Source organism: Lactuca serriola, chromosome 5, assembly GCF_051521515.1.
Source record: "Lactuca serriola cultivar US96UC23 chromosome 5, Lser_US96UC23_V15, whole genome shotgun sequence".
Lineage (NCBI taxonomy): Eukaryota > Viridiplantae > Streptophyta > Magnoliopsida > Asterales > Asteraceae > Lactuca > Lactuca serriola.
The window spans coordinates 314015627-314156102 of NC_136412.1; the positions used below are offsets into that span (position 1 = coordinate 314015627).

At 34.3% G+C, this 140476-nt stretch overlaps 21 protein-coding genes and 1 pseudogene across 21 annotated transcripts; all 22 read right to left on the reverse strand.

The window, feature by feature from the left end:
- Window positions 1-1733: 1733 nt before the first annotated feature.
- On the reverse strand, window positions 1734-3971 carry LOC145051842 (mannan endo-1,4-beta-mannosidase 4-like). The gene is made up of 5 exons (XM_078999666.1): window positions 3534-3971; window positions 3139-3336; window positions 2901-3023; window positions 2518-2720; window positions 1734-2306 (listed from the first exon to the last, which is right to left on the reverse strand). The coding sequence occupies exons 1-5, from the start codon at window positions 3846-3848 to the stop codon at window positions 1910-1912; spliced, it is 1236 nt and encodes a 411-aa protein (XP_078855792.1). The 5' UTR covers window positions 3849-3971; the 3' UTR covers window positions 1734-1909.
- Window positions 3972-17736: 13765 nt separating this feature from the next.
- On the reverse strand, window positions 17737-18975 carry LOC145050837 (mannan endo-1,4-beta-mannosidase 4-like). The gene is made up of 4 exons (XM_078999030.1): window positions 18661-18975; window positions 18266-18463; window positions 18028-18150; window positions 17737-17847 (listed from the first exon to the last, which is right to left on the reverse strand). Exons 1-4 carry the CDS (start codon window positions 18973-18975, stop codon window positions 17737-17739), a joined length of 747 nt encoding a protein of 248 aa, XP_078855156.1.
- Window positions 18976-22130: 3155 nt separating this feature from the next.
- Window positions 22131-24252, reverse strand: LOC145051843 (mannan endo-1,4-beta-mannosidase 4-like). Its single transcript, XM_078999667.1, has 5 exons — window positions 23810-24252; window positions 23415-23612; window positions 23177-23299; window positions 22794-22996; window positions 22131-22582 (listed from the first exon to the last, which is right to left on the reverse strand). Exons 1-5 carry the CDS (start codon window positions 24122-24124, stop codon window positions 22186-22188), a joined length of 1236 nt encoding a protein of 411 aa, XP_078855793.1. The 5' UTR covers window positions 24125-24252; the 3' UTR covers window positions 22131-22185.
- A 3080-nt stretch (window positions 24253-27332) lies between these two features.
- On the reverse strand, window positions 27333-29399 carry LOC145050838 (mannan endo-1,4-beta-mannosidase 4-like). Its single transcript, XM_078999031.1, has 5 exons — window positions 28957-29399; window positions 28562-28759; window positions 28324-28446; window positions 27941-28143; window positions 27333-27729 (listed from the first exon to the last, which is right to left on the reverse strand). Exons 1-5 carry the CDS (start codon window positions 29269-29271, stop codon window positions 27333-27335), a joined length of 1236 nt encoding a protein of 411 aa, XP_078855157.1. The 5' UTR covers window positions 29272-29399.
- A 3074-nt stretch (window positions 29400-32473) lies between these two features.
- On the reverse strand, window positions 32474-34540 carry LOC145050839 (mannan endo-1,4-beta-mannosidase 4-like). Its single transcript, XM_078999032.1, has 5 exons — window positions 34098-34540; window positions 33703-33900; window positions 33465-33587; window positions 33082-33284; window positions 32474-32870 (listed from the first exon to the last, which is right to left on the reverse strand). Exons 1-5 carry the CDS (start codon window positions 34410-34412, stop codon window positions 32474-32476), a joined length of 1236 nt encoding a protein of 411 aa, XP_078855158.1. The 5' UTR covers window positions 34413-34540.
- Window positions 34541-37621: 3081 nt separating this feature from the next.
- On the reverse strand, window positions 37622-39688 carry LOC145050840 (mannan endo-1,4-beta-mannosidase 4-like). The gene is made up of 5 exons (XM_078999033.1): window positions 39246-39688; window positions 38851-39048; window positions 38613-38735; window positions 38230-38432; window positions 37622-38018 (listed from the first exon to the last, which is right to left on the reverse strand). Exons 1-5 carry the CDS (start codon window positions 39558-39560, stop codon window positions 37622-37624), a joined length of 1236 nt encoding a protein of 411 aa, XP_078855159.1. The 5' UTR covers window positions 39561-39688.
- Window positions 39689-42773: 3085 nt separating this feature from the next.
- LOC145050841 (mannan endo-1,4-beta-mannosidase 4-like) lies at window positions 42774-44840 on the reverse strand. The gene is made up of 5 exons (XM_078999035.1): window positions 44398-44840; window positions 44003-44200; window positions 43765-43887; window positions 43382-43584; window positions 42774-43170 (listed from the first exon to the last, which is right to left on the reverse strand). Exons 1-5 carry the CDS (start codon window positions 44710-44712, stop codon window positions 42774-42776), a joined length of 1236 nt encoding a protein of 411 aa, XP_078855161.1. The 5' UTR covers window positions 44713-44840.
- Window positions 44841-47928: 3088 nt separating this feature from the next.
- Window positions 47929-49995, reverse strand: LOC145050842 (mannan endo-1,4-beta-mannosidase 4-like). The gene is made up of 5 exons (XM_078999036.1): window positions 49553-49995; window positions 49158-49355; window positions 48920-49042; window positions 48537-48739; window positions 47929-48325 (listed from the first exon to the last, which is right to left on the reverse strand). The coding sequence occupies exons 1-5, from the start codon at window positions 49865-49867 to the stop codon at window positions 47929-47931; spliced, it is 1236 nt and encodes a 411-aa protein (XP_078855162.1). The 5' UTR covers window positions 49868-49995.
- A 3089-nt stretch (window positions 49996-53084) lies between these two features.
- LOC145050843 (mannan endo-1,4-beta-mannosidase 4-like) lies at window positions 53085-55151 on the reverse strand. The gene is made up of 5 exons (XM_078999037.1): window positions 54709-55151; window positions 54314-54511; window positions 54076-54198; window positions 53693-53895; window positions 53085-53481 (listed from the first exon to the last, which is right to left on the reverse strand). Exons 1-5 carry the CDS (start codon window positions 55021-55023, stop codon window positions 53085-53087), a joined length of 1236 nt encoding a protein of 411 aa, XP_078855163.1. The 5' UTR covers window positions 55024-55151.
- A 3083-nt stretch (window positions 55152-58234) lies between these two features.
- Window positions 58235-60301, reverse strand: LOC145050844 (mannan endo-1,4-beta-mannosidase 4-like). The gene is made up of 5 exons (XM_078999038.1): window positions 59859-60301; window positions 59464-59661; window positions 59226-59348; window positions 58843-59045; window positions 58235-58631 (listed from the first exon to the last, which is right to left on the reverse strand). The coding sequence occupies exons 1-5, from the start codon at window positions 60171-60173 to the stop codon at window positions 58235-58237; spliced, it is 1236 nt and encodes a 411-aa protein (XP_078855164.1). The 5' UTR covers window positions 60174-60301.
- Window positions 60302-63386: 3085 nt separating this feature from the next.
- Window positions 63387-65453, reverse strand: LOC145050845 (mannan endo-1,4-beta-mannosidase 4-like). Its single transcript, XM_078999039.1, has 5 exons — window positions 65011-65453; window positions 64616-64813; window positions 64378-64500; window positions 63995-64197; window positions 63387-63783 (listed from the first exon to the last, which is right to left on the reverse strand). The coding sequence occupies exons 1-5, from the start codon at window positions 65323-65325 to the stop codon at window positions 63387-63389; spliced, it is 1236 nt and encodes a 411-aa protein (XP_078855165.1). The 5' UTR covers window positions 65326-65453.
- A 3074-nt stretch (window positions 65454-68527) lies between these two features.
- On the reverse strand, window positions 68528-70594 carry LOC145050846 (mannan endo-1,4-beta-mannosidase 4-like). Its single transcript, XM_078999040.1, has 5 exons — window positions 70152-70594; window positions 69757-69954; window positions 69519-69641; window positions 69136-69338; window positions 68528-68924 (listed from the first exon to the last, which is right to left on the reverse strand). The coding sequence occupies exons 1-5, from the start codon at window positions 70464-70466 to the stop codon at window positions 68528-68530; spliced, it is 1236 nt and encodes a 411-aa protein (XP_078855166.1). The 5' UTR covers window positions 70467-70594.
- A 3088-nt stretch (window positions 70595-73682) lies between these two features.
- LOC145050847 (mannan endo-1,4-beta-mannosidase 4-like) lies at window positions 73683-75749 on the reverse strand. Its single transcript, XM_078999041.1, has 5 exons — window positions 75307-75749; window positions 74912-75109; window positions 74674-74796; window positions 74291-74493; window positions 73683-74079 (listed from the first exon to the last, which is right to left on the reverse strand). Exons 1-5 carry the CDS (start codon window positions 75619-75621, stop codon window positions 73683-73685), a joined length of 1236 nt encoding a protein of 411 aa, XP_078855167.1. The 5' UTR covers window positions 75622-75749.
- A 3029-nt stretch (window positions 75750-78778) lies between these two features.
- On the reverse strand, window positions 78779-80901 carry LOC145051844 (mannan endo-1,4-beta-mannosidase 4-like). Its single transcript, XM_078999668.1, has 5 exons — window positions 80459-80901; window positions 80064-80261; window positions 79826-79948; window positions 79442-79644; window positions 78779-79230 (listed from the first exon to the last, which is right to left on the reverse strand). The coding sequence occupies exons 1-5, from the start codon at window positions 80771-80773 to the stop codon at window positions 78834-78836; spliced, it is 1236 nt and encodes a 411-aa protein (XP_078855794.1). The 5' UTR covers window positions 80774-80901; the 3' UTR covers window positions 78779-78833.
- Window positions 80902-83989: 3088 nt separating this feature from the next.
- LOC145050848 (mannan endo-1,4-beta-mannosidase 4-like) lies at window positions 83990-86047 on the reverse strand. Its single transcript, XM_078999042.1, has 5 exons — window positions 85614-86047; window positions 85219-85416; window positions 84981-85103; window positions 84598-84800; window positions 83990-84386 (listed from the first exon to the last, which is right to left on the reverse strand). Exons 1-5 carry the CDS (start codon window positions 85926-85928, stop codon window positions 83990-83992), a joined length of 1236 nt encoding a protein of 411 aa, XP_078855168.1. The 5' UTR covers window positions 85929-86047.
- A 3096-nt stretch (window positions 86048-89143) lies between these two features.
- LOC145050849 (putative mannan endo-1,4-beta-mannosidase 9) lies at window positions 89144-89939 on the reverse strand. Its single transcript, XM_078999043.1, has 2 exons — window positions 89752-89939; window positions 89144-89540 (listed from the first exon to the last, which is right to left on the reverse strand). Exons 1-2 carry the CDS (start codon window positions 89937-89939, stop codon window positions 89144-89146), a joined length of 585 nt encoding a protein of 194 aa, XP_078855169.1.
- A 127-nt stretch (window positions 89940-90066) lies between these two features.
- LOC145050850 (mannan endo-1,4-beta-mannosidase 4-like) lies at window positions 90067-90980 on the reverse strand. The gene is made up of 3 exons (XM_078999044.1): window positions 90768-90980; window positions 90486-90570; window positions 90067-90401 (listed from the first exon to the last, which is right to left on the reverse strand). Exons 1-3 carry the CDS (start codon window positions 90978-90980, stop codon window positions 90067-90069), a joined length of 633 nt encoding a protein of 210 aa, XP_078855170.1.
- Window positions 90981-98181: 7201 nt separating this feature from the next.
- Window positions 98182-100205, reverse strand: LOC145050851 (putative mannan endo-1,4-beta-mannosidase 9; annotated as a pseudogene).
- A 7358-nt stretch (window positions 100206-107563) lies between these two features.
- Window positions 107564-109488, reverse strand: LOC145050852 (mannan endo-1,4-beta-mannosidase 4-like). Its single transcript, XM_078999045.1, has 5 exons — window positions 109174-109488; window positions 108788-108985; window positions 108550-108672; window positions 108172-108374; window positions 107564-107960 (listed from the first exon to the last, which is right to left on the reverse strand). Exons 1-5 carry the CDS (start codon window positions 109486-109488, stop codon window positions 107564-107566), a joined length of 1236 nt encoding a protein of 411 aa, XP_078855171.1.
- Window positions 109489-112602: 3114 nt separating this feature from the next.
- Window positions 112603-114532, reverse strand: LOC145050853 (mannan endo-1,4-beta-mannosidase 4-like). Its single transcript, XM_078999046.1, has 5 exons — window positions 114218-114532; window positions 113832-114029; window positions 113594-113716; window positions 113256-113413; window positions 112603-112813 (listed from the first exon to the last, which is right to left on the reverse strand). The coding sequence occupies exons 1-5, from the start codon at window positions 114530-114532 to the stop codon at window positions 112603-112605; spliced, it is 1005 nt and encodes a 334-aa protein (XP_078855172.1).
- Window positions 114533-132222: 17690 nt separating this feature from the next.
- Window positions 132223-134261, reverse strand: LOC145050855 (mannan endo-1,4-beta-mannosidase 4-like). The gene is made up of 5 exons (XM_078999047.1): window positions 133838-134261; window positions 133452-133649; window positions 133214-133336; window positions 132831-133033; window positions 132223-132619 (listed from the first exon to the last, which is right to left on the reverse strand). Exons 1-5 carry the CDS (start codon window positions 134150-134152, stop codon window positions 132223-132225), a joined length of 1236 nt encoding a protein of 411 aa, XP_078855173.1. The 5' UTR covers window positions 134153-134261.
- Window positions 134262-137405: 3144 nt separating this feature from the next.
- Window positions 137406-139050, reverse strand: LOC145050856 (putative mannan endo-1,4-beta-mannosidase 9). The gene is made up of 4 exons (XM_078999048.1): window positions 139018-139050; window positions 138398-138520; window positions 138014-138216; window positions 137406-137802 (listed from the first exon to the last, which is right to left on the reverse strand). Exons 1-4 carry the CDS (start codon window positions 139048-139050, stop codon window positions 137406-137408), a joined length of 756 nt encoding a protein of 251 aa, XP_078855174.1.
- Between the last annotated feature and the right edge of the window lie 1426 nt (window positions 139051-140476).

A 140476-nucleotide genomic window follows, 5' to 3' on the forward strand; every position in this document is an offset into this window, starting at 1 on the left:
ACCCTCACCTTATATTAATTAATTTAATCGATATTAATGTTAATTATAAAGAAAATTATGAAAATTATAAATATAAAATTAAACAAACAATTGTTAGGTTTAAGACTGCATGCCTAAGATAAACATTGCACCAAAATGTCTACCCAATATTGATAAAGTATATTTCAAAGGTATGACTAAAAAGTTTACAGTCGCTTGAGGGCCTAAGGCTTACAATGCACCAAAATTTATTCCCAATATTGATAAAGGATATTTCAAAGGTACGACTAAACCTTAAGTTTATAGTTGCTGATATAACCTTGCGATCAAAAATAAAGCAAGAATTTTTTAACTCCAATTAATTTGAGTTCCCTATTATATAATCTTGTAGACAAATGAGAAATAATCAGTTTAGTTCTTCTACGAGTCCAGTTGTATTAATCAATGATTTTACTTATTATATTGAGATAACAACCTCATAATTGGAAAGGTTTCATGAAAAATCATCATCATAATTCTGAGTTTGCTGACATAAATATTCATATTATAGATTACAATAAAAGTAACATTTCTGCCAAGACCCTAATATATGTGTATTAATAATGATTTATGTATTTGTTTAAAAAAATTGGATTTTAGATTACCAAAAAATAACATTTGCGCCAAGACACCAATATATGTGTTAATTACTCCTTAAGACTATATTTTCTTCACCAACATACGTAACTTAATCATTTATCTTCTTTATTGGGAGTTTGATGTCAAAAATAACTTAAATAGTTTTGAATTGATCTTCTTTTGTTTGTTAAAACTTAGGTAATATTGTTTAAAACATGAACTATTATTCTACAAATTATATTGAAATAGGTTTAGTGGCATATTAACAAGATGTTTTTTTTTTGGTTTAAATCACTTGGAAAAAGTCATCCAATAGCTTTGTACATTCCCCCTGTGTGTGTCTCACACACAGACACACACATACACATACACACACACATTTCGGTCGGTGTTAAGTAATGGTTTGTTTAAATATCACAACTCCCACAAACATAATTTTAATTCAAAATCAAGATCTAAAGGCATAATAATCATTGGTATATCGTGACTTATATCCTTTGTCAAGCAATATTAATAGGATAAGTATGTATTTCATGCAGAAAAGTCTAATTATTTTGAGATTTTTTTTGATAAAGTCCTAAATCTTTTTTTTTTTAATAGAATAAACCTGATTGTTTAACATTTTGCCCAAATTAAGGAAAAAGTTTTTTTAATTGGGAAAGATAGATTATATGATTTTCCCAAAATAACGAGAATTTTTTGTTCAAAAAAAAAAGATTTATGAATTTATCAAAAAAAAATCCAAAATAATGAGACTTTTTAGTATAAAACTCGGGAAAATATTTGTTCATTTAAGTATCACCACCCCAAAGGCACAAGTGTAATACAAAATTTAGGTCAAAAATCTAGATATTTAATGATATATCATGATCTGTATCCCTTATCAACTAATACTAATATTCCTCTCGTCGATGATTTGCGATCAAAAAGTGGTTTGAATACATATAAAAGGATTCACATATGTTGACGTGACTTGTGTGTTTGATAGACAAAATATTTATAACATTAAGAAAAGATAGACAAAAGCTAAGAAAACACGTAAAAATACCTTACATATATTACCATATTTATTGATAAAAAGGAAATGCATCAATTTTCACACTTCGTCCAACAATACTGAGTTGAAGTTACCCGCGGTACAACATTACTAATAGGCTGCAACTATTTTGTTTCATGCAAAATGGTTGCTACCTCTATCTTTATTTTCATTTCACTATTTAAACTTCACATTTTCTAAAGGTAAGTAACGCAGCAGAGAGAAATATTATTTTATCTCGAAAGGGATAATTATTTGTTCAGGAACCCAACATAATTATTTTTCAACAGCAACGGGAGAGAACTCTAGGTTGGTTGAAGAGTTTAGTGATGAAATTCTTTGAGGCTGCTTGGCAATTATTGCAGCAGTGGAGGGGTTTTGGTCCAAGACAACTTGGTACCCATCACCCCAGTTATCCATTCCTTCCGCCATGACTTGCCAAAAAGTTGTACCTGAACACGACCCCTGGTTTCTTGCACTTTCATAGGCCGTGTTGAATATCCCACCAAAGTACTCATCCCTTGCTTCTACGGTGTAACCTGAAGACCAAGAGGACTTGCCAAATTCTGCAATCAGTAAAGGTTTTCTCAAGATGGAATCACAATCCTCAATATGTGCATTAATCCATTTTTCAACAAATTTAGCTCGAGCTTCATCGCTAGCTCCCGGAACCCTAAGTCAAAAATCGAAATACCCACATATGTTATTCAATAAAATTAAATAACATAAAAGATTGTTTTAGTTATAAATAAGAAACATGCATTTCATGAAACATTTTTAGGATGCTAACTACGTTCGGGTGTTGGCTAGCGTGACATGCAAAGTATATATACGAACAAAAGCATTGTGATGGAGTTTATATGTCGGTATAGACTCGATCATACCATTGGTCGGGATACAGATGGATTGTAGCAAAATCCACATTGTTGACGCCGTTGTTTGTAATGAAGTCGGTCCCTACTTCATAGCCCGGATTGTTTTGCTTCTTTTCAGGCATTGATTCCCCATAAAACCCTTCAAGTCCGATTTCGAGAAGATGGTTCTTATCAATGGACTTTATTTCAGCTGCCATTTCTACTATCCATTCCTGCACAAAGAAGAGATACCGATGGTTATAGGTTATGCACCATATAGTTTAATAAAAAACCAGTTTCCTCTATGTACTCCTATCATTTGAAAGTAAAAGATTTCCTTCTTTCTAGATAATTGATTCGGGCATTTTCTCATAGGAACAACTTAACTGTGAGAAAACAGAGAAAACAAGAACCTGTAGAAATTTCCCTGATAGATCAGACTGGCAGCGGGGTTCGTTCATTAGCTCCCATGCAAAGATGGTGGAATCATCCTTGTAGTCAACCCCGGTGATTGAGTTGCGTCTCGTAAGAATGGTCTGTAGCAAAACAGTATTTGCAACATGCTCAAATTTTTTGACAAAATGTACATACAGCTGTTGTAGAAAATTTTTGTGATATAATGGAAACATTGTTTCCCAAACATATATATACCTTCAAATGATTCTTATAATATCCTTTAACTACAACGTTAGTAAAGAAATCATCATCACTATTCAAGTATTGTCCTCCATGATCCCTTGCCCACTGAACATATTGTTTTTTACCTCCAAAATCATCCCAGTTATTAACCAAGCTGAGAATCAAGTGAATCCCATACTTTTTCGCTTCTGATATCACAAAATCCAATCCCTGGAATTAAAATGTGTGGATGGTTATCACAAGTAACATAAAACAGAGGTGTTAAAGTGTTTGTGATCTTGATTATTACTAACTTTTATTTCAATATGTCCGTGTCGATTTGTCGTATGGTTGATAAGATATTACTTTTTAATGTTTACAGATCATGTTGAATAAAAAATAGAGGCTAAAATAATAGATAAAGTTACCTTAAACATGTCCTCATTGTAAAAACCGGGAGAGGTTTGCAGGGGTTTGTTGCCACCATCACTAAAAGCCCAAGTCCTAACCAGGTTCATTCCTATCTTGGAAGATTCTTGAAATGCATCTGTGACCTTCACCCTTGTAGATGGATCAGAAGCCATACACATTAACCAGTAGGCGTTAAAGCCATTAAAATACAACGGCTTTCCATTAACCATGAAATGATGTCTCCTTGTCTCCACAAATCTATCATTAATGGTTGACGGGTGGCATTTACCCTTGCAATCTCCTTTTAGAACTGCATTTCCTTTTCCTGGCATGGTTAAAAAATCGCTAATCTTTAATAGTGGATATATGAAATAGGAAAGTTAGTAACCAATGTTTAGAGTAATGGATGGAAAGTAGTGTGTTTTCTCTTGTCCGCTTAGCTCGTCGAGAATTTATATCGCATGTCTTGTTACCAATCTAGTTGGAAGTGGGGACATCATCATATTTATTTTGTAACTTAACGATACATATGCATCATCATTCATAAGGAATGACAAGCGACTTTGCGATGCCCATGCACGGTGCCATACTTTTGGTTGTAAGGCACACAAACATTTGTTACTCCAAATGAAAAAGCAAAAGAAAAAATGATACTGCTTTTTCAAATACTGTTGCAGGTATGTTATGTTTGGATACTAGATCCTTGTGCATAATCTGCCATTAAAAGATTAGCTTTTAGTCTAGTTCCAAACATAAAAAATATGTTGACCAAACGAATTGTATTTAGAGATTCGAAGATGGTACTAGATTCTTTTCAAATACTATAATATTTTGTTACTCCATAAATTAGAGACCACATGTGCTTGAAAAATAAATATATAAAAATAAAAAACAAAAAGCCCAAAATAAACGCACAAGTCGTTGCTTGTGCATGAAAAACTAGGTACATTTTGGTTATTTATTTATTTATTTCTCCACTCCTCCAAACCATTTTGTTGTTTTTTCGGGTTCCTTTTTTCATACGTTGAAATCTAGGATGTGACTTTCTTACGTTTACGCATCACCATTCATGGGACATTTGGTTTTCTTATTTGACTTTTTAGCGTCATATAGCAAATATATATTAAATTTTATGTTTTCCTGTTGATAGTTTTTATCACGTGTATTCTCCAAATGGAATTTGTATCAAAGTAGATGTTATGTATGTTGCACACATCACTTTTGCATGTGAATTTATATTGATGATGTCATGTTTTGTTTTCATGTAGTTAATGTAATAACAAGTGGTTGAGTAGAATGACATATAGCAAGTGGATGTATTGTAATCTAAACATAACTCGCTTTGCTTGTGTACAAGGTGTTCTCTGTTATAATAAAACATCCGATAGATGTCTGGGGTTCCAAAACCTATCATAATAGGCACTGTACCGGCTTAGAAGGAAATTCGATAGATCTTGAACCAATACTTTTAGAAGATTAGTGAGGAAACACTCCCTTATCATTTTTTATGTGTTCGTGCATCGATACAAAGTAGTGTATGATTACTCGTTAATTAAAGTTTATTCAGACTACACTTGTACACATTACCTATATTATAAATCTTTGGTGATAAATGCTAGATGTTTATAAAAATGACCCTCACCTTATATTAATTAATTTAATCGATATTAATGTTAATTATAAAGAAAATTATGAAAATTATAAATATAAAATTAAACAAACAATTGTTAGGTTTAAGACTGCATGCCTAAGATAAACATTGCACCAAAATGTCTACCCAATATTGATAAAGTATATTTCAAAGGTATGACTAAAAAGTTTACAGTCGCTTGAGGGCCTAAGGCTTACAATGCACCAAAATTTATTCCCAATATTGATAAAGGATATTTCAAAGGTACGACTAAACCTTAAGTTTATAGTTGCTGATATAACCTTGCGATCAAAAATAAAGCAAGAATTTTTTAACTCCAATTAATTTGAGTTCCCTATTATATAATCTTGTAGACAAATGAGAAATAATCAGTTTAGTTCTTCTACGAGTCCAGTTGTATTAATCAATGATTTTACTTATTATATTGAGATAACAACCTCATAATTGGAAAGGTTTCATGAAAAATCATCATCATAATTCTGAGTTTGCTGACATAAATATTCATATTATAGATTACAATAAAAGTAACATTTCTGCCAAGACCCTAATATATGTGTATTAATAATGATTTATGTATTTGTTTAAAAAAATTGGATTTTAGATTACCAAAAAATAACATTTACGCCAAGACACCAATATATGTGTTAATTACTCCTTAAGACTATATTTTCTTCACCAACATACGTAACTTAATCATTTATCTTCTTTATTGGGAGTTTGATGTCAAAAATAACTTAAATAGTTTTGAATTGATCTTCTTTTGTTTGTTAAAACTTAGGTAATATTGTTTAAAACATGAACTATTATTCTACAAATTATATTGAAATAGGTTTAGTGGCATATTAACAAGATGTTTTTTTTTTTGGTTTAAATCACTTGGAAAAAGTCATCCAATAGCTTTGTACATTCCCCCTGTGTGTGTCTCACACACAGACACACACATACACATACACACACACATTTCGGTCGGTGTTAAGTAATGGTTTGTTTAAATATCACAACTCCCACAAACATAATTTTAATTCAAAATCAAGATCTAAAGGCATAATAATCATTGGTATATCGTGACTTATATCCTTTGTCAAGCAATATTAATAGGATAAGTATGTATTTCATGCAGAAAAGTCTAATTATTTTGAGATTTTTTTTGATAAAGTCCTAAATCTTTTTTTTTTAATAGAATAAACCTGATTGTTTAACATTTTGCCCAAATTAAGGAAAAAGTTTTTTTAATTGGGAAAGATAGATTATATGATTTTCCCAAAATAACGAGAATTTTTTGTTCAAAAAAAAAAGATTTATGAATTTATCAAAAAAAAATCCAAAATAATGAGACTTTTTAGTATAAAACTCGGGAAAATATTTGTTCATTTAAGTATCACCACCCCAAAGGCACAAGTGTAATACAAAATTTAGGTCAAAAATCTAGATATTTAATGATATATCATGATCTGTATCCCTTATCAACTAATACTAATATTCCTCTCGTCGATGATTTGCGATCAAAAAGTGGTTTGAATACATATAAAAGGATTCACATATGTTGACGTGACTTGTGTGTTTGATAGACAAAATATTTATAACATTAAGAAAAGATAGACAAAAGCTAAGAAAACACGTAAAAATACCTTACATATATTACCATATTTATTGATAAAAAGGAAATGCATCAATTTTCACAATTCGTCCAACAATACTGAGTTGAAGTTACCCGCGGTACAACATTACTAATAGGGTGGAACTATTTTGTTTCATGCAAAATGGTTGCTACCTCTATCTTTATTTTCATTTCACTATTTAAACTTCACATTTTCTAAAGGTAAGTAACGCAGCAGAGAGAAATATCATTTTATCTCGAAAGGGATAATTATTTGTTCAGGAACCCAACATAATTATTTTTCAACAGCAACGGGAGAGAACTCTAGGTTGGTTGAAGAGTTTAGTGATGAAATTCTTTGAGACTGCTTGGCAATTATTGCAGCAGTGGAGGGGTTTTGGTCCAAGACAACTTGGTACCCATCACCCCAGTTATCCATTCCTTCCGCCATGACTTGCCAAAAAGTTGTACCTGAACACGACCCCTGGTTTCTTGCACTTTCATAGGCCGTGTTGAATATCCCACCAAAGTACTCATCCCTTGCTTCTACGGTGTAACCTGAAGACCAAGAGGACTTGCCAAATTCTGCAATCAGTAAAGGTTTTCTCAAGATGGAATCACAATCCTCAATATGTGCATTAATCCATTTTTCAACAAATTTAGCTCGAGCTTCATCGCTAGCTCCCGGAACCCTAAGTCAAAAATCGAAATACCCACATATGTTATTCAATAAAATTAAATAACATAAAAGATTGTTTTAGTTATAAATAAGAAACATGCATTTCATGAAACATTTTTAGGATGCTAACTACGTTCGGGTGTTGGCTAGCGTGACATGCAAAGTATATATACGAACAAAAGCATTGTGATGGAGTTTATATGTCGGTATAGACTCGATCATACCATTGGTCGGGATACAGATGGATTGTAGCAAAATCCACATTGTTGACGCCGTTGTTTGTAATGAAGTCGGTCCCTACTTCATAGCCCGGATTGTTTTGCTTCTTTTCAGGCATTGATGAAGAGGCCTTTAGATCAATCGAAATATCAAACAATGACTACAAATAAGAACAAGAGAAATTCACGAAGAAAACTTTCACTAAGAATGATAATCTCACAAAGAGATTATCGTATGCACAAAGCGACGATTAGGGTTTGTGAAAAGCGTAACCATTCACAAACCTATACAAATCAATATATACTACTATTCTAGACGATCCCTACAATTCAGGGATACGTCGGCTAATAAATCAAGATAACTTAGGAAACAGGATAAATACAAGATTTGTTACAACGTGCTAAAAATACTAAACTATTACAAACTGAGCTGCTGACATGCTGGCGCTGATGCTGAGCTACGTGCTGACGCTGAGTCTGTTTTAAACATTATCATATTTAAAGGCTTGACCTTTCAATCTCCCCCAATATGATGATGTTCAAAACAAACTAAATTAAGACACCCCTTGAAAGGAATTCTTCATACTCAGCTTCAGCTTCAATTTTAACTGGCCAGTAAGGACTGTCCAGCAACTCCTGTCTTCTGTTCAGCAGCTCCATGGCGATAAGAATGTGAAACTCTCCAGATAAATCTTGATGACTCATGCACATTTACCTTAAGCCAACAAGGTGAGTGGTTGGAGCTTTTGGGATCTCAGTAGTGCGCTGAAAGCACATCCTCCTGTTTTTATCAAGGTAGAACATCCCATGTTCAGGAGCTGAGATGAATTGATGCTGAACCGGATCAACACCGAGGGGAAGAGAATTATTAATTGCACCAACACCGAATTCTAGAACCAACACATCTTCGCCATCAATATGAAACTTGGTCCTTCGAGATCGAGGAACTGAAGGCCTTTGGCCTGAATGCTGAGGTCGTTCCTTAGGAACAAGATCCAGACGCTGAACCTTTTTTATCAGCAGATGAAGAGCACAAGTCAGTTCGGAAGAATGAGCTGAGGTTTGTTTGGATGCTAGATCGAGTAGTTCCATCCATTCCGAATACCCATATCTGATCAGCTCATCCCTTTTTACCACTTCAGTATAAGAGTGCTGAGAACCTTGACGAGTGATCAGCAACGTAAGGATTTTCTCGCTTCGAGGTTTAGAAGCCTTGACTTTGATGATCTTGTCTTCACATATTCGACGATTAAGAACATCTTCAAATCTCTTTCGATCAATCCGGTCAAGAACACTATCAGCCTTAGGCTTACTAGAGCCAGAAGGAGGTTGAAAAGACTGTGCCTTAGACTGGAACTCCAGGAACTTTTGCAATTGAGCTTCAAACGATCCCTTGGCCTGAAGTTTGTGCTGAATGAGAGATTCATCAGCTTGAGCAATGTTCTTTAGAAGCTGAGCTTGATTGGCTTCATCAAGAATTTGCTTGACTTGGTTAGGGGACATGTTCCATTCAGAGGCCAGGTTTGAAATGCTGACAATGGATTTGGGTTTCTTCACAGTGGAAGTATTATCAGTTTGAGACTGATCCAAGTCAGTATCTACTGCCTTCCGCTTTCGAGACAGCGGATGAGTTTCTTCACTTGCAACATCTGAATCTTCTCCTTGGACCGGAATAATTGGATCAGCAACAGGATCGGCCAAAATAGGATGCGATTCTTCAAGATCATCTGAGCTTTCTTGCTGAACTGGAATTAGAGGATCAATAAAGTTCATGTCAAGAATTTGACATTCATCATCAGCTTCATCAGGCTCGTCACCATGCTCACTATCTTCCACATACTTTTTAGTAGCTGCTGGACTATTAGGCCCTGCAAAATCAGAGTCACGAATGACAGGTTCTATGTTTGGTTCACCATCAGCATGAGTGCTTGGTTCATCATCAACATGATCATTTGGTTCACCATTAGCATGATCATCAGCGTCATCATCATCATCAGCGTCTCCCCCTTTTTGAGCATCATCAGATTTGGGAGTAGAGGGAGGAGTAAGTAAGAGTACCTCCTTGATTTGTTGAACATCAGCTTCAATTCGAAGCAGACGCTGACTGATGTCCCGAGTCAGTGACATCAGTTCTGAAAATGCTGAAGCCGGAAGTTGTACCATGGAGGAACCTGGGGCAACTTGAGAGCTAGGAGGCATCCTTGGAGAGAAGTGATGAGCTGCTGGTGACGGATGCTCCCCCTGAGACTGATGCTCCCCTTGTGAGGGATGCTCCCCCTGAGAAGGATGCTCCCCCTGAGGTATGAAATCCTGTGGTGCTGGAGAGACTTTGCCAATGTCTGAGATGACATGGTGAGAAAGTTGAGGAGAGAAATGTTCACCGTCATGATGGTCCACCTCTTGATCAGCATGATCCATATGATGACCATCAACACCTCCTTCATCAGTGTCAACGGTGAGAGAGGGCACAGTGTATGGATTCGCAATCCATTCTCTCATCCTATCCGAGATGCCAATGTCAGAATCCAAAGGATCGTCCTGATACATACGAACTGACATTCGAGGGCATTGAATTGGATTTCCAGAATGAGAAAAGTATTCAGGAGCAAAGAATTTGTCAAACACCAAAGCAAGCCAGCGTGGAAAAGGAACATGATCAGCACGCACATTTGCACGTAGAAGCTGAACAAGCTGATCAAAGAAGAGTGCCCCATAATCCAGTCTCTTATTGAGAAGAAGAGAGCAGACAACTTGCTGCTCATAATTGCTCAATTGGTCACCACTGCGAGACTTGTGTCCCACACATTTGCATAGAGCACCAGTGAAAAACTTCCAGCCTGGGGTCATGCACTGACGAAGAATAAGAGCTGATAGAGTGCCAGCTTTTGAATGATCATAGCCCAGTTGATCAAACATCCGTTTACATCTTTCAATAGTAGGAGGTTCAGAGAATGGTTCGAAAATTGGTAACCTTAAGGCAGCACTGAGAAGTTCTGCGGTGATGAAGACGGAGTGTCGACCATGTCCAATGGTTCCGGTGATGGCATTGTTCTCTTCGTTAACTGTTGCAGTATAGTAGAATTCACAAACTTGTTCAGGGAAGAACTCGGACGGAACATCACTTATTGCATATCGAAGGCGGCAAGAGGCCAAGAAATTTACGAAATCATCGAGTCCAAGACCTCGATGCACTTCTGGGATGTCAGGGTTAAAGACGACATTGGTGGCCTTGATGTGAATGGGAAGAGGAGGAGAGTTTGGAGCAGGAATGACCCTTCGAGAGGTTGAGGAGTATGTGAACAAAGATGCCGCCATTTGAGAGTATTTTGGAGTTCTAGGGTTTTGAGAGAGGTTCAAGGATTTTGGGAGAAAAAGCTAAATCAAAGGAGAGAGAGGTATAAATATGGAATGAAGAGGGTTTTAAAAAGGAATGATTATCTTGATTAAAAAGATAATGATTATCTTCATTAATTATAACGGCGCATCGTAACAACCTGTCAGAGTGTAAAGTAGCCGTTGGATAAAAGAGTCGTTGTCTGAAGGTGAAGCGACAATCAATGTTTGCGGAAGGGCTGAGCTCAGTGTTTGCTGAAAAACTTTGTCCGTTAATTCAAAGTACAGCTTGCTTATTTAGGGCTAGCAAGGTGATTGGTGCGTGTGATAGATACTAGTTACATTATCTAACCATCGGCACAGAGTGTTGTGACTTCATCAGTGAGTGGTTTATCATACTGAATCATTAGACACTGAATAATAGGAGGGTAAAGAGTGGATTGTTGCGTGTGATAGATCTTGGTGTTTTGATCTAACCATCGGCAAAGATTTTTAGACTCTCATCAGCGTGTGTTCTTGCACACTGAATCACAGAATCAGTGTAAGATTGGTAAGAAGGGGTAGTTGCGTGTGATAGATCTTGGTGTTTTAATCTAACCATCGGCAAAGAGTTTCAAGTTGTTATCAGTGTATGGTTTAATACAGTGAATCATTCAACTTTTATTTAGAAGACTTAAAGAAGAGATAAGGATAAGAAATCAAACCAAAGTGCTCAGTAGCAAATATCATAAGTATGTTATCATCAGCACAATGTTCATCAGCTTATAAGACAAAATCAAACATTAGCACAATTAAACATCAAAATTAATTACAAGGAAATCATTCCCAGTTCTCCAATGATGTGAGCAGTTGATTGAGAATCCAGTGCCTTTGTGAAGATATCAGCAAGTTGCTCCGAAGTCTTGACATGTTCAAGAACGACCTTTCCCTTTTCAACATTATCTCTGATGAAGTGATGTCTGATCTCGATATGCTTCGTCTTTGAGTGCTGAACAGGATTTTGTGTGATATGAATGGCACTGGTGTTGTCACAATAGATGGGAGTCTTTGAGAACTTGAACCCATAATCGAGAAGCTGATTTTGAATCCATAAGAGCTGAGCACAACATCTCCCAGCGACAACATATTCAGCTTCTGCAGTTGAGATGGCAACTGATGTTTGCTTCTTGCTAGACCAGCTGATGAGACGGTTGCCAAGAAAGTGACATCCACCAGATGTACTCTTTTTGTCTAAATTGCATCCTGCATAATCTGAGTCAGTGTATCCATAAAGTTCAAATGCTGAGTCGCGAGGATACCACAGTGCAAGATTTTGAGTTCCTTTTAAGTATCGAAAAATACGTTTGACAGCCATGAGGTGAGATTCTTTGGGATTAGCTTGGAATCGAGCACAGAGAATGGTTCCAAACATTATATCGGGACGACTTGCTGTGAGATACAAGAGAGATCCAATCATTCCTCGATATAGAGAGTGATTGACATCAGTTCCAGTTGGATCAGCGTGTAGTTTATCAGTCTTAGATACCGGGGTAAATGCTGGTTTGCAGTCACTGAGAGAATACTTAACAAGCAGGTCAGAGATATATTTACTTTGACAAATGGAAATACCTGTCTTTTGTTGCTGAACCTCAAGACCTAAGAAAAAGGTCATCTTTCCCATCATGCTCATTTCGAACCTTTTAGACATGATCTCAGCAAACTCCTTGCTCAGTGTCTCATTTGGGGAGCCAAAAATAATGTCATCGACATAAATTTGAACAAGAACCATATCTGAGCCTTTGCTTTTAATGAAGAGAGTGTTGTCGATTGCTCCTCGTCTGTATCCATTTTCAAGTAGGTACGATGTCAGCGTCTCATACCAAGCCCTTGGGGCTTGCTTGAGTCCATAAACAGCTTTATCTAATCGGTACACGTAATCAGGATGATCTTTGTCCACAAAGCCTGGTGGCTGATTTAGGAAAACTTCTTCTTCTAACACACCATGAAGGAATGCTGTTTTCACATCCATCTGATAGACAATGAAGTTCATATAGGATGCGTATGCGAGAAACAATCTGATAGCTTCAATGCGAGCAACTGGGGCAAAAGTTTCCCCATAGTCGATGGATTCAATTTGAGTAAACCCTTGAGCCACAAGCCTTGCCTTGTTTCGAGTAATGATTCCATCTTTATCAACCTTGTTACGATAGACCCAGCGAGTTCCAGTGATAGTCTTTCCAGATGGTCTTGGGACAAGAGTCCAAACTTTGTGCCTTTCAAATTCATTCAGTTCTTCTTGCATGGCCTTGATCCAATCAGCATCTAGAAGAGCTGTGTGTACCTTATCAGGTAAGATCATTGAAACAAAGTTAACATACATGCAAAAGTTATTAAGTACACTAGATCTGGTTCGGACACCATCATTGATATTCCCTATAATTCGATCAACAGGATGATCCCGATGTACAATGACTGATGCTGATTCCGGAGTGATAGACACTGACACATTATCAGCTTTAGGAGAATCTTCAGCTTCAAGGGAGTCATCAGCATCTAATGGGTTATCTGCTGATGTGGCTGCAGTATCTTGACTCAAGGGACATGGAACTGGAATAATAGGATCAACAGAATCGGACTTCTCCTCAGCACAAGATGATTCATTGAATGGACAAGAGAGAAGCTCTTGAAAGATAGAAGGAGAATGAGTGACTTTTTCATCAGTGTATGATTCCTCATCAAACTTCACATGAATGGATTCTTCAACACATTGCCTGTTCACATGAAAAACACGAAAAGCCTTTGAAATAGATGAGTACCCAACAAAGATACCTTTATCAGCCTTTGGTTCAAACTTGGATCTTGGGTCACGCTGATTTAGAATATAGCAAATACATCCGAACACATGAAAAAAGGATACGTCTGGTTTTCGATCTTTCAACATTTCGTATGGAGTCTTCTTGTGAATCCTGTGAATCAGAGATCGATTCTGAGTAAAACAAGCTGTATTGACAGCTTCAGCCCAAAACGACATAGGAAGACCAGCATGGATCATCAAAGTCCTTCCTGCCTCAATCAGTGTTCTATTTCTTCGTTCAGCAACACCATTTTGCTGAGGAGTACGAGGAGCTGAGAAGTTTTGTCCAATACCTTTATGATCACAAAATTCTTCAAGAGTTGAGTTTCGGAACTCAGTACCATGATCACTTCTCAGTAGCTTGACTTTAAGACCTGTCAGTGTCTCATTTTTACGAATCAGTGAGATGATTTCCTGTGCAACATGACTTTTCTTCTTCAAGAAAACTACCCAAGTAAATCGAGTGAACTCATCAACGACCACTAGAGTGTACTTATTTCCACCTAGTGAACGAACAGGAATAGGTCCAAACAGATCCATGTGGAGTAGATGAAGAGGGACTGATATACTGGAACATGACTTGGGTTTGAAAGAGGACTTGGTTTGCTTTCCTTGTTCACACGCTGAACACATCTTGTCTTTCACAACGCTAAATTTTGGGAGCCCTTTGACTAGGTCTTGATTGGAAATCTTAGATAGATTCTTGAAGTTCAGATGAGAAAACCTTTTGTGCCAAATCCAGCTGAGATTCGTTTGAGACTTTGTAAAGAAGCATTGCATCAGTGCCTTGTCACTTGAGAACATGTCAAGAACATATATATCATCTTTTCTACTTGCTGAGAGTACGATGTTCTTGTCAGTGTTTACAACTTTTCCTTCCTTCTTTGTAAAGTGAACTTCATAGTCAGCATCACACAATTGACTGATAGAGATAAGGTTGTGTTTGAGACCCTTAACATATGAGACATTTTGAAAAATCACGTTATTGCATTTGATGTTTCCATATCCTTTAGTGAACCCCTTTCCATTGTCTCCATAAGTAACTGCAGGACCAGTTTTCTTAACATAATCTTCCAGGAGAGACTTTGATCCTGTCATATGCCTTGAGCAACCACTGTCTAAGTACCAAAGATGCTCCTGACCCTGCAGTGCTGAGAAACTAGTTAGAATACACTGACCCATTCGAAGATGGGTCATTCACAAAGTTATTTGAAAATAAATTATAGCACTCCTTAGGAAGACAGTTTAAAGAGTTTGGCTTAGGTGTCCATTTTTCATTTCTAACTTTAATATTTTCAGCTCTTGAGGATGATTTATCAAACGAACATTCACTGATCTTGTGATATGAATCCCCACATCTGTAACAAACTCTAGTTCCAAAGTTCTTCTTGGTGAGCAAATTTTTTGATTTAACACATTTTGATACGAAAGAATCACCAATAGAGCTTTGAGTCCTTTTGTTTATCACTGAGTCACGACTGAGATCAGTGTCAGAAGGAATTTGATTAGTGTTAGGAGATGAACTATCAGTATCTGATTCAAACTCATTCACAGATGGATTGCAATCAGGGAAGTGCTTGAGTTTTTCATGAACAGCATGAAACACTCCATTAGAGATAGGAAAAGCAATAATATTCTCAGTTAGAGGAGTTGGTCTAACAAGATGTGCAGGATAAGATGTAGGATCAATTCCGGTAATTTCAACATTACACTCAGTAATACCATCAGAATTAATAGTACAATATTTATCAATTAAACTTTGATTAATAAAAGAGTTACTGACAAACTTATTTTTGAAATTGTTTTTCATGTCATTCATGGAATAGACCTCACATTCCTTTTCTTGTGATTTAAACACTTTTTCAGCTTCGGCAAAATTACCCCCAAGAATTTTTTCACAAGAATGAGGAATTTGAGTTGAGATAATATAATTTGCATTCTTATGAGATTTTGCCCAAGTGTGAAGCACAGTTTGTTCTTTAATCAAAAGATTTTTAACATCGTCAATTTCAGCAGACAAGGATGAATTTGACAAACTGGTAATTCTAAGATTTTCCTGGGTGGACTCAATAATAGTATTTTTTATGGATATATCAGTTTCAAGAAGATCAATTTGATTTTGCAAGTTTCTTATGGTTTGGTTCTTCTTAGAGTTAATGACACCCAAATACTCAAACATTTTGATTTTTTCATTCATTGAATAGGAAACAAAGTTTTTAACCTGGTACATTGAAGGAGAGTCAATGTTGTGCTTTCTGGAATTCTCAGCATCAGACATATCAGTATCAAAAGTACTCTTGTCTTTATCGGGAATCTCTGGGTTCTCTATTTTGACCATGAGACACTTGACTTCATCATCTGATGACTCTTCATCAGTTTTCCATTTTTCTTCCTCAGCAACAAGCACTTTATGTTCCAGATTTTCAGCTTTCAGCTTCTGAATCAGCTTGTTGTACTTCTGCTTCCAGTATTCATCTGTGCCTTGTTTCTTTTGTTTACACTCCTTTGCAAAATGATCAGTACTCCCACAGTTAAAGCACTGAGCCTTCTCTTTCTTATCAGCATCATGCTTTTTATCAGCTCCTGACCCTTTTGAGAACTTTCCACCAATCTTCTTTTGAAACTTTGAGAAGTTTCGACCTGATTTTTCAAAGGTCTTCACAATCAAAGCTGCACTGGCTACAACCTTTTCAAGATCATCAGTGTCAGTCTTAGATGAATCAGTGTCTGAGTCACTTTCAGTGTCTGAGTCTGCCTCAGGCTTTTTGTTTGAAAACAAAGCAACAGAAGATTCACGCTGAGAATCCTTCATCAGTTCCTTTCTTTGAAGCTTGGATTCTTCATAGTATCGAAGATTTCCATAGAGACTTTGTAAGTCCATAGAGTTGATCTTCTCGCTGTTTTTCAACACATCAACATGATTCTCCCAGCCTGCACCTAGAGAATCCAAAAACTTTTGCACTAGAACAGTTCTATGCTTCAACTGATCTAGTCTCCGAAGATCGTTAACAAGAGTATTAAATATGTTAAAGGTTTGAGTCAAGGTTTCACCTTTCTTAGCAAAAAAATGTTCATACCTTCGATTAAGATCATTTATTTGAGTAGCCTTGACTTCTTCAGTTCCTTCAAAAGATACAGTCAGCGTATCCATCATCTCTTTTGCTGAGATACAGTTTTGAACCAGCCCAAAGATGTTGTATGGCAATGAGTAGCTAATAGCGGCACGAGCACGAACATCCAAACCATGTTTTCTCTTGTCGTCTGCCGTCCAGTTTTCTCTTGGAGTTTTCTTCATAGAGCCATCAGGAACATTGTTTTTAAGAGGCTGATACATCGGAACATAAGGACCTTTTTCAACGATGTCCAGCATGTCTTCATCAATGGATTCCAAGGCATATAGAGCCTTTATTTTCCACATAGCAAAGTTGGTTTCATCGAAAGGAGGGATTTTAGCAGAAGGATGATTTGATGAGTTTGATGAAGAAGAAGTTGAAGCCATTTGTTTGATAAAAGAGACCTGCTTTGATACCAATTGAAGAGGCCTTTAGATCAATCGAAATATCAAACAATGACTACAAATAAGAACAAGAGAAATTCACGAAGAAAACTTTCACTAAGAATGATAATCTCACAAAGAGATTATCGTATGCACAAAGCGACGATTAGGGTTTGTGAAAAGCGTAACCATTCACAAACCTATACAAATCAATATATACTACTATTCTAGACGATCCCTACAATTCAGGGATACGTCGGCTAATAAATCAAGATAACTTAGGAAACAGGATAAATACAAGATTTGTTACAACGTGCTAAAAATACTAAACTATTACAAACTGAGCTGCTGACATGCTGGCGCTGATGCTGAGCTACGTGCTGACGCTGAGTCTGTTTTAAACATTATCATATTTAAAGGCTTGACCTTTCAATTGATTCCCCATAAAACCCTTCAAGTCCGATTTCGAGAAGATGGTTCTTATCAATGGACTTTATTTCAGCTGCCATTTCTACTATCCATTCCTGCACAAAGAAGAGATACCGATGGTTATAGGTTATGCACCATATAGTTTAATAAAAAACCAGTTTCCTCTATGTACTCCTATCATTTGAAAGTAAAAGATTTCCTTCTTTCTAGATAATTGATTCGGGCATTTTCTCATAGGAACAACTTAACTGTGAGAAAACAGAGAAAACAAGAACCTGTAGAAATTTCCCTGATAGATCAGACTGGCAGCGGGGTTCGTTCATTAGCTCCCATGCAAAGATGGTGGAATCATCCTTGTAGTCAACCCCGGTGATTGAGTTGCGTCTCGTAAGAATGGTCTGTAGCAAAACAGTATTTGCAACATGCTCAAATTTTTTGACAAAATGTACATACAGCTGTTGTAGAAAATTTTTGTGATATAATGGAAACATTGTTTCCCAAACATATATATACCTTCAAATGATTCTTATAATATCCTTTAACTACAACGTTAGTAAAGAAATCATCATCACTATTCAAGTATTGTCCTCCATGATCCCTTGCCCACTGAACATATTGTTTTTTACCTCCAAAATCATCCCAGTTATTAACCAAGCTGAGAATCAAGTGAATCCCATACTTTTTCGCTTCTGATATCACAAAATCCAATCCCTGGAATTAAAATGTGTGGATGGTTATCACAAGTAACATAAAACAGAGGTGTTAAAGTGTTTGTGATCTTGATTATTACTAACTTTTATTTCAATATGTCCGTGTCGATTTGTCGTATGGTTGATAAGATATTACTTTTTAATGTTTACAGATCATGTTGAATAAAAAATAGAGGCTAAAATAATAGATAAAGTTACCTTAAACATGTCCTCATTGTAAAAACCGGGAGAGGTTTGCAGGGGTTTGTTGCCACCATCACTAAAAGCCCAAGTCCTAACCAGGTTCATTCCTATCTTGGAAGATTCTTGAAATGCATCTGTGACCTTCACCCTTGTAGATGGATCAGAAGCCATACACATTAACCAGTAGGCGTTAAAGCCATTAAAATACAACGGCTTTCCATTAACCATGAAATGATGTGTCCTTGTCTCCACAAATCTATCATTAATGGTTGACGGGTGGCATTTACCCTTGCAATCTCCTTTTAGAACTGCATTTCCTTTTCCTGGCATGGTTAAAAAATCGCTAATCTTTAATAGTGGATATATGAAATAGGAAAGTTAGTAACCAATGTTTAGAGTAATGGATGGAAAGTAGTGTGTTTTCTCTTGTCCGCTTAGCTCGTCGAGAATTTATATCGCATGTCTTGTTACCAATCTAGTTGGAAGTGGGGACATCATCATATTTATTTTGTAACTTAACGATACATATGCATCATCATTCATAAGGAATGACAAGCGACTTTGCGATGCCCATGCACGGTGCCATACTTTTGGTTGTAAGGCACACAAACATTTGTTACTCCAAATGAAAAAGCAAAAGAAAAAATGATACTGCTTTTTCAAATACTGTTGCAGGTATGTTATGTTTGGATACTAGATCCTTGTGCATAATCTGCCATTAAAAGATTAGCTTTTAGTCTAGTTCCAAACATAAAAAATATGTTGACCAAACGAATTGTATTTAGAGATTCGAAGATGGTACTAGATTCTTTTCAAATACTATAATATTTTGTTACTCCATAAATTAGAGACCACATGTGCTTGAAAAATAAATATATAAAAATAAAAAACAAAAAGCCCAAAATAAACGCACAAGTCGTTGCTTGTGCATGAAAAACTAGGTACATTTTGGTTATTTATTTATTTATTTCTCCACTCCTCCAAACCATTTTGTTGTTTTTTCGGGTTCCTTTTTTCATACGTTGAAATCTAGGATGTGACTTTCTTACGTTTACGCATCACCATTCATGGGACATTTGGTTTTCTTATTTGACTTTTTAGCGTCATATAGCAAATATATATTAAATTTTATGTTTTCCTGTTGATAGTTTTTATCACGTGTATTCTCCAAATGGAATTTGTATCAAAGTAGATGTTATGTATGTTGCACACATCACTTTTGCATGTGAATTTATATTGATGATGTCATGTTTTGTTTTCATGTAGTTAATGTAATAACAAGTGGTTGAGTAGAATGACATATAGCAAGTGGATGTATTGTAATCTAAACATAACTCGCTTTGCTTGTGTACAAGGTGTTCTCTGTTATAATAAAACATCCGATAGATGTCTGGGGTTCCAAAACCTATCATAATAGGCACTGTACCGGCTTAGAAGGAAATTCGATAGATCTTGAACCAATACTTTTAGAAGATTAGTGAGGAAACACTCCCTTATCATTTTTTATGTGTTCGTGCATCGATACAAAGTAGTGTATGATTACTCGTTAATTAAAGTTTATTCAGACTACACTTGTACACATTACCTATATTATAAATCTTTGGTGATAAATGCTAGATGTTTATAAAAATGACCCTCACCTTATATTAATTAATTTAATCGATATTAATGTTAATTATAAAGAAAATTATGAAAATTATAAATATAAAATTAAACAAACAATTGTTAGGTTTAAGACTGCATGCCTAAGATAAACATTGCACCAAAATGTCTACCCAATATTGATAAAGTATATTTCAAAGGTATGACTAAAAAGTTTACAGTCGCTTGAGGGCCTAAGGCTTACAATGCACCAAAATTTATTCCCAATATTGATAAAGGATATTTCAAAGGTACGACTAAACCTTAAGTTTATAGTTGCTGATATAACCTTGCGATCAAAAATAAAGCAAGAATTTTTTAACTCCAATTAATTTGAGTTCCCTATTATATAATCTTGTAGACAAATGAGAAATAATCAGTTTAGTTCTTCTACGAGTCCAGTTGTATTAATCAATGATTTTACTTATTATATTGAGATAACAACCTCATAATTGGAAAGGTTTCATGAAAAATCATCATCATAATTCTGAGTTTGCTGACATAAATATTCATATTATAGATTACAATAAAAGTAACATTTCTGCCAAGACCCTAATATATGTGTATTAATAATGATTTATGTATTTGTTTAAAAAAATTGGATTTTAGATTACCAAAAAATAACATTTGCGCCAAGACACCAATATATGTGTTAATTACTCCTTAAGACTATATTTTCTTCACCAACATACGTAACTTAATCATTTATCTTCTTTATTGGGAGTTTGATGTCAAAAATAACTTAAATAGTTTTGAATTGATCTTCTTTTGTTTGTTAAAACTTAGGTAATATTGTTTAAAACATGAACTATTATTCTACAAATTATATTGAAATAGGTTTAGTGGCATATTAACAAGATGTTTTTTTTTTGGTTTAAATCACTTGGAAAAAGTCATCCAATAGCTTTGTACATTCCCCCTGTGTGTGTCTCACACACAGACACACACATACACATACACACACACATTTCGGTCGGTGTTAAGTAATGGTTTGTTTAAATATCACAACTCCCACAAACATAATTTTAATTCAAAATCAAGATCTAAAGGCATAATAATCATTGGTATATCGTGACTTATATCCTTTGTCAAGCAATATTAATAGGATAAGTATGTATTTCATGCAGAAAAGTCTAATTATTTTGAGATTTTTTTTGATAAAGTCCTAAATCTTTTTTTTTTAATAGAATAAACCTGATTGTTTAACATTTTGCCCAAATTAAGGAAAAAGTTTTTTTAATTGGGAAAGATAGATTATATGATTTTCCCAAAATAACGAGAATTTTTTGTTCAAAAAAAAAAGATTTATGAATTTATCAAAAAAAAATCCAAAATAATGAGACTTTTTAGTATAAAACTCGGGAAAATATTTGTTCATTTAAGTATCACCACCCCAAAGGCACAAGTGTAATACAAAATTTAGGTCAAAAATCTAGATATTTAATGATATATCATGATCTGTATCCCTTATCAACTAATACTAATATTCCTCTCGTCGATGATTTGCGATCAAAAAGTGGTTTGAATACATATAAAAGGATTCACATATGTTGACGTGACTTGTGTGTTTGATAGACAAAATATTTATAACATTAAGAAAAGATAGACAAAAGCTAAGAAAACACGTAAAAATACCTTACATATATTACCATATTTATTGATAAAAAGGAAATGCATCAATTTTCACACTTCGTCCAACAATACTGAGTTGAAGTTACCCGCGGTACAACATTACTAATAGGCTGCAACTATTTTGTTTCATGCAAAATGGTTGCTACCTCTATCTTTATTTTCATTTCACTATTTAAACTTCACATTTTCTAAAGGTAAGTAACGCAGCAGAGAGAAATATCATTTTATCTCGAAAGGGATAATTATTTGTTCAGGAACCCAACATAATTATTTTTCAACAGCAACGGGAGAGAACTCTAGGTTGGTTGAAGAGTTTAGTGATGAAATTCTTTGAGACTGCTTGGCAATTATTGCAGCAGTGGAGGGGTTTTGGTCCAAGACAACTTGGTACCCATCACCCCAGTTATCCATTCCTTCCGCCATGACTTGCCAAAAAGTTGTACCTGAACACGACCCCTGGTTTCTTGCACTTTCATAGGCCGTGTTGAATATCCCACCAAAGTACTCATCCCTTGCTTCTACGGTGTAACCTGAAGACCAAGAGGACTTGCCAAATTCTGCAATCAGTAAAGGTTTTCTCAAGATGGAATCACAATCCTCAATATGTGCATTAATCCATTTTTCAACAAGTTTAGCTCGAGCTTCATCGCTAGCTCCCGGAACCCTAAGTCAAAAATCGAAATACCCACATATGTTATTCAATAAAATTAAATAACATAAAAGATTGTTTTAGTTATAAATAAGAAACATGCATTTCATGAAACATTTTTAGGATGCTAACTACGTTCGGGTGTTGGCTAGCGTGACATGCAAAGTATATATACGAACAAAAGCATTGTGATGGAGTTTATATGTCGGTATAGACTCGATCATACCATTGGTCGGGATACAGATGGATTGTAGCAAAATCCACATTGTTGACGCCGTTGTTTGTAATGAAGTCGGTCCCTACTTCATAGCCCGGATTGTTTTGCTTCTTTTCAGGCATTGATTCCCCATAAAACCCTTCAAGTCCGATTTCGAGAAGATGGTTCTTATCAATGGACTTTATTTCAGCTGCCATTTCTACTATCCATTCCTGCACAAAGAAGAGATACCGATGGTTATAGGTTATGCACCATATAGTTTAATAAAAAACCAGTTTCCTCTATGTACTCCTATCATTTGAAAGTAAAAGATTTCCTTCTTTCTAGATAATTGATTCGGGCATTTTCTCATAGGAACAACTTAACTGTGAGAAAACAGAGAAAACAAGAACCTGTAGAAATTTCCCTGATAGATCAGACTGGCAGCGGGGTTCGTTCATTAGCTCCCATGCAAAGATGGTGGAATCATCCTTGTAGTCAACCCCGGTGATTGAGTTGCGTCTCGTAAGAATGGTCTGTAGCAAAACAGTATTTGCAACATGCTCAAATTTTTTGACAAAATGTACATACAGCTGTTGTAGAAAATTTTTGTGATATAATGGAAACATTGTTTCCCAAACATATATATACCTTCAAATGATTCTTATAATATCCTTTAACTACAACGTTAGTAAAGAAATCATCATCACTATTCAAGTATTGTCCTCCATGATCCCTTGCCCACTGAACATATTGTTTTTTACCTCCAAAATCATCCCAGTTATTAACCAAGCTGAGAATCAAGTGAATCCCATACTTTTTCGCTTCTGATATCACAAAATCCAATCCCTGGAATTAAAATGTGTGGATGGTTATCACAAGTAACATAAAACAGAGGTGTTAAAGTGTTTGTGATCTTGATTATTACTAACTTTTATTTCAATATGTCCGTGTCGATTTGTCGTATGGTTGATAAGATATTACTTTTTAATGTTTACAGATCATGTTGAATAAAAAATAGAGGCTAAAATAATAGATAAAGTTACCTTAAACATGTCCTCATTGTAAAAACCGGGAGAGGTTTGCAGGGGTTTGTTGCCACCATCACTAAAAGCCCAAGTCCTAACCAGGTTCATTCCTATCTTGGAAGATTCTTGAAATGCATCTGTGACCTTCACCCTTGTAGATGGATCAGAAGCCATACACATTAACCAGTAGGCGTTAAAGCCATTAAAATACAACGGCTTTCCATTAACCATGAAATGATGTGTCCTTGTCTCCACAAATCTATCATTAATGGTTGACGGGTGGCATTTACCCTTGCAATCTCCTTTTAGAACTGCATTTCCTTTTCCTGGCATGGTTAAAAAATCGCTAATCTTTAATAGTGGATATATGAAATAGGAAAGTTAGTAACCAATGTTTAGAGTAATGGATGGAAAGTAGTGTGTTTTCTCTTGTCCGCTTAGCTCGTCGAGAATTTATATCGCATGTCTTGTTACCAATCTAGTTGGAAGTGGGGACATCATCATATTTATTTTGTAACTTAACGATACATATGCATCATCATTCATAAGGAATGACAAGCGACTTTGCGATGCCCATGCACGGTGCCATACTTTTGGTTGTAAGGCACACAAACATTTGTTACTCCAAATGAAAAAGCAAAAGAAAAAATGATACTGCTTTTTCAAATACTGTTGCAGGTATGTTATGTTTGGATACTAGATCCTTGTGCATAATCTGCCATTAAAAGATTAGCTTTTAGTCTAGTTCCAAACATAAAAAATATGTTGACCAAACGAATTGTATTTAGAGATTGGAAGATGGTACTAGATTCTTTTCAAATACTATAATATTTTGTTACTCCATAAATTAGAGACCACATGTGCTTGAAAAATAAATATATAAAAGTAAAAAACAAAAAGCCCAAAATAAACGCACAAGTCGTTGCTTGTGCATGAAAAACTAGGTACATTTTGGTTATTTATTTATTTATTTCTCCACTCCTCCAAACCATTTTGTTGTTTTTTCGGGTTCCTTTTTTCATACGTTGAAATCTAGGATGTGACTTTCTTACGTTTACGCATCACCATTCATGGGACATTTGGTTTTCTTATTTGACTTTTTAGCGTCATATAGCAAATATATATTAAATTTTATGTTTTCCTGTTGATAGTTTTTATCACGTGTATTCTCCAAATGGAATTTGTATCAAAGTAGATGTTATGTATGTTGCACACATCACTTTTGCATGTGAATTTATATTGATGATGTCATGTTTTGTTTTCATGTAGTTAATGTAATAACAAGTGGTTGAGTAGAATGACATATAGCAAGTGGATGTATTGTAATCTAAACATAACTCGCTTTGCTTGTGTACAAGGTGTTCTCTGTTATAATAAAACACCCGATAGATGTCTGGGGTTCCAAAACCTATCATAATAGGCACTGTAACGGCTTAGAAGGAAATTCGATAGATCTTAAACCAATACTTTTAGAAACTAGTGAGGAAACACTCCCTTATCATTTTTTATGTGTTCGTGCATCGATACAAAGTAGTGTATGATTACTCGTTAATTAAAGTTTATTCAGACTACACTTGTACACATTACCTATATTATAAATCTTTGGTGATAAATGCTAGATGTTTATAAAAATGACCCTCACCTTATATTAATTAATTTAATCGAAATTATTGTTAATTATAAAGAAAATTATGAAAATTATAAATATAAAATTAAACAAACAATTGTTAGGTTTAAGACTGCATGCCTAAGATAAACATTGCACCAAAATGTCTACCCAATATTGATAAAGTATATTTCAAAGGTATGACTAAAAAGTTTACAGTCGCTTGAGGGCCTAAGGCTTACAATGCACCAAAATTTATTCCCAATATTGATAAAGGATATTTCAAAGGTACGACTAAACCTTAAGTTTATAGTTGCTGATATAACCTTGCGATCAAAAATAAAGCAAGAATTTTTTAACTCCAATTAATTTGAGTTCCCTATTATATAATCTTGTAGACAAATGAGAAATAATCAGTTTAGTTCTTCTACGAGTCCAGTTGTATTAATCAATGATTTTACTTATTATATTGAGATAACAACCTCATAATTGGAAAGGTTTCATGAAAAATCATCATCATAATTCTGAGTTTGCTGACATAAATATTCATATTATAGATTACAATAAAAGTAACATTTCTGCCAAGACCCTAATATATGTGTATTAATAATGATTTATGTATTTGTTTAAAAAAATTGGATTTTAGATTACCAAAAAATAACATTTGCGCCAAGACACCAATATATGTGTTAATTACTCCTTAAGACTATATTTTCTTCACCAACATACGTAACTTAATCATTTATCTTCTTTATTGGGAGTTTGATGTCAAAAATAACTTAAATAGTTTTGAATTGATCTTCTTTTGTTTGTTAAAACTTAGGTAATATTGTTTAAAACATGAACTATTATTCTACAAATTATATTGAAATAGGTTTAGTGGCATATTAACAAGATGTTTTTTTTTTGGTTTAAATCACTTGGAAAAAGTCATCCAATAGCTTTGTACATTCCCCCTGTGTGTGTCTCACACACAGACACACACATACACATACACACACACATTTCGGTCGGTGTTAAGTAATGGTTTGTTTAAGTATCACAACTCCCACAAACATAATTTTAATTCAAAATCAAGATCTAAAGGCATAATAATCATTGGTATATCGTGACTTATATCCTTTGTCAAGCAATATTAATATGATAAGTATGTATTTCATGCAGAAAAGTCTAATTATTTTGAGATTTTTTTTGATAAAGTCCTAAATCTTTTTTTTTAATAGAATAAACCTGATTGTTTAACATTTTGCCCAAATTAAGGAAAAAGTTTTTTTTAATTGGGAAAGATAGATTATATGATTTTCCCAAAATAACGAGAATTTTTTGTTCAAAAAAAAAGATTTATGAATTTATCAAAAAAAAATCCAAAATAATGAGACTTTTTAGTATAAAACTCGGGAAAATATTTGTTCATTTAAGTATCACCACCCCAAAGGCACAAGTGTAATACAAAATTTAGGTCAAAAATCTAGATATTTAATGATATATCATGATCTGTATCCCTTATCAACTAATACTAATATTCCTCTCGTCGATGATTTGCGATCAAAAAGTGGTTTGAATACATATAAAAGGATTCACATATGTTGACGTGACTTGTGTGTTTGATAGACAAAATATTTATAACATTAAGAAAAGATAGACAAAAGCTAAGAAAACACGTAAAAATACCTTACATATATTACCATATTTATTGATAAAAAGGAAATGCATCAATTTTCACACTTCGTCCAACAATACTGAGTTGAAGTTACCCGCGGTACAACATTACTAATAGGCTGCAACTATTTTGTTTCATGCAAAATGGTTGCTACCTCTATCTTTATTTTCATTTCACTATTTAAACTTCACATTTTCTAAAGGTAAGTAACGCAGCAGAGAGAAATATCATTTTATCTCGAAAGGGATAATTATTTGTTCAGGAACCCAACATAATTATTTTTCAACAGCAACGGGAGAGAACTCTAGGTTGGTTGAAGAGTTTAGTGATGAAATTCTTTGAGACTGCTTGGCAATTATTGCAGCAGTGGAGGGGTTTTGGTCCAAGACAACTTGGTACCCATCACCCCAGTTATCCATTCCTTCCGCCATGACTTGCCAAAAAGTTGTACCTGAACACGACCCCTGGTTTCTTGCACTTTCATAGGCCGTGTTGAATATCCCACCAAAGTACTCATCCCTTGCTTCTACGGTGTAACCTGAAGACCAAGAGGACTTGCCAAATTCTGCAATCAGTAAAGGTTTTCTCAAGATGGAATCACAATCCTCAATATGTGCATTAATCCATTTTTCAACAAATTTAGCTCGAGCTTCATCGCTAGCTCCCGGAACCCTAAGTCAAAAATCGAAATACCCACATATGTTATTCAATAAAATTAAATAACATAAAAGATTGTTTTAGTTATAAATAAGAAACATGCATTTCATGAAACATTTTTAGGATGCTAACTACGTTCGGGTGTTGGCTAGCGTGACATGCAAAGTATATATACGAACAAAAGCATTGTGATGGAGTTTATATGTCGGTATAGACTCGATCATACCATTGGTCGGGATACAGATGGATTGTAGCAAAATCCACATTGTTGACGCCGTTGTTTGTAATGAAGTCGGTCCCTACTTCATAGCCCGGATTGTTTTGCTTCTTTTCAGGCATTGATTCCCCATAAAACCCTTCAAGTCCGATTTCGAGAAGATGGTTCTTATCAATGGACTTTATTTCAGCTGCCATTTCTACTATCCATTCCTGCACAAAGAAGAGATACCGATGGTTATAGGTTATGCACCATATAGTTTAATAAAAAACCAGTTTCCTCTATGTACTCCTATCATTTGAAAGTAAAAGATTTCCTTCTTTCTAGATAATTGATTCGGGCATTTTCTCATAGGAACAACTTAACTGTGAGAAAACAGAGAAAACAAGAACCTGTAGAAATTTCCCTGATAGATCAGACTGGCAGCGGGGTTCGTTCATTAGCTCCCATGCAAAGATGGTGGAATCATCCTTGTAGTCAACCCCGGTGATTGAGTTGCGTCTCGTAAGAATGGTCTGTAGCAAAACAGTATTTGCAACATGCTCAAATTTTTTGACAAAATGTACATACAGCTGTTGTAGAAAATTTTTGTGATATAATGGAAACATTGTTTCCCAAACATATATATACCTTCAAATGATTCTTATAATATCCTTTAACTACAACGTTAGTAAAGAAATCATCATCACTATTCAAGTATTGTCCTCCATGATCCCTTGCCCACTGAACATATTGTTTTTTACCTCCAAAATCATCCCAGTTATTAACCAAGCTGAGAATCAAGTGAATCCCATACTTTTTCGCTTCTGATATCACAAAATCCAATCCCTGGAATTAAAATGTGTGGATGGTTATCACAAGTAACATAAAACAGAGGTGTTAAAGTGTTTTTGATCTTGATTATTACTAACTTTTATTTCAATATGTCCGTGTCGATTTGTCGTATGGTTGATAAGATATTACTTTTTAATGTTTACAGATCATGTTGAATAAAAAATAGAGGCTAAAATAATAGATAAAGTTACCTTAAACATGTCCTCATTGTAAAAACCGGGAGAGGTTTGCAGGGGTTTGTTGCCACCATCACTAAAAGCCCAAGTCCTAACCAGGTTCATTCCTATCTTGGAAGATTCTTGAAATGCATCTGTGACCTTCACCCTTGTAGATGGATCAGAAGCCATACACATTAACCAGTAGGCGTTAAAGCCATTAAAATACAACGGCTTTCCATTAACCATGAAATGATGTGTCCTTGTCTCCACAAATCTATCATTAATGGTTGACGGGTGGCATTTACCCTTGCAATCTCCTTTTAGAACTGCATTTCCTTTTCCTGGCATGGTTAAAAAATCGCTAATCTTTAATAGTGGATATATGAAATAGGAAAGTTAGTAACCAATGTTTAGAGTAATGGATGGAAAGTAGTGTGTTTTCTCTTGTCCGCTTAGCTCGTCGAGAATTTATATCGCATGTCTTGTTACCAATCTAGTTGGAAGTGGGGACATCATCATATTTATTTTGTAACTTAACGATACATATGCATCATCATTCATAAGGAATGACAAGCGACTTTGCGATGCCCATGCACGGTGCCATACTTTTGGTTGTAAGGCACACAAACATTTGTTACTCCAAATGAAAAAGCAAAAGAAAAAATGATACTGCTTTTTCAAATACTGTTGCAAGTATGTTATGTTTGGATACTAGATCCTTGTGCATAATCTGCCATTAAAAGATTAGCTTTTAGTCTAGTTCCAAACATAAAAAATATGTTGACCAAACGAATTGTATTTAGAGATTGGAAGATGGTACTAGATTCTTTTCAAATACTATAATATTTTGTTACTCCATAAATTAGAGACCACATGTGCTTGAAAAATAAAAAACAAAAAGCCCAAAATAAACGCACAAGTCGTTGCTTGTGCATGAAAAACTAGGTACATTTTGGTTATTTATTTATTTATTTCTCCACTCCTCCAAACCATTTTGTTGTTTTTTCGGGTTCCTTTTTTCATACGTTGAAATCTAGGATGTGACTTTCTTACGTTTACGCATCACCATTCATGGGACATTTGGTTTTCTTATTTGACTTTTTAGCGTCATATAGCAAATATATATTAAATTTTATGTTTTCCTGTTGATAGTTTTTATCACGTGTATTCTCCAAATGGAATTTGTATCAAAGTAGATGTTATGTATGTTGCACACATCACTTTTGCATGTGAATTTATATTGATGATGTCATGTTTTGTTTTCATGTAGTTAATGTAATAACAAGTGGTTGAGTAGAATGACATATAGCAAGTGGATGTATTGTAATCTAAACATAACTCGCTTTGCTTGTGTACAAGGTGTTCTCTGTTATAATAAAACATCCGATAGATGTCTGGGGTTCCGAAACCTATCATAATAGGCACTGTACCGGCTTAGAAGGAAATTCGATAGATCTTAAACCAATACTTTTAGAAGACTAGTGAGGAAACACTCCCTTATCATTTTTTTATGTGTTCGTGCATCGATACAAAGTAGTGTATGATTACTCGTTAATTAAAGTTTATTCAGACTACACTTGTACACATTACCTATATTATAAATCTTTGGTGATAAATGCTAGATGTTTATAAAAATGACCCTCACCTTATATTAATTAATTTAATCGATATTAATGTTAATTATAAAGAAAATTATGAAAATTATAAATATAAAATTAAACAAACAATTGTTAGGTTTAAGACTGCATGCCTAAGATAAACATTGCACCAAAATGTCTACCCAATATTGATAAAGTATATTTCAAAGGTATGACTAAAAAGTTTACAGTCGCTTGAGGGCCTAAGGCTTACAATGCACCAAAATTTATTCCCAATATTGATAAAGGATATTTCAAAGGTACGACTAAACCTTAAGTTTATAGTTGCTGATATAACCTTGCGATAAAAAATAAAGCAAGAATTTTTTAACTCCAATTAATTTGAGTTCCCTGTTATATAATCTTGTAGACAAATGAGAAATAATCAGTTTAGTTCTTCTGCGAGTCCAGTTGTATTAATCAATGATTTTACTTATTATATTGAGATAACAACCTCATAATTGGAAAGGTTTCATCAAAAATCATCATCATAATTCTGAGTTTGCTGACATAAATATTCATATTATAGATTACAATAAAAGTAACATTTCTGCCAAGACCCTAATATATGTGTATTAATAATGATTTATGTATTTGTTTAAAAAAATTGGATTTTAGATTACCAAAAAATAACATTTGCGCCAAGACACCAATATATGTGTTAATTACTCCTTAAGACTATATTTTCTTCACCAACATACGTAACTTAATCATTTATCTTCTTTATTGGGAGTTTGATGTCAAAAATAACTTAAATAGTTTTGAATTGATCTTCTTTTGTTTGTTAAAACTTAGGTAATATTGTTTAAAACATGAACTATTATTCTACAAATTATATTGAAATAGGTTTAGTGGCATATTAACAAGATGTTTTTTTTTTGGTTTAAATCACTTGGAAAAAGTCATCCAATAGCTTTGTACATTCCCCCTGTGTGTGTCTCACACACAGACACACACATACACATACACACACACATTTCGGTCGGTGTTAAGTAATGGTTTGTTTAAGTATCACAACTCCCACAAACATAATTTTAATTCAAAATCAAGATCTAAAGGCATAATAATCATTGGTATATCGTGACTTATATCCTTTGTCAAGCAATATTAATAGGATAAGTATGTATTTCATGCAGAAAAGTCTAATTATTTTGAGATTTTTTTTGATAAAGTCCTAAATCTTTTTTTTTTTAATAGAATAAACCTGATTGTTTAACATTTTGCCCAAATTAAGGAAAAAGTTTTTTTTAATTGGGAAAGATAGATTATATGATTTTCCCAAAATAACGAGAATTTTTTGTTCAAAAAAAAAAAAGATTTATGAATTTATCAAAAAAAAAATCCAAAATAATGAGACTTTTTAGTATAAAACTCGGGAAAATATTTGTTCATTTAAGTATCACCACCCCAAAGGCACAAGTGTAATACAAAATTTAGGTCAAAAATCTAGATATTTAATGATATATCATGATCTGTATCCCTTATCAACTAATACTAATATTCCTCTCGTCGATGATTTGCGATCAAAAAGTGGTTTGAATACATATAAAAGGATTCACATATGTTGACGTGACTTGTGTGTTTGATAGACAAAATATTTATAACATTAAGAAAAGATAGACAAAAGCTAAGAAAACACGTAAAAATACCTTACATATATTACCATATTTATTGATAAAAAGGAAATGCATCAATTTTCACACTTCGTCCAACAATACTGAGTTGAAGTTACCCGCGGTACAACATTACTAATAGGCTGCAACTATTTTGTTTCATGCAAAATGGTTGCTACCTCTATCTTTATTTTCATTTCACTATTTAAACTTCACATTTTCTAAAGGTAAGTAACGCAGCAGAGAGAAATATCATTTTATCTCGAAAGGGATAATTATTTGTTCAGGAACCCAACATAATTATTTTTCAACAGCAACGGGAGAGAACTCTAGGTTGGTTGAAGAGTTTAGTGATGAAATTCTTTGAGACTGCTTGGCAATTATTGCAGCAGTGGAGGGGTTTTGGTCCAAGACAACTTGGTACCCATCACCCCAGTTATCCATTCCTTCCGCCATGACTTGCCAAAAAGTTGTACCTGAACACGACCCCTGGTTTCTTGCACTTTCATAGGCCGTGTTGAATATCCCACCAAAGTACTCATCCCTTGCTTCTACGGTGTAACCTGAAGACCAAGAGGACTTGCCAAATTCTGCAATCAGTAAAGGTTTTCTCAAGATGGAATCACAATCCTCAATATGTGCATTAATCCATTTTTCAACAAATTTAGCTCGAGCTTCATCGCTAGCTCCCGGAACCCTAAGTCAAAAATCGAAATACCCACATATGTTATTCAATAAAATTAAATAACATAAAAGATTGTTTTAGTTATAAATAAGAAACATGCATTTCATGAAACATTTTTAGGATGCTAACTACGTTCGGGTGTTGGCTAGCGTGACATGCAAAGTATATATACGAACAAAAGCATTGTGATGGAGTTTATATGTCGGTATAGACTCGATCATACCATTGGTCGGGATACAGATGGATTGTAGCAAAATCCACATTGTTGACGCCGTTGTTTGTAATGAAGTCGGTCCCTACTTCATAGCCCGGATTGTTTTGCTTCTTTTCAGGCATTGATTCCCCATAAAACCCTTCAAGTCCGATTTCGAGAAGATGGTTCTTATCAATGGACTTTATTTCAGCTGCCATTTCTACTATCCATTCCTGCACAAAGAAGAGATACCGATGGTTATAGGTTATGCACCATATAGTTTAATAAAAAACCAGTTTCCTCTATGTACTCCTATCATTTGAAAGTAAAAGATTTCCTTCTTTCTAGATAATTGATTCGGGCATTTTCTCATAGGAACAACTTAACTGTGAGAAAACAGAGAAAACAAGAACCTGTAGAAATTTCCCTGATAGATCAGACTGGCAGCGGGGTTCGTTCATTAGCTCCCATGCAAAGATGGTGGAATCATCCTTGTAGTCAACCCCGGTGATTGAGTTGCGTCTCGTAAGAATGGTCTGTAGCAAAACAGTATTTGCAACATGCTCAAATTTTTTGACAAAATGTACATACAGCTGTTGTAGAAAATTTTTGTGATATAATGGAAACATTGTTTCCCAAACATATATATACCTTCAAATGATTCTTATAATATCCTTTAACTACAACGTTAGTAAAGAAATCATCATCACTATTCAAGTATTGTCCTCCATGATCCCTTGCCCACTGAACATATTGTTTTTTACCTCCAAAATCATCCCAGTTATTAACCAAGCTGAGAATCAAGTGAATCCCATACTTTTTCGCTTCTGATATCACAAAATCCAATCCCTGGAATTAAAATGTGTGGATGGTTATCACAAGTAACATAAAACAGAGGTGTTAAAGTGTTTGTGATCTTGATTATTACTAACTTTTATTTCAATATGTCCGTGTCGATTTGTCGTATGGTTGATAAGATATTACTTTTTAATGTTTACAGATCATGTTGAATAAAAAATAGAGGCTAAAATAATAGATAAAGTTACCTTAAACATGTCCTCATTGTAAAAACCGGGAGAGGTTTGCAGGGGTTTGTTGCCACCATCACTAAAAGCCCAAGTCCTAACCAGGTTCATTCCTATCTTGGAAGATTCTTGAAATGCATCTGTGACCTTCACCCTTGTAGATGGATCAGAAGCCATACACATTAACCAGTAGGCGTTAAAGCCATTAAAATACAACGGCTTTCCATTAACCATGAAATGATGTGTCCTTGTCTCCACAAATCTATCATTAATGGTTGACGGGTGGCATTTACCCTTGCAATCTCCTTTTAGAACTGCATTTCCTTTTCCTGGCATGGTTAAAAAATCGCTAATCTTTAATAGTGGATATATGAAATAGGAAAGTTAGTAACCAATGTTTAGAGTAATGGATGGAAAGTAGTGTGTTTTCTCTTGTCCGCTTAGCTCGTCGAGAATTTATATCGCATGTCTTGTTACCAATCTAGTTGGAAGTGGGGACATCATCATATTTATTTTGTAACTTAACGATACATATGCATCATCATTCATAAGGAATGACAAGCGACTTTGCGATGCCCATGCACGGTGCCATACTTTTGGTTGTAAGGCACACAAACATTTGTTACTCCAAATGAAAAAGCAAAAGAAAAAATGATACTGCTTTTTCAAATACTGTTGCAGGTATGTTATGTTTGGATACTAGATCCTTGTGCATAATCTGCCATTAAAAGATTAGCTTTTAGTCTAGTTCCAAACATAAAAAATATGTTGACCAAACGAATTGTATTTAGAGATTCGAAGATGGTACTAGATTCTTTTCAAATACTATAATATTTTGTTACTCCATAAATTAGAGACCACATGTGCTTGAAAAATAAATATATAAAAATAAAAAACAAAAAGCCCAAAATAAACGCACAAGTCGTTGCTTGTGCATGAAAAACTAGGTACATTTTGGTTATTTATTTATTTATTTCTCCACTCCTCCAAACCATTTTGTTGTTTTTTCGGGTTCCTTTTTTCATACGTTGAAATCTAGGATGTGACTTTCTTACGTTTACGCATCACCATTCATGGGACATTTGGTTTTCTTATTTGACTTTTTAGCGTCATATAGCAAATATATATTAAATTTTATGTTTTCCTGTTGATAGTTTTTATCACGTGTATTCTCCAAATGGAATTTGTATCAAAGTAGATGTTATGTATGTTGCACACATCACTTTTGCATGTGAATTTATATTGATGATGTCATGTTTTGTTTTCATGTAGTTAATGTAATAACAAGTGGTTGAGTAGAATGACATATAGCAAGTGGATGTATTGTAATCTAAACATAACTCGCTTTGCTTGTGTACAAGGTGTTCTCTGTTATAATAAAACACCCGATAGATGTCTGGGGTTCCAAAACCTATCATAATAGGCACTGTAACGGCTTAGAAGGAAATTCGATAGATCTTAAACCAATACTTTTAGAAGACTAGTGAGGAAACACTCCCTTATCATTTTTTATGTGTTCGTGCATCGATACAAAGTAGTGTATGATTACTCGTTAATTAAAGTTTATTCAGACTACACTTGTACACATTACCTATATTATAAATCTTTGGTGATAAATGCTAGATGTTTATAAAAATGACCCTCACCTTATATTAATTAATTTAATCGATATTAATGTTAATTATAAAGAAAATTATGAAAATTATAAATATAAAATTAAACAAACAATTGTTAGGTTTAAGACTGCATGCCTAAGATAAACATTGCACCAAAATGTCTACCCAATATTGATAAAGTATATTTCAAAGGTATGACTAAAAAGTTTACAGTCGCTTGAGGGCCTAAGGCTTACAATGCACCAAAATTTATTCCCAATATTGATAAAGGATATTTCAAAGGTACGACTAAACCTTAAGTTTATAGTTGCTGATATAACCTTGCGATCAAAAATAAAGCAAGAATTTTTTAACTCCAATTAATTTGAGTTCCCTATTATATAATCTTGTAGACAAATGAGAAATAATCAGTTTAGTTCTTCTACGAGTCCAGTTGTATTAATCAATGATTTTACTTATTATATTGAGATAACAACCTCATAATTGGAAAGGTTTCATGAAAAATCATCATCATAATTCTGAGTTTGCTGACATAAATATTCATATTATAGATTACAATAAAAGTAACATTTCTGCCAAGACCCTAATATATGTGTATTAATAATGATTTATGTATTTGTTTAAAAAAATTGGATTTTAGATTACCAAAAAATAACATTTGCGCCAAGACACCAATATATGTGTTAATTACTCCTTAAGACTATATTTTCTTCACCAACATACGTAACTTAATCATTTATCTTCTTTATTGGGAGTTTGATGTCAAAAATAACTTAAATAGTTTTGAATTGATCTTCTTTTGTTTGTTAAAACTTAGGTAATATTGTTTAAAACATGAACTATTATTCTACAAATTATATTGAAATAGGTTTAGTGGCATATTAACAAGATGTTTTTTTTTTGGTTTAAATCACTTGGAAAAAGTCATCCAATAGCTTTGTACATTCCCCCTGTGTGTGTCTCACACACAGACACACACATACACATACACACACACATTTCGGTCGGTGTTAAGTAATGGTTTGTTTAAGTATCACAACTCCCACAAACATAATTTTAATTCAAAATCAAGATCTAAAGGCATAATAATCATTGGTATATCGTGACTTATATCCTTTGTCAAGCAATATTAATATGATAAGTATGTATTTCATGCAGAAAAGTCTAATTATTTTGAGATTTTTTTTGATAAAGTCCTAAATCTTTTTTTTTAATAGAATAAACCTGATTGTTTAACATTTTGCCCAAATTAAGGAAAAAGTTTTTTTTAATTGGGAAAGATAGATTATATGATTTTCCCAAAATAACGAGAATTTTTTGTTCAAAAAAAAAGATTTATGAATTTATCAAAAAAAAATCCAAAATAATGAGACTTTTTAGTATAAAACTCGGGAAAATATTTGTTCATTTAAGTATCACCACCCCAAAGGCACAAGTGTAATACAAAATTTAGGTCAAAAATCTAGATATTTAATGATATATCATGATCTGTATCCCTTATCAACTAATACTAATATTCCTCTCGTCGATGATTTGCGATCAAAAAGTGGTTTGAATACATATAAAAGGATTCACATATGTTGACGTGACTTGTGTGTTTGATAGACAAAATATTTATAACATTAAGAAAAGATAGACAAAAGCTAAGAAAACACGTAAAAATACCTTACATATATTACCATATTTATTGATAAAAAGGAAATGCATCAATTTTCACACTTCGTCCAACAATACTGAGTTGAAGTTACCCGCGGTACAACATTACTAATAGGCTGCAACTATTTTGTTTCATGCAAAATGGTTGCTACCTCTATCTTTATTTTCATTTCACTATTTAAACTTCACATTTTCTAAAGGTAAGTAACGCAGCAGAGAGAAATATCATTTTATCTCGAAAGGGATAATTATTTGTTCAGGAACCCAACATAATTATTTTTCAACAGCAACGGGAGAGAACTCTAGGTTGGTTGAAGAGTTTAGTGATGAAATTCTTTGAGACTGCTTGGCAATTATTGCAGCAGTGGAGGGGTTTTGGTCCAAGACAACTTGGTACCCATCACCCCAGTTATCCATTCCTTCCGCCATGACTTGCCAAAAAGTTGTACCTGAACACGACCCCTGGTTTCTTGCACTTTCATAGGCCGTGTTGAATATCCCACCAAAGTACTCATCCCTTGCTTCTACGGTGTAACCTGAAGACCAAGAGGACTTGCCAAATTCTGCAATCAGTAAAGGTTTTCTCAAGATGGAATCACAATCCTCAATATGTGCATTAATCCATTTTTCAACAAATTTAGCTCGAGCTTCATCGCTAGCTCCCGGAACCCTAAGTCAAAAATCGAAATACCCACATATGTTATTCAATAAAATTAAATAACATAAAAGATTGTTTTAGTTATAAATAAGAAACATGCATTTCATGAAACATTTTTAGGATGCTAACTACGTTCGGGTGTTGGCTAGCGTGACATGCAAAGTATATATACGAACAAAAGCATTGTGATGGAGTTTATATGTCGGTATAGACTCGATCATACCATTGGTCGGGATACAGATGGATTGTAGCAAAATCCACATTGTTGACGCCGTTGTTTGTAATGAAGTCGGTCCCTACTTCATAGCCCGGATTGTTTTGCTTCTTTTCAGGCATTGATTCCCCATAAAACCCTTCAAGTCCGATTTCGAGAAGATGGTTCTTATCAATGGACTTTATTTCAGCTGCCATTTCTACTATCCATTCCTGCACAAAGAAGAGATACCGATGGTTATAGGTTATGCACCATATAGTTTAATAAAAAACCAGTTTCCTCTATGTACTCCTATCATTTGAAAGTAAAAGATTTCCTTCTTTCTAGATAATTGATTCGGGCATTTTCTCATAGGAACAACTTAACTGTGAGAAAACAGAGAAAACAAGAACCTGTAGAAATTTCCCTGATAGATCAGACTGGCAGCGGGGTTCGTTCATTAGCTCCCATGCAAAGATGGTGGAATCATCCTTGTAGTCAACCCCGGTGATTGAGTTGCGTCTCGTAAGAATGGTCTGTAGCAAAACAGTATTTGCAACATGCTCAAATTTTTTGACAAAATGTACATACAGCTGTTGTAGAAAATTTTTGTGATATAATGGAAACATTGTTTCCCAAACATATATATACCTTCAAATGATTCTTATAATATCCTTTAACTACAACGTTAGTAAAGAAATCATCATCACTATTCAAGTATTGTCCTCCATGATCCCTTGCCCACTGAACATATTGTTTTTTACCTCCAAAATCATCCCAGTTATTAACCAAGCTGAGAATCAAGTGAATCCCATACTTTTTCGCTTCTGATATCACAAAATCCAATCCCTGGAATTAAAATGTGTGGATGGTTATCACAAGTAACATAAAACAGAGGTGTTAAAGTGTTTGTGATCTTGATTATTACTAACTTTTATTTCAATATGTCCGTGTCGATTTGTCGTATGGTTGATAAGATATTACTTTTTAATGTTTACAGATCATGTTGAATAAAAAATAGAGGCTAAAATAATAGATAAAGTTACCTTAAACATGTCCTCATTGTAAAAACCGGGAGAGGTTTGCAGGGGTTTGTTGCCACCATCACTAAAAGCCCAAGTCCTAACCAGGTTCATTCCTATCTTGGAAGATTCTTGAAATGCATCTGTGACCTTCACCCTTGTAGATGGATCAGAAGCCATACACATTAACCAGTAGGCGTTAAAGCCATTAAAATACAACGGCTTTCCATTAACCATGAAATGATGTGTCCTTGTCTCCACAAATCTATCATTAATGGTTGACGGGTGGCATTTACCCTTGCAATCTCCTTTTAGAACTGCATTTCCTTTTCCTGGCATGGTTAAAAAATCGCTAATCTTTAATAGTGGATATATGAAATAGGAAAGTTAGTAACCAATGTTTAGAGTAATGGATGGAAAGTAGTGTGTTTTCTCTTGTCCGCTTAGCTCGTCGAGAATTTATATCGCATGTCTTGTTACCAATCTAGTTGGAAGTGGGGACATCATCATATTTATTTTGTAACTTAACGATACATATGCATCATCATTCATAAGGAATGACAAGCGACTTTGCGATGCCCATGCACGGTGCCATACTTTTGGTTGTAAGGCACACAAACATTTGTTACTCCAAATGAAAAAGCAAAAGAAAAAATGATACTGCTTTTTCAAATACTGTTGCAGGTATGTTATGTTTGGATACTAGATCCTTGTGCATAATCTGCCATTAAAAGATTAGCTTTTAGTCTAGTTCCAAACATAAAAAATATGTTGACCAAACGAATTGTATTTAGAGATTCGAAGATGGTACTAGATTCTTTTCAAATACTATAATATTTTGTTACTCCATAAATTAGAGACCACATGTGCTTGAAAAATAAATATATAAAAATAAAAAACAAAAAGCCCAAAATAAACGCACAAGTCGTTGCTTGTGCATGAAAAACTAGGTACATTTTGGTTATTTATTTATTTATTTCTCCACTCCTCCAAACCATTTTGTTGTTTTTTCGGGTTCCTTTTTTCATACGTTGAAATCTAGGATGTGACTTTCTTACGTTTACGCATCACCATTCATGGGACATTTGGTTTTCTTATTTGACTTTTTAGCGTCATATAGCAAATATATATTAAATTTTATGTTTTCCTGTTGATAGTTTTTATCACGTGTATTCTCCAAATGGAATTTGTATCAAAGTAGATGTTATGTATGTTGCACACATCACTTTTGCATGTGAATTTATATTGATGATGTCATGTTTTGTTTTCATGTAGTTAATGTAATAACAAGTGGTTGAGTAGAATGACATATAGCAAGTGGATGTATTGTAATCTAAACATAACTCGCTTTGCTTGTGTACAAGGTGTTCTCTGTTATAATAAAACACCCGATAGATGTCTGGGGTTCCAAAACCTATCATAATAGGCACTGTAACGGCTTAGAAGGAAATTCGATAGATCTTAAACCAATACTTTTAGAAGACTAGTGAGGAAACACTCCCTTATCATTTTTTATGTGTTCGTGCATCGATACAAAGTAGTGTATGATTACTCGTTAATTAAAGTTTATTCAGACTACACTTGTACACATTACCTATATTATAAATCTTTGGTGATAAATGCTAGATGTTTATAAAAATGACCCTCACCTTATATTAATTAATTTAATCGATATTAATGTTAATTATAAAGAAAATTATGAAAATTATAAATATAAAATTAAACAAACAATTGTTAGGTTTAAGACTGCATGCCTAAGATAAACATTGCACCAAAATGTCTACCCAATATTGATAAAGTATATTTCAAAGGTATGACTAAAAAGTTTACAGTCGCTTGAGGGCCTAAGGCTTACAATGCACCAAAATTTATTCCCAATATTGATAAAGGATATTTCAAAGGTACGACTAAACCTTAAGTTTATAGTTGCTGATATAACCTTGCGATCAAAAATAAAGCAAGAATTTTTTAACTCCAATTAATTTGAGTTCCCTATTATATAATCTTGTAGACAAATGAGAAATAATCAGTTTAGTTCTTCTACGAGTCCAGTTGTATTAATCAATGATTTTACTTATTATATTGAGATAACAACCTCATAATTGGAAAGGTTTCATGAAAAATCATCATCATAATTCTGAGTTTGCTGACATAAATATTCATATTATAGATTACAATAAAAGTAACATTTCTGCCAAGACCCTAATATATGTGTATTAATAATGATTTATGTATTTGTTTAAAAAAATTGGATTTTAGATTACCAAAAAATAACATTTGCGCCAAGACACCAATATATGTGTTAATTAGTCCTTAAGACTATATTTTCTTCACCAACATACGTAACTTAATCATTTATCTTCTTTATTGGGAGTTTGATGTCAAAAATAACTTAAATAGTTTTGAATTGATCTTCTTTTGTTTGTTAAAACTTAGGTAATATTGTTTAAAACATGAACTATTATTCTACAAATTATATTGAAATAGGTTTAGTGGCATATTAACAAGATGTTTTTTTTTTTGGTTTAAATCACTTGGAAAAAGTCATCCAATAGCTTTGTACATTCCCCCTGTGTGTGTCTCACACACAGACACACACATACACATACACACACACATTTCGGTCGGTGTTAAGTAATGGTTTGTTTAAGTATCACAACTCCCACAAACATAATTTTAATTCAAAATCAAGATCTAAAGGCATAATAATCATTGGTATATCGTGACTTATATCCTTTGTCAAGCAATATTAATAGGATAAGTATGTATTTCATGCAGAAAAGTCTAATTATTTTGAGATTTTTTTTGATAAAGTCCTAAATTTTTTTTTTTAATAGAATAAACCTGATTGTTTAACATTTTGCCCAAATTAAGGAAAAAGTTTTTTTTAATTGGGAAAGATAGATTATATGATTTTCCCAAAATAACGAGAATTTTTTGTTCAAAAAAAAAAAGATTTATGAATTTATCAAAAAAAAAATCCAAAATAATGAGACTTTTTAGTATAAAACTCGGGAAAATATTTGTTCATTTAAGTATCACCACCCCAAAGGCACAAGTGTAATACAAAATTTAGGTCAAAAATCTAGATATTTAATGATATATCATGATCTGTATCCCTTATCAACTAATACTAATATTCCTCTCGTCGATGATTTGCGATCAAAAAGTGGTTTGAATACATATAAAAGGATTCACATATGTTGACGTGACTTGTGTGTTTGATAGACAAAATATTTATAACATTAAGAAAAGATAGACAAAAGCTAAGAAAACACGTAAAAATACCTTACATATATTACCATATTTATTGATAAAAAGGAAATGCATCAATTTTCACACTTCGTCCAACAATACTGAGTTGAAGTTACCCGCGGTACAACATTACTAATAGGCTGCAACTATTTTGTTTCATGCAAAATGGTTGCTACCTCTATCTTTATTTTCATTTCACTATTTAAACTTCACATTTTCTAAAGGTAAGTAACGCAGCAGAGAGAAATATCATTTTATCTCGAAAGGGATAATTATTTGTTCAGGAACCCAACATAATTATTTTTCAACAGCAACGGGAGAGAACTCTAGGTTGGTTGAAGAGTTTAGTGATGAAATTCTTTGAGACTGCTTGGCAATTATTGCAGCAGTGGAGGGGTTTTGGTCCAAGACAACTTGGTACCCATCACCCCAGTTATCCATTCCTTCCGCCATGACTTGCCAAAAAGTTGTACCTGAACACGACCCCTGGTTTCTTGCACTTTCATAGGCCGTGTTGAATATCCCACCAAAGTACTCATCCCTTGCTTCTACGGTGTAACCTGAAGACCAAGAGGACTTGCCAAATTCTGCAATCAGTAAAGGTTTTCTCAAGATGGAATCACAATCCTCAATATGTGCATTAATCCATTTTTCAACAAATTTAGCTCGAGCTTCATCGCTAGCTCCCGGAACCCTAAGTCAAAAATCGAAATACCCACATATGTTATTCAATAAAATTAAATAACATAAAAGATTGTTTTAGTTATAAATAAGAAACATGCATTTCATGAAACATTTTTAGGATGCTAACTACGTTCGGGTGTTGGCTAGCGTGACATGCAAAGTATATATACGAACAAAAGCATTGTGATGGAGTTTATATGTCGGTATAGACTCGATCATACCATTGGTCGGGATACAGATGGATTGTAGCAAAATCCACATTGTTGACGCCGTTGTTTGTAATGAAGTCGGTCCCTACTTCATAGCCCGGATTGTTTTGCTTCTTTTCAGGCATTGATTCCCCATAAAACCCTTCAAGTCCGATTTCGAGAAGATGGTTCTTATCAATGGACTTTATTTCAGCTGCCATTTCTACTATCCATTCCTGCACAAAGAAGAGATACCGATGGTTATAGGTTATGCACCATATAGTTTAATAAAAAACCAGTTTCCTCTATGTACTCCTATCATTTGAAAGTAAAAGATTTCCTTCTTTCTAGATAATTGATTCGGGCATTTTCTCATAGGAACAACTTAACTGTGAGAAAACAGAGAAAACAAGAACCTGTAGAAATTTCCCTGATAGATCAGACTGGCAGCGGGGTTCGTTCATTAGCTCCCATGCAAAGATGGTGGAATCATCCTTGTAGTCAACCCCGGTGATTGAGTTGCGTCTCGTAAGAATGGTCTGTAGCAAAACAGTATTTGCAACATGCTCAAATTTTTTGACAAAATGTACATACAGCTGTTGTAGAAAATTTTTGTGATATAATGGAAACATTGTTTCCCAAACATATATATACCTTCAAATGATTCTTATAATATCCTTTAACTACAACGTTAGTAAAGAAATCATCATCACTATTCAAGTATTGTCCTCCATGATCCCTTGCCCACTGAACATATTGTTTTTTACCTCCAAAATCATCCCAGTTATTAACCAAGCTGAGAATCAAGTGAATCCCATACTTTTTCGCTTCTGATATCACAAAATCCAATCCCTGGAATTAAAATGTGTGGATGGTTATCACAAGTAACATAAAACAGAGGTGTTAAAGTGTTTGTGATCTTGATTATTACTAACTTTTATTTCAATATGTCCGTGTCGATTTGTCGTATGGTTGATAAGATATTACTTTTTAATGTTTACAGATCATGTTGAATAAAAAATAGAGGCTAAAATAATAGATAAAGTTACCTTAAACATGTCCTCATTGTAAAAACCGGGAGAGGTTTGCAGGGGTTTGTTGCCACCATCACTAAAAGCCCAAGTCCTAACCAGGTTCATTCCTATCTTGGAAGATTCTTGAAATGCATCTGTGACCTTCACCCTTGTAGATGGATCAGAAGCCATACACATTAACCAGTAGGCGTTAAAGCCATTAAAATACAACGGCTTTCCATTAACCATGAAATGATGTGTCCTTGTCTCCACAAATCTATCATTAATGGTTGACGGGTGGCATTTACCCTTGCAATCTCCTTTTAGAACTGCATTTCCTTTTCCTGGCATGGTTAAAAAATCGCTAATCTTTAATAGTGGATATATGAAATAGGAAAGTTAGTAACCAATGTTTAGAGTAATGGATGGAAAGTAGTGTGTTTTCTCTTGTCCGCTTAGCTCGTCGAGAATTTATATCGCATGTCTTGTTACCAATCTAGTTGGAAGTGGGGACATCATCATATTTATTTTGTAACTTAACGATACATATGCATCATCATTCATAAGGAATGACAAGCGACTTTGCGATGCCCATGCACGGTGCCATACTTTTGGTTGTAAGGCACACAAACATTTGTTACTCCAAATGAAAAAGCAAAAGAAAAAATGATACTGCTTTTTCAAATACTGTTGCAGGTATGTTATGTTTGGATACTAGATCCTTGTGCATAATCTGCCATTAAAAGATTAGCTTTTAGTCTAGTTCCAAACATAAAAAATATGTTGACCAAACGAATTGTATTTAGAGATTGGAAGATGGTACTAGATTCTTTTCAAATACTATAATATTTTGTTACTCCATAAATTAGAGACCACATGTGCTTGAAAAATAAATATATAAAAATAAAAAACAAAAAGCCCAAAATAAACGCACAAGTCGTTGCTTGTGCATGAAAAACTAGGTACATTTTGGTTATTTATTTATTTATTTCTCCACTCCTCCAAACCATTTTGTTGTTTTTTCGGGTTCCTTTTTTCATACGTTGAAATCTAGGATGTGACTTTCTTACGTTTACGCATCACCATTCATGGGACATTTGGTTTTCTTATTTGACTTTTTAGCGTCATATAGCAAATATATATTAAATTTTATGTTTTCCTGTTGATAGTTTTTATCACGTGTATTCTCCAAATGGAATTTGTATCAAAGTAGATGTTATGTATGTTGCACACATCACTTTTGCATGTGAATTTATATTGATGATGTCATGTTTTGTTTTCATGTAGTTAATGTAATAACAAGTGGTTGAGTAGAATGACATATAGCAAGTGGATGTATTGTAATCTAAACATAACTCGCTTTGCTTGTGTACAAGGTGTTCTCTGTTATAATAAAACATCCGATAGATGTCTGGGGTTCCGAAACCTATCATAATAGGCACTGTACCGGCTTAGAAGGAAATTCGATAGATCTTAAACCAATACTTTTAGAAGACTAGTGAGGAAACACTCCCTTATCATTTTTTATGTGTTCGTGCATCGATACAAAGTAGTGTATGATTACTCGTTAATTAAAGTTTATTCAGACTACTCTTGTACACATTACCTATATTATAAATCTTTGGTGATAAATGCTAGATGTTTATAAAAATGACCCTCACCTTATATTAATTAATTTAATCGATATTAATGTTAATTATAAAGAAAATTATGAAAATTATAAATATAAAATTAAACAAACAATTGTTAGGTTTAAGACTGCATGCCTAAGATAAACATTGCACCAAAATGTCTACCCAATATTGATAAAGTATATTTCAAAGGTATGACTAAAAAGTTTACAGTCGCTTGAGGGCCTAAGGCTTACAATGCACCAAAATTTATTCCCAATATTGATAAAGGATATTTCAAAGGTACGACTAAACCTTAAGTTTATAGTTGCTGATATAACCTTGCGATAAAAAATAAAGCAAGAATTTTTTAACTCCAATTAATTTGAGTTCCCTATTATATAATCTTGTAGACAAATGAGAAATAATCAGTTTAGTTCTTCTACGAGTCCAGTTGTATTAATCAATGATTTTACTTATTATATTGAGATAACAACCTCATAATTGGAAAGGTTTCATGAAAAATCATCATCATAATTCTGAGTTTGCTGACATAAATATTCATATTATAGATTACAATAAAAGTAACATTTCTGCCAAGACCCTAATATATGTGTATTAATAATGATTTATGTATTTGTTTAAAAAAATTGGATTTTAGATTACCAAAAAATAACATTTGCGCCAAGACACCAATATATGTGTTAATTACTCCTTAAGACTATATTTTCTTCACCAACATACGTAACTTAATCATTTATCTTCTTTATTGGGAGTTTGATGTCAAAAATAACTTAAATAGTTTTGAATTGATCTTCTTTTGTTTGTTAAAACTTAGGTAATATTGTTTAAAACATGAACTATTATTCTACAAATTATATTGAAATAGGTTTAGTGGCATATTAACAAGATGTTTTTTTTTGGTTTAAATCACTTGGAAAAAGTCATCCAATAGCTTTGTACATTCCCCCTGTGTGTGTCTCACACACAGACACACACATACACATACACACACACATTTCGGTCGGTGTTAAGTAATGGTTTGTTTAAGTATCACAACTCCCACAAACATAATTTTAATTCAAAATCAAGATCTAAAGGCATAATAATCATTGGTATATCGTGACTTATATCCTTTGTCAAGCAATATTAATAGGATAAGTATGTATTTCATGCAGAAAAGTCTAATTATTTTGAGATTTTTTTTGATAAAGTCCTAAATCTTTTTTTTTTTAATAGAATAAACCTGATTGTTTAACATTTTGCCCAAATTAAGGAAAAAGTTTTTTTTAATTGGGAAAGATAGATTATATGATTTTCCCAAAATAACGAGAATTTTTTGTTCAAAAAAAAAAGATTTATGAATTTATCAAAAAAAAATCCAAAATAATGAGACTTTTTAGTATAAAACTCGGGAAAATATTTGTTCATTTAAGTATCACCACCCCAAAGGCACAAGTGTAATACAAAATTTAGGTCAAAAATCTAGATATTTAATGATATATCATGATCTGTATCCCTTATCAACTAATACTAATATTCCTCTCGTCGATGATTTGCGATCAAAAAGTGGTTTGAATACATATAAAAGGATTCACATATGTTGACGTGACTTGTGTGTTTGATAGACAAAATATTTATAACATTAAGAAAAGATAGACAAAAGCTAAGAAAACACGTAAAAATACCTTACATATATTACCATATTTATTGATAAAAAGGAAATGCATCAATTTTCACACTTCGTCCAACAATACTGAGTTGAAGTTACCCGCGGTACAACATTACTAATAGGCTGCAACTATTTTGTTTCATGCAAAATGGTTGCTACCTCTATCTTTATTTTCATTTCACTATTTAAACTTCACATTTTCTAAAGGTAAGTAACGCAGCAGAGAGAAATATCATTTTATCTCGAATCGAAAGGGATAATTATTTGTTCAGGAACCCAACATAATTATTTTTCAACAGCAACGGGAGAGAACTCTAGGTTGGTTGAAGAGTTTAGTGATGAAATTCTTTGAGACTGCTTGGCAATTATTGCAGCAGTGGAGGGGTTTTGGTCCAAGACAACTTGGTACCCATCACCCCAGTTATCCATTCCTTCCGCCATGACTTGCCAAAAAGTTGTACCTGAACACGACCCCTGGTTTCTTGCACTTTCATAGGCCGTGTTGAATATCCCACCAAAGTACTCATCCCTTGCTTCTACGGTGTAACCTGAAGACCAAGAGGACTTGCCAAATTCTGCAATCAGTAAAGGTTTTCTCAAGATGGAATCACAATCCTCAATATGTGCATTAATCCATTTTTCAACAAATTTAGCTCGAGCTTCATCGCTAGCTCCCGGAACCCTAAGTCAAAAATCGAAATACCCACATATGTTATTCAATAAAATTAAATAACATAAAAGATTGTTTTAGTTATAAATAAGAAACATGCATTTCCTGAAACATTTTTAGGATGCTAACTACGTTCGGGTGTTGGCTAGCGTGACATGCAAAGTATATATACGAACAAAAGCATTGTGATGGAGTTTATATGTCGGTATAGACTCGATCATACCATTGGTCGGGATACAGATGGATTGTAGCAAAATCCACATTGTTGACGCCGTTGTTTGTAATGAAGTCGGTCCCTACTTCATAGCCCGGATTGTTTTGCTTCTTTTCAGGCATTGATTCCCCATAAAACCCTTCAAGTCCGATTTCGAGAAGATGGTTCTTATCAATGGACTTTATTTCAGCTGCCATTTCTACTATCCATTCCTGCACAAAGAAGAGATACCGATGGTTATAGGTTATGCACCATATAGTTTAATAAAAAACCAGTTTCCTCTATGTACTCCTATCATTTGAAAGTAAAAGATTTCCTTCTTTCTAGATAATTGATTCGGGCATTTTCTCATAGGAACAACTTAACTGTGAGAAAACAGAGAAAACAAGAACCTGTAGAAATTTCCCTGATAGATCAGACTGGCAGCGGGGTTCGTTCATTAGCTCCCATGCAAAGATGGTGGAATCATCCTTGTAGTCAACCCCGGTGATTGAGTTGCGTCTCGTAAGAATGGTCTGTAGCAAAACAGTATTTGCAACATGCTCAAATTTTTTGACAAAATGTACATACAGCTGTTGTAGAAAATTTTTGTGATATAATGGAAACATTGTTTCCCAAACATATATATACCTTCAAATGATTCTTATAATATCCTTTAACTACAACGTTAGTAAAGAAATCATCATCACTATTCAAGTATTGTCCTCCATGATCCCTTGCCCACTGAACATATTGTTTTTTACCTCCAAAATCATCCCAGTTATTAACCAAGCTGAGAATCAAGTGAATCCCATACTTTTTCGCTTCTGATATCACAAAATCCAATCCCTGGAATTAAAATGTGTGGATGGTTATCACAAGTAACATAAAACAGAGGTGTTAAAGTGTTTGTGATCTTGATTATTACTAACTTTTATTTCAATATGTCCGTGTCGATTTGTCGTATGGTTGATAAGATATTACTTTTTAATGTTTACAGATCATGTTGAATAAAAAATAGAGGCTAAAATAATAGATAAAGTTACCTTAAACATGTCCTCATTGTAAAAACCGGGAGAGGTTTGCAGGGGTTTGTTGCCACCATCACTAAAAGCCCAAGTCCTAACCAGGTTCATTCCTATCTTGGAAGATTCTTGAAATGCATCTGTGACCTTCACCCTTGTAGATGGATCAGAAGCCATACACATTAACCAGTAGGCGTTAAAGCCATTAAAATACAACGGCTTTCCATTAACCATGAAATGATGTGTCCTTGTCTCCACAAATCTATCATTAATGGTTGACGGGTGGCATTTACCCTTGCAATCTCCTTTTAGAACTGCATTTCCTTTTCCTGGCATGGTTAAAAAATCGCTAATCTTTAATAGTGGATATATGAAATAGGAAAGTTAGTAACCAATGTTTAGAGTAATGGATGGAAAGTAGTGTGTTTTCTCTTGTCCGCTTAGCTCGTCGAGAATTTATATCGCATGTCTTGTTACCAATCTAGTTGGAAGTGGGGACATCATCATATTTATTTTGTAACTTAACGATACATATGCATCATCATTCATAAGGAATGACAAGCGACTTTGCGATGCCCATGCACGGTGCCATACTTTTGGTTGTAAGGCACACAAACATTTGTTACTCCAAATGAAAAAGCAAAAGAAAAAATGATACTGCTTTTTCAAATACTGTTGCAGGTATGTTATGTTTGGATACTAGATCCTTGTGCATAATCTGCCATTAAAAGATTAGCTTTTAGTCTAGTTCCAAACATAAAAAATATGTTGACCAAACGAATTGTATTTAGAGATTGGAAGATGGTACTAGATTCTTTTCAAATACTATAATATTTTGTTACTCCATAAATTAGAGACCACATGTGCTTGAAAAATAAATATATAAAAATAAAAAACAAAAAGCCCAAAATAAACGCACAAGTCGTTGCTTGTGCATGAAAAACTAGGTACATTTTGGTTATTTATTTATTTATTTCTCCACTCCTCCAAACCATTTTGTTGTTTTTTCGGGTTCCTTTTTTCATACGTTGAAATCTAGGATGTGACTTTCTTACGTTTACGCATCACCATTCATGGGACATTTGGTTTTCTTATTTGACTTTTTAGCGTCATATAGCAAATATATATTAAATTTTATGTTTTCCTGTTGATAGTTTTTATCACGTGTATTCTCCAAATGGAATTTGTATCAAAGTAGATGTTATGTATGTTGCACACATCACTTTTGCATGTGAATTTATATTGATGATGTCATGTTTTGTTTTCATGTAGTTAATGTAATAACAAGTGGTTGAGTAGAATGACATATAGCAAGTGGATGTATTGTAATCTAAACATAACTCGCTTTGCTTGTGTACAAGGTGTTCTCTGTTATAATAAAACATCCGATAGATGTCTGGGGTTCCGAAACCTATCATAATAGGCACTGTACCGGCTTAGAAGGAAATTCGATAGATCTTAAACCAATACTTTTAGAAGACTAGTGAGGAAACACTCCCTTATCATTTTTTATGTGTTCGTGCATCGATACAAAGTAGTGTATGATTACTCGTTAATTAAAGTTTATTCAGACTACACTTGTACACATTACCTATATTATAAATCTTTGGTGATAAATGCTAGATGTTTATAAAAATGACCCTCACCTTATATTAATTAATTTAATCGATATTAATGTTAATTATAAAGAAAATTATGAAAATTATAAATATAAAATTAAACAAACAATTGTTAGGTTTAAGACTGCATGCCTAAGATAAACATTGCACCAAAATGTCTACCCAATATTGATAAAGTATATTTCAAAGGTATGACTAAAAAGTTTACAGTCGCTTGAGGGCCTAAGGCTTACAATGCACCAAAATTTATTCCCAATATTGATAAAGGATATTTCAAAGGTACGACTAAACCTTAAGTTTATAGTTGCTGATATAACCTTGCGATAAAAAATAAAGCAAGAATTTTTTAACTCCAATTAATTTGAGTTCCCTATTATATAATCTTGTAGACAAATGAGAAATAATCAGTTTAGTTCTTCTACGAGTCCAGTTGTATTAATCAATGATTTTACTTATTATATTGAGATAACAACCTCATAATTGGAAAGGTTTCATGAAAAATCATCATCATAATTCTGAGTTTGCTGACATAAATATTCATATTATAGATTACAATAAAAGTAACATTTCTGCCAAGACCCTAATATATGTGTATTAATAATGATTTATGTATTTGTTTAAAAAAATTGGATTTTAGATTACCAAAAAATAACATTTGCGCCAAGACACCAATATATGTGTTAATTACTCCTTAAGACTATATTTTCTTCACCAACATACGTAACTTAATCATTTATCTTCTTTATTGGGAGTTTGATGTCAAAAATAACTTAAATAGTTTTGAATTGATCTTCTTTTGTTTGTTAAAACTTAGGTAATATTGTTTAAAACATGAACTATTATTCTACAAATTATATTGAAATAGGTTTAGTGGCATATTAACAAGATGTTTTTTTTTTTTTTGGTTTAAATCACTTGGAAAAAGTCATCCAATAGCTTTGTACATTCCCCCTGTGTGTGTCTCACACACAGACACACACATACACATACACACACACATTTCGGTCGGTGTTAAGTAATGGTTTGTTTAAGTATCACAACTCCCACAAACATAATTTTAATTCAAAATCAAGATCTAAAGGCATAATAATCATTGGTATATCGTGACTTATATCCTTTGTCAAGCAATATTAATAGGATAAGTATGTATTTCATGCAGAAAAGTCTAATTATTTTGAGATTTTTTTTGATAAAGTCCTAAATCTTTTTTTTTTTAATAGAATAAACCTGATTGTTTAACATTTTGCCCAAATTAAGGAAAAAGTTTTTTTTAATTGGGAAAGATAGATTATATGATTTTCCCAAAATAACGAGAATTTTTTGTTCAAAAAAAAAAGATTTATGAATTTATCAAAAAAAAAATCCAAAATAATGAGACTTTTTAGTATAAAACTCGGGAAAATATTTGTTCATTTAAGTCTCACCACCCCAAAGGCACAAGTGTAATACAAAATTTAGGTCAAAAATCTAGATATTTAATGATATATCATGATCTGTATCCCTTATCAACTAATACTAATATTCCTCTCGTCGATGATTTGCGATCAAAAAGTGGTTTGAATACATATAAAAGGATTCACATATGTTGACGTGACTTGTGTGTTTGATAGACAAAATATTTATAACATTAAGAAAAGATAGACAAAAGCTAAGAAAACACGTAAAAATACCTTACATATATTACCATATTTATTGATAAAAAGGAAATGCATCAATTTTCACACTTCGTCCAACAATACTGAGTTGAAGTTACCCGCGGTACAACATTACTAATAGGCTGCAACTATTTTGTTTCATGCAAAATGGTTGCTACCTCTATCTTTATTTTCATTTCACTATTTAAACTTCACATTTTCTAAAGGTAAGTAACGCAGCAGAGAGAAATATCATTTTATCTCGAAAGGGATAATTATTTGTTCAGGAACCCAACATAATTATTTTTCAACAGCAACGGGAGAGAACTCTAGGTTGGTTGAAGAGTTTAGTGATGAAATTCTTTGAGACTGCTTGGCAATTATTGCAGCAGTGGAGGGGTTTTGGTCCAAGACAACTTGGTACCCATCACCCCAGTTATCCATTCCTTCCGCCATGACTTGCCAAAAAGTTGTACCTGAACACGACCCCTGGTTTCTTGCACTTTCATAGGCCGTGTTGAATATCCCACCAAAGTACTCATCCCTTGCTTCTACGGTGTAACCTGAAGACCAAGAGGACTTGCCAAATTCTGCAATCAGTAAAGGTTTTCTCAAGATGGAATCACAATCCTCAATATGTGCATTAATCCATTTTTCAACAAATTTAGCTCGAGCTTCATCGCTAGCTCCCGGAACCCTAAGTCAAAAATCGAAATACCCACATATGTTATTCAATAAAATTAAATAACATAAAAGATTGTTTTAGTTATAAATAAGAAACATGCATTTCCTGAAACATTTTTAGGATGCTAACTACGTTCGGGTGTTGGCTAGCGTGACATGCAAAGTATATATACGAACAAAAGCATTGTGATGGAGTTTATATGTCGGTATAGACTCGATCATACCATTGGTCGGGATACAGATGGATTGTAGCAAAATCCACATTGTTGACGCCGTTGTTTGTAATGAAGTCGGTCCCTACTTCATAGCCCGGATTGTTTTGCTTCTTTTCAGGCATTGATTCCCCATAAAACCCTTCAAGTCCGATTTCGAGAAGATGGTTCTTATCAATGGACTTTATTTCAGCTGCCATTTCTACTATCCATTCCTGCACAAAGAAGAGATACCGATGGTTATAGGTTATGCACCATATAGTTTAATAAAAAACCAGTTTCCTCTATGTACTCCTATCATTTGAAAGTAAAAGATTTCCTTCTTTCTAGATAATTGATTCGGGCATTTTCTCATAGGAACAACTTAACTGTGAGAAAACAGAGAAAACAAGAACCTGTAGAAATTTCCCTGATAGATCAGACTGGCAGCGGGGTTCGTTCATTAGCTCCCATGCAAAGATGGTGGAATCATCCTTGTAGTCAACCCCGGTGATTGAGTTGCGTCTCGTAAGAATGGTCTGTAGCAAAACAGTATTTGCAACATGCTCAAATTTTTTGACAAAATGTACATACAGCTGTTGTAGAAAATTTTTGTGATATAATGGAAACATTGTTTCCCAAACATATATATACCTTCAAATGATTCTTATAATATCCTTTAACTACAACGTTAGTAAAGAAATCATCATCACTATTCAAGTATTGTCCTCCATGATCCCTTGCCCACTGAACATATTGTTTTTTACCTCCAAAATCATCCCAGTTATTAACCAAGCTGAGAATCAAGTGAATCCCATACTTTTTCGCTTCTGATATCACAAAATCCAATCCCTGGAATTAAAATGTGTGGATGGTTATCACAAGTAACATAAAACAGAGGTGTTAAAGTGTTTGTGATCTTGATTATTACTAACTTTTATTTCAATATGTCCGTGTCGATTTGTCGTATGGTTGATAAGATATTACTTTTTAATGTTTACAGATCATGTTGAATAAAAAATAGAGGCTAAAATAATAGATAAAGTTACCTTAAACATGTCCTCATTGTAAAAACCGGGAGAGGTTTGCAGGGGTTTGTTGCCACCATCACTAAAAGCCCAAGTCCTAACCAGGTTCATTCCTATCTTGGAAGATTCTTGAAATGCATCTGTGACCTTCACCCTTGTAGATGGATCAGAAGCCATACACATTAACCAGTAGGCGTTAAAGCCATTAAAATACAACGGCTTTCCATTAACCATGAAATGATGTGTCCTTGTCTCCACAAATCTATCATTAATGGTTGACGGGTGGCATTTACCCTTGCAATCTCCTTTTAGAACTGCATTTCCTTTTCCTGGCATGGTTAAAAAATCGCTAATCTTTAATAGTGGATATATGAAATAGGAAAGTTAGTAACCAATGTTTAGAGTAATGGATGGAAAGTAGTGTGTTTTCTCTTGTCCGCTTAGCTCGTCGAGAATTTATATCGCATGTCTTGTTACCAATCTAGTTGGAAGTGGGGACATCATCATATTTATTTTGTAACTTAACGATACATATGCATCATCATTCATAAGGAATGACAAGCGACTTTGCGATGCCCATGCACGGTGCCATACTTTTGGTTGTAAGGCACACAAACATTTGTTACTCCAAATGAAAAAGCAAAAGAAAAAATGATACTGCTTTTTCAAATACTGTTGCAGGTATGTTATGTTTGGATACTAGATCCTTGTGCATAATCTGCCATTAAAAGATTAGCTTTTAGTCTAGTTCCAAACATAAAAAATATGTTGACCAAACGAATTGTATTTAGAGATTGGAAGATGGTACTAGATTCTTTTCAAATACTATAATATTTTGTTACTCCATAAATTAGAGACCACATGTGCTTGAAAAATAAATATATAAAAATAAAAAACAAAAAGCCCAAAATAAACGCACAAGTCGTTGCTTGTGCATGAAAAACTAGGTACATTTTGGTTATTTATTTATTTATTTCTCCACTCCTCCAAACCATTTTGTTGTTTTTTCGGGTTCCTTTTTTCATACGTTGAAATCTAGGATGTGACTTTCTTACGTTTACGCATCACCATTCATGGGACATTTGGTTTTCTTATTTGACTTTTTAGCGTCATATAGCAAATATATATTAAATTTTATGTTTTCCTGTTGATAGTTTTTATCACGTGTATTCTCCAAATGGAATTTGTATCAAAGTAGATGTTATGTATGTTGCACACATCACTTTTGCATGTGAATTTATATTGATGATGTCATGTTTTGTTTTCATGTAGTTAATGTAATAACAAGTGGTTGAGTAGAATGACATATAGCAAGTGGATGTATTGTAATCTAAACATAACTCGCTTTGCTTGTGTACAAGGTGTTCTCTGTTATAATAAAACATCCGATAGATGTCTGGGGTTCCGAAACCTATCATAATAGGCACTGTACCGGCTTAGAAGGAAATTCGATAGATCTTAAACCAATACTTTTAGAAGACTAGTGAGGAAACACTCCCTTATCATTTTTTATGTGTTCGTGCATCGATACAAAGTAGTGTATGATTACTCGTTAATTAAAGTTTATTCAGACTACTCTTGTACACATTACCTATATTATAAATCTTTGGTGATAAATGCTAGATGTTTATAAAAATGACCCTCACCTTATATTAATTAATTTAATCGATATTAATGTTAATTATAAAGAAAATTATGAAAATTATAAATATAAAATTAAACAAACAATTGTTAGGTTTAAGACTGCATGCCTAAGATAAACATTGCACCAAAATGTCTACCCAATATTGATAAAGTATATTTCAAAGGTATGACTAAAAAGTTTACAGTCGCTTGAGGGCCTAAGGCTTACAATGCACCAAAATTTATTCCCAATATTGATAAAGGATATTTCAAAGGTACGACTAAACCTTAAGTTTATAGTTGCTGATATAACCTTGCGATAAAAAATAAAGCAAGAATTTTTTAACTCCAATTAATTTGAGTTCCCTATTATATAATCTTGTAGACAAATGAGAAATAATCAGTTTAGTTCTTCTACGAGTCCAGTTGTATTAATCAATGATTTTACTTATTATATTGAGATAACAACCTCATAATTGGAAAGGTTTCATGAAAAATCATCATCATAATTCTGAGTTTGCTGACATAAATATTCATATTATAGATTACAATAAAAGTAACATTTCTGCCAAGACCCTAATATATGTGTATTAATAATGATTTATGTATTTGTTTAAAAAAATTGGATTTTAGATTACCAAAAAATAACATTTGCGCCAAGACACCAATATATGTGTTAATTACTCCTTAAGACTATATTTTCTTCACCAACATACGTAACTTAATCATTTATCTTCTTTATTGGGAGTTTGATGTCAAAAATAACTTAAATAGTTTTGAATTGATCTTCTTTTGTTTGTTAAAACTTAGGTAATATTGTTTAAAACATGAACTATTATTCTACAAATTATATTGAAATAGGTTTAGTGGCATATTAACAAGATGTTTTTTTTTGGTTTAAATCACTTGGAAAAAGTCATCCAATAGCTTTGTACATTCCCCCTGTGTGTGTCTCACACACAGACACACACATACACATACACACACACATTTCGGTCGGTGTTAAGTAATGGTTTGTTTAAGTATCACAACTCCCACAAACATAATTTTAATTCAAAATCAAGATCTAAAGGCATAATAATCATTGGTATATCGTGACTTATATCCTTTGTCAAGCAATATTAATAGGATAAGTATGTATTTCATGCAGAAAAGTCTAATTATTTTGAGATTTTTTTTGATAAAGTCCTAAATCTTTTTTTTTTTAATAGAATAAACCTGATTGTTTAACATTTTGCCCAAATTAAGGAAAAAGTTTTTTTTAATTGGGAAAGATAGATTATATGATTTTCCCAAAATAACGAGAATTTTTTGTTCAAAAAAAAAAGATTTATGAATTTATCAAAAAAAAATCCAAAATAATGAGACTTTTTAGTATAAAACTCGGGAAAATATTTGTTCATTTAAGTATCACCACCCCAAAGGCACAAGTGTAATACAAAATTTAGGTCAAAAATCTAGATATTTAATGATATATCATGATCTGTATCCCTTATCAACTAATACTAATATTCCTCTCGTCGATGATTTGCGATCAAAAAGTGGTTTGAATACATATAAAAGGATTCACATATGTTGACGTGACTTGTGTGTTTGATAGACAAAATATTTATAACATTAAGAAAAGATAGACAAAAGCTAAGAAAACACGTAAAAATACCTTACATATATTACCATATTTATTGATAAAAAGGAAATGCATCAATTTTCACACTTCGTCCAACAATACTGAGTTGAAGTTACCCGCGGTACAACATTACTAATAGGCTGCAACTATTTTGTTTCATGCAAAATGGTTGCTACCTCTATCTTTATTTTCATTTCACTATTTAAACTTCACATTTTCTAAAGGTAAGTAACGCAGCAGAGAGAAATATCATTTTATCTCGAAAGGGATAATTATTTGTTCAGGAACCCAACATAATTATTTTTCAACAGCAACGGGAGAGAACTCTAGGTTGGTTGAAGAGTTTAGTGATGAAATTCTTTGAGACTGCTTGGCAATTATTGCAGCAGTGGAGGGGTTTTGGTCCAAGACAACTTGGTACCCATCACCCCAGTTATCCATTCCTTCCGCCATGACTTGCCAAAAAGTTGTACCTGAACACGACCCCTGGTTTCTTGCACTTTCATAGGCCGTGTTGAATATCCCACCAAAGTACTCATCCCTTGCTTCTACGGTGTAACCTGAAGACCAAGAGGACTTGCCAAATTCTGCAATCAGTAAAGGTTTTCTCAAGATGGAATCACAATCCTCAATATGTGCATTAATCCATTTTTCAACAAATTTAGCTCGAGCTTCATCGCTAGCTCCCGGAACCCTAAGTCAAAAATCGAAATACCCACATATGTTATTCAATAAAATTAAATAACATAAAAGATTGTTTTAGTTATAAATAAGAAACATGCATTTCCTGAAACATTTTTAGGATGCTAACTACGTTCGGGTGTTGGCTAGCGTGACATGCAAAGTATATATACGAACAAAAGCATTGTGATGGAGTTTATATGTCGGTATAGACTCGATCATACCATTGGTCGGGATACAGATGGATTGTAGCAAAATCCACATTGTTGACGCCGTTGTTTGTAATGAAGTCGGTCCCTACTTCATAGCCCGGATTGTTTTGCTTCTTTTCAGGCATTGATTCCCCATAAAACCCTTCAAGTCCGATTTCGAGAAGATGGTTCTTATCAATGGACTTTATTTCAGCTGCCATTTCTACTATCCATTCCTGCACAAAGAAGAGATACCGATGGTTATAGGTTATGCACCATATAGTTTAATAAAAAACCAGTTTCCTCTATGTACTCCTATCATTTGAAAGTAAAAGATTTCCTTCTTTCTAGATAATTGATTCGGGCATTTTCTCATAGGAACAACTTAACTGTGAGAAAACAGAGAAAACAAGAACCTGTAGAAATTTCCCTGATAGATCAGACTGGCAGCGGGGTTCGTTCATTAGCTCCCATGCAAAGATGGTGGAATCATCCTTGTAGTCAACCCCGGTGATTGAGTTGCGTCTCGTAAGAATGGTCTGTAGCAAAACAGTATTTGCAACATGCTCAAATTTTTTGACAAAATGTACATACAGCTGTTGTAGAAAATTTTTGTGATATAATGGAAACATTGTTTCCCAAACATATATATACCTTCAAATGATTCTTATAATATCCTTTAACTACAACGTTAGTAAAGAAATCATCATCACTATTCAAGTATTGTCCTCCATGATCCCTTGCCCACTGAACATATTGTTTTTTACCTCCAAAATCATCCCAGTTATTAACCAAGCTGAGAATCAAGTGAATCCCATACTTTTTCGCTTCTGATATCACAAAATCCAATCCCTGGAATTAAAATGTGTGGATGGTTATCACAAGTAACATAAAACAGAGGTGTTAAAGTGTTTGTGATCTTGATTATTACTAACTTTTATTTCAATATGTCCGTGTCGATTTGTCGTATGGTTGATAAGATATTACTTTTTAATGTTTACAGATCATGTTGAATAAAAAATAGAGGCTAAAATAATAGATAAAGTTACCTTAAACATGTCCTCATTGTAAAAACCGGGAGAGGTTTGCAGGGGTTTGTTGCCACCATCACTAAAAGCCCAAGTCCTAACCAGGTTCATTCCTATCTTGGAAGATTCTTGAAATGCATCTGTGACCTTCACCCTTGTAGATGGATCAGAAGCCATACACATTAACCAGTAGGCGTTAAAGCCATTAAAATACAACGGCTTTCCATTAACCATGAAATGATGTGTCCTTGTCTCCACAAATCTATCATTAATGGTTGACGGGTGGCATTTACCCTTGCAATCTCCTTTTAGAACTGCATTTCCTTTTCCTGGCATGGTTAAAAAATCGCTAATCTTTAATAGTGGATATATGAAATAGGAAAGTTAGTAACCAATGTTTAGAGTAATGGATGGAAAGTAGTGTGTTTTCTCTTGTCCGCTTAGCTCGTCGAGAATTTATATCGCATGTCTTGTTACCAATCTAGTTGGAAGTGGGGACATCATCATATTTATTTTGTAACTTAACGATACATATGCATCATCATTCATAAGGAATGACAAGCGACTTTGCGATGCCCATGCACGGTGCCATACTTTTGGTTGTAAGGCACACAAACATTTGTTACTCCAAATGAAAAAGCAAAAGAAAAAATGATACTGCTTTTTCAAATACTGTTGCAGGTATGTTATGTTTGGATACTAGATCCTTGTGCATAATCTGCCATTAAAAGATTAGCTTTTAGTCTAGTTCCAAACATAAAAAATATGTTGACCAAACGAATTGTATTTAGAGATTGGAAGATGGTACTAGATTCTTTTCAAATACTATAATATTTTGTTACTCCATAAATTAGAGACCACATGTGCTTGAAAAATAAATATATAAAAATAAAAAACAAAAAGCCCAAAATAAACGCACAAGTCGTTGCTTGTGCATGAAAAACTAGGTACATTTTGGTTATTTATTTATTTATTTCTCCACTCCTCCAAACCATTTTGTTGTTTTTTCGGGTTCCTTTTTTCATACGTTGAAATCTAGGATGTGACTTTCTTACGTTTACGCATCACCATTCATGGGACATTTGGTTTTCTTATTTGACTTTTTAGCGTCATATAGCAAATATATATTAAATTTTATGTTTTCCTGTTGATAGTTTTTATCACGTGTATTCTCCAAATGGAATTTGTATCAAAGTAGATGTTATGTATGTTGCACACATCAATTTTGCATGTGAATTTATATTGATGATGTCATGTTTTGTTTTCATGTAGTTAATGTAATAACAAGTGGTTGAGTAGAATGACATATAGCAAGTGGATGTATTGTAATCTAAACATAACTCGCTTTGCTTGTGTACAAGGTGTTCTCTGTTATAATAAAACATCCGATAGATGTCTGGGGTTCCGAAACCTATCATAATAGGCACTGTACCGGCTTAGAAGGAAATTCGATAGATCTTAAACCAATACTTTTAGAAGACTAGTGAGGAAACACTCCCTTATCATTTTTTATGTGTTCGTGCATCGATACAAAGTAGTGTATGATTACTCGTTAATTAAAGTTTATTCAGACTACACTTGTACACATTACCTATATTATAAATCTTTGGTGATAAATGCTAGATGTTTATAAAAATGACCCTCACCTTATATTAATTAATTTAATCGATATTAATGTTAATTATAAAGAAAATTATGAAAATTATAAATATAAAATTAAACAAACAATTGTTAGGTTTAAGACTGCATGCCTAAGATAAACATTGCACCAAAATGTCTACCCAATATTGATAAAGTATATTTCAAAGGTATGACTAAAAAGTTTACAGTCGCTTGAGGGCCTAAGGCTTACAATGCACCAAAATTTATTCCCAATATTGATAAAGGATATTTCAAAGGTACGACTAAACCTTAAGTTTATAGTTGCTGATATAACCTTGCGATAAAAAATAAAGCAAGAATTTTTTAACTCCAATTAATTTGAGTTCCCTATTATATAATCTTGTAGACAAATGAGAAATAATCAGTTTAGTTCTTCTACGAGTCCAGTTGTATTAATCAATGATTTTACTTATTATATTGAGATAACAACCTCATAATTGGAAAGGTTTCATGAAAAATCATCATCATAATTCTGAGTTTGCTGACATAAATATTCATATTATAGATTACAATAAAAGTAACATTTCTGCCAAGACCCTAATATATGTGTATTAATAATGATTTATGTATTTGTTTAAAAAAATTGGATTTTAGATTACCAAAAAATAACATTTGCGCCAAGACACCAATATATGTGTTAATTACTCCTTAAGACTATATTTTCTTCACCAACATACGTAACTTAATCATTTATCTTCTTTATTGGGAGTTTGATGTCAAAAATAACTTAAATAGTTTTGAATTGATCTTCTTTTGTTTGTTAAAACTTAGGTAATATTGTTTAAAACATGAACTATTATTCTACAAATTATATTGAAATAGGTTTAGTGGCATATTAACAAGATGTTTTTTTTTTTGGTTTAAATCACTTGGAAAAAGTCATCCAATAGCTTTGTACATTCCCCCTGTGTGTGTCTCACACACAGACACACACATACACATACACACACACATTTCGGTCGGTGTTAAGTAATGGTTTGTTTAAGTATCACAACTCCCACAAACATAATTTTAATTCAAAATCAAGATCTAAAGGCATAATAATCATTGGTATATCGTGACTTATATCCTTTGTCAAGCAATATTAATAGGATAAGTATGTATTTCATGCAGAAAAGTCTAATTATTTTGAGATTTTTTTTGATAAAGTCCTAAATCTTTTTTTTTTAATAGAATAAACCTGATTGTTTAACATTTTGCCCAAATTAAGGAAAAAGTTTTTTTTAATTGGGAAAGATAGATTATATGATTTTCCCAAAATAACGAGAATTTTTTGTTCAAAAAAAAAAGATTTATGAATTTATCAAAAAAAAAATCCAAAATAATGAGACTTTTTAGTATAAAACTCGGGAAAATATTTGTTCATTTAAGTATCACCACCCCAAAGGCACAAGTGTAATACAAAATTTAGGTCAAAAATCTAGATATTTAATGATATATCATGATCTGTATCCCTTATCAACTAATACTAATATTCCTCTCGTCGATGATTTGCGATCAAAAAGTGGTTTGAATACATATAAAAGGATTCACATATGTTGACGTGACTTGTGTGTTTGATAGACAAAATATTTATAACATTAAGAAAAGATAGACAAAAGCTAAGAAAACACGTAAAAATACCTTACATATATTACCATATTTATTGATAAAAAGGAAATGCATCAATTTTCACACTTCGTCCAACAATACTGAGTTGAAGTTACCCGCGGTACAACATTACTAATAGGCTGCAACTATTTTGTTTCATGCAAAATGGTTGCTACCTCTATCTTTATTTTCATTTCACTATTTAAACTTCACATTTTCTAAAGGTAAGTAACGCAGCAGAGAGAAATATCATTTTATCTCGAAAGGGATAATTATTTGTTCAGGAACCCAACATAATTATTTTTCAACAGCAACGGGAGAGAACTCTAGGTTGGTTGAAGAGTTTAGTGATGAAATTCTTTGAGACTGCTTGGCAATTATTGCAGCAGTGGAGGGGTTTTGGTCCAAGACAACTTGGTACCCATCACCCCAGTTATCCATTCCTTCCGCCATGACTTGCCAAAAAGTTGTACCTGAACACGACCCCTGGTTTCTTGCACTTTCATAGGCCGTGTTGAATATCCCACCAAAGTACTCATCCCTTGCTTCTACGGTGTAACCTGAAGACCAAGAGGACTTGCCAAATTCTGCAATCAGTAAAGGTTTTCTCAAGATGGAATCACAATCCTCAATATGTGCATTAATCCATTTTTCAACAAATTTAGCTCGAGCTTCATCGCTAGCTCCCGGAACCCTAAGTCAAAAATCGAAATACCCACATATGTTATTCAATAAAATTAAATAACATAAAAGATTGTTTTAGTTATAAATAAGAAACATGCATTTCCTGAAACATTTTTAGGATGCTAACTACGTTCGGGTGTTGGCTAGCGTGACATGCAAAGTATATATACGAACAAAAGCATTGTGATGGAGTTTATATGTCGGTATAGACTCGATCATACCATTGGTCGGGATACAGATGGATTGTAGCAAAATCCACATTGTTGACGCCGTTGTTTGTAATGAAGTCGGTCCCTACTTCATAGCCCGGATTGTTTTGCTTCTTTTCAGGCATTGATTCCCCATAAAACCCTTCAAGTCCGATTTCGAGAAGATGGTTCTTATCAATGGACTTTATTTCAGCTGCCATTTCTACTATCCATTCCTGCACAAAGAAGAGATACCGATGGTTATAGGTTATGCACCATATAGTTTAATAAAAAACCAGTTTCCTCTATGTACTCCTATCATTTGAAAGTAAAAGATTTCCTTCTTTCTAGATAATTGATTCGGGCATTTTCTCATAGGAACAACTTAACTGTGAGAAAACAGAGAAAACAAGAACCTGTAGAAATTTCCCTGATAGATCAGACTGGCAGCGGGGTTCGTTCATTAGCTCCCATGCAAAGATGGTGGAATCATCCTTGTAGTCAACCCCGGTGATTGAGTTGCGTCTCGTAAGAATGGTCTGTAGCAAAACAGTATTTGCAACATGCTCAAATTTTTTGACAAAATGTACATACAGCTGTTGTAGAAAATTTTTGTGATATAATGGAAACATTGTTTCCCAAACATATATATACCTTCAAATGATTCTTATAATATCCTTTAACTACAACGTTAGTAAAGAAATCATCATCACTATTCAAGTATTGTCCTCCATGATCCCTTGCCCACTGAACATATTGTTTTTTACCTCCAAAATCATCCCAGTTATTAACCAAGCTGAGAATCAAGTGAATCCCATACTTTTTCGCTTCTGATATCACAAAATCCAATCCCTGGAATTAAAATGTGTGGATGGTTATCACAAGTAACATAAAACAGAGGTGTTAAAGTGTTTTTGATCTTGATTATTACTAACTTTTATTTCAATATGTCCGTGTCGATTTGTCGTATGGTTGATAAGATATTACTTTTTAATGTTTACAGATCATGTTGAATAAAAAATAGAGGCTAAAATAATAGATAAAGTTACCTTAAACATGTCCTCATTGTAAAAACCGGGAGAGGTTTGCAGGGGTTTGTTGCCACCATCACTAAAAGCCCAAGTCCTAACCAGGTTCATTCCTATCTTGGAAGATTCTTGAAATGCATCTGTGACCTTCACCCTTGTAGATGGATCAGAAGCCATACACATTAACCAGTAGGCGTTAAAGCCATTAAAATACAACGGCTTTCCATTAACCATGAAATGATGTGTCCTTGTCTCCACAAATCTATCATTAATGGTTGACGGGTGGCATTTACCCTTGCAATCTCCTTTTAGAACTGCATTTCCTTTTCCTGGCATGGTTAAAAAATCGCTAATCTTTAATAGTGGATATATGAAATAGGAAAGTTAGTAACCAATGTTTAGAGTAATGGATGGAAAGTAGTGTGTTTTCTCTTGTCCGCTTAGCTCGTCGAGAATTTATATCGCATGTCTTGTTACCAATCTAGTTGGAAGTGGGGACATCATCATATTTATTTTGTAACTTAACGATACATATGCATCATCATTCATAAGGAATGACAAGCGACTTTGCGATGCCCATGCACGGTGCCATACTTTTGGTTGTAAGGCACACAAACATTTGTTACTCCAAATGAAAAAGCAAAAGAAAAAATGATACTGCTTTTTCAAATACTGTTGCAAGTATGTTATGTTTGGATACTAGATCCTTGTGCATAATCTGCCATTAAAAGATTAGCTTTTAGTCTAGTTCCAAACATAAAAAATATGTTGACCAAACGAATTGTATTTAGAGATTGGAAGATGGTACTAGATTCTTTTCAAATACTATAATATTTTGTTACTCCATAAATTAGAGACCACATGTGCTTGAAAAATAAAAAACAAAAAGCCCAAAATAAACGCACAAGTCGTTGCTTGTGCATGAAAAACTAGGTACATTTTGGTTATTTATTTATTTATTTCTCCACTCCTCCAAACCATTTTGTTGTTTTTTCGGGTTCCTTTTTTCATACGTTGAAATCTAGGATGTGACTTTCTTACGTTTACGCATCACCATTCATGGGACATTTGGTTTTCTTATTTGACTTTTTAGCGTCATATAGCAAATATATATTAAATTTTATGTTTTCCTGTTGATAGTTTTTATCACGTGTATTCTCCAAATGGAATTTGTATCAAAGTAGATGTTATGTATGTTGCACACATCACTTTTGCATGTGAATTTATATTGATGATGTCATGTTTTGTTTTCATGTAGTTAATGTAATAACAAGTGGTTGAGTAGAATGACATATAGCAAGTGGATGTATTGTAATCTAAACATAACTCGCTTTGCTTGTGTACAAGGTGTTCTCTGTTATAATAAAACATCCGATAGATGTCTGGGGTTCCGAAACCTATCATAATAGGCACTGTACCGGCTTAGAAGGAAATTCGATAGATCTTAAACCAATACTTTTAGAAGACTAGTGAGGAAACACTCCCTTATCATTTTTTATGTGTTCGTGCATCGATACAAAGTAGTGTATGATTACTCGTTAATTAAAGTTTATTCAGACTACACTTGTACACATTACCTATATTATAAATCTTTGGTGATAAATGCTAGATGTTTATAAAAATGACCCTCACCTTATATTAATTAATTTAATCGATATTAATGTTAATTATAAAGAAAATTATGAAAATTATAAATATAAAATTAAACAAACAATTGTTAGGTTTAAGACTGCATGCCTAAGATAAACATTGCACCAAAATGTCTACCCAATATTGATAAAGTATATTTCAAAGGTATGACTAAAAAGTTTACAGTCGCTTGAGGGCCTAAGGCTTACAATGCACCAAAATTTATTCCCAATATTGATAAAGGATATTTCAAAGGTACGACTAAACCTTAAGTTTATAGTTGCTGATATAACCTTGCGATAAAAAATAAAGCAAGAATTTTTTAACTCCAATTAATTTGAGTTCCCTATTATATAATCTTGTAGACAAATGAGAAATAATCAGTTTAGTTCTTCTACGAGTCCAGTTGTATTAATCAATGATTTTACTTATTATATTGAGATAACAACCTCATAATTGGAAAGGTTTCATGAAAAATCATCATCATAATTCTGAGTTTGCTGACATAAATATTCATATTATAGATTACAATAAAAGTAACATTTCTGCCAAGACCCTAATATATGTGTATTAATAATGATTTATGTATTTGTTTAAAAAAATTGGATTTTAGATTACCAAAAAATAACATTTGCGCCAAGACACCAATATATGTGTTAATTACTCCTTAAGACTATATTTTCTTCACCAACATACGTAACTTAATCATTTATCTTCTTTATTGGGAGTTTGATGTCAAAAATAACTTAAATAGTTTTGAATTGATCTTCTTTTGTTTGTTAAAACTTAGGTAATATTGTTTAAAACATGAACTATTATTCTACAAATTATATTGAAATAGGTTTAGTGGCATATTAACAAGATGTTTTTTTTTTTTTGGTTTAAATCACTTGGAAAAAGTCATCCAATAGCTTTGTACATTCCCCCTGTGTGTGTCTCACACACAGACACACACATACACATACACACACACATTTCGGTCGGTGTTAAGTAATGGTTTGTTTAAGTATCACAACTCCCACAAACATAATTTTAATTCAAAATCAAGATCTAAAGGCATAATAATCATTGGTATATCGTGACTTATATCCTTTGTCAAGCAATATTAATAGGATAAGTATGTATTTCATGCAGAAAAGTCTAATTATTTTGAGATTTTTTTTGATAAAGTCCTAAATCTTTTTTTTTTTAATAGAATAAACCTGATTGTTTAACATTTTGCCCAAATTAAGGAAAAAGTTTTTTTTAATTGGGAAAGATAGATTATATGATTTTCCCAAAATAACGAGAATTTTTTGTTCAAAAAAAAAAGATTTATGAATTTATCAAAAAAAAAATCCAAAATAATGAGACTTTTTAGTATAAAACTCGGGAAAATATTTGTTCATTTAAGTATCACCACCCCAAAGGCACAAGTGTAATACAAAATTTAGGTCAAAAATCTAGATATTTAATGATATATCATGATCTGTATCCCTTATCAACTAATACTAATATTCCTCTCGTCGATGATTTGCGATCAAAAAGTGGTTTGAATACATATAAAAGGATTCACATATGTTGACGTGACTTGTGTGTTTGATAGACAAAATATTTATAACATTAAGAAAAGATAGACAAAAGCTAAGAAAACACGTAAAAATACCTTACATATATTACCATATTTATTGATAAAAAGGAAATGCATCAATTTTCACACTTCGTCCAACAATACTGAGTTGAAGTTACCCGCGGTACAACATTACTAATAGGCTGCAACTATTTTGTTTCATGCAAAATGGTTGCTACCTCTATCTTTATTTTCATTTCACTATTTAAACTTCACATTTTCTAAAGGTAAGTAACGCAGCAGAGAGAAATATCATTTTATCTCGAAAGGGATAATTATTTGTTCAGGAACCCAACATAATTATTTTTCAACAGCAACGGGAGAGAACTCTAGGTTGGTTGAAGAGTTTAGTGATGAAATTCTTTGAGACTGCTTGGCAATTATTGCAGCAGTGGAGGGGTTTTGGTCCAAGACAACTTGGTACCCATCACCCCAGTTATCCATTCCTTCCGCCATGACTTGCCAAAAAGTTGTACCTGAACACGACCCCTGGTTTCTTGCACTTTCATAGGCCGTGTTGAATATCCCACCAAAGTACTCATCCCTTGCTTCTACGGTGTAACCTGAAGACCAAGAGGACTTGCCAAATTCTGCAATCAGTAAAGGTTTTCTCAAGATGGAATCACAATCCTCAATATGTGCATTAATCCATTTTTCAACAAATTTAGCTCGAGCTTCATCGCTAGCTCCCGGAACCCTAAGTCAAAAATCGAAATACCCACATATGTTATTCAATAAAATTAAATAACATAAAAGATTGTTTTAGTTATAAATAAGAAACATGCATTTCCTGAAACATTTTTAGGATGCTAACTACGTTCGGGTGTTGGCTAGCGTGACATGCAAAGTATATATACGAACAAAAGCATTGTGATGGAGTTTATATGTCGGTATAGACTCGATCATACCATTGGTCGGGATACAGATGGATTGTAGCAAAATCCACATTGTTGACGCCGTTGTTTGTAATGAAGTCGGTCCCTACTTCATAGCCCGGATTGTTTTGCTTCTTTTCAGGCATTGATTCCCCATAAAACCCTTCAAGTCCGATTTCGAGAAGATGGTTCTTATCAATGGACTTTATTTCAGCTGCCATTTCTACTATCCATTCCTGCACAAAGAAGAGATACCGATGGTTATAGGTTATGCACCATATAGTTTAATAAAAAACCAGTTTCCTCTATGTACTCCTATCATTTGAAAGTAAAAGATTTCCTTCTTTCTAGATAATTGATTCGGGCATTTTCTCATAGGAACAACTTAACTGTGAGAAAACAGAGAAAACAAGAACCTGTAGAAATTTCCCTGATAGATCAGACTGGCAGCGGGGTTCGTTCATTAGCTCCCATGCAAAGATGGTGGAATCATCCTTGTAGTCAACCCCGGTGATTGAGTTGCGTCTCGTAAGAATGGTCTGTAGCAAAACAGTATTTGCAACATGCTCAAATTTTTTGACAAAATGTACATACAGCTGTTGTAGAAAATTTTTGTGATATAATGGAAACATTGTTTCCCAAACATATATATACCTTCAAATGATTCTTATAATATCCTTTAACTACAACGTTAGTAAAGAAATCATCATCACTATTCAAGTATTGTCCTCCATGATCCCTTGCCCACTGAACATATTGTTTTTTACCTCCAAAATCATCCCAGTTATTAACCAAGCTGAGAATCAAGTGAATCCCATACTTTTTCGCTTCTGATATCACAAAATCCAATCCCTGGAATTAAAATGTGTGGATGGTTATCACAAGTAACATAAAACAGAGGTGTTAAAGTGTTTGTGATCTTGATTATTACTAACTTTTATTTCAATATGTCCGTGTCGATTTGTCGTATGGTTGATAAGATATTACTTTTTAATGTTTACAGATCATGTTGAATAAAAAATAGAGGCTAAAATAATAGATAAAGTTACCTTAAACATGTCCTCATTGTAAAAACCGGGAGAGGTTTGCAGGGGTTTGTTGCCACCATCACTAAAAGCCCAAGTCCTAACCAGGTTCATTCCTATCTTGGAAGATTCTTGAAATGCATCTGTGACCTTCACCCTTGTAGATGGATCAGAAGCCATACACATTAACCAGTAGGCGTTAAAGCCATTAAAATACAACGGCTTTCCATTAACCATGAAATGATGTGTCCTTGTCTCCACAAATCTATCATTAATGGTTGACGGGTGGCATTTACCCTTGCAATCTCCTTTTAGAACTGCATTTCCTTTTCCTGGCATGGTTAAAAAATCGCTAATCTTTAATAGTGGATATATGAAATAGGAAAGTTAGTAACCAATGTTTAGAGTAATGGATGGAAAGTAGTGTGTTTTCTCTTGTCCGCTTAGCTCGTCGAGAATTTATATCGCATGTCTTGTTACCAATCTAGTTGGAAGTGGGGACATCATCATATTTATTTTGTAACTTAACGATACATATGCATCATCATTCATAAGGAATGACAAGCGACTTTGCGATGCCCATGCACGGTGCCATACTTTTGGTTGTAAGGCACACAAACATTTGTTACTCCAAATGAAAAAGCAAAAGAAAAAATGATACTGCTTTTTCAAATACTGTTGCAGGTATGTTATGTTTGGATACTAGATCCTTGTGCATAATCTGCCATTAAAAGATTAGCTTTTAGTCTAGTTCCAAACATAAAAAATATGTTGACCAAACGAATTGTATTTAGAGATTGGAAGATGGTACTAGATTCTTTTCAAATACTATAATATTTTGTTACTCCATAAATTAGAGACCACATGTGCTTGAAAAATAAATATATAAAAATAAAAAACAAAAAGCCCAAAATAAACGCACAAGTCGTTGCTTGTGCATGAAAAACTAGGTACATTTTGGTTATTTATTTATTTATTTCTCCACTCCTCCAAACCATTTTGTTGTTTTTTCGGGTTCCTTTTTTCATACGTTGAAATCTAGGATGTGACTTTCTTACGTTTACGCATCACCATTCATGGGACATTTGGTTTTCTTATTTGACTTTTTAGCGTCATATAGCAAATATATATTAAATTTTATGTTTTCCTGTTGATAGTTTTTATCACGTGTATTCTCCAAATGGAATTTGTATCAAAGTAGATGTTATGTATGTTGCACACATCACTTTTGCATGTGAATTTATATTGATGATGTCATGTTTTGTTTTCATGTAGTTAATGTAATAACAAGTGGTTGAGTAGAATGACATATAGCAAGTGGATGTATTGTAATCTAAACATAACTCGCTTTGCTTGTGTACAAGGTGTTCTCTGTTATAATAAAACATCCGATAGATGTCTGGGGTTCCGAAACCTATCATAATAGGCACTGTACCGGCTTAGAAGGAAATTCGATAGATCTTAAACCAATACTTTTAGAAGACTAGTGAGGAAACACTCCCTTATCATTTTTTATGTGTTCGTGCATCGATACAAAGTAGTGTATGATTACTCGTTAATTAAAGTTTATTCAGACTACACTTGTACACATTACCTATATTATAAATCTTTGGTGATAAATGCTAGATGTTTATAAAAATGACCCTCACCTTATATTAATTAATTTAATCGATATTAATGTTAATTATAAAGAAAATTATGAAAATTATAAATATAAAATTAAACAAACAATTGTTAGGTTTAAGACTGCATGCCTAAGATAAACATTGCACCAAAATGTCTACCCAATATTGATAAAGTATATTTCAAAGGTATGACTAAAAAGTTTACAGTCGCTTGAGGGCCTAAGGCTTACAATGCACCAAAATTTATTCCCAATATTGATAAAGGATATTTCAAAGGTACGACTAAACCTTAAGTTTATAGTTGCTGATATAACCTTGCGATAAAAAATAAAGCAAGAATTTTTTAACTCCAATTAATTTGAGTTCCCTATTATATAATCTTGTAGACAAATGAGAAATAATCAGTTTAGTTCTTCTACGAGTCCAGTTGTATTAATCAATGATTTTACTTATTATATTGAGATAACAACCTCATAATTGGAAAGGTTTCATGAAAAATCATCATCATAATTCTGAGTTTGCTGACATAAATATTCATATTATAGATTACAATAAAAGTAACATTTCTGCCAAGACCCTAATATATGTGTATTAATAATGATTTATGTATTTGTTTAAAAAAATTGGATTTTAGATTACCAAAAAATAACATTTGCGCCAAGACACCAATATATGTGTTAATTACTCCTTAAGACTATATTTTCTTCACCAACATACGTAACTTAATCATTTATCTTCTTTATTGGGAGTTTGATGTCAAAAATAACTTAAATAGTTTTGAATTGATCTTCTTTTGTTTGTTAAAACTTAGGTAATATTGTTTAAAACATGAACTATTATTCTACAAATTATATTGAAATAGGTTTAGTGGCATATTAACAAGATGTTTTTTTTTTTTTGGTTTAAATCACTTGGAAAAAGTCATCCAATAGCTTTGTACATTCCCCCTGTGTGTGTCTCACACACAGACACACACATACACATACACACACACATTTCGGTCGGTGTTAAGTAATGGTTTGTTTAAGTATCACAACTCCCACAAACATAATTTTAATTCAAAATCAAGATCTAAAGGCATAATAATCATTGGTATATCGTGACTTATATCCTTTGTCAAGCAATATTAATAGGATAAGTATGTATTTCATGCAGAAAAGTCTAATTATTTTGAGATTTTTTTTGATAAAGTCCTAAATCTTTTTTTTTTTAATAGAATAAACCTGATTGTTTAACATTTTGCCCAAATTAAGGAAAAAGTTTTTTTTAATTGGGAAAGATAGATTATATGATTTTCCCAAAATAACGAGAATTTTTTGTTCAAAAAAAAAAGATTTATGAATTTATCAAAAAAAAAATCCAAAATAATGAGACTTTTTAGTATAAAACTCGGGAAAATATTTGTTCATTTAAGTATCACCACCCCAAAGGCACAAGTGTAATACAAAATTTAGGTCAAAAATCTAGATATTTAATGATATATCATGATCTGTATCCCTTATCAACTAATACTAATATTCCTCTCGTCGATGATTTGCGATCAAAAAGTGGTTTGAATACATATAAAAGGATTCACATATGTTGACGTGACTTGTGTGTTTGATAGACAAAATATTTATAACATTAAGAAAAGATAGACAAAAGCTAAGAAAACACGTAAAAATACCTTACATATATTACCATATTTATTGATAAAAAGGAAATGCATCAATTTTCACACTTCGTCCAACAATACTGAGTTGAAGTTACCCGCGGTACAACATTACTAATAGGCTGCAACTATTTTGTTTCATGCAAAATGGTTGCTACCTCTATCTTTATTTTCATTTCACTATTTAAACTTCACATTTTCTAAAGGTAAGTAACGCAGCAGAGAGAAATATCATTTTATCTCGAAAGGGATAATTATTTGTTCAGGAACCCAACATAATTATTTTTCAACAGCAACGGGAGAGAACTCTAGGTTGGTTGAAGAGTTTAGTGATGAAATTCTTTGAGACTGCTTGGCAATTATTGCAGCAGTGGAGGGGTTTTGGTCCAAGACAACTTGGTACCCATCACCCCAGTTATCCATTCCTTCCGCCATGACTTGCCAAAAAGTTGTACCTGAACACGACCCCTGGTTTCTTGCACTTTCATAGGCCGTGTTGAATATCCCACCAAAGTACTCATCCCTTGCTTCTACGGTGTAACCTGAAGACCAAGAGGACTTGCCAAATTCTGCAATCAGTAAAGGTTTTCTCAAGATGGAATCACAATCCTCAATATGTGCATTAATCCATTTTTCAACAAATTTAGCTCGAGCTTCATCGCTAGCTCCCGGAACCCTAAGTCAAAAATCGAAATACCCACATATGTTATTCAATAAAATTAAATAACATAAAAGATTGTTTTAGTTATAAATAAGAAACATGCATTTCCTGAAACATTTTTAGGATGCTAACTACGTTCGGGTGTTGGCTAGCGTGACATGCAAAGTATATATACGAACAAAAGCATTGTGATGGAGTTTATATGTCGGTATAGACTCGATCATACCATTGGTCGGGATACAGATGGATTGTAGCAAAATCCACATTGTTGACGCCGTTGTTTGTAATGAAGTCGGTCCCTACTTCATAGCCCGGATTGTTTTGCTTCTTTTCAGGCATTGATTCCCCATAAAACCCTTCAAGTCCGATTTCGAGAAGATGGTTCTTATCAATGGACTTTATTTCAGCTGCCATTTCTACTATCCATTCCTGCACAAAGAAGAGATACCGATGGTTATAGGTTATGCACCATATAGTTTAATAAAAAACCAGTTTCCTCTATGTACTCCTATCATTTGAAAGTAAAAGATTTCCTTCTTTCTAGATAATTGATTCGGGCATTTTCTCATAGGAACAACTTAACTGTGAGAAAACAGAGAAAACAAGAACCTGTAGAAATTTCCCTGATAGATCAGACTGGCAGCGGGGTTCGTTCATTAGCTCCCATGCAAAGATGGTGGAATCATCCTTGTAGTCAACCCCGGTGATTGAGTTGCGTCTCGTAAGAATGGTCTGTAGCAAAACAGTATTTGCAACATGCTCAAATTTTTTGACAAAATGTACATACAGCTGTTGTAGAAAATTTTTGTGATATAATGGAAACATTGTTTCCCAAACATATATATACCTTCAAATGATTCTTATAATATCCTTTAACTACAACGTTAGTAAAGAAATCATCATCACTATTCAAGTATTGTCCTCCATGATCCCTTGCCCACTGAACATATTGTTTTTTACCTCCAAAATCATCCCAGTTATTAACCAAGCTGAGAATCAAGTGAATCCCATACTTTTTCGCTTCTGATATCACAAAATCCAATCCCTGGAATTAAAATGTGTGGATGGTTATCACAAGTAACATAAAACAGAGGTGTTAAAGTGTTTGTGATCTTGATTATTACTAACTTTTATTTCAATATGTCCGTGTCGATTTGTCGTATGGTTGATAAGATATTACTTTTTAATGTTTACAGATCATGTTGAATAAAAAATAGAGGCTAAAATAATAGATAAAGTTACCTTAAACATGTCCTCATTGTAAAAACCGGGAGAGGTTTGCAGGGGTTTGTTGCCACCATCACTAAAAGCCCAAGTCCTAACCAGGTTCATTCCTATCTTGGAAGATTCTTGAAATGCATCTGTGACCTTCACCCTTGTAGATGGATCAGAAGCCATACACATTAACCAGTAGGCGTTAAAGCCATTAAAATACAACGGCTTTCCATTAACCATGAAATGATGTGTCCTTGTCTCCACAAATCTATCATTAATGGTTGACGGGTGGCATTTACCCTTGCAATCTCCTTTTAGAACTGCATTTCCTTTTCCTGGCATGGTTAAAAAATCGCTAATCTTTAATAGTGGATATATGAAATAGGAAAGTTAGTAACCAATGTTTAGAGTAATGGATGGAAAGTAGTGTGTTTTCTCTTGTCCGCTTAGCTCGTCGAGAATTTATATCGCATGTCTTGTTACCAATCTAGTTGGAAGTGGGGACATCATCATATTTATTTTGTAACTTAACGATACATATGCATCATCATTCATAAGGAATGACAAGCGACTTTGCGATGCCCATGCACGGTGCCATACTTTTGGTTGTAAGGCACACAAACATTTGTTACTCCAAATGAAAAAGCAAAAGAAAAAATGATACTGCTTTTTCAAATACTGTTGCAGGTATGTTATGTTTGGATACTAGATCCTTGTGCATAATCTGCCATTAAAAGATTAGCTTTTAGTCTAGTTCCAAACATAAAAAATATGTTGACCAAACGAATTGTATTTAGAGATTGGAAGATGGTACTAGATTCTTTTCAAATACTATAATATTTTGTTACTCCATAAATTAGAGACCACATGTGCTTGAAAAATAAATATATAAAAATAAAAAACAAAAAGCCCAAAATAAACGCACAAGTCGTTGCTTGTGCATGAAAAACTAGGTACATTTTGGTTATTTATTTATTTATTTCTCCACTCCTCCAAACCATTTTGTTGTTTTTTCGGGTTCCTTTTTTCATACGTTGAAATCTAGGATGTGACTTTCTTACGTTTACGCATCACCATTCATGGGACATTTGGTTTTCTTATTTGACTTTTTAGCGTCATATAGCAAATATATATTAAATTTTATGTTTTCCTGTTGATAGTTTTTATCACGTGTATTCTCCAAATGGAATTTGTATCAAAGTAGATGTTATGTATGTTGCACACATCACTTTTGCATGTGAATTTATATTGATGATGTCATGTTTTGTTTTCATGTAGTTAATGTAATAACAAGTGGTTGAGTAGAATGACATATAGCAAGTGGATGTATTGTAATCTAAACATAACTCGCTTTGCTTGTGTACAAGGTGTTCTCTGTTATAATAAAACATCCGATAGATGTCTGGGGTTCCGAAACCTATCATAATAGGCACTGTACCGGCTTAGAAGGAAATTCGATAGATCTTAAACCAATACTTTTAGAAGACTAGTGAGGAAACACTCCCTTATCATTTTTTATGTGTTCGTGCATCGATACAAAGTAGTGTATGATTACTCGTTAATTAAAGTTTATTCAGACTACACTTGTACACATTACCTATATTATAAATCTTTGGTGATAAATGCTAGATGTTTATAAAAATGACCCTCACCTTATATTAATTAATTTAATCGATATTAATGTTAATTATAAAGAAAATTATGAAAATTATAAATATAAAATTAAACAAACAATTGTTAGGTTTAAGACTGCATGCCTAAGATAAACATTGCACCAAAATGTCTACCCAATATTGATAAAGTATATTTCAAAGGTATGACTAAAAAGTTTACAGTCGCTTGAGGGCCTAAGGCTTACAATGCACCAAAATTTATTCCCAATATTGATAAAGGATATTTCAAAGGTACGACTAAACCTTAAGTTTATAGTTGCTGATATAACCTTGCGATAAAAAATAAAGCAAGAATTTTTTAACTCCAATTAATTTGAGTTCCCTATTATATAATCTTGTAGACAAATGAGAAATAATCAGTTTAGTTCTTCTACGAGTCCAGTTGTATTAATCAATGATTTTACTTATTATATTGAGATAACAACCTCATAATTGGAAAGGTTTCATGAAAAATCATCATCATAATTCTGAGTTTGCTGACATAAATATTCATATTATAGATTACAATAAAAGTAACATTTCTGCCAAGACCCTAATATATGTGTATTAATAATGATTTATGTATTTGTTTAAAAAAATTGGATTTTAGATTACCAAAAAATAACATTTGCGCCAAGACACCAATATATGTGTTAATTACTCCTTAAGACTATATTTTCTTCACCAACATACGTAACTTAATCATTTATCTTCTTTATTGGGAGTTTGATGTCAAAAATAACTTAAATAGTTTTGAATTGATCTTCTTTTGTTTGTTAAAACTTAGGTAATATTGTTTAAAACATGAACTATTATTCTACAAATTATATTGAAATAGGTTTAGTGGCATATTAACAAGATGTTTTTTTTTGGTTTAAATCACTTGGAAAAAGTCATCCAATAGCTTTGTACATTCCCCCTGTGTGTGTCTCACACACAGACACACACATACACATACACACACACATTTCGGTCGGTGTTAAGTAATGGTTTGTTTAAGTATCACAACTCCCACAAACATAATTTTAATTCAAAATCAAGATCTAAAGGCATAATAATCATTGGTATATCGTGACTTATATCCTTTGTCAAGCAATATTAATAGGATAAGTATGTATTTCATGCAGAAAAGTCTAATTATTTTGAGATTTTTTTTGATAAAGTCCTAAATCTTTTTTTTTTTAATAGAATAAACCTGATTGTTTAACATTTTGCCCAAATTAAGGAAAAAGTTTTTTTTAATTGGGAAAGATAGATTATATGATTTTCCCAAAATAACGAGAATTTTTTGTTCAAAAAAAAAAGATTTATGAATTTATCAAAAAAAAAATCCAAAATAATGAGACTTTTTAGTATAAAACTCGGGAAAATATTTGTTCATTTAAGTATCACCACCCCAAAGGCACAAGTGTAATACAAAATTTAGGTCAAAAATCTAGATATTTAATGATATATCATGATCTGTATCCCTTATCAACTAATACTAATATTCCTCTCGTCGATGATTTGCGATCAAAAAGTGGTTTGAATACATATAAAAGGATTCACATATGTTGACGTGACTTGTGTGTTTGATAGACAAAATATTTATAACATTAAGAAAAGATAGACAAAAGCTAAGAAAACACGTAAAAATACCTTACATATATTACCATATTTATTGATAAAAAGGAAATGCATCAATTTTCACACTTCGTCCAACAATACTGAGTTGAAGTTACCCGCGGTACAACATTACTAATAGGCTGCAACTATTTTGTTTCATGCAAAATGGTTGCTACCTCTATCTTTATTTTCATTTCACTATTTAAACTTCACATTTTCTAAAGGTAAGTAACGCAGCAGAGAGAAATATCATTTTATCTCGAAAGGGATAATTATTTGTTCAGGAACCCAACATAATTATTTTTCAACAGCAACGGGAGAGAACTCTAGGTTGGTTGAAGAGTTTAGTGATGAAATTCTTTGAGACTGCTTGGCAATTATTGCAGCAGTGGAGGGGTTTTGGTCCAAGACAACTTGGTACCCATCACCCCAGTTATCCATTCCTTCCGCCATGACTTGCCAAAAAGTTGTACCTGAACACGACCCCTGGTTTCTTGCACTTTCATAGGCCGTGTTGAATATCCCACCAAAGTACTCATCCCTTGCTTCTACGGTGTAACCTGAAGACCAAGAGGACTTGCCAAATTCTGCAATCAGTAAAGGTTTTCTCAAGATGGAATCACAATCCTCAATATGTGCATTAATCCATTTTTCAACAAATTTAGCTCGAGCTTCATCGCTAGCTCCCGGAACCCTAAGTCAAAAATCGAAATACCCACATATGTTATTCAATAAAATTAAATAACATAAAAGATTGTTTTAGTTATAAATAAGAAACATGCATTTCCTGAAACATTTTTAGGATGCTAACTACGTTCGGGTGTTGGCTAGCGTGACATGCAAAGTATATATACGAACAAAAGCATTGTGATGGAGTTTATATGTCGGTATAGACTCGATCATACCATTGGTCGGGATACAGATGGATTGTAGCAAAATCCACATTGTTGACGCCGTTGTTTGTAATGAAGTCGGTCCCTACTTCATAGCCCGGATTGTTTTGCTTCTTTTCAGGCATTGATTCCCCATAAAACCCTTCAAGTCCGATTTCGAGAAGATGGTTCTTATCAATGGACTTTATTTCAGCTGCCATTTCTACTATCCATTCCTGCACAAAGAAGAGCTACCGATGGTTATAGGTTATGCACCATATAGTTTCATAAAAAAACCAGTTTTCTCTATGTACTCCTATCATTTGAAAGTAAAACATTTCCTTCTTTCTAGATAATTGATTCGGGCATTTTCTCATATGAACAACTTAACCGTGAGAAAACAGAGAAAACAAGAACCTGTAGAAATTTCCCTGATAGATCAGACTGGCAGCGGGGTTCGTTCATTAGCTCCCATGCAAAGATGGTGGAATCATCCTTGTAGTCAACCCCGGTGATTGAGTTGCGTCTCGTAAGAATGGTCTGTAGCAAAACAGTATTTGCAACATGCTCAAATTTTTTGACAAAATGTACATACAGCTGTTGTAGAAAATTTTTGTGATATAATGGAAACATTGTTTCCCAAACATATATATACCTTCAAATGATTCTTATAATATCCTTTAACTACAACGTTAGTAAAGAAATCATCATCACTATTCAAGTATTGTCCTCCATGATCCCTTGCCCACTGAACATATTGTTTTTTACCTCCAAAATCATCCCAGTTATTAACCAAGCTGAGAATCAAGTGAATCCCATACTTTTTCGCTTCTGATATCACAAAATCCAATCCCTGGAATTAAAATGTGTGGATGGTTATCACAAGTAACATAAAACAGAGGTGTTAAAGTGTTTGTGATCTTGATTATTACTAACTTTTATTTCAATATGTCCGTGTCGATTTGTCGTATGGTTGATAAGATATTACTTTTTAATGTTTACAGATCATGTTGAATAAAAAATAGAGGCTAAAATAATAGATAAAGTTACCTTAAACATGTCCTCATTGTAAAAACCGGGAGAGGTTTGCAGGGGTTTGTTGCCACCATCACTAAAAGCCCAAGTCCTAACCAGGTTCATTCCTATCTTGGAAGATTCTTGAAATGCATCTGTGACCTTCACCCTTGTAGATGGATCAGAAGCCATACACATTAACCAGTAGGCGTTAAAGCCATTAAAATACAACGGCTTTCCATTAACCATGAAATGATGTGTCCTTGTCTCCACAAATCTATCATTAATGGTTGACGGGTGGCATTTACCCTTGCAATCTCCTTTTAGAACTGCATTTCCTTTTCCTGGCATGGTTAAAAAATCGCTAATCTTTAATAGTGGATATATGAAATAGGAAAGTTAGTAACCAATGTTTAGAGTAATGGATGGAAAGTAGTGTGTTTTCTCTTGTCCGCTTAGCTCGTCGAGAATTTATATCGCATGTCTTGTTACCAATCTAGTTGGAAGTGGGGACATCATCATATTTATTTTGTAACTTAACGATACATATGCATCATCATTCATAAGGAATGACAAGCGACTTTGCGATGCCCATGCACGGTGCCATACTTTTGGTTGTAAGGCACACAAACATTTGTTACTCCAAATGAAAAAGCAAAAGAAAAAATGATACTGCTTTTTCAAATACTGTTGCAGGTATGTTATGTTTGGATACTAGATCCTTGTGCATAATCTGCCATTAAAAGATTAGCTTTTAGTCTAGTTCCAAACATAAAAAATATGTTGACCAAACGAATTGTATTTAGAGATTGGAAGATGGTACTAGATTCTTTTCAAATACTATAATATTTTGTTACTCCATAAATTAGAGACCACATGTGCTTGAAAAATAAATATATAAAAATAAAAAACAAAAAGCCCAAAATAAACGCACAAGTCGTTGCTTGTGCATGAAAAACTAGGTACATTTTGGTTATTTATTTATTTATTTCTCCACTCCTCCAAACCATTTTGTTGTTTTTTCGGGTTCCTTTTTTCATACGTTGAAATCTAGGATGTGACTTTCTTACGTTTACGCATCACCATTCATGGGACATTTGGTTTTCTTATTTGACTTTTTAGCGTCATATAGCAAATATATATTAAATTTTATGTTTTCCTGTTGATAGTTTTTATCACGTGTATTCTCCAAATGGAATTTGTATCAAAGTAGATGTTATGTATGTTGCACACATCACTTTTGCATGTGAATTTATATTGATGATGTCATGTTTTGTTTTCATGTAGTTAATGTAATAACAAGTGGTTGAGTAGAATGACATATAGCAAGTGGATGTATTGTAATCTAAACATAACTCGCTTTGCTTGTGTACAAGGTGTTCTCTGTTATAATAAAACATCCGATAGATGTCTGGGGTTCCGAAACCTATCATAATAGGCACTGTACCGGCTTAGAAGGAAATTCGATAGATCTTAAACCAATACTTTTAGAAGACTAGTGAGGAAACACTCCCTTATCATTTTTTATGTGTTCGTGCATCGATACAAAGTAGTGTATGATTACTCGTTAATTAAAGTTTATTCAGACTACACTTGTACACATTACCTATATTATAAATCTTTGGTGATAAATGCTAGATGTTTATAAAAATGACCCTCACCTTATATTAATTAATTTAATCGATATTAATGTTAATTATAAAGAAAATTATGAAAATTATAAATATAAAATTAAACAAACAATTGTTAGGTTTAAGACTGCATGCCTAAGATAAACATTGCACCAAAATGTCTACCCAATATTGATAAAGTATATTTCAAAGGTATGACTAAAAAGTTTACAGTCGCTTGAGGGCCTAAGGCTTACAATGCACCAAAATTTATTCCCAATATTGATAAAGGATATTTCAAAGGTACGACTAAACCTTAAGTTTATAGTTGCTGATATAACCTTGCGATAAAAAATAAAGCAAGAATTTTTTAACTCCAATTAATTTGAGTTCCCTATTATATAATCTTGTAGACAAATGAGAAATAATCAGTTTAGTTCTTCTACGAGTCCAGTTGTATTAATCAATGATTTTACTTATTATATTGAGATAACAACCTCATAATTGGAAAGGTTTCATGAAAAATCATCATCATAATTCTGAGTTTGCTGACATAAATATTCATATTATAGATTACAATAAAAGTAACATTTCTGCCAAGACCCTAATATATGTGTATTAATAATGATTTATGTATTTGTTTAAAAAAATTGGATTTTAGATTACCAAAAAATAACATTTGCGCCAAGACACCAATATATGTGTTAATTACTCCTTAAGACTATATTTTCTTCACCAACATACGTAACTTAATCATTTATCTTCTTTATTGGGAGTTTGATGTCAAAAATAACTTAAATAGTTTTGAATTGATCTTCTTTTGTTTGTTAAAACTTAGGTAATATTGTTTAAAACATGAACTATTATTCTACAAATTATATTGAAATAGGTTTAGTGGCATATTAACAAGATGTTTTTTTTTTTTTGGTTTAAATCACTTGGAAAAAGTCATCCAATAGCTTTGTACATTCCCCCTGTGTGTGTCTCACACACAGACACACACATACACATACACACACACATTTCGGTCGGTGTTAAGTAATGGTTTGTTTAAGTATCACAACTCCCACAAACATAATTTTAATTCAAAATCAAGATCTAAAGGCATAATAATCATTGGTATATCGTGACTTATATCCTTTGTCAAGCAATATTAATAGGATAAGTATGTATTTCATGCAGAAAAGTCTAATTATTTTGAGATTTTTTTTGATAAAGTCCTAAATCTTTTTTTTTTTAATAGAATAAACCTGATTGTTTAACATTTTGCCCAAATTAAGGAAAAAGTTTTTTTTAATTGGGAAAGATAGATTATATGATTTTCCCAAAATAACGAGAATTTTTTGTTCAAAAAAAAAAGATTTATGAATTTATCAAAAAAAAAATCCAAAATAATGAGACTTTTTAGTATAAAACTCGGGAAAATATTTGTTCATTTAAGTATCACCACCCCAAAGGCACAAGTGTAATACAAAATTTAGGTCAAAAATCTAGATATTTAATGATATATCATGATCTGTATCCCTTATCAACTAATACTAATATTCCTCTCGTCGATGATTTGCGATCAAAAAGTGGTTTGAATACATATAAAAGGATTCACATATGTTGACGTGACTTGTGTGTTTGATAGACAAAATATTTATAACATTAAGAAAAGATAGACAAAAGCTAAGAAAACACGTAAAAATACCTTACATATATTACCATATTTATTGATAAAAAGGAAATGCATCAATTTTCACACTTCGTCCAACAATACTGAGTTGAAGTTACCCGCGGTACAACATTACTAATAGGCTGCAACTATTTTGTTTCATGCAAAATGGTTGCTACCTCTATCTTTATTTTCATTTCATTATTTAAACTTCACATTTTCTAAAGGTAAGTAACGCAGCAGAGAGAAATATCATTTTATCTCGAAAGGGATAATTATTTGTTCAGGAACCCAACATAATTATTTTTCAACAGCAACGGGAGAGAACTCTAGGTTGGTTGAAGAGTTTAGTGATGAAATTCTTTGAGACTGCTTGGCAATTATTGCAGCAGTGGAGGGGTTTTGGTCCAAGACAACTTGGTACCCATCACCCCAGTTATCCATTCCTTCCGCCATGACTTGCCAAAAAGTTGTACCTGAACACGACCCCTGGTTTCTTGCACTTTCATAGGCCGTGTTGAATATCCCACCAAAGTACTCATCCCTTGCTTCTACGGTGTAACCTGAAGACCAAGAGGACTTGCCAAATTCTGCAATCAGTAAAGGTTTTCTCAAGATGGAATCACAATCCTCAATATGTGCATTAATCCATTTTTCAACAAATTTAGCTCGAGCTTCATCGCTAGCTCCCGGAACCCTAAGTCAAAAATCGAAATACCCACATATGTTATTCAATAAAATTAAATAACATAAAAGATTGTTTTAGTTATAAATAAGAAACATGCATTTCCTGAAACATTTTTAGGATGCTAACTACGTTCGGGTGTTGGCTAGCGTGACATGCAAAGTATATATACGAACAAAAGCATTGTGATGGAGTTTATATGTCGGTATAGACTCGATCATACCATTGGTCGGGATACAGATGGATTGTAGCAAAATCCACATTGTTGACGCCGTTGTTTGTAATGAAGTCGGTCCCTACTTCATAGCCCGGATTGTTTTGCTTCTTTTCAGGCATTGATTCCCCATAAAACCCTTCAAGTCCGATTTCGAGAAGATGGTTCTTATCAATGGACTTTATTTCAGCTGCCATTTCTACTATCCATTCCTGCACAAAGAAGAGATACCGATGGTTATAGGTTATGCACCATATAGTTTAATAAAAAACCAGTTTCCTCTATGTACTCCTATCATTTGAAAGTAAAAGATTTCCTTCTTTCTAGATAATTGATTCGGGCATTTTCTCATAGGAACAACTTAACTGTGAGAAAACAGAGAAAACAAGAACCTGTAGAAATTTCCCTGATAGATCAGACTGGCAGCGGGGTTCGTTCATTAGCTCCCATGCAAAGATGGTGGAATCATCCTTGTAGTCAACCCCGGTGATTGAGTTGCGTCTCGTAAGAATGGTCTGTAGCAAAACAGTATTTGCAACATGCTCAAATTTTTTGACAAAATGTACATACAGCTGTTGTAGAAAATTTTTGTGATATAATGGAAACATTGTTTCCCAAACATATATATACCTTCAAATGATTCTTATAATATCCTTTAACTACAACGTTAGTAAAGAAATCATCATCACTATTCAAGTATTGTCCTCCATGATCCCTTGCCCACTGAACATATTGTTTTTTACCTCCAAAATCATCCCAGTTATTAACCAAGCTGAGAATCAAGTGAATCCCATACTTTTTCGCTTCTGATATCACAAAATCCAATCCCTGGAATTAAAATGTGTGGATGGTTATCACAAGTAACATAAAACAGAGGTGTTAAAGTGTTTGTGATCTTGATTATTACTAACTTTTATTTCAATATGTCCGTGTCGATTTGTCGTATGGTTGATAAGATATTACTTTTTAATGTTTACAGATCATGTTGAATAAAAAATAGAGGCTAAAATAATAGATAAAGTTACCTTAAACATGTCCTCATTGTAAAAACCGGGAGAGGTTTGCAGGGGTTTGTTGCCACCATCACTAAAAGCCCAAGTCCTAACCAGGTTCATTCCTATCTTGGAAGATTCTTGAAATGCATCTGTGACCTTCACCCTTGTAGATGGATCAGAAGCCATACACATTAACCAGTAGGCGTTAAAGCCATTAAAATACAACGGCTTTCCATTAACCATGAAATGATGTGTCCTTGTCTCCACAAATCTATCATTAATGGTTGACGGGTGGCATTTACCCTTGCAATCTCCTTTTAGAACTGCATTTCCTTTTCCTGGCATGGTTAAAAAATCGCTAATCTTTAATAGTGGATATATGAAATAGGAAAGTTAGTAACCAATGTTTAGAGTAATGGATGGAAAGTAGTGTGTTTTCTCTTGTCCGCTTAGCTCGTCGAGAATTTATATCGCATGTCTTGTTACCAATCTAGTTGGAAGTGGGGACATCATCATATTTATTTTGTAACTTAACGATACATATGCATCATCATTCATAAGGAATGACAAGCGACTTTGCGATGCCCATGCGCGGTGCCATACTTTTGGTTGTAAGGCACACAAACATTTGTTACTCCAAATGAAAAAGCAAAAGAAAAAATGATACTGCTTTTTCAAATACTGTTGCAGGTATGTTATGTTTGGATACTAGATCCTTGTGCATAATCTGCCATTAAAAGATTAGCTTTTAGTCTAGTTCCAAACATAAAAAATATGTTGACCAAACGAATTGTATTTAGAGATTGGAAGATGGTACTAGATTCTTTTCAAATACTATAATATTTTGTTACTCCATAAATTAGAGACCACATGTGCTTGAAAAATAAATATATAAAAATAAAAAACAAAAAGCCCAAAATAAACGCACAAGTCGTTGCTTGTGCATGAAAAACTAGGTACATTTTGGTTATTTATTTATTTATTTCTCCACTCCTCCAAACCATTTTGTTGTTTTTTCGGGTTCCTTTTTTCATACGTTGAAATCTAGGATGTGACTTTCTTACGTTTACGCATCACCATTCATGGGACATTTGGTTTTCTTATTTGACTTTTTAGCGTCATATAGCAAATATATATTAAATTTTATGTTTTCCTGTTGATAGTTTTTATCACGTGTATTCTCCAAATGGAATTTGTATCAAAGTAGATGTTATGTATGTTGCACACATCACTTTTGCATGTGAATTTATATTGATGATGTCATGTTTTGTTTTCATGTAGTTAATGTAATAACAAGTGGTTGAGTAGAATGACATATAGCAAGTGGATGTATTGTAATCTAAACATAACTCGCTTTGCTTGTGTACAAGGTGTTCTCTGTTATAATAAAACATCCGATAGATGTCTGGGGTTCCGAAACCTATCATAATAGGCATTGTACCGGCTTAGAAGGAAATTCGATAGATCTTAAACCAATACTTTTAGAAGACTAGTGAGGAAACACTCCCTTATCATTTTTTATGTGTTCGTGCATCGATACAAAGTAGTGTATGATTACTCGTTAATTAAAGTTTATTCAGACTACACTTGTACACATTACCTATATTATAAATCTTTGGTGATAAATGCTAGATGTTTATAAAAATGACCCTCACCTTATATTAATTAATTTAATCGATATTAATGTTAATTATAAAGAAAATTATGAAAATTATAAATATAAAATTAAACAAACAATTGTTAGGTTTAAGACTGCATGCCTAAGATAAACATTGCACCAAAATGTCTACCCAATATTGATAAAGTATATTTCAAAGGTATGACTAAAAAGTTTACAGTCGCTTGAGGGCCTAAGGCTTACAATGCACCAAAATTTATTCCCAATATTGATAAAGGATATTTCAAAGGTACGACTAAACCTTAAGTTTATAGTTGCTGATATAACCTTGCGATAAAAAATAAAGCAAGAATTTTTTAACTCCAATTAATTTGAGTTCCCTATTATATAATCTTGTAGACAAATGAGAAATAATCAGTTTAGTTCTTCTACGAGTCCAGTTGTATTAATCAATGATTTTACTTATTATATTGAGATAACAACCTCATAATTGGAAAGGTTTCATGAAAAATCATCATCATAATTCTGAGTTTGCTGACATAAATATTCATATTATAGATTACAATAAAAGTAACATTTCTGCCAAGACCCTAATATATGTGTATTAATAATGATTTATGTATTTGTTTAAAAAAATTGGATTTTAGATTACCAAAAAATAACATTTGCGCCAAGACACCAATATATGTGTTAATTACTCCTTAAGACTATATTTTCTTCACCAACATACGTAACTTAATCATTTATCTTCTTTATTGGGAGTTTGATGTCAAAAATAACTTAAATAGTTTTGAATTGATCTTCTTTTGTTTGTTAAAACTTAGGTAATATTGTTTAAAACATGAACTATTATTCTACAAATTATATTGAAATAGGTTTAGTGGCATATTAACAAGATGTTTTTTTTTTTTTGGTTTAAATCACTTGGAAAAAGTCATCCAATAGCTTTGTACATTCCCCCTGTGTGTGTCTCACACACAGACACACACATACACATACACACACACATTTCGGTCGGTGTTAAGTAATGGTTTGTTTAAGTATCACAACTCCCACAAACATAATTTTAATTCAAAATCAAGATCTAAAGGCATAATAATCATTGGTATATCGTGACTTATATCCTTTGTCAAGCAATATTAATAGGATAAGTATGTATTTCATGCAGAAAAGTCTAATTATTTTGAGATTTTTTTTGATAAAGTCCTAAATCTTTTTTTTTTAGTAGAATAAACCAGATTGTTTAACATTTTGCCCAAATTAAGGAAAAAGTTTTTTTTAATTGGGAAAGATAGATTATATGATTTTCCCAAAATAACGAGAATTTTTTGTTCAAAAAAAAAAGATTTATGAATTTATCAAAAAAAAAATCCAAAATAATGAGACTTTTTAGTATAAAACTCGGGAAAATATTTGTTCATTTAAGTATCACCACCCCAAAGGCACAAGTGTAATACAAAATTTAGGTCAAAAATCTAGATATTTAATGATATATCATGATCTGTATCCCTTATCAACTAATACTAATATTCCTCTCGTCGATGATTTGCGATCAAAAAGTGGTTTGAATACATATAAAAGGATTCACATATGTTGACGTGACTTGTGTGTTTGATAGACAAAATATTTATAACATTAAGAAAAGATAGACAAAAGCTAAGAAAACACGTAAAAATACCTTACATATATTACCATATTTATTGATAAAAAGGAAATGCATCAATTTTCACACTTCGTCCAACAATACTGAGTTGAAGTTACCCGCGGTACAACATTACTAATAGGCTGCAACTATTTTGTTTCATGCAAAATGGTTGCTACCTCTATCTTTATTTTCATTTCACTATTTAAACTTCACATTTTCTAAAGGTAAGTAACGCAGCAGAGAGAAATATCATTTTATCTCGAAAGGGATAATTATTTGTTCAGGAACCCAACATAATTATTTTTCAACAGCAACGGGAGAGAACTCTAGGTTGGTTGAAGAGTTTAGTGATGAAATTCTTTGAGACTGCTTGGCAATTATTGCAGCAGTGGAGGGGTTTTGGTCCAAGACAACTTGGTACCCATCACCCCAGTTATCCATTCCTTCCGCCATGACTTGCCAAAAAGTTGTACCTGAACACGACCCCTGGTTTCTTGCACTTTCATAGGCCGTGTTGAATATCCCACCAAAGTACTCATCCCTTGCTTCTACGGTGTAACCTGAAGACCAAGAGGACTTGCCAAATTCTGCAATCAGTAAAGGTTTTCTCAAGATGGAATCACAATCCTCAATATGTGCATTAATCCATTTTTCAACAAATTTAGCTCGAGCTTCATCGCTAGCTCCCGTAACCCTAAGTCAAAAATCGAAATACCCACATATGTTATTCAATAAAATTAAATAACATAAAAGATTGTTTTAGTTATAAATAAGAAACATGCATCTCATGAAACATTTTTAGGATGCTAACTACGTTCGGGTGTTGGCTAGCGTGACATGCAAAGTATATATACGAACAAAAGCATTGTGATGGAGTTTATATGTCGGTATAGACTCGATCATACCATTGGTCGGGATACAGATGGATTGTAGCAAAATCCACATTGTTGACGCCGTTGTTTGTAATGAAGTCGGTCCCTACTTCATAGCCCGGATTGTTTTGCTTCTTTTCAGGCATTGATTCCCCATAAAACCCTTCAAGTCCGATTTCGAGAAGATGGTTCTTATCAATGGACTTTATTTCAGCTGCCATTTCTACTATCCATTCCTGCACAAAGAAGAGCTACCGATGGTTATAGGTTATGCACCATATAGTTTCATAAAAAAACCAGTTTTCTCTATGTACTCCTATCATTTGAAAGTAAAACATTTCCTTCTTTCTAGATAATTGATTCGGGCATTTTCTCATATGAACAACTTAACCGTGAGAAAACAGAGAAAACAAGAACCTGTAGAAATTTCCCTGATAGATCAGACTGGCAGCGGGGTTCGTTCATTAGCTCCCATGCAAAGATGGTGGAATCATCCTTGTAGTCAACCCCGGTGATTGAGTTGCGTCTCGTAAGAATGGTCTGTAGCAAAACAGTATTTGCAACATGTTCAAATTTTTTGACAAAATGCACATACAGCTGTTGTAGAAAATTTTGTGATATAATGGAAACATTGTTTCCCAAACATATATATGCCTTCAAAAGATTCATATAATATCCTTTAACTACAACGTTAGTAAAGAAATCATCATCACTATTCAAGTATTGTCCTCCAGGATCCCTTGCCCACTAAACATATTGTTTTTTACCTCCAAAATCATCCCAGTTATTAACCATGCTGAGAATCAAGTGAATCCCATACTTTTTCGCTTCTGGTATCACAAAATCCAATCCCTAGAATGAAAAGGTGTGGATGGTTATCACAAGTAACATAAAACAGAGGTGTTAAAGTGTTTGTGATCTTGATTATTACTAACTTTTATTTCAATATGTCCGTGTCGATTTGTCGTATGGTTGATAAGAAATTACTTTTTAATGTTTACAGATCATGTTGAATAAAAAATAGAGGCTAAAATAATAGATAAAGTTACCTTAAACATGTCCTCATTGTAAAAACCGGGAGAGGTTTGCAGGGGTTTGTTGCCACCATCACTAAAAGCCCAAGTCCTAACCAGGTTCATTCCTATCTTGGAAGATTCTTGAAATGCATCTGTGACCTTCACCCTTGTAGATGGATCAGAAGCCATACACATTAACCAGTAGGCGTTAAAGCCATTAAAATACAACGGCTTTCCATTAACCATGAAATGATGTGTCCTTTGTTGGTTATTTTGATAACCAAAACATAAATGCGGAAGCATGAACTTTGGATCTTTAATCTCGAATCTAATTAAAAGAAAACTTAAACATGAAAGAATGATTACATACCTTTTCCATTGAGATTTTCGGATCTAGAGACTAGGAAGAGCTTTCCAGTTTATCTCAATAACTCTCTCTAAAATCCCTCAGCAATGAACCATACGAATTTCTTAGTGTATTTTCGTGTGTATTGATTTGCTCCTCATCACATATATTTATAGATGGAGATAAACCCTAATGTGAGAGATGGAAGGGATCTTGAGGATCTTGAATCAAATCGGGAACTCAACCCACAAGGTAAGTAAATATTCTATAAATCGGTCCATCAACAATTTATACTCTTACCATAATAACCGGATTTAATAATATATCGTACATATTTATGAAGTGGTCCCATAATTATCCTACAATCTCCCACTGGACCGCGAATATATAAATGTACGTATAACTGTATAAGCGCTTTAATTAATGTTATTATAACATTGGTACCCTTAAACAATCTCCTCCACTAATCATAATAGTATAGGATCAAAGCGGCTTTCGTTACAATTTACGTAACTAAACCTATCAATGGTCACATATACATATATAACTAACGACATAGATTAAACATGATGTGTGGTTTTAAAATCTAAATAGATTTACAACGAGTTCCTCTTGAGATTGAAGTGAGATCAAACTTCAAATAAGTGCAACTAATAATGGAGTTAACTGAATTCTTAATTCTGTACAGAAAAGCATAATTGATATTAAACAAAACATAAAGCACCATAAAACTCCCACTAAAACCAAATATCACACCAACGTGTGTAGTATGCTCATGAAAGACCTAGGGAGGTAATCCCTTTATGAGCGGATCCGCTTTCATGGAGTTTGTTCATATGTGCTATATATATTTCCATTTTGCACTATTGTGTTAACAGAAGGAAACTTGATGTCAATGTGCTAGAACTTCTGTTGTTGGAATATAACATTGTTGACTTATTATCACAACTTTAGTTGTCTTTCAATACCAATAATGTGTAGCCTCGTGACAAATTTCCACAACAATATGCTACAAATTATGCTGCCATTATGGAAGAAGCTACCGAAGTCTATTCCATGAAATGGTTTCATGCTAAAATGTAAAAGTATCCTGGTATGGATAAGTAACCATTTTGGCATCTAATAAAATCAGATTCTTAATAAAAATAATCTCCAAAACATCTGAATTTCCTATAGTTGAGCATATAGACTTTTGTTATATATAGATATCTCAAATCCATTTGGTTGCTTTCTTATGATCCAAACTTGAGTTGCATAGATATCTACCCAAAAACAAAAAAATAAATTTACTCCCACTTAATCTTTGATACATAAAATCATCTATTGTATTTACCTCAAAACCAAAAGAGATAAAAAAAAAATTGATGAAAAATGTGGTATCACGCATAGGATATCCAAAGTTGAGGTTGTTGAGTTTGTGTATTCTGAATAGGAGATTGAATAACATTGTCGATCACTTTTCCATAATTCACATACTATCGAAAGCAATAATAGGAATCAAGATTGATTCCTCATTAAAGACAATGTTTTAACCTTGTTTCTCCCCCAAACTCAACATCCTCAAAGAATGTTGCTCTATCCAAAAAAATGCAAGGTCAATACCCCTACAATTGAGAACTAACATAATGCCCTCATTCCATTCCTTAAAGTTAATCTCATTGAGTACATGACTCATAAATGTGATCAACGTTAACAAATATAATATCATAATTCAAACATAAGCAAATTTATTTTTATGCTCATTAGTCCATAAACCGTAATCAATAAATTCAATTTATGACATCTTTATAAGGTATCAACACAAGATTAATATCAAGTCTTTGGACAGTAATAATAACTTCCAAGAGTTAACCTTATTTTAGAGATAAACATTGACAATAAATCATGTTAATTAACAAGCCCCTCTTTGGATTGACTTATTAATCACATGGAACCAAAAAATCGTCACATGTTTATCACCACATATGTGTTTATTCGACCAAATATTAGTCTACCTTTGGGTCGACTAATACCCACATTAATAAACACATAAACTATAAAATTTTGATAATAAGAATTGACAATATATCATGTCAATTAATAAGCCCCTCTTTGGATTGACTAATTAATGACATGTAACCTAAAAATTGTCACATATTTATCATCAAAGACGTGTTTATCTCGCCAAATATTAACCTACCTTTGGGTTGATTAATATCCGCATTAATAAACACAAACCATACAATTTAAGTTCTTTGTAAATTAATTTTCACAAAAGATATCACTTTGACGATATACTGTGTCAATTAATTTATCCTTAAAATAAATAATAGGTCATAAATGAAATTTATCAATAACCAAAAAAAAATTATAAATATTAATCGGTATCAAAATTACCGTTTTCATAAGTGTAATTTATTAGCCAACTAAACATATCAAAATAAACGATGATATGTAGACAAGCATATATATCCAGATGTAAACATGAATTAGTTTTGTGGGCATGATATAACAAATTTAATAAACATTATCCTAAATTTCATTCAACACCATGAATAATTGTTAAGTTTATAATTTGTTAATGCCATAAATGTTTACATAACTAATTGGCCCATGCATACACACGCAAATGGGTGTAATTGAAAGAAAAAATAGTGATTAAAACTTCAAATATAAATCCAAAGGAGTAGGGTCATGTCAAAAAAGGAAATAATAGAGTTTGACAACTCTACAAAGGTTTGACGTGAGCACTTTAACACACTCGAATGCAATATTTAATTTGCAACATTTTCTTTCAAAATCTTTGTAGCTTTATTATTTATCAAAGGAGTATGGTCACTTTTGCTAACGCCTAACAGGTCTTTTCATTTACCAATACACCAAACAGTAAAATCAGTAAAGCAAAGTTCTAGTAGTCAAACTCAAGGTACAAAATATATGCACACAATCTTGCTTCTAGTACAACTCAATGCAGTAAATTAATATTAAAGGAAGCCTTAAACCAAATGTGTTGTTATCAAGGTAATCAAGACACATAAAAGGCAAGGTCTAGCAAACTCAAATAAAAAATAATAATAATAACCAGCTATGGATAGCATATAACCATCAGTCCATAAATTATTCGAAGCTTTAGTATTTTGAAGAAAAAAAAAACAACATATACTCTTGATCTCAAGAAGTAACAAAAAAATAAAATATCTCAAACCTCTTTTTCCCTCATCGTCGGATACGAAAGTACAATACATAAAACAATTTTGAAGCAAAGAGGACAATCAGGTATGTTTTCATTTAAAGATCAAAAAAACTAAGACCATCACACAATTTCTGATAACAGATTCGAGTATGGCTCTGATACCAATTGTTGGTTATTTTGATAACCAAAACATAAATGCGGAAGCATGAACTTTGGATCTTTAATCTCGAATCTAATTAAAAGAAAACTTAAACATGAAAGAATGATTACATACCTTTTCCATTGAGATTTTCGGATCTAGAGACTAGGAAGAGCTTTCCAGTTGATCTCAAAAACTCTCTCTAAAATCCCTCAGCAATGAACCATACGAATTTCTTAGTGTATTTTCGTGTGTATTGATTTGCTCCTCATCACATATATTTATAGATGGAGATAAACCCTAATGTGAGAGATGGAAGGGATCTTGAGGATCTTGAGTCAAACCGGGAACTCAACCCACAAGGTAAGTAAATATTCTATAAATCGGTCCATCAACAATTTATACTCTTACCATAATAACCGGATTTAATAATATATCGTACATATTTATGAAGTGGTCCCATAATTATCCAACATCCTTGTCTCCACAAAACTATCGTTAATGGTTGACGGGTGGAATTTACCCTTGCAATCTCCTTTTAGAACTGCATTTCCTTTTCCTGGCATGGTTAAAAAATCACTAATCTTTAATAGTGGATATATGAAATAGGAAAGTTAGTAACCAATGTTTAGATTAATGGATGGAAACTAGTGTGTTTTCTCTTGTCCGCTTAGCTCGTCGAGAATTTATATCGCATGTCTTGTTACCAATCTAGTTGGAAGTGGGGACATCATCATATTTATTATGTAACTTAACGATACATATGCATCATCATTCATAAGGAATGACCAGCGACTTTGCGATGCCCATGCACGGTGCCATACTTTTGGTTGTAAGACACACAAACATTTGTTACTCCAAATGAAAAAGCAAAAGAAAAAATGATACTGCTTTTTCAAATACTGTTGCAGGTATGTTATGTTTGGATACTAGATCCTTGTGCATAATCTGCCATTAAAAGATTAGCTTTTAGTCGAGTTCCAAACATAAAAAATATGTTGACCAAACGAATTGTATTTAGAGATTCGAAGATGGTACTAGATTCTTTTCAAATACTATAATATTTTGTTACTCCATACATTAGAGACCACATGTGCTTGAAAAATAAATATATAAAAATAAAAAACAAAAAGCCCAAAATAAACGCACAAGTCGTTGCTTGTGAATGAAAAACTAGGTACATTTTGGTTATTTATTTATTTATTTCTCCACTCCTCCAAACCATTTTGTTGTTTTTTCAGGTTCCTTTTTTCATACGTTGAAATCTAGGATGTGACTTTCTTACGTTTACGCATCACCATTCATGGGACATTTGGTTTCCTTATTTGACTTTTTAGCGTCATATAGCAAATATATATTAAATTTTATGTTAAGTTTTCCTGTTGATAGTTTTTATCACGTGTATTCTCCAAATGGAATTTGTATCAAAGTAGATGTTATGTATGTTGCACACATCACTTTTGCATGTGAATTTATATTGATGATGTCATGTTTTGTTTTCATGTAGTTAATGTAATAACAAGTGGTTGAGTAGAATGACATATAGCAAGTGGATGTATTGTAATCTAAACATAACTCGCTTTGCTTGTGTACAAGGTGTTCTCTGTTATAATAAAACATCCGATAGATGTCTGGGGTTCCAAAACCTATCATAATAGGCACTGTAACTGCTTAGAAGAAAATTCGATAGATCTTAAACCAATACTTTTAGAAGACTAGTGAGGAAACACTCTCTTATCATTTTTTATGTGTTCGTGCATCGATACTAAGTAGTGTATGATTACTCGTTAATTAAAGTTTATTCAGACTACACTTGTACACATTACCTATATTACAAATCTTTGGTGATAAATGCTAGATGTTTTTAAAAATGACCCTCACCTTATATTAATTAATTTAATCGATATTAATGTTAATTATAAAGAAAATTATGAAAATTATAAATATAAAATTAAACAAACAATTGTTAGGTTTAAGACTGCATGCCTAAGATAAACATTGCACCAAAATGTCTACCCAATATTGATAAAGTATATTTCAAAGGTATGACTAAAAAGTTTACAGTCGCTTGAGGGCCTACGGCTTACAATGCACCAAAATTTATTCTCAATATTGATAAAGGATATTTCAAAGGTACGACTAAACCTTAAGTTTATAGTTGCTGATATAAGCTTGCGATCGAAAATAAAGCAGGAAATTTTGAACTCCAATTAATTTGAGTTCCCTATTATATAATCTTGTAGACAAATGAGAAATAATCAGTTTAGTTCTTCTACGAGCCCAGTTGTATTAATCAATGATTTTACTTATTATATTGAGATAACAACCTCATAATTGGAAAGGTTTCATGAAAAATCATAATCACAATTCTGAGTTTGCTGACATAAATATTCATATTATAGATTACAATAAAAGTAACATTTCTGCCAAGACCCTAATATATGTGTATTAATAATGATTTATGTATTTGTTTAAAAAAATTGGATTTTAGATTACCAAAAAATAACATTTGCGCCAAGACACCAATATATGTGTTAATTACTCCTTAAGACTATATTTTCTTCACCGGCATATGTAACTTAATCATTTATCTTCTTGATTAGGAGTTTGATGTCAAAAATAACTTAAATAGTTTTGAATTGATCTTCTTTTGTTTGTTAAAACTTAGGTAATATTGTTTAAAACATGAATTATTATTCTACAAATTTTATTGAAATAGGTTTAGTGGCATATAAACAAGATGTTTTTTTTGGTTTAAATCACTTGGAAAAAGTCATCCAATAGCTTTGTACATTCCCCCTGTCTCTCATCTCTCACACACAGACACACACATACACATACACACACACACACACACTTTTCGGTCGGTATTAAGTAATGGTTTGTTTAAGTATCACAACTCCCACAAACATAATTTTAATTTAAAATCAAGATCTAAAGGCATAATATTCATTGGTATATCATGACTTATATCCTTTGTCAAGCAATATTAATAGGATAAGTATGCATTTCATGCAGAAAAGTCTAATTATTTTGAGATTTTTTTTGATAGAGTCCTAAATCTTTTTTTTAATAGAATAAACCTGATTGTTTAACATTTTGCCCAAATTAAGGAAAAAGTTTTTTTTTAATTGGGAAAGACAGATTATATGATTTTCCCAAAATAACGAGAATTTTTTGTTCAAAAAAAAAGATTTATGAATTTATCAAAAAAAAATTCCAAAATAATGAGACTTTTTAGTATAAAACTCGGGAAAATATTTGTTCATTTAAGTATCACCACCCCAAAGGCACAAGTGTAATACAAAATTTAGGTCAAAAATCTTGATATTTAATGATATATCATGACCTACATCCCTTATCAACTAATATTAATATTCCTCTCGTCGATGATTTGCGATCAAAAAGTGGTTTGAATACATATAAAAGGATTCACATATGTTGACGTGACTTGTGTGTTTGATAGGATAAATATTTATAACATTAAGAAAAGATAGACAAAAGCTAAGAAAACACATAAAAATACTTTACATATATTACCATATTTATTGATAAAAAGGAAATGCATCAATTTTCCCACTTCGTCCCACAATACTGAGTTGAAGTTACCCGCGGTACAACATTACTAATAGGCTGAAACTATTTTGTTTCATGCAAAATGGTTGCTACCTCTATCTTTATTTTCATTTCACTATTTAAACTTCACATTTTCTAAAGGTAAGTAACACAGCAGAGAGAAATATCATTTTATCTCGAAAGGGATAATTATTTGTTCAGGAACCCAACATAATTATTTTTCAACAGCAACGGGACAGAACTCTAGGTTGGTTAAAGAGTTGAGTGATGAAATTCTTTGAGACTGCTTGCCAATTATTGCAGCACTGGAGGGGTTTTGGTCCAAGACAACTTGGTACCCATCACCCCAGTTATCCATTCCTTCCGCCATGACTTGCCAAAAAGTTGTACCTGAACACGACCCCCGGTTTCTTGCACTTTCATAGGCCGTGTTGAATATCCCACCAAAGTACTCATCCCTTGCTTCTACGGTGTAACCTGAAGACCAAGAGGACTTGCCAAATTCTGCAATCAGTAAAGGTTTTCTCAAGATGGAATCACAATCCTCAATATGTGCATTAATCCATTTTTCAACAAATTTAGCTCGAGCTTCATCGCTAGCTCCCGGAACCCTAAGTCAAAAATCGAAATACCCACATATGTTATTCAATAAAATTAAATAACATAAAAGATTGTTTTAGTTATAAATAAGAAACATGCATTTCATGAAACATTTTTAGGATGCTAACTACGTTCGGGTGTTGGCTAGCGTGACATGCAAAGTATATATACGAACAAAAGCATTGTGATGGAGTTTATATGTCGGTATAGACTCGATCATACCATTGGTCGGGATACAGATGGATTGTAGCAAAATCCACATTGTTGACGCCGTTGTTTGTAATGAAGTCGGTCCCTACTTCATAGCCCGGATTGTTTTGCTTCTTTTCAGGCATTGATTCCCCATAAAACCCTTCAAGTCCGATTTCGAGAAGATGGTTCTTATCAATGGACTTTATTTCAGCTGCCATTTCTACTATCCATTCCTGCACAAAGAAGAGATACCGATGGTTATAGGTTATGCACCATATAGTTTCATAAAAAAACCAGTTTCCTCTATGTACTCCTATCATTTGAAAGTAAAAGATTTCCTTCTTTCTAGATAATTCATTCGGGCATTTTCTCATATGAACAACTTAACCGTGAGAAAACAGAGAAAACAAGAACCTGTAGAAATTTCCCTGATAGATCAGACTGGCAGCGGGGTTCGTTCATTAGCTCCCATGCAAAGATGGTGGAATCATCCTTGTAGTCAACCCCGGTGATTGAGTTGCGTCTCGTAAGAATGGTCTGTAGCAAAACAGTATTTGCAACATGTTCAAATTTTCTGATAAAATGTACATACAGCTGTTGTAGAAAATTTTTGTGACATAATGGAAACATTGTTTCCCAAACATATATATACCTTCAAATGATTCTTATAATATCCTTTATCTACAACGTTAGTAAAGAAATCATCATCACTATTCAAGTATTGTCCTCCATGATCCCTTGCCCACTGAACATATTGTTTTTTACCTTCAAAATCATCCCAGTTATTAACCAAGCTGAGAATCAAGTGAATCCCATACTTTTTCGCTTCTCATATTACAAAATCCAATCCCTGGAATGAAAAGGCGTAGATGGTTATCACAAGTAACATAAAACAGAGGTGTTAAAGTGTTTGTGATCTTGATTATTACTAACTTTTATTTCAATATGTCCGTGTCGATTTGTCGTATGGTTGATAAGAAATTACTTTTTAATGTTTACAGATCATGTTGAATAAAAAATAGAGGCTAAAATAATAGATAAAGTTACCTTAAACGTGTCCTCATTGTAAAAACCGGGAGAGGTTTGCAGGGGTTTGTTGCCACCATCACTAAAAGCCCAAGTCCTAACCAGGTTCATTCCTATCTTGGAAGATTCTTGAAATGCATCTGTGACCTTCACCCTTGTTGATGGATCAGAAGCCATACACATTAACCAGTAGGCGTTAAAGCCATTAAAATACAACGGCTTTCCATTAACCATGAATTGATGTGTCCTTGTCTCCACAAAACTATCGTTAACGGTTGACGGGTGGCATTTACCCTTGCAATCTCCTTTTAGAACTGCATTTCCTTTTCCTGGCATGGTTAAAAAATCGCTAATCTTTAATAGTGGATATATGAAATAGGAAAGTTAGTAACCAATGTTTAGAGTAATGGATGGAAAGTAGTGTGTTTTCCCTAGTCCGCTTAGCTCGTCGAGAATTTATATCGCATGTCTTGTTACCAATCTAGTTGGAAGTGGGGACATCATCATATTTATTATGTAACTTAACGATACATATGCATCATCATTCATAAGGAATGACAAGCGACTTTGCGATGCCCATGCACGGTGCCATACTTTTGGTTGTAAGACACACAAACATTTGTTACTCCAAATGAAAAAGCAAAAGAAAAAATGATACTGCTTTTTCAAATACTTTTGCAGGTATGTTATGTTTGGATACTAGATCCTTGTGCATAATATGCCATTAAAAGTGTAACAACCCAAAGTTGTTCATCGCTGAAAACCCATTCTACCTGTATAACTCGCCGTATGTCAATTCGTTCCGATGTCGTTTTTGGATTAAATTAATTAAACTTATATGTTTAATTGATGCTAATGAGTGTCCAAACCTGTTAGGAACTCACGGAATTAGCCCAAATTGTATAATTTAGAAATTTTAGAAACGTCCCTGTCGAGTTACAGAAACTTAATCGGGTGCGACCAAAAGCCCCGTTTAGTGCCGGTATCGGGTAGAATTCCACCGTGTCCAAGTTTTAGGACCTATTTAAACGTGTTTAAACATTCATTTGAAGCTTTTGCTTCCTCTCTCTACTCTCCCTCTAACCTCTCTCCTAAATCCAAGTTTAAGGGTCCAAATCTCAAGTTTAAGGCTTCCAATCACCAAGGTACCTTCCTTAACTCATTGTGTATCATGTTTAGCCTTCAAATTCGAGTTTAAACCATGGATTAGGGCCATTATCATGGATTTACGGCCCTAGAACTATCCTAGGCCGTAAACTCATTTAAAGGGGGTTTTGAGCAACAAAACCCTTCCAAACCACAACTAGATTTTAGATATTGCTAAATGACTTCATGGATTGGACTTAGAACATTTTAGACATGGATTTTGAGGGATTTGAAAGAGTTTACGGCCCAGGAACGTTCCTAGGCCGTAAACACTAAATTAAAAGGGTTTTTAGCCCTTAAACCCTTCCTAGACTCAAACAAGGCTTAGATATGAATTTTTGAATAATGGTATTGGCCTTAGAACATCACAAACATAATTTTTGAGGAGTAAATGGGAGTTTACGGCCAAGGCACATGCTTGGGCCGTAAACCCCTAAAAAATGGAGAGTAAACCCCTTTTAACTTGTCCAAATGCCTTAAAACTCAACCAATAGCCTTGTGGTAAATCCTAGGACCATCTAAAAATAGTTTTGGGGTCTTAAACATATCAAAATGCAACATATAAGAGTTTACGACCATAGCTCATACCCTTAGGCCGTAAACTCCCAAATATGTGTCAAATGATGCCCTAAAATCACCCCAAGGCTTGGAAAAATTGCTAGAATCACATGTGATTGTTCATTGTACCTCAAAATAATTATTCAAGACCATGGGAGAGTTTATGGCCGTAAACTCCAAGTTTACAGCCGTGAACTCCCTTAAACATGGTATAAGTCCCCTTAAATTAATCCAAGGCATTTTAGAAGTCCATTCCAACATTTCCCAAGTCCAATCAAGCCATTAGACACTCAAAATCACACCAACATGAGTTCACGGCCGTGAACTCATGTATGTATATGTTTTATGGTTGTAAACTCCCTAAAATGTTTACTCTTGGGGAGTAAAATCAAATCCCAAGTCCCTAGTACCATTTCACGTCCGTAGACGCCACCCGGGTCCTTCCAAACACTCAAAAAGGGGTGTTTCCGCAACTAGAAGTGTATGTCCTTAGCAAATAAATTAATCAAGTTCTAATTAAATACAAATATGTATCATTTCATAATCCATAGGAATCTTGTGTGTTCGCGAACCTAGAACTGACGTTTAGGATCCAATCTGACGCGTTTCTCAACCGGTGAGTTCATACCCCTACCCTTTTTAAATGGTTTTCAACGTTTTCAGGGGGGAATACAAGCAAAAGTACAAGAAATCTTGTACTTAAACGTATTTTCATTTCAAATGTTTTATTTCATGTATGATTTTAATAATGAAAATTGTGATAACTAATGGTTCGAATTGCAGGTTAAACAGTTAGACTAAACATAGATTTCTTTTAAAAGTGTTATAATTATATTCTCTTTGAATAAGAAATCATACTAATCATAACTAAGATTAATACTAAACGAATGCGAATACGAATATAACTAATAGGATAGAACGAATACGAATATAACTATTAAGTTAGTACGAATACGAATGCGAATACAAATATAACTAATAGGATAGAACGAATACGAATATAACTATTAGGTTAGTACGAATACGAATATAACTAATAGGATAGAACGAATACGAATATAACTATTAGGTTAGTACAAATATGAATGCGAATACGAATATAACTAATAGGATAGAACGAATACGAATATAACTATTAGGTTAGTACGAATACGAATGTGAATACGAATATAACTAATAGGATAGAACGAATACGAATATAACTAATAGGATAGAATGAATACGAATACGAATCTAACAAATAGCATAGTACGAATACGAATAGAAATAGGAATACGAATGCGAATTAAAGCCTTTGGATGACACCAAGACTTCGAATATACAGCTAGTGTACCCCTTGAGTGTCACCAGAGTTTCGAATTAAATACGAAAATAAGCCTCTGGACCTCTTCTGGACCTCTTCTGAGTTTCGAATATATCCGCCTCAAAATGTCGACAGAGCTTCGATTATACAACTAATGTACTCTTTTGGAACTCAACAGAACTTCAAAAATACTGTAATGTACGTTTCTGTGTGATTCCAAATATTCGAAAATACAAGTAAGTTAGTAGATAATAGTCATTCGAATGTAGAATATCTAAGGGTTTAGAATACTTAACTAATACTATACGCATGGTAATTAGTAGTACTTCGAAATCAATCCTAAGAACCAACCAGTAACGAACTTAGATACAAATAGGCAACTCAACACATAGGAAAATATGGGATTTTCCTGGGATAACATAACAACTAGTAACGAACTTAGATACAAATAGGCAACTCAACACATAGGAAAATATGGGATTTTCCTGGGTAGCACATCAACTCATAAACGGATAAAGTAACAAACGAATAACTAAAACTATAAGGAAAATATGGGATTTTCCTGGAATGACATAACCAACCGTTTTTGAAATTGTAACAAAGGAAACTCGATCTTTTCAAAACTAAACCGCTTATTAACTCACCAACTTTATGCTGATTTTTAAACCGCTTGTATTCTCAGGTCAGCATTAGACAGGTACACCACCACCCTTTGGAGAAGACGGAGCGTCCCGAAGACTCGTCTTTACTTTTGTTCATATCATATATGTATAGAACACTTGTATATCTTTTCTTTCAAACAGATGTAAACAATATTATGTAATGTAATGTTTTGTGTTTACTGTTTTACTATGTGCATTGGATTTGATACTCAATATGGAGTCAACCCCGGAAATGTTTCCGCCTTCGGTTTTCGGGGTGTGATAGATTGGTATCAGAGCCCTTGTTTATAGTGAACTGGTATACCAAAGCTTACATGGTATAAGACTATAAACATTAAAGGGCCTAAGTGCTCTGAACTAAAAGTATATTCTACGAATATAAGTATTTTCTAAAGTATACAAGTATACCGACCGTCGAAATCCGTAACTACAAGTAGAACAAAATATAAGTAAATGGGTGTTGTACACTGCGGTTAAACCTGGGCAGTTATGTAGTCGTGTCTAGGATCAATATAGTCTGGCCAACTATATTCATTCGAGACACGGCCAACATGTGCTTGGGAGTGACTGTGGTACGCAGCATACCTAAAACTTACCTAATATCCCAAACAACGAGTCGTCGCTGTAGCGAACCATGAAATACTATGGGAGTATTTCTCGAGCCGATCCTTTGTAGAAATCCTCGTATACGTGTTGTTCCTTGATCATTCCTCTAGCGATAAAATTTTCTGCCTTGATCACTCTTTCCTGCTTTATCGCTTAATATAATGTTATATCTGTCTCGATGAGATATCCCCTGATCCATATCTCTTGATTCAATTCAAAGGACTTATGATCCTCTCTTTCCTGATCTTTTTAGATCAAGATGCCTCCGAGGAAAAGACCCTGCTCAAAGAACACCAACAACCCTCCGCCGCCACCACCTCCTCTTCAAATCGATCTAGAAACACTTTAGGCAACCATTTCTGCCACCATATCAGCTCTCCTACCTCAACTAAACCCTAATGGTTCAGGAGGTGGTTCCCAAAACCAAAACCAAGAAGGTAATCAGGGACACCGGAAAGAGTGTTCCTATAAAGACTTTATGAATGCAAAACCCACATTCTTCGATGGCATAGGGGGTGTCATTTCTCTAACTCGGTGGTTAGAGAAAATCGAATCTATCTTCGAGATTTGTGCCTGTTCGGAATCCGACAAGGTAAAATTTGCCGCCTGTACGCTCACCGATAAGGCTTTGACTTGGTGGAACGGCCGAGTCAAATCCTTGACTTTACCTGTAGCCAATGCTATGGGATGGGAAGTTATGAAGGAACTTCTATGTGCGGAGTATTGCCCTCGGGGTGAAATCCAGAAGTTGGAACATGAGCTATGGAACCTGAAGATGAAAGGTTCCGATATCGCCGCTTACACTTCAAGGTTTGACGACTTAGCACTTCTCTGTCCGAGAATGGTTACCCCGGAGAGCAAAAAGGTAGAAAGGTTCATCTGGGGATTAACCCAGCCAACAAAAGGGAATGTTATAGCAGCGAAGCCGGATACCTATGACAGCGCTAAATGTCTCGCGCAAACCCTGATCGATCACAATGATAACCAAGAAGAAGCAGACACCACTCCCGAGCCAACAGAAAAGAGTGGCGAGAAAAGAAAGTTTTGGAGAAAGAAGAAGAGTCAGTCTTCCCCAGAACCCTCGAAGAAACAGCAAATAGTGGCAGTCCACGCTGCCACTATTCCTGCTGCTGTTTCTGTTGTCAATTCCACATCCCAAGTACCTGTCACTAGATATGCCGGTATCCTCCCGTGGTGTGACCGATGTAACTACCACCATCGCATCCCTGGCCCTTGTCGTGCAAAGTTCTGTAGAAGTTGTGGCCAGGAAGGTCACCTCGCACGAACCTGCAAAACCCCAACCCCGTCAACTAGTCAATCTTCCGGAGCTGGTATCGGTCAAACCTGCTACAACTGTGGAGAGGTCGGGCACTATAAGCGAAACTGTCCAAAGACAGTAACGTCTGGCAACACAGGAAGAGTCCTAACTATGGGGCAAGAAAGGACAGCCGCCAATCCCACCGTAGCCACAAGTATACTTCTTCTCGATAAATCTTGTACCTGTGATCCTTTTTGATTCTAATGCTGAAAGAATTTGCCAACCATTCATTCAAAATATCTTTCTAAACTAAATCCTTCGTTAGTAATCGAAACGTGCACCGTCGAGATGACCAACCAGTGAGAAAGAGAATGTTAACGTCATACCTATAGATCGTATCCTCAATCCGGATAATTATCCCTTTCCATTCGATCTAATGATAAACTTTTCATGGAAAACTTTGATGCAAACTCGGCATGGAATGCTTTAGAAAAGCGAAATACTTCCCTCATGGTACATTAGACCCTTCGCGACCCTTGTGAAATCGATTCCGTAACCTTCAAACTTCGATTGCCCTCGGAACTTAGTAGCACCCATCTGATACTTCACGTCTCGGTCTTTGAGAAGTATCTACCTAAAGACATCAAGACGCGTCCCGATAGTGAGGGTTCGCTGAGACGTCAAGCGGAGACCCGATGTCACGTAGGAGCGCGAAAACCCGAAGCAACAAATCCATCCGTATCTCATTCAAATTCATATCTTGTATTGTAATCATTGAATTTCGGGATGAAATTCCCTCTAACGGGGGGATAATGTAACAACCCAAAGTTGTTCATCACTGAAAACCCATTCTACCTGTATAACTCGTCGTATGTCAATTCGTTCCGATGTCGTTTTTGGATTAAATTAATTAAACTTATATGTTTAATTCATGCTAATGAGTGTCCAAACCTGTTAGGAACTCACGGAATTAGCCCAAATTGTATAATTTAGAAATTTTAGAAACGTCCCCGTCGAGTTACGGAAACTTAATCGGGTGCGACCAAAAGCCCCGTTTAGTGCCGTTATCGGGTAGAATTCCATCGTGTCCAAGTTTTAGGACCTATTTAAACGTGTTTAAACATTCATTTGAAGCTTTTGCTTCCTCTCTCTACTCTCTCTCTAACCTCTCTCCTAAATCCAAGTTTAAGGGTCCAAATCTCAAGTTTAAGGCTTCCAATCACCAAGGTACCTTCCTTAACTCATTGTGTATCATGTTTAGCCTTCAAATTCGAGTTTAAACCATGGATTAGGGCCATTATCATGGGTTTACGGCACTAGAACTATCCTAGGCCGTAAACTCATTTAAAGGGGGTTTTGAGCAACAAAACCCTTCCAAACCACAACTAGATTTTAGATATGGCTAAATGACTTCATGGATTGGACTTAGAACATTTTAGACATGGATTTTGAGGGATTTGAAAGAGTTTACGGCCCAGAAACGTTCCTAGGCCGTAAACACTAAATTAAAAGGGTTTTTAGCCCTTAAACCCTTCCTAGACTCAAACAAGGCTTAGATATGAATTTTAGAATAATGGTATTGGCCTTAGAACATCACAAACATAATTTTTGAGGAGTAAATGGGAGTTTACGGCCAAGGCACATGCTTGGGCCGTAAACCCCTCAAAAATGGAGAGTAAACCCCTTTTAACTTGTCCAAATGCCTTAAAACTCAACCAATAGCCTTGTGGTAAATCCTAGGACCATCTAAAAATAGTTTGGGGGTCTTAAACATATCAAAATGCAACATATAAGAGTTTACGGCCATAGCTCATACCCTTAGGCCGTAAACTCCCAAATATGTGTCAAATGATGCCCTAAAATCACCCCAAGGCTTGGAAAAATTGCTAGAATCACATGTGATTGTTCCTTGTGCCTCAAAATAATTATTCAAGACAATGGGAGAGTTTACGGCCGTAAACTCCAAGTTTACATCCGTGAACTCCCTTAAACATGGTATAAGTCCCCTTAAATTAATCCAAGGCATTTTAGAAGTCAATTCCAACATTTCCCAAGTCCAATCAAGCCATTAGACACTCAAAATCACACCAACATGAGTTCACGGCCGTGAACTCATGTATGTATATGTTTTATGGTTGTAAACTCCCTATTTAAACTTCACATTTTCTAAAGGTAAGTAACGCAGCAGAGAGAAATATCATTTTATCTCAAAAGGGTTAATTATTTGTTCAGGAACCCAACATAATTATTTTTCAACAGCAACGGGAGGGAACTCTAGGTTGGTTGAAGAGTTGAGTGATGAAATTCTTTGAGACTGCTTGGCAATTATTGCAGCAGTGAAGGGGTTTTGGTCCAAGACAACTTGGTACCCATCACCCCAGTTATCCATTCCTTCCGCCATGACTTGCCAAAAAGTTGTACCTGAACACGACCCCCGGTTTCTTGCACTTTCATAGGCCGTGTTGAATATCCCACCAAAGTACTCATCCCTTGCTTCTACGGTGTAACCTGAAGACCAAGAGGACTTGCCAAATTCTGCAATCAGTAAAGGTTTTCTCAAGATGGAATCACAATCCTCAATATGTGCATTAATCCATTTTTCAAAAAATTTAGCTTGAGCTTCGTCGCTAGCTCCCGGAACCCTAAGTCAAAAATCGAAATACCCACATATGTTATTCAATAAAATTAAATAACATAAAAGATTATTTTAGTTATAAATAAGAAACATGCATTTCATAAAACATTTTTAGGATGCTAACTACGTTCGGGTGTTGGCTAGCGTGACATGCAAAGTATATATACGAACAAAAGCATTGTGATGGAGTTTATATGTCGGTATAGACTCGATCATACCATTGGTCGGGATACAGATGGATTGTAGCAAAATCCACATTGTTGACGCCGTTGTTTGTAATGAAGTCGGTCCCTACTTCATAGCCCGGATTGTTTTGCTTCTTTTCAGGCATTGATTCCCCATAAAACCCTTCAAGTCCGATTTCGAGAAGATGGTTCTTATCAATGGACTTTATTTCAGCTGCCATTTCTACTATCCATTCCTGCACAAAGAAGAGATACCGATGGTTATAGGTTATGCACCATATAGTTTCATAAAAAACCAGTTTCCTCTATGTACTCCTATCACTTGAAAGTAAAAGATTTCCTTCTTTCTAGATAATTGATTCGTGCATTTTCTCATATGAACAACTTAATCGTGAGAAAAAAGATAAAAACAAGACCCTGTAGAAATTTCCAATCAGACTGGCAGCGGGGTTCGTTCATTAGCTCCCATGCAAAGATGGTGGAATCATCCTTGTAGTCAACCCCGGTGATTGAGTTGCGTCTCGTAAGAATGGTCTGTAGCAAAACAGTATTTGCAACATGTTCAAATTTTCTGACAAAATGCACATACAGCTGTTGTAGAAAATTTTTGTGATATAATGGAAACATTGTTTCCCAAACATATGTATACCTTCAAATGATTCTTATAATATCCTTTAACTACAAAGTTAGTAAAGAAATCATCATCACTATTCAAGTATTGTCCTCCATGATCCCTTGCCCACTGAACATATTGTTTTTTACCTCCAAAATCATCCCAGTTATTAACCAAGCTGAGAATCAAGTGAATCCCATACTTTTTCGCTTCTGATATCACAAAATCCAATCCCTGGAATGAAAAGGTGTAGATGGTTATCACAAGTAACATAAAACAGAGGGTTTATGATCTTGATTATTACTAACTTTTATTTCAATATGTCCGTGTCGATTTGTCGTATGGTTGATAGGAAATTACTTTTTAATGTTTACAGATCATGTTGAATAAAAAATAGAGGCTAAAATAATAGATAAAGTTACCTTAAACGTGTCCTCATTGTAAAAACCGGGAGAGGTTTGCAGGGGTTTGTTGCCACCATCACTAAAAGCCCAAGTCCTAACCAGGTTCATTCCTATCTTGGAAGATTCTTGAAATGCATCTGTGACCTTCACCCTTGTTGATGGATCAGAAGCCATACACATTAACCAGTAGGCATTAAAGCCATTAAAATACAACGGCTTTCCATTAACCATGAAATGATGTGTCCTTGTCTCCACAAAACTATCGTTAACGGTTGACGGGTGGCATTTACCCTTGCAATCTACTTTTAGAACTGCATTTCCTTTTCCTGGCATGGTTAAAAAATCGCTAATCTTTAATAGTGGATATATGAAATAGGAAAGTTAGTAACCAATGTTTAGAGTAATGGATGGAAAGTAGTGTGTTTTCTCTTGTCCGCTTAGCTCGTCGAGAATTTATATCGCATGTCTTGTTACCAATCTAGTTGGAAGTGGGGACATACTTTTGGTTGTAAGACACACAAACATTTGTTACTCCAAATGAAAAAGCAAAAGAAAAAAAATGATACTTCTTTTTCAAATACTGTTGCAGGTATGTTATGTTTGGATACTAGATCCTTGTGCATAATCTGCCATTAAAAGATTAGCTTTTAGTCGAGTTCCAAACATAAAAAATATGTTGACCAAACGAATTGTATTTAGAGATTCGAAGATGGTACTAGATTCTTTTCAAATACTATAATATTTTGTTACTCAATACATTAGAGACCACATGTGCTTGAAAAATAAATATATAAAAATAAAAAAACAAAAAGCCCAAAATAAACGCAAAAGTCGTTGCTTGTGCATGAAAAACTAGGTACATTTTGATTATTTATTTATTTATTTCTCCACTCCTCCAAACCATTTTGTTGTTTTTTCGGGTTTCTTTTTTCATACGTTGAAATCTAGTATGTGACGTTCTTACGTTTACGCATCACCATTCATGGGACATTTGGTTTCCTTATTTGAGTTTTTAACGACATATAGCAAATATATATTAAATTTTATGTTCAGTTTTCCTGTTGATAGTTTTTATCACATGTATTCTCCAAATGGAATTTGTATCAAAGTAGATGTTATGTATGTTGCACACATCACTTTTGCATGTGAATTTATATTGATGATGTCATGTTTTGTTTTCATGTAGTTAATGTAATAACAAGTGGTTGAGTAGAATGACATATAGCAAGTGGATGTATTGTAATCTAAACATAACTCGCTTTGCTTGTGTACGAGGTGTTCTCTGTTATAATAAAACAACGGATGTTTGGGGTTCCAAAACCTATCATAATTGGCAATGTAACTGCTTAGAAGAAAATTCGATAGATCTTAAACCAATACTTTTAGAAGACTAGTGAGGAAACACTCCCTTATCATTTTTTATGTGTTCGTGCATCGATACTAAGTAGTGTATGATTACTCATTAATTAAAGTTTATTCAGACTACACTTGTACACATTACCTATATTATAAATCTTTGGTGATAAATGCTAGATGTTTATAAAAATGACCCTCACCTTATATTAATTAATTTAATCGATATTAATGTTAATTATAAAGAAAATTATAAAAATTATAAATATAAAATTAAACAAACAATTGTTAGGTTTAAGACTGCATGCCTAAGATAAACATTGCACCAAAATGTCTACCCAATATTGATAAAGTATATTTCAAAGGTATGGCTAAAAAGTTTACAGTCGCTTGAGGGCCTAAGGCTTACAATGCACCAAAATTTATTCCCAATATTGATAAAGGATATTTCAAAGGTACGACTAAACCTTAAGTTTATAGTTGCTGATATAAGCTTGCGTTCGAAAATAAAGCAGGAATTTTTGAACTCCAATTAATTTGAGTTCCCCATTATATAATCTTGTAGACAAATGAGAAATAATCAGTTTAGTTCTTCTACGAGCCCAGTTGTATTAATCAATGATTTTACTTATTATATTGAGATAACAACCTCATAATTGGAAAGGTTTCATGAAAAATCATCATCACAATTCTGAGTTTGCTGACGTAAATATTCATATTATAGATTACAATAAAAGTAACATTTCTGCCAAGACCCTAATATATGTGTATTAATAATGATTTATGTATTTGTTTAAAAAAATTGGATTTTAGATTACCAAAAAATAACATTTGGGCCAAGACACGAATATATGTGTTAATTACTCCTTCAGACTATATTTTCTTCACCAGCATACGTAACTTAATCATTTATCTTCTTTATTAGGTGTTTGATGTCAAAAATAACTTAAATAGTTTTGAATTGATCTTCTTTTTTTTTGTTAAAACTTAGGTAATATTGTTTAAAACATGAATTAGTATTCTACAAATTATATTGAAATAGGTTTAGTGGCATATTAACAAGATGTTTTTTTTGGTTTAAATCACTTGGAAAAACTCATCCAATAGCTTTGTACATTCCCCCTGTCTCTCACACAGACACGCACATACACATACACACACACATATCGGTCGGTATTAAGTAATGGTTTGTTTAAGTATCACAACTCCCACAAACATAATTTTAATTCAAAATCAAGATCTAAAGGCATAATAATCATTGGTATATCATGACTTATATCCTTTGTCAAGCAATATTAATAGGATAAGTATGCATTTCATGCAGAAAAGTCTAATTATTTTGAGATTTTTTTTGATAAAGTCCTAAATCTTTTTTTTTTAATAGAATAAACCTGATTGTTTAACATTTTGCTCAAATTAAGGAAAAAGTTTTTTTAATTGGGAAAGACATATTATATGATTTTCCCAAAATAACGAGACTTTTTTGTTCAAAAAAAAAGATTTATGAATTTATCAAAAAAATTTCCAAAATAATGAGACTTTTTAGTATAAAACTCGGGAAAATATTTGTTCATTGAAGTATCACCACCCCAAAGGCACAAGTGTAATACAAAATTTAGGTCAAAAATCTTGATATTTAATGATACATCATGACCTATATCCCTTATCAACTAATATTAATATTCCTCTCGTCGATGATTTGCGATCAAAAAGTGGTTTGAATACATATAAAAGGATTCACATATGTTGACGTGACTTGTGTGTTTGATAGACAAAATATTTATAACATTAAGAAAAGATAGACAAAAGCTAAGAAAACACATAAAAATACGTTACATATATTACCGTATTTATTGATAAAAAGGAAAGCATCAATTTTCCCACTTCGTCCAACAATACTGAGTTGAAGTTACCCGCGGTACAACATTATTAATAGGCTGCGACTATTTTGTTTCATGCAAAATGGTTGCTACATCTATCTTTATTTTCATTTCACTATGTAAACTTCACATTTTCTAAAGGTAAGTAACGCAGCAGAGAAAAATATCATTTTATCTCGAAAGGGATAATTATTCGTTCAGGAACCCAACATAATTATTTTTCAACAGAAACGGGAGAGAACTCTAGGTTGGTTGAAGAGTTGAGTGATGAAATTCTTTGAGACTGCTTGGCAATTATTGCAGCAGTGGAGGGGTTTTGGTCCAAGACAACTTGGTACCCATCACCCCAGTTATCCATTCCTTCCGCCATGACTTGCCAAAAAGTTGTACCTGAACACGACCCCCGGTTTCTTGCACTTTCATAGGCCGTGTTGAATATCCCACCAAAGTACTCATCCCTTGCTTCTACGGTGTAACCTGAAGACCAAGAGGACTTGCCAAATTCTGCAATCAGTAAAGGTTTTCTCAAGATGGAATCACAATCCTCAATATGTGCATTAATCCATTTTTCAATAAATTTAGCTCGAGCTTCATCGCTAGCTCCCGGAACCCTAAGTCAAAAATCGAAATACCCACATATGTTATTCAATAAAATTAAATAACATAAAAGATTGTTTTAGTTATAAATAAGAAACATGCATTTCATGAAACATTTTTAGGATGCTAACTACGTTCGGGTGTTGGCTAGCGTGACATGCAAAGTATATATACGAACAAAAGCATTGTGATGGAGTTTATATGTCGGTATAGACTCGATCATACCATTGGTCGGGATACATATGGATTGTAGCAAAATCCACATTGTTGAAGCCGTTGTTTGTAATGAAGTCGGTCCCTACTTCATAGCCCGGATTGTTTTGCTTCTTTTCAGGCATTGATTCCCCATAAAACCCTTCAAGTCCGATTTCGAGAAGATGGTTCTTATCAATGGACTTTATTTCAGCTGCCATTTCTACTATCCATTCCTGCACAAAGAAGAGATACCGATGGTTATAGGTTATGCACCATATAGTTTCATAAAAAACCAGTTTCCTCTATGTACTCCTATCACTTGAAAGTAAAAGATTTCCTTCTTTCTAGATAATTGATTCGTGCATTTTCTCATATGAACAACTTAACCGTGACAAAACAGAGAAAACAAGAACCTGTAGAAATTTCCCTAATAGATCAGACTGGCAGCGGGGTTCGTTCATTAGCTCCCATGCAAAGATGGTGGAATCATCCTTGTAGTCAACCCCGGTGATTGAGTTGCGTCTCGTAAGAATGGTCTGTAGCAAAACAGTATTTGCAACATGTTCAAATTTTCTGACAAAATGCACATACAGCTGTTGTAGAAAATTTTTGTGATATAATGGAAACATTGTTTCCCAAACATATGTATACCTTCAAATGATTCTTATAATATCCTTTAACTACAACGTTAGTAAAGAAATCATCATCACTATTCAAGTATTGTCCTCCATGATCCCTTGCCCACTGAACATATTGTTTTTTACCTCCAAAATCATCCCAGTTATTAACCAAGCTGAGAATCAAGTGAATCCCATACTTTTTCGCTTCTGATATCACAAAATCCAATCCCTGGAATGAAAAGGTGTAGATGGTTATCACAAGTAACATAAAACAGAGGGTTTGTGATCTTGATTATTACTAACTTTTATTTCAATATGTCCGTGTCGATTTGTCGTATGGTTGATAAGAAATTACTTTTTAATGTTTACAGATCATGTTGAATAAAAAATAGAGGCTAAAATAATAGATAAAGTTACCTTAAACGTGTCCTCATTGTAAAAACCGGGAGAGGTTTGCAGGGGTTTGTTGCCACCGTCACTAAAAGCCCAAGTCCTAACCAGGTTCATTCCTATCTTGGAAGATTCTTGAAATGCATCTGTGACCTTCACCCTTGTAGATGGATCAGAAGCCATACACATTAACCAGTAGGCGTTAAAGCCATTAAAATACAACGGCTTTCCATTAACCATGAAATGATGTGTCCTTGTCTCCACAAAACTATCGTTAATGGTTGACGGGCGGCATTTACCCTTGCAATCTCCTTTTAGAACTGCATTTCCTTTTCCTGGCATGGTTCAAATTGCAGGTTAAACAGTTAGACTAAACATAGATTTCTTTTAAAAGTGTTATAATTATATTCTTTTTGAATAAGAAATCATACTAATCATAACTAAGATTAATACTAAACGAATGCGAATACGAATATAACTAATAGGATATAACGAATACGAATATAACTATTAGGTTAGTACGAATACGAATGCGAATACGAATATAACTAATAGGATAGAACGAATACGAATATAACTAATAGGATAGAATGAATACGAATACGAATCTAACAAATAGCATAGTACGAATACGAATAGAAATAGGAATACGAATGCGAATTAACGCGTTTGGATGACACCAAGACTTCGAATATACAGCTAGTGTACCCCTTGAGTGTCACCAGAGTTTCGAATTAAATACGAAAATACGCCTCTGGACCTCTTCTGAGTTTCGAATATATCCGCCTCAAAATGTCGACAGAGCTTCGATTATACAACTAATGTACTCTTTTGGAACTCAACAGAACTTCAAAAATACTGTAATGTACGTTTCTGTGTGATTCCAAATATTCGAAAATACAAGTAAGTTAGTAGATAATAGTCATTCGAATGTAGAATATCTAAGGGTTTAGAATACTTAACTAATACTATACGCATGGTAATTAGTAGTACTTCGAAATCAATCCTAAGAACCAACCAGTAACGAACTTAGATACAAATAGGCAACTCAACACATAGGAAAATATGGGATTTTCCTGGGATAACATAACAACCAGTAACGAACTTAGATACAAATAGGCAACTCAACACATAGGAAAATATGGGATTTTCCTGGGTAGCACATCAACTCATAAACGGATAAAGTAACAAACGAATAACTAAAACTATAAGGAAAATATGGGATTTTCCTGGAATGACATAACCAACCGTTTTTGAAATTGTAACAAAGGAAACTCGATCTTTTCAAAACTAAACCGCAGCTTTATGCTGATTTTTAAACCGCTTGTATTCTCAGGTCAGCGTTAGACAGGTACACCACCACCCTTTGGAGAAGACGGAGCGTCCCGAAGACTCGTCTTTACTTTTGTTCATATCATATATGTATAGAACACTTGTATATCTTTTCTTTCAAACAGATGTAAACAATATTATGTAATGTAATGTTTTGTGTTTACTGTTTTACTATGTGCATTGGATTTGATACTCAACATGGAGTCAACCCCGGAAATGTTTCCGCCTTCGGTTTTCGGGGTGTGATAGATTGGTATCAGAGCCCTTGTTTATAGTGAACTGGTATACCAAAGCTTACATGGTATAAGACTATAAACATTTAAGGGCCTAAGTGCTCTGAACTAAAAGTATATTCTACGAATATAAGTATTTTCTAAAGTATACAAGTATACCGACCGTCGAAATCCGTAACTACAAGTAGAACAAAATATAAGTAAATGGGTGTTGTACACTGCGGTCAAACCTGGGCAGTTATGTAGTCGTGTCTAGGATCAATATAGCCTGGCCAACTATATTCATTCGAGACACGGCCAACATGTGCTTGGGAGTGACTGTGGTACGCAGCATACCTAAAACTTACCTAATATCCCAAACAACGAGTCGTCGCTGCAGCGAACCATGAAATACTATGGGAGTATTTCTCGAGCCGATCCTTTGTAGAAATCCTCGTATACGTGTTGTTCCTTGATCATTCCTCTAGCGATAAAATTTTCTGCCTTGATCACTCTTTCCTGCTTTATCGCTTAATATAATGTTATATCTGTCTCGATGAGATATCCCCTGATCCATATCTCTTGATTCAATTCAGAGGACTTATAATCCTCTCTTTCCTGATCTTTCTAGATCAAGATGCCTTCGAGGAAAAAATCCAGCTCAAAGAACACCAACAACCCTCCGCCGCCACCACCTCCTCTTCAAATCGATCTAGAAACACTTTAGGCAACCATTTCTGCCACCATATCAGCTCTCCTACCTCAGCTAAACCCCAATGGTTCAGGAGGTGCTTCCCAAAACCAAAACCAAGAAGGTAATCAGGGACACCGGAAGGAGTGTTCCTATAAAGACTTTATGAATGCAAAACCCACATTCTTCGATGGCACAGGGGGTGTCATTTTTCTAACTCGGTGGTTAGAGAAAATCGAATCTATCTTCGAGATTTGTGCCTGTTCGGAATCCGACAAGGTAAAATTTGCCGCCTGTACGCTCACCGATAAGGCTTTGACTTGGTGGAACGGCCGAGTCAAATCCCTGACTTTACCTATAGCCAATGCTATGGGATGGGAAGTTATGAAGGAACTACTACGTGCGGAGTATTGCCCTCGGGGTGAAATCCAGAAGCTGGAACATGAGCTAAGGAACCTGAAGATGAAAGGTTCTGATATCGTCGCTTACACTTCAAGGTTTGACGACTTGGCACTTCTCTGTCCGGGAATGGTTACCCCGGAGAGCAAAAAGGTAGAAAGGTTCATCTGGGGATTAACCCAGCCAACAAAAGGGAATCTTATAGCAGCGAAGCCGGATACCTATGACAGCGCTAAATGTCTCGCGCAAACCCTGATCGATCACAATGATAACCAAGAAGAAGCAGACACCACTCCCGAGCCAACAGAAAAGAGTGGCGAGAAAAGAAAGTTTTGGAGAAAGAAGAAGAAGAGTCAGTCTTCCCTAGAACCCTCGAAGAAACAACAAATAGTGGCAGTCCACGCTGCCACTATTCCTGCTGTTGTTTCTGTTGTCAATTCCACATCCCAAGTACTGACGCTGGATATGTCGGTATCCTCCCGTGGTGTGACCGATGTAACTACCACCATCGCATCCCTGGCCCTTGTCGTGCAAAGTTCTATAGAAGTTGTGGCCAGGAAGGTCACCTCGCACGAACCTGCAAAACCCCAACCCCGTCAACTAGTCAATCTTCCGGAGCTGGTATCGGTCAAACCTGCTACAGCTGTGGAGAGGTCGGGCACTATAAGCGAAACTGTCCAAAGACAGTAACATCTGGCAACACCTGGAGAGTCCTAACTATGGGGCAAGAAAGGACAGCCGCCGATCCCACCGTTGCCACAGGTATACTTCTTCTCGATAAATCTTGTACCTGTGATCCTTTTTTATTCTAATGCTGAAAGAATTTGCCAACCATTCATTCAAAATATCTTTCTAAACTAAATCCTTCGTTAGTAATCGAAACGTGCACAGTCGAGATGACCAACCAGTGAGATAGTGTAACGTCTGTGTTTCCGGGCTTGCCATTTTTAGCAATGTAATAGTCTAGGTTAACCTTTGTAACCCGTTTTGAAATAATAAGAATGTATTATTTGAGTATTATGTGTTTTGTGCTTAATTGCTTAATTATGTGGTCTGATTAATTAAGAATAAAAATAAGCGTCAAAATTTAAGTCTAAAATAAACTTAATATCTTTGGATAATGTTGTAGTAGTTGAAACGAGGTTTCCGAATATATATAGAACGCCCAAATCTGACTTCGTATGAGGAAGTTATGATTTATTGAAGTTTCGACTTAGCGGTATGCAGCCTGAAATACTCGATTTGAGATCGAGCGGTTTTTAGCCGAAGCAATCTAAACGAGGATCGAAGGTCTCGTTGTTGGTATCGAAGCGATAAAAAGTTAGGCGAGAACGGACGTCAAACGAAGAAGTTATGAATTTATAACGAAAGTTTCTGTCGCGGCCTATTAAAAATAAATAATAAAATAAAGTTAAAATTAGCCGATGAAGTTCGTATGAAGAAGATATGAATTTCCGAAGTTTGATAAATAAATTGTATTTATTTTTAATTGAAAAATCGGAAGCTTATCCGAAGAGTAGTCACCAGTCCGATCCGAGGTACGCCCCGTGTACTCCGAAGGTGTCGACATCGCAGCAAGTGGCTTCGGATACGTAAGCAGTGACGTTTTTCGGACCTGTACGCCCCGCGTACGTGCGAGGATCAGCCTCTATAAAAGGAATCCGAAGGCAGCCGAGTATTTTGCTAATTTCTTCTCTTCTCTCTCCCGTTTTGCATCGATTTGCGTGCCAGAAAAACCCCGAAACCCCGGTATCATACTCTAGCCCCGAGGCAAGTCCCGAGATCCCAAAGATCCCGAGAAGTGCGGTTCCCGAGTCGAAGCTCTGCCCGCGAGAAGTTCGATTTTTGTGAAGATCTTCCAGATCTGCTGTGGATTACTACTTCAACAAGCCGTAGTGCTGTCTGATCATCTTCTGATCAAGTGAGTGTATACTACCTTTCATAAACACGATAATAATACAAGTATGGTTCGAATGTATTAAGTAAATGGTGGTTTATATGTGTAAGGGTGCAGTTACTTTCTTCTAACAAGTAACTATGAAGTATTATATGCGATATACTTGTTATGTGTATATTTTATGATTGTATGCGTGAATGGATATTCACTTTATTCAATCTCATAGATCTGAATTGCTTTCTATGAAATACGTGTTATGTGGTATGCCTCATCTGTTATGTGGAATATATATTGAATGAAAATGATATACAGGTTTTAAACTATGTATGAAAATATATATTTTATCTACTAATATGTTGGGTAGAACATGGGTAGATAGTTGGTGTGTAATAAACAGATGAGAGGCCTCGATGTTGTTGTTGTTGTTGATCTAGTTATTCAGCGGAGTATGGATAACGACCACGGACTCCTTCTAGACAGTCCAGTGGAACGCTAGCAGGTTCATAACCTGTAGGTGTTGTGAACGATGTGTTCACCGTTGTACTCTATCCCCCTCATGGTTGCCTTTAGGATATCTATTGTTGAGGAAACCCCTTCGCAGTGATGTCCGTCCCGATGAAAATCCTAGATTAGGTCCCTTGAGATAGATGTTATTTTAGGGACGTAAAGTGAGGATAACGGGAATGGGTAATCGGGATAGTGATTGGTTGGTGAAATTAAATATAACCTATTTATTGTGGGTTGAAAACCCTATATGCTCACCAGGCTCCCAAGCCTGACCCACTCAGTTTTATTTGTATTACAGGTAGTGGCGCAAGGGCGTAAGATGGATGGATCATCTTGTTGTTTTGTTTACAAGTCTGTATATGTATATATTTGTTGAATGACTTGTAATGTTATCGTTTATGCTTTATGGTCTGTATCGGAACATGACATCCCGAGTTTTGATTATATAATGAAATGCATCTCTTGATGAAATGCTTTGATAAATATTTTTTTTATCATGTTTTATTTTGGGAACAAATTCCGCAACACTTTTAAATCAAAAGGGTTTACTCTGAAATTATTTTAAAAAGCATAAATGAAATCGGTCTTTTTTGGCCGTGATTTTGGGGATGTCACAGTTGGTATCAGAGCATTAGTTTAAGCGAACTAGGAATTTGTAGAATTTCTAGACTTAAACTTAGAATGCTAAGTGGAATTTTGAGTTGTGTGTCTGTTGGATTTTAGACACGAGCACTAGTTATTTTAGGAAAGTTGCCTAAAATGCTTTTATGTGCTAAATGTTATATGTTGGCATATATGATATTAATTGTTCGGATCTACGGTCTGTTGCCGACTGGATTTGGAAACCTTATGTGTGTAGGATTCTAAGCGTGTGTATACGATATTAGAACTAGCATGTAAACGTTTTGGAGTAATAAGGATGATTTGAATATCTATCGTGAACGAGGATCTAATTTCACCTTATTCGGTGTGTAGATCAAAATGGTGAGAACAAGGAGTGGCGTTGGAAACACGGATGAAAACAGGAATCAACCGCCAGTGATTGAGCAAGTACCTGTTGTAGCAGCAGCACCAGAACCAATAACAATGGCTGCGGTGCAAGCCATGATTCGGGCTATGCTAGCCGAACAAAGGGAGGAGATGCGACAGATGTTGCATGATAATGGGGATGAACCTATCATACCTATTGAGGAACCCGAATTGATTCCCGAGCAATTGGAGGAAGGGAACAATAGTCGCATTATGAGTCAAGTTGGGACTCAAGGAGAACGAAGGAACAATCCGGAAAGGAGAAACAACAAGGATGGGCGAATGTACAAGAACTTCTTGGGCGCCAAGCCGCCAAGTCTTTCTGGGAGCCCAAAGCCTGTTGAGATAATGGATTGGATCTCCGAAATGGAGATGGTATTTGAAAGTTGCGACTGTAGCAACAAACAGAAGACTGTCTTTGCAGTTAGACAACTGAAGACTGGAGTCTTGAGTTGGTGGAAGTTGTTGGCAGATACTATGCCACGAGGAGAAGCCCTGAAAATGTCATGGGAGGAGTTCTTGGAGCAACTAAGGGTGCAGTATTGTTCAGAGATAGATCTGATTGATCTGAACAATGAGTTCCAAAACTTGAAGAAGGGAAAGATGAGCATAGACGACTATGCTACTGCATTTAATGAGAAAATGAAGTTGTTTCCGTACCTTGTGCCAACGGAACTCTCCAAGATAGAGAGGTTTGCTAATGGACTGCCTGCCGACTTTGGTCCGACAGTCAAGATGGCAACCACTCTGAAAACGGCTGTTCGTGCAGCTAAGAATGTGGAGGCCCAGCAGAAGGAAAAGGGTCTGGAAAGAATAGATGTTGGAGAGAAGAGGAAGTTCGATGGAACTTCAGGGTCCAACAAGAAAAGCAAGTTCTCGAAGTCTGGTTCAAGGGGAAGTGGAGGTGAAGCGAAGTGGTGTGACAAATGTAGGAAGAAGCATCATGGAAGATGTGAGGTGGCGAACACATGCTACAAGTGTGGAAAGCCAGGGCACTATGCCAATGAATGTACCCTCACTAAGAAAGTTTGCTATGGTTGTGGTGAGGAGGGACACACGTCGAGGGACTGCCCAAAGAAGAAGGAGGCAGCTAGACCCAACATTCCACCAAAGCCAAAGGCGAGAGCATTCCAGATGACACTGGAAGCTGCTAAAGATGAAGCTGATGTCGTTTCAGGTACCTTTCTCGTTAACGAATTGCCTGCCCAAATTTTATTTGATTCTGGATCCAACTACTCCTTTATATCGCATGAATTTGGTAGAAAGCTAGCTTTGCCTGTTGATAGACTAGATGATGCCTTATTAGTCGAAGTTGCTAGTGGCAAGTTTGTACCTGTTAGCCATCGTATGAAAAACATCTTAATTGATCTGAATGGGAATAAGTTCCACGAGGAATTATTGCCTATAGAACTTAATGGTTTCGACATCGTGCTTGGAATGGATTGGCTTAGCGTCAATGATGCCGAAATTTTATGCAAGAAGAAAATAGTCAAAGTAAACCCGCCTGGGAAAGATTCGTTTATGGTGTATGGGGACAAACACAGAGTGAATTCTGGAATCATTTCATTGATGAAAGCCAGAAAATGTTTGACCAAGGGATGTACATCATATCTAGCATTCGTGATTGATGCTAAGAAGGAAATGAAGGTGATGCAGAATATTCTAGTTGTGTGTGATTATCCGGAAGTATTTCCCAAAGATCTTCCTGGATTACCACCAGATTGACAAGTGGAATTCCGTATTGACTTGTTTCCAGGAACAACGCCAATTGCGAAAGCACCTTATCGATTAGCACCGACGGAGATGAAGGAGCTAATGATGCAACTTCATGAGTTATTGGACAAAGGTTTCATTAGACCTAGTTCATCACCCTGGGGAGCTCCGGTGTTATTTGTGAAGAAGAAAGATGGAAGCATGAGGATGTGCATTGATTACCGAGAGCTGAACAAGGCAACAATAAAGAATAGATATCCGTTGCCAAGGATTGATGACCTGTTTGATCAATTGCAAGGCTCGAGCTATTTCTCGAAGATCGACCTAAGGTCAGGATATCATCAGCTGAAAGTAAGAGAGCAGGATATAGAGAAGACTGCATTCAGAACTAGATATGGACACTACGAGTTTTTGGTTATGTCGTTTGGACTAACCAATGCTCCAGCAACATTCATGGATTTAATGAACAGAGTTTGTAATCCGTTCCTAGATAAATTTGTGATAGTGTTCATAGATGACATTCTGATTTATTCAAAAAGCCAAGAGGAGCATGACAGACACTTGCGAGAAGTGTTAGAAGTCTTGAAGAAGGAGAAGTTGTATGCTAAGTTCTCCAAATGTGATTTTTGGATTAGTGAAGTCCAATTCTTGGGTCACGTGGTCAACCAAGAAGGGATAATGGTTGATCCAGCAAAGATTGAAGTTGTGACAAAGTGGGAGCAACCGAAAAGTCCCACGGAGATTCGAAGCTTTTTGGGATTAGCTGGATATTACCTAAGGTTTATCCAAGGCTTTTCTTCGATCGCTAGTCCATTAACAGCTTTGACCCACAAAGGAGCTACTTATACTTGGAGTGAGAAGCATAAAGAAGCATTCGAGAAGCTAAAGAAGAAGCTATGCGAGGCACCGATACTTTCTCTACCCAATGGAGTTGAAGACTTCGCTATTTATAGTGATGCGTCTGGGGTTGGATTGGGTTGTGTTTTGACCCAAAGAGAAAAGGTGATAGCATATGCGTCTCGACAGCTGAAAGAGCATGAAAAGAATTACCCGACTCATGATTTGGAGTTGGCAGCGGTAGTTTTCGCTCTGAAAATATGGAGGCATTACCTCTATGGCACGAAGTGCAAACTTTTCACTGATCATAAGAGTCTACAATATCTCTTTAATCAGAAGGAATTGAATATGAGGCAACGACGCTGGCTGGAATTACTTAAAGACTATGACTGTGAGATACTTTACCACCCCGGTAAAGCTAATGTTGTTGCTGATGCTCTCAGTCGGAAAGTCAATCTTGAAAGGAAAAGGCCAAGAGCAATGAGAATTGAAGTTGTCTCGACCATTTTGGAAAGTATAAAGAAAGCTCAAAGCGAAGCTTCTGAAAAGAATGACCGAAAGGAGGAACGTTTGGGCAAAACGTTGGTGTTCGGTGTAAACAGCCATGGACTGAAGGTGTTCCAAGATCGGATTTGGATACCTAAGACAGGAGGAATTAGAGATCTTCTGATGGAAGAAGCTCACAAGACCATGTACTCAATTCATCCGGGTAGCAATAAAATGTATAGGGACCTGAAACCCTACTACAGGTGGCCGACGATGAAGCTTGATGTTGCAAAGTATGTGGCTGAGTGTGTGACTTGTGCGAGAGTAAAGACACAACATCAGAAACCATACGGGAGTTTAGAACCTTTGCCTGTGCCAATGGGTAAGTGGGAAGACATTGCTATGGATTTTGTCACTAAACTGCCCAGAACAAAGAATGGTCACAACATGATTTGGGTGGTCGTTGATCGATTCACTAAGAGTGCGCATTTCATAGCAGCCAAGGAGAAATGGTCTATGGAGAAGCTTGCGAATTCTTACGTGAAGGAAATTGTGAGGCTTCACGTTGTTCCGTTAACGATTGTATCAGATCGTGATAGCCGTTTCACCTCACGTTTTTAGAAAAGTCTACAAGAGGAATTGGGTACCAAGTTATGTTTAAGTACAGCTTACCATCCGCAAACTGATGGTCAGAGTGAAAGAACGATACAAACGCTTGAAGATATGCTGAGAGCATGTACTCTAGAATTCCTAGGTAATTGGGATGAACGTTTACCTTTGGTAGAATTTTCCTATAATAATAGTTTCCACTCGAGCATAAAGATGGCACCTTACCAAGCTTTGTATGGACAGAAGTGTCGTACGCCGTCTTGTTGGCTTGAGGCTGGGGAAAAGCAGTTTATGGGACCGGAGTTGGTTCATCAAACTGTTGGAAAGTTGAAAATAATTAGAGAAAGAATATTAGCAGCTCAGGATCGTCAAAAGAGCTATGCTGACAAGAAGCGAAGACCGATGACTTTTGAAGTTGGGGATTCGGTTTTGCTTAAAGTCTCGCCGTGGAAGGGACTTATAAGGTTTGGTAAAAGGGGAAAGTTGAGTCCAAGGTTTATTGGACCGTTTAAAGTTCTTCAGAGGACTGGGAACCAAGCTTACAAGCTCAAACTACCAGAAGAACTGAATGGAATTCATAACACTTTTCATGTGTGTTATTTGAGGAAGTTCACGGGAGAAGTTCCCGACATAATTCCAATTTCTGAATTGAGAATTGATGAGAACAAAAGGTTGATTGAGGAACCAGAGGCAATTGTTGACCGAAAGACTAAGAAATTGCGACACAAGATGGTTGGGTTAGTGCTTGTCCGATGGAAACACACGAATGGGCCGAATCTCACCTGGGAGACGGAGAGTGACATGATGGGTCGCTATCCGCATTTGTTTGTTGGTGAGTGATTCTGGGGACGGAATCATTCTAAGGTGGAGAGAATTGTAATGCCTATGTTTCCGGGCTTGCCATTTTTAGCAATGTAATAGTCTAGGTTAACCTTTGTAACCCGTTTTGAAATAATAAGAATGTATTATTTGAGTATTATGTGTTTTGTGCTTAATTGCTTAATTATGTGGTCTGATTAATTAAGAATAAAAATAAGCGTCAAAATTTAAGTCTAAAATAAACTTAATATCTTTGGATAATGTTGTAGTAGTTGAAACGAGGTTTCCGAATATATATAGAACGCCCAAATCTGACTTCGTATGAGGAAGTTATGATTTATTGAAGTTTCGACTTAGCGGTATGCAGCCTGAAATACTCGATTTGAGATCGAGCGGTTTTTAGCCGAAGCAATCTAAACGAGGATCGAAGGTCTCGTTGTTGGTATCGAAGCGATAAAAAGTTAGGCGAGAACGGACGTCAAACGAAGAAGTTATAAATTTATAACGAAAGTTTCTGTCGCGGCCTATTAAAAATAAATAATAAAATAAAGTTAAAATTAGCCGACGGAGTTCGTATGAAGAAGATATGAATTTCCGAAGTTTGATAAATAAATTGTATTTATTTTTAATTGAAAAATCGGAAGCTTATCCGAAGAGTAGTCACCAGTTCGATCCGAGGTACGCCCCGCGTACTCCGAAGGTGTCGACATCGCAGCAAGTGGCTTCGGATACGTAAGCAGTGACGTTTTTCGGACCTGTATGCCCCGCGTACGTGTGAGGCTCAGCCTCTATAAAAGGAATCCGAAGGCAGCCGAGTATTTTGCTAATTTCTTCTCTTCTCTCTCCCGTTTTGCATCGATTTGCGTGCCAGAAAAACCCCGAAACCCCGGTATCATACTCTAGCCCCGAGGCAAGTCCCGAGATCCCGAAGATCCCGAGAAGTGCGGTTCCCGAGTCGAAGCTCTGCCCGCGAGAAGTTCGATTTTTGTGAAGATCTTCCAGATCTGCTGTGGATTACTACTTCTACAAGCCGTAGTGCTGTCTGATCATCTTCTGATCAAGTGAGTGTATACTACCTTTCATAAACACGATAATAATACAAGTATGGTTCGAATGTATTAAGTAAATGGTGGTTTATATGTGTAAGGGTGCAGTTACTTTCTTCTAACAAGTAACTATGAAGTATTATATGCGATATACTTGTTATGTGTATATTTTGTGATTGTATGCGTGAATGGATATTCACTTTATTCCATGTCATACATCTGAATTGCTTTCTATGAAATACGTGTTATGTGGTATGCCTCATCTGTTATGTGGAATATATATTGAATGAAAATGATATACAGGTTCTAAACTATGTATGAAAATATATATTTTATCTACTAATATTTTGGGTAGAACATGGGTAGATAGTTGGTGTGTAATAAACAGATGAGAGGCGTCGATGTTGTTGTTGTTGTTGATCTAGTTATTCAGCGGAGTATGGATAACGACCACGGACTCCTTCTAGACAGTCCAGTGGAATGCTAGCAGGTTCATAACCTGTAGGTGTTGTGAACGATGTGTTCACCGTTGTACTCTATCCCCCTCATGGTTGCCTTTAGGATATCTATTGTTGAGGAAACCCCTTCGCAGTGATGTCCGTCCCGATGAAAATCCTAGATTAGGTCCCTTGAGATAGATGTTATTTTAGGGACGTAAAGTGAGGATAACGGGAATGGGTAATCGGGATAGTGATTGGTTGGTGAAATTAAATATAACTTATTTATTGTGGGTTGAAAACCCTATATGCTCACCAGGCTCCCAAGCCTGACCCACTCAGTTTTATTTGTATTACAGGTAGTGGCGCAAGGGCGTAAGATGGATGGATCATCTTGTTGTTTTGTTTACAAGTCTGTATATGTATATATTTGTTGAATGACTTGTAATGTTATCGTTTATGCTTTATGGTCTGTATCGGAACATGACATCCCGAGTTTTGATTATATAATGAAATGCATCTCTTGATGAAATGCTTTGATAAATATTTTTTTTATCATGTTTTATTTTGGGAACAAATTCCGCAACACTTTTAAATCAAAAGGATTTACTCTGAAATTATTTTAAAAAGCATAAATGAAATCGGTCTTTTCTGGCCATGATTTTGGGGATGTCACACAAAGAGAATGTTAACGTCATGCCTATAGATCTTATCCTCAATCCGGATAATTATCCCTTTCCATTCGATCTAATGATAAACTTTTCATGGAAAACTTTGATGCAAACTCGGCATGGAATGCTTTAGAAAAGCGAAATACTTCCCTCATGGTACATTAGACCCTTCGCGACCCTTGTGAAATCGATTCCGTAACCTTTAAACTTTGATTGCCCTCGGAAGTTAGTAGCCCCATCTGATACTTCACGTCTCGGTCTTTGAGAAGTATCTACCTAAGGAAATCAAGACGCTTCCCGATAGTGACGGTTCGCTGAGACGTCAAGCGGAGACCCGATGTCACGTAGGAGCGCGAAAACCCGAAGCAACAAATCCATCCGTATCTCATTCAAATTCATATCTTGTATTGTAATCATTGAATTTCAGGACGAAATTCCCTCTAACGGGGGGATAATGTAACAACCCAAAGTTGTTCATCGTTGAAAACCCATTCTACCTGTATAACTCGCCGTATGTCAATTCGTTCCGATGTCGTTTTTGGATTAAATTAATTAAACTTATATGTTTAATTGATGCTAATGAGTGTCCAAACCTGTTAGGAACTCACGGAATTAGCCCAAATTGTATAATTTAGAAATTTTAGAAACGTCCCCGTCGAGTTACGAAAACTTAATCGGGTGCGACCAAAAGCCCCGTTTAGTGCCGATATCGGGTAGAATTCCATCATATCCAAGTTTTAGGACCTATTTAAACGTGTTTAAACATTCATTTGAAGCTTTTGCTTCCTCTCTCTACTCTCTCTCTAACCTCTCTCCTAAATCCAAGTTTAAGGGTCCAAATCTCAAGTTTAAGGCTTCCAATCACCAAGGTACCTTCCTTAACTCATTGTGTATCATGTTTAGCCTTCAAATTCGAGTTTAAACCATGGATTAGGGCCATTATCATGGGTTTACGGCCCTAGAACTATCCTTGGCCGTAAACTCATTTAAAGGGCACAAAACCCTTCCAATCCACAACTAGATTTTAGATATGGCTAAATGACTTCATGGATTGGACTTAGAACATTTTAGACATGGATTTTGAGGGATTTGAAAGAGTTTACGGCCCAGGAAGGTGCCTAGGCCGTAAACACTAAATTAAAAGGGTTTTTAGCCCTTAAACCCTTCCTAGACTCAAACAAGGCTTAGATATGAATTTTAGAATAATGGTATTGGCCTTAGAACATCACAAACATAATTTTTGAGGAGTAAATAGGAGTTTACGGCCAAGGCACATGCTTGGGCCGTAAACCCCTCAAAAATGGAGACTAAACCCCTTTTAACTTGTCCAAATGCCTTAAAACTCAACCAATAGCCTTGTGGTAAATCCTAGGACCATCTAAAAATAGTTTGGGGGTCTTAAACATATCAAAATGCAACATATAAGAGTTTACGGCCATAGCTCATACCCTTAGGCCGTAAACTCCCAAATATGTGTCAAATGATGCCCTAAAATCACCCCAAGGCTTGGAAAAATTGCTAGAATCACATGTGATTGTTCCTTGTGCCTCAAAATAATTATTCAAGACCATGGGAGAGTTTACGGCCGTAAACTCCAAGTTTATAGCCGTGAACTCCCTTAAACATGGTATAAGTCCCCTTAAATTAATCCAATGCATTTTAGAAGTCCATTCCAACATTTCCCAATTCCAATCAAGCCATTAGACACTCAAAATCACACCAACATGAGTTCACGGCCGTGAACTCATGTATGTATATGTTTTATGGTTGTAAACTCCCTAAAATGTTTACTCTTGGGGATTAAACTCAAATCCCAAGTCCCTAGTACCATTTCACATCCGTAGACGCCACCCGGGTCCTTCCAAACACTAAAAAAGGGGTGTTTCCGCAACTAGAAGTGTATGTCCTTAGCAAATAAATTAATCAAGTCCTAATTAAATACAAATATGTATCATTTCATAATCCATAGGAATCTTGTGTGTTCGCGAACCCAGAACTGACGTTTAGGATCTAATCTGACGCGTTTCTCAACCGGTGAGTTCATACCCCTACCATTTTTAAATGGTTTTCAACGTTTTCAGGGGGGAATACAAGCAAAAGTACAAGAAATCTTGTACTTAAATGTATTTTCATTTCAAATGTTTTATTTCATGTATGATTTTAATAATGAAAATTGTGATAACTAATGGTTCGAAATGCAGGTTAAACAGTTAGACTAAACATAGATTTCTTTTAAAAGTGTTATAATTATATTCTCTTTGAATAAGAAATCATACTAATCATAACTAAGATTAATACTAAACGAATGCGAATACGAATATAACTAATAGGATAGAACGAATACGAATATAACTATTAGGTTAGTACGAATACGAATGCGAATACGAATATAACTAATAGGATAGAACGAATACGAATATAACTATTAGGTTAGTACGAATACGAATGCGAATACGAATATAACTAATAGGATAGAACGAATACGAATATAACTATTAGGTTAGTACGAATACGAATGCGAATACGAATATAACTAATAGGATAGAACGAATACGAATATAACTATTAGGTTAGTACGAATACGAATGCGAATACGAATATAACTAATAGGATAGAACGAATACGAATATAACTAATAGGATAGAATGAATACGAATACGAATCTAAAAAATAGCATAGTACGAATACGAATAGAAATAGGAATACGAATGCGAATTAACGCCTTTGGATGACACCAAGACTTCGAATATACAGCTAGTGTACCCCTTGAGTGTCACCAGAGTTTCGAATTAAATACGAAAATACGCCTCTGGACCTCTTCTGAGTTTCGAATATATCCGCCTCAAAATGTCGACAGAGCTTCGATTATACAACTAATGTACTCTTTTGGAACTCAACAGAACTTCAAAAATACTGTAATGTACGCTTCTGTGTGATTCCAAATATTCGAAAATACAACTAAGTTAGTAGATAATCGTCATTCGAATGTAGAAAATCTAAGGGTTTAGAATACTTAACTAATACTATACGCATGGTAATTACTAGTACTTCGAAATCAATCCTAAGAACCAACCAGTAACGAACTTAGATACAAATAGGCAACTCAACACATAGGAAAATATGGGATTTTCCTGGGATAACATAACAACCAGTAACGAACTTAGATACAAATAGGCAACTCAACACATAGGAAAATATGGGATTTTCCTGGGTAGCACATCAACTCATAAACGGATAAAGTAACAAACGAATAACTAAAACTATAAGGAAAATATGGGATTTTCCTGGAATGACATAACCAACCGTTTTTGAAATTGTAACAAAGGAAACTCGATCTTTTCAAAACTAAACCGCTTATGAACTCACCAGCTTTATGCTGATTTTTAAACCGCTTGTATTCTCAGGTCAGCGTTAGACAGGTACACCACCACCCTTTGGAGAAGACGGAGCGTCCCGAAGACTCGTCTTTACTTTTGTTAACGTCATACCTATAGATCGTATCCTCAATCCGGATAATTATCCCTTTCCATTCGATCTAATGATAAACTTTTCATGGAAAACTTTGATGCAAACTCGACATGGAATGCTTTAGAAAAGCGAAATACTTCCCTCATGGTACGTTAGACCCTTCGCGACCCTTGTGAAATCGATTCCGTAACCTTCAAACTTCGATTGCCCTCAGAACTTAGTAGCACCCATCTGATACTTCACGGCTCGGTCTTTGAGAAGTATCTACCTAACGAAATCAAGACGCGTCCCGATAGTGAGGGTTCGCTGAGACGTCAAGCGGAGACCCGATGTCACGAAGGAGCGCGAAAACCCAAAGCAGCAAATCCATCTGTATCTCATTCAAATTCATATCTTGTATTGTAATCATTGAATTTCGGGACGAAATTCCCTCTAACGGGGGGATAATGTAACAACCCAAAGTTGTTCATCGCTGAAAACCCATTCTACCTGTATAACTCGCCGTATGTCAATTCGTTCCGATGTCGTTTTTGGATTAAATTAATTAAACTTATATGTTTAATTGATGCTAATGAGTGTCCAAACCTGTTAGGAACTCACGGAATTAGCCCAAATTGTATAATTTAGAAATTTTAGAAACGTCCCCTTCGAGTTACGGAAACTTAATCGGGTGCGACCAAAAGCCCCGTTTAGTGCCGATATCGGGTAGAATTCCATCATATCCAAGTTTTAGGACCTATTTAAACGTGTTTAAACATTCATTTGAAGCTTTTGCTTCCTCTCTCTACTCTCTCTCTAACCTCTCTCCTAAATCCAAGTTTAAGGGTCCAAATCTCAAGTTTAAGGCTTCCAATCACCAAGGTACCTTCCTTAACTCATTGTGTATCATGTTTAGCCTTCAAATTCGAGTTTAAACCATGGATTAGGGCCATTATCATGGGTTTACGGCCCTAGAACTATCCTAGGCCGTAAACTCATTTAAAGGGGGTTTTGAGCAACAAAACCCTTCCAAACCACAACTAGATTTTAGATATGGCTAAATGACTTCTTGGATTGGACTTAGAACATTTTAGACATGGATTTTGAGGGATTTGAAAGAGTTTACGGCCCAGGAACGTTCCTAGGCCGTAAACACTAAATTAAAAGGGTTTTTAGCCCTTAAACCCTTCCTAGACTCAAACAAGGCTTAGATATGAATTTTAGAATAATGGTATTGGCCTTAGAACATCACAACCATAATTTTTGAGGAGTAAATAGGAGTTTATGGTCAAGGCACATGCTTGGGCCGTAAACCCCTCAAAAATGGAGAGTAAACCCCTTTTAACTTGTCCAAATGCCTTAAAACTCAACCAACAGCCTTGTGGTAAATCCTAGGACCATCTAAAAATAGTTTGGGGGTCTTAAACATATCAAAATGCAACATATAAGAGTTTACGGCCATAGCTCATACCCTTAGGCCGTAAACTCCCAAATATGTGTCAAATGATGCCCTAAAATCACCCCAAGGCTTGGAAAAATTGCTAGAATCACATGTGATTGTTCCTTGTGCCTCAAAATAATTATTCAAGAAAATGGGAGAGTTTACGGCCGTAAACTCCAAGTTTACAGCCGTGAACTCCCTTAAACATGGTATAAGTCCCCTTAAATTAATCCAAGGCATTTTATAAGTCAATTCCAACATTTCCCAAGTCCAATCAAGCCATTAGACACTCAAAATCACACCAACATGAGTTCACGGCCGTGAACTCATGTATGTATATGTTTTATGGTTGTAAACTCCCTATTTAAACTTCACATTTTCTAAAGGTAAGTAACGCAGCAGAGAGAAATATCATTTTATCTCGAAAGGGATAATTATTTGTTCAGGAACCCAACATAATTATTTTTCAACAGCAACGGGAGAGAACTCTAGGTTGGTTGAAGAGTTGAGTGATGAAATTCTTTGAGACTGCTTGGCAATTATTGCAGCAGTGGAGGGGTTTTGGTCCAAGACAACTTGGTACCCATCACCCCAGTTATCCATTCCTTCCGCCATGACTTGCCAAAAAGTTGTACCTGAACACGACCCCCGGTTTCTTGCACTTTCATAGGCCGTGTTGAATATCCCACCAAAGTACTCATCCCTTGCTTCTACAGTGTAACCTGAAGACCAAGAGGACTTGCCAAATTCTGCAATCAGTAAAGGTTTTCTCAAGATGGAATCATAATCCTCAATATGTGCATTAATCCATTTTTCAACAAATTTAGCTTGAGCTTCATCGCTAGCTCCCGGAACCCTAAGTCAAAAATCGAAATACCCACATATGTTATTCAATAAAATTAAATAACATAAAAGATTGTTTTAGTTATAAATAAGAAACATGCATTTCATGAAACATTTTTAGGATGCTAACTACGTTCGGGTGTTGGCTAGCGTGACATGCAAAGTATATATACGAACAAAAGCATTGTGATGGAGTTTATATGTCGGTATAGACTCGATCATACCATTGGTCGGGATACAGATGGATTGTAGCAAAATCCACATTGTTGACGCCGTTGTTTGTAATGAAGTCGGTCCCTACTTCATAGCCCGGATTGTTTTGCTTCTTTTCAGGCATTGATTCCCCATAAAACCCTTCAAGTCCGATTTCGAGAAGATGGTTCTTATCAATGGACTTTATTTCAGCTTCCATTTCTAGTATCCATTCCTGCACAAAGAAGAGATACCGATGGTTATAGGTTATGCACCATATAGTTTCGTAAAAAACCAGTTTCCTCTATGTACTCCTATCACTTGAAAGTAAAAGATTTCCTTCTTTCTAGATAATTGATTCGTGCATTTTCTCATATGAACAACTTAACCGTGAGAAAACAGAGAAAACAAGAACTTGTAGAAATTTCCCTGATAGATCAGACTGGCAGCGGGGTTCGTTCATTAGCTCCCATGCAAAGATGGTGGAATCATCCTTGTAGTCAACCCCGGTGATTGAGTTGCGTCTCGTAAGAATGGTCTGTAGCAAAACAGTATTTGCAACATGTTCAAATTTTCTGACAAAATGCACATACAGCTGTTGTAGAAAATTTTTGTGATATAATGGAAACATTGTTTCCCAAACATATGTATACCTTCAAATGATTCTTATAATATCCTTTAACTACAACGTTAGTAAAGAAATCATCATCACTATTCAAGTATTGTCCTCCATGATCCCTTGCCCACTGAACATATTGTTTTTTACCTCCAAAATCATCCCAGTTATTAACCAAGCTGAGAATCAAGTGAATCCCATACTTTTTCGCTTCTGATATCACAAAATCCAATCCCTGGAATGAAAAGGTGTAGATGGTTATCACAAGTAACATAAAACAGAGGGTTTGTGATCTTGATTATTACTAACTTTTATTTCAATATGTCCGTGTCGATTTGTCGTATGGTTGATAAGAAATTACTTTTTAATGTTTACAGATCATGTTGAATAAAAAATAGAGGCTAAAATAATAGATGAAGTTACCTTAAACGTGTCCTCATTGTAAAAACCGGGAGAGGTTTGCAGGGGTTTGTTGCCACCATCACTAAAAGCCCAAGTCCTAACCAGGTTCATTCCTATCTTGGAAGATTCTTGAAATGCATCTGTGACCTTCACCCTTGTAGATGGATCAGAAGCCATACACATTAACCAGTAGGCGTTAAAGCCATTAAAATACAACGGCTTTCCATTAACCATGAAATGATGTGTCCTTGTCTCCACAAAACTATCGTTAACGGTTGACGGGTGGCATTTACCCTTGCAATCTCCTTTTAGAACTGCATTTCCTTTTCCTGGCATGGTTAAAAAATCGCTAATCTTTAATAGTGGATATATGAAATAGGAAAGTTAGTAACCAATGTTTAGAGTAATGGATGGAAAGTAGTGTGTTTTCTCTTGTCCGCTTAGCTCGTCGAGAATTTATATCGCATGTCTTGTTACCAATCTAGTTGGAAGTGGGGACATCATCATATTTATTATGTAACTTAACGATACATATGCATCATCATTCATAAGGAATGACAAGCGACTTTGCGATGCCCATGCACGGTGCCATACTTTTGGTTGTAAGACACACAAACATTTGTTACTCCAAATGAAAAAGCAAAAGAAAAAAATGATACTTCTTTTTCAAATACTGTTGCAGGTATGTTATGTTTGGATACTAGATCCTTGTGCATAATCTGCCATTAAAAGATTAGCTTTTAGTCGAGTTCCAAACATAAAAAATATGTTGACCAAACGAATTGTATTTAGAGATTCGAAGATGGTACTAGATTCTTTTCAAATACTATAATATTTTGTTACTTCGTACATTAGAGACCACATGTGCTTGAAAAATAAATATATAAAAATAAAAAAACAAAAAGCCCAAAATAAACGCACAAGTCGTTGCTTGTGCATGAAAAACTAGGTACATTTTGATTATTTATTTATTTATTTCTCCACTCCTCCAAACCATTTTGTTGTTTTTTCGGGTTCCTTTTTTCATACGTTGAAATCTAGTATGTGACTTTCTTACGTTTACGCATCACCATTCATGGGACATTTGGTTTCCTTATTTGACTTTTTAACGACATATAGCAAATATATATATTAAATTTTATGTTCAGTTTTCCTGTTGATAGTTTTTATCACGTGTATTCTCCAAATGGAATTTGTATCAAAGTAGATGTTATGTATGTTGCACACATCACTTTTGCATGTGAATTTATTTTGATGATGTCATGTTTTGTTTTCATGTAGTTAATGTAATAACAAGTGGTTGAGTAGAATGACATATAGCAAGTGGATGTATTGTAATCTAAACATAACTCGCTTTGCTTGTGTACGAGGTGTTCTCTGTTATAATAAAACAACGGATGTTTGGGGTTCCAAAACCTATCATAATAGGCAATGTAACTGCTTAGAAGGAAATTCGATAGATCTTAAACCAATACTTTTAGAAGACTAGTGAGGAAACACTCCCTTATCATTTTTTATGTGTTCATGCATCGATACTAAGTAGTGTATGATTACTCATTAATTAAAGTTTATTCAGACTACACATGCACATATTACCTATATTATAAATCTTTGGTGATAAATGCTAGATGTTTATAAAAATGACCCTCACCTTAAATAAATTAATTTAATCGATATTAATGTTAATTATAAAGAAAATTATGAAAATTATAAATATAAAATTAAACAAACAATTGTTAGGTTTAAGACTGCATGCCTAAGATAAACATTGCACCAAAATGTCTACCCAATATTGATAAAGTATATTTCAAAGGTATGACTAAAAAGTTTACAGTCACTTGAGGGCCTAAGGCTTACAATGCACCAAAATTTATTCCCAATATTGATAAAGGATATTTCAAAGGTACGACTAAACCTTAAGTTTATAGTTGCTGATATAAGCTTGCGATCGAAAGTAAAGCAGGAATTTTTGAACTCCAATTAATTTGAGTTCCCTATTATATAATCTTGTAGACAAATGAGAAATAATCAGTTTAGTTCTTCTACGAGCCCAGTTGTATTAATCAATGATTTTACTTAATATATTGAGATAACAACCTCATAATTGGAAAGGTTTCATGAAAAATCATCTTCACAATTCTGAGTTTGCTGACGTAAATATTCATAGTATAGATTACAATAAAAGTAACATTTCTGCCAAGACCCTAATATATGTGTATTAATAATGATTTATGTATTTGTTTAAAAAAAATTGGATTTTAGATTACCAAAAAATAAAATTTGCGACAAGACACCAATATATGTGTTAATTACTCCTTAAGACTATATTTTCTTCACCAGCTTACGTAACTTATTCATTTATCTTCTTTTGATGTCAAAAATAACTTAAATAGTTTTGAATTGATCTTCTTTTGTTTGTTGAAACTTAGGTAATATTGTTTAAAACATGAATTAGTATTCTACAAATTATATTGAAATAGGTTTAGTGGCATATTAACAAGATGTTTTTTTTTTGGTTTAAATCACTTGGAAAAAGTCATCCAATAGTTTTGTACATTCCCCCCTGTCTCTCACACACACATACACATACACACACACACACATTTCGGTCGGTATTAAGTAATGGTTTGTTTAAGTATCACAACTCCCACAAACATAATTTTAATTCAAAATCAAGGTCTAGAGGCATAATAATCATTGGTATATCATGACTTATATCCTTTGTCAAGCAATATTAATAGGATAAGTATGCATTTCATGCAGAAAAGTCTAATTATTTTGAGATTTTTTTTTGATAAAGTCCTAAATATATATATATATATATATATATATATATATATATATATATATATATATATATATATATATTTTTAATAGAATAAACATGATTGTTTAGCATTTTGCCCAAATTAAGGAAAAAGTTTTTTTTAATTGGGAAAGACATATTATATGATTTTTCCAAAATAACGAGACTTTTTGTTCAAAAGAAAAAGAGTTATGAATTTATCAAAAAAAAATTCCAAAATAATAAGACTTTTTAGTATAAAACTCGGGAAAATATTTGTTCATTTAAGTATCACCACCCCCAAAGGCATAAGTGTAATACAAAATTTAGGTAAAAAATCTTGATATTTAATGATATATCATGACCTATATCCCTTATCAACTAATATTATTATTCCTCTCGTTGATGATTTGCGATCAAAAAGTAGTTTGAATACAGATAAAAGGATTCACATATGTTGATGTGACTGTGCGTTTGATAGACAAAATATTTATAACATTAAGAAAATATAGACAAAAGCTAAGAAAACACATAAAAATACGTTACATATATTACCGTATTTATTGATAAAAAGGAAAGCATCAATTTTCCCACTTCGTCCAACAATACTGAGTTGAAGTTACCCGCGGTACAACATTATTAATAGGCTGCGACTATTTTGTTTCATGCAAAATGGTTGCTACATCTATCTTTATTTTCATTTCACTATGTAAACTTCACATTTTCTAAAGGTAAGTAACGCAGCAGAGAGAAATATCATTTTATCTCGAAAGGGATAATTATTCGTTCAGGAACCCAACATAATTATTTTTCAACAGCAACGGGAGAGAACTCTAGGTTGGTTGAAGAGTTGAGTGATGAAATTCTTTGAGACTGCTTGGCAATTATTGCAGCAGTGGAGGGATTTTGGTCCAAGACAACTTGGTACCCATCACCCCAGTTATCCATTCCTTCCGCCATGACTTGCCAAAAAGTTGTACCTGAACACGACCCCCGGTTTCTTGCACTTTCATAGGCCATGTTGAATATCCCACCAAAGTACTCATCCCTTGCTTCTACGGTGTAACCTGAAGACCAAGAGGACTTGCCAAATTCTGCAATCAGTAAAGGTTTTCTCAAGATAGAATCACAATCCTCAATATGTGCATTAATCCATTTTTCAACAAATTTAGCTCGAGCTTCATCGCTCGCTCCCGGAACCCTAAGTCAAAAATCGAAATACCCACATATGTTATTCAATAAAATTAAATAACATAAAAGATTGTTTTAGTTATAAATAAGAAACATGCATTTCATGAAACATTTTTAGGATGCTAACTACGTTCGGGTGTTGGCTAGCGTGACATGCAAAGTATATATACGAACAAAAGCATTGTGATGGAGTTTATATGTCGGTATAGACTCGATCATACCATTGGTCGGGATACAGATGGATTGTAGCAAAATCCACATTGTTGACGTCGTTGTTTGTAATGAAGTCGGTCCCTACTTCATAGCCCGGATTGTTTTGCTTCTTTTCAGGCATTGATTCCTCATAAAACCCTTCAAGTCCGATTTCGAGAAGATGGTTCTTATCAATGGACTTTATTTCAGCTGCCATTTCTACTATCCATTCCTGCACAAAGAAGAGATACCGATGGTTATAGGTTATGCACCATATAGTTTCATAAAAAAACCAGTTTCCTCTATGTACTCCTATCATTTGAAAGTAAAAGATTTCCTTCTTTCTAGATAATTGATTCGGGCGTTTTCTCATATGAACAACTTAACCGTGAGAAAATAGAGAAAACAAGAACCTGTAGAAATTTCCCTGATAGATCAGACTGGCAGCGAGGTTCGTTCATTAGCTCCCATGCAAAGATGGTGGAATCATCCTTGTAGTCAACCCCGGTGATTGAGTTGCGTCTCGTAAGAATGGTCTGCAGTTATTATTAAATCCAGTTATTATGGTAAGAGTATAAATTGTTGATGGACGAATTTATAGAATATTTACTTACCTTGTGGGTTGAGTTTCCGGTTTGACTCAAGATCCTCAAGATCCCTTCCATCTCTCACATTAGGGTTTATCTCCATCTATAAATATATGTGATGAGTAGCAAATCAATAGACATGAAAATACACTAAGAAATTCGTATGGTTCATTGTTGGGGGATTTTAGAGAAAGCTCTTGAGATCAACTGGAAAGCTCTCCCTAGTCTCTAGATCCGAAAATCTCAATGGAAAAGGTATGTAATCATTTTTTCATGTTTAAGTTTTCTTTTAATTAGATTCGAGATTAAAGATCTTCAAATTATGCTTCCGCGTTTTTTGTTTTGGTTATGAAAATAACCAACAATTGGTATCAGAGCCAACTCGAATCTTTTATCAGAAACTTGGATTGGTTTTAGTTCTTTTGATTTTTCGAACTAAAACATACCTTTGAGATATATGTTATTTTACTCTTCTCCATCATGCCGACATTTTATTTCTTAAAATCAGACAGCATAATATGTGGTGATTTTTTTTTGGGTTTGGTTGATCTTTGAACTATTACATATCTTTTCGTAATCGTTAGGACTTTGGGTTTCCTTTTGGCTTTATTGAAGCATCAACGACTAGTAATATTAATTTTTACTTGTATCGTTGACTTTTGCAACAAATATATATAATTGCAATGTTTTAGTTTATGATTGAATGGTTAACAATCATAAAATAGTAATAATAATAATTGCAATTTTTTTGTTTATTGTTATCTTTAAATCGTGGCTTTGGTTTTAAGAAAGGATTATATATGGAATTAATTGATCCAATAAAAAGTCAAGATTTAATAATTTGGTCTAATTTCGGATGATCGATTGTATTGAAGGATTTATTATTTGAATAAATAACGGTTTAATAATTTTTCAGTCAACCTAAGCTTATGTATAATAAAGTAAATTTGGAAGTTATTTCTTTTAACCCCATATATTTTGATTCCACCTTACTGTGATTTCCTTTTTGGTATTGTATTTTTTAAAATAAACTAATAGATTTCTTTTATTGGTTTATATAAGGAATTGATATTGTATTAAACCACTGCATTTCAAATTGTGGGGATTAAATAATTTTGGGTTTCAAATTGTGGGGATTAAATAATTTTGGGTTGACAATGAAATTGAATTTCATTTTAAGTATAAAATAAGATGAACTTCGAATTTTTTTTTTTTATTTTCGTTTGCAATTTAATTTAAGTCTTGCAAACGTTGTATGAAACCGTTTTATTAAATTGGTTATTTTAATATTGTCAACTTGTTTGATAATGTTTTTCATTATATTATCAAATTTTGGTTTCATGAAAACATGCAATAACGTTTATGGAAATTTTTAAACGTATTTTGGGTTATTGATAAATTTTATTTATGACATATTATTTATTTTAAGGGTAAATTAATTGACACAATATATAGCCAAAGCGACCTCTTTTGTGAAAATTAATTTACAAATAACTTAAATTTTATGATTTGTGTTTATTACTGCGGATATTAATTGTCCCAAATGTAGGTTAATATTTGGTCGGTTAAACAAATGTTTGATGATAAATATGTGACAATTTTTAGGTTACATGTCATTAATTAGTCAATCCAAAGAGGGGCTTGTTAATTGACATGATATATTGTCAATTCTTATTATCAAAATTTATAGTTTATGTGTTTATTAATGCGGGTATTAGCCGACCCAAAGATAGACTGGTATTTGGCCGAATAAACATATATGTGGTGATAAACATGTGGCGATTTTTTGGTTCCATGTGATTAATAAGTCAATCCAAAGAGGGGCTTGTTAATTGACATGATTTATTGTCAATGTTTATCTCTAAAATAAGGATATCTCTTGCAAGTTAGTATTACTGTCCAAAG

Coding starts and splice junctions, on each gene's coding strand:
- LOC145051843 (XM_078999667.1), bottom strand. CDS start 24,124: ATGCCAGGAAAAGGAAATGCAGTTCTAAAAGGAGATTGCAAGGGTAAA. Junction 23,613..23,809: donor ACAATGAGGACATGTTTAAG/GTAACTTTATCT, acceptor TTTTAATTCCAG/GGATTGGATTTTGTGATATC. Junction 22,583..22,793: donor CATCTGTATCCCGACCAATG/GTATGATCGAGT, acceptor TTTTTGACTTAG/GGTTCCGGGAGCTAGCGATG.
- LOC145050844 (XM_078999038.1), bottom strand. CDS start 60,173: ATGCCAGGAAAAGGAAATGCAGTTCTAAAAGGAGATTGCAAGGGTAAA. Junction 59,662..59,858: donor ACAATGAGGACATGTTTAAG/GTAACTTTATCT, acceptor TTTTAATTCCAG/GGATTGGATTTTGTGATATC. Junction 59,349..59,463: donor ATTATAAGAATCATTTGAAG/GTATATATATGT, acceptor GTTTTGCTACAG/ACCATTCTTACGAGACGCAA.
- LOC145050842 (XM_078999036.1), bottom strand. CDS start 49,867: ATGCCAGGAAAAGGAAATGCAGTTCTAAAAGGAGATTGCAAGGGTAAA. Junction 48,740..48,919: donor TATCAGGGAAATTTCTACAG/GTTCTTGTTTTC, acceptor TTCTTTGTGCAG/GAATGGATAGTAGAAATGGC. Junction 48,326..48,536: donor CATCTGTATCCCGACCAATG/GTATGATCGAGT, acceptor TTTTTGACTTAG/GGTTCCGGGAGCTAGCGATG.
- LOC145050848 (XM_078999042.1), bottom strand. CDS start 85,928: ATGCCAGGAAAAGGAAATGCAGTTCTAAAAGGAGATTGCAAGGGTAAA. Junction 85,417..85,613: donor ACAATGAGGACATGTTTAAG/GTAACTTTATCT, acceptor TTTTAATTCCAG/GGATTGGATTTTGTGATATC. Junction 84,801..84,980: donor TATCAGGGAAATTTCTACAG/GTTCTTGTTTTC, acceptor TTCTTTGTGCAG/GAATGGATAGTAGAAATGGC.
- LOC145050849 (XM_078999043.1), bottom strand. CDS start 89,939: ATGGCAGCTGAAATAAAGTCCATTGATAAGAACCATCTTCTCGAAATC. Junction 89,541..89,751: donor CATCTGTATCCCGACCAATG/GTATGATCGAGT, acceptor TTTTTGACTTAG/GGTTACGGGAGCTAGCGATG.
- LOC145050843 (XM_078999037.1), bottom strand. CDS start 55,023: ATGCCAGGAAAAGGAAATGCAGTTCTAAAAGGAGATTGCAAGGGTAAA. Junction 54,512..54,708: donor ACAATGAGGACATGTTTAAG/GTAACTTTATCT, acceptor TTTTAATTCCAG/GGATTGGATTTTGTGATATC. Junction 54,199..54,313: donor ATTATAAGAATCATTTGAAG/GTATATATATGT, acceptor GTTTTGCTACAG/ACCATTCTTACGAGACGCAA.
- LOC145050840 (XM_078999033.1), bottom strand. CDS start 39,560: ATGCCAGGAAAAGGAAATGCAGTTCTAAAAGGAGATTGCAAGGGTAAA. Junction 38,736..38,850: donor ATTATAAGAATCATTTGAAG/GTATATATATGT, acceptor GTTTTGCTACAG/ACCATTCTTACGAGACGCAA. Junction 38,433..38,612: donor TATCAGGGAAATTTCTACAG/GTTCTTGTTTTC, acceptor TTCTTTGTGCAG/GAATGGATAGTAGAAATGGC.
- LOC145050846 (XM_078999040.1), bottom strand. CDS start 70,466: ATGCCAGGAAAAGGAAATGCAGTTCTAAAAGGAGATTGCAAGGGTAAA. Junction 69,955..70,151: donor ACAATGAGGACATGTTTAAG/GTAACTTTATCT, acceptor TTTTAATTCCAG/GGATTGGATTTTGTGATATC. Junction 68,925..69,135: donor CATCTGTATCCCGACCAATG/GTATGATCGAGT, acceptor TTTTTGACTTAG/GGTTCCGGGAGCTAGCGATG.
- LOC145051844 (XM_078999668.1), bottom strand. CDS start 80,773: ATGCCAGGAAAAGGAAATGCAGTTCTAAAAGGAGATTGCAAGGGTAAA. Junction 79,949..80,063: donor ATTATAAGAATCATTTGAAG/GTATATATATGT, acceptor GTTTTGCTACAG/ACCATTCTTACGAGACGCAA. Junction 79,645..79,825: donor TATCAGGGAAATTTCTACAG/GTTCTTGTTTTC, acceptor TTCTTTGTGCAG/GAATGGATAGTAGAAATGGC.
- LOC145050852 (XM_078999045.1), bottom strand. CDS start 109,488: ATGCCAGGAAAAGGAAATGCAGTTCTAAAAGTAGATTGCAAGGGTAAA. Junction 108,986..109,173: donor ACAATGAGGACACGTTTAAG/GTAACTTTATCT, acceptor TTTTCATTCCAG/GGATTGGATTTTGTGATATC. Junction 108,673..108,787: donor ATTATAAGAATCATTTGAAG/GTATACATATGT, acceptor GTTTTGCTACAG/ACCATTCTTACGAGACGCAA.
- LOC145050853 (XM_078999046.1), bottom strand. CDS start 114,532: ATGCCAGGAAAAGGAAATGCAGTTCTAAAAGGAGATTGCAAGGGTAAA. Junction 113,414..113,593: donor TATTAGGGAAATTTCTACAG/GTTCTTGTTTTC, acceptor TTCTTTGTGCAG/GAATGGATAGTAGAAATGGC. Junction 112,814..113,255: donor TTCATTACAAACAACGGCTT/CAACAATGTGGA, acceptor ATTCAACACGGC/CTATGAAAGTGCAAGAAACC.
- LOC145050838 (XM_078999031.1), bottom strand. CDS start 29,271: ATGCCAGGAAAAGGAAATGCAGTTCTAAAAGGAGATTGCAAGGGTAAA. Junction 28,144..28,323: donor TATCAGGGAAATTTCTACAG/GTTCTTGTTTTC, acceptor TTCTTTGTGCAG/GAATGGATAGTAGAAATGGC. Junction 27,730..27,940: donor CATCTGTATCCCGACCAATG/GTATGATCGAGT, acceptor TTTTTGACTTAG/GGTTCCGGGAGCTAGCGATG.
- LOC145050841 (XM_078999035.1), bottom strand. CDS start 44,712: ATGCCAGGAAAAGGAAATGCAGTTCTAAAAGGAGATTGCAAGGGTAAA. Junction 44,201..44,397: donor ACAATGAGGACATGTTTAAG/GTAACTTTATCT, acceptor TTTTAATTCCAG/GGATTGGATTTTGTGATATC. Junction 43,585..43,764: donor TATCAGGGAAATTTCTACAG/GTTCTTGTTTTC, acceptor TTCTTTGTGCAG/GAATGGATAGTAGAAATGGC.
- LOC145050839 (XM_078999032.1), bottom strand. CDS start 34,412: ATGCCAGGAAAAGGAAATGCAGTTCTAAAAGGAGATTGCAAGGGTAAA. Junction 33,901..34,097: donor ACAATGAGGACATGTTTAAG/GTAACTTTATCT, acceptor TTTTAATTCCAG/GGATTGGATTTTGTGATATC. Junction 32,871..33,081: donor CATCTGTATCCCGACCAATG/GTATGATCGAGT, acceptor TTTTTGACTTAG/GGTTCCGGGAGCTAGCGATG.
- LOC145050837 (XM_078999030.1), bottom strand. CDS start 18,975: ATGCCAGGAAAAGGAAATGCAGTTCTAAAAGGAGATTGCAAGGGTAAA. Junction 18,464..18,660: donor ACAATGAGGACATGTTTAAG/GTAACTTTATCT, acceptor TTTTAATTCCAG/GGATTGGATTTTGTGATATC. Junction 18,151..18,265: donor ATTATAAGAATCATTTGAAG/GTATATATATGT, acceptor GTTTTGCTACAG/ACCATTCTTACGAGACGCAA.
- LOC145050855 (XM_078999047.1), bottom strand. CDS start 134,152: ATGCCAGGAAAAGGAAATGCAGTTCTAAAAGGAGATTGCAAGGGTAAA. Junction 133,034..133,213: donor TATCAGGGAAATTTCTACAA/GTTCTTGTTTTC, acceptor TTCTTTGTGCAG/GAATGGATACTAGAAATGGA. Junction 132,620..132,830: donor CATCTGTATCCCGACCAATG/GTATGATCGAGT, acceptor TTTTTGACTTAG/GGTTCCGGGAGCTAGCGATG.
- LOC145050850 (XM_078999044.1), bottom strand. CDS start 90,980: ATGGTTAATGGAAAGCCGTTGTATTTTAATGGCTTTAACGCCTACTGG. Junction 90,571..90,767: donor ACAATGAGGACATGTTTAAG/GTAACTTTATCT, acceptor TTTTCATTCTAG/GGATTGGATTTTGTGATACC. Junction 90,402..90,485: donor TAACTGGGATGATTTTGGAG/GTAAAAAACAAT, acceptor CTAACGTTGTAG/TTAAAGGATATTATATGAAT.
- LOC145051842 (XM_078999666.1), bottom strand. CDS start 3,848: ATGCCAGGAAAAGGAAATGCAGTTCTAAAAGGAGATTGCAAGGGTAAA. Junction 3,337..3,533: donor ACAATGAGGACATGTTTAAG/GTAACTTTATCT, acceptor TTTTAATTCCAG/GGATTGGATTTTGTGATATC. Junction 2,307..2,517: donor CATCTGTATCCCGACCAATG/GTATGATCGAGT, acceptor TTTTTGACTTAG/GGTTCCGGGAGCTAGCGATG.
- LOC145050845 (XM_078999039.1), bottom strand. CDS start 65,325: ATGCCAGGAAAAGGAAATGCAGTTCTAAAAGGAGATTGCAAGGGTAAA. Junction 64,501..64,615: donor ATTATAAGAATCATTTGAAG/GTATATATATGT, acceptor GTTTTGCTACAG/ACCATTCTTACGAGACGCAA. Junction 64,198..64,377: donor TATCAGGGAAATTTCTACAG/GTTCTTGTTTTC, acceptor TTCTTTGTGCAG/GAATGGATAGTAGAAATGGC.
- LOC145050847 (XM_078999041.1), bottom strand. CDS start 75,621: ATGCCAGGAAAAGGAAATGCAGTTCTAAAAGGAGATTGCAAGGGTAAA. Junction 74,797..74,911: donor ATTATAAGAATCATTTGAAG/GTATATATATGT, acceptor GTTTTGCTACAG/ACCATTCTTACGAGACGCAA. Junction 74,494..74,673: donor TATCAGGGAAATTTCTACAG/GTTCTTGTTTTC, acceptor TTCTTTGTGCAG/GAATGGATAGTAGAAATGGC.
- LOC145050856 (XM_078999048.1), bottom strand. CDS start 139,050: ATGGAGAAGAGTAAAATAACATATATCTCAAAG. Junction 138,521..139,017: donor AAATAACATATATCTCAAAG/GTATGTTTTAGT, acceptor TAATAACTGCAG/ACCATTCTTACGAGACGCAA. Junction 137,803..138,013: donor CATCTGTATCCCGACCAATG/GTATGATCGAGT, acceptor TTTTTGACTTAG/GGTTCCGGGAGCGAGCGATG.